The sequence below is a fragment of the Enhydra lutris genome, unplaced genomic scaffold (assembly GCF_002288905.1).
Source record: "Enhydra lutris kenyoni isolate GAN:26980312 unplaced genomic scaffold, ASM228890v2 scaffoldscaffold35, whole genome shotgun sequence".
In the NCBI taxonomy this organism is placed as follows: Eukaryota; Metazoa; Chordata; class Mammalia; order Carnivora; family Mustelidae; genus Enhydra; species Enhydra lutris.
Genome location: NW_019154119.1, coordinates 910,339 through 1,044,655, shown reverse-complemented (window position 1 = coordinate 1,044,655; position 134,317 = coordinate 910,339). Strand labels below are relative to the sequence as shown.

The 134,317-nt window shown below is 48.2% G+C and overlaps 1 protein-coding gene across 2 annotated transcripts; it reads right to left on the bottom strand.

Annotated features, from left to right (window-relative positions):
- Positions 1-45,594: 45,594 nt before the first annotated feature.
- LOC111154104 (xanthine dehydrogenase) lies at positions 45,595-106,093 on the bottom strand. Of its 2 annotated transcripts, none has more exons than XM_022513493.1 (36): positions 105,965-106,093; positions 99,789-99,846; positions 96,987-97,083; positions 95,690-95,798; positions 92,276-92,402; positions 91,283-91,344; positions 87,710-87,778; positions 87,319-87,405; positions 86,128-86,269; positions 83,462-83,554; positions 82,753-82,904; positions 81,686-81,779; positions 80,176-80,285; positions 77,958-78,142; positions 76,479-76,653; positions 74,665-74,748; positions 73,033-73,202; positions 69,462-69,585; positions 67,394-67,513; positions 66,614-66,710; positions 65,712-65,836; positions 65,240-65,373; positions 64,743-64,830; positions 63,486-63,572; positions 58,785-58,976; positions 58,446-58,591; positions 57,546-57,627; positions 56,900-56,995; positions 55,281-55,409; positions 54,549-54,623; positions 53,074-53,126; positions 51,226-51,340; positions 50,381-50,446; positions 49,510-49,698; positions 47,982-48,158; positions 45,595-46,325 (listed from the first exon to the last, which is right to left on the bottom strand). In XM_022513493.1, exons 1-36 carry the CDS (start codon positions 106,004-106,006, stop codon positions 46,275-46,277), a joined length of 4,002 nt encoding a protein of 1,333 aa, XP_022369201.1. In that variant the 5' UTR covers positions 106,007-106,093; the 3' UTR covers positions 45,595-46,274. The 2 variants fall into 2 exon arrangements, with proteins under 2 accessions (XP_022369201.1, XP_022369199.1); XM_022513491.1 differs by having other exon boundaries at positions 87,319-87,408; positions 105,965-106,006.
- Positions 106,094-134,317: the final 28,224 nt, after the last annotated feature.

The following is a 134,317-nucleotide window of genomic DNA, read 5'->3' as shown; positions in this document are numbered from 1 at the left end:
CTACAGGAGGGAAAGCCCTGGAAAGGCACAGAGGGAAGAGTGTGGAAGATCCAGGAAGAGTGAGTGGCCTGAATATGCCGGCCCAGCAGGTATTCTCTGTGGGCACCTATGGCCCCTGCACAGCCCCAAGTCCCTGCCTGGCCCCCCAGCCACCATGAGTTGGTGCCGACAGCAGGCTCAGAACCCTCACGAAGAACCTGTTGGGGAGGGTCTGGGGAGGAGGGTGGCGACATGACAGCCCAGCTTCCATGTAGACCACCTAAGACTTTCTTAGGTAGTAGCCGGTCCTCGATGTCCTGAAGGCACCATCCAAATGGCAAACATTTACCTTCATCCACAAAGTTTCAGGATCGCACCGTGGTGAAGGCGAAGGCTCCTTTTCTGCCAGCCAGTGTCTTGTCATAGCATCTCTCAATTTCTGTTTGAGTAGCAAAAGCCAGCTCAGCGTAGACAGATGACCCTCACTGCACCCTGACCCCACCTTGGGGTAGGACTAAGATTTTGTTCACCTTTGAGAGAATCTCAGACAGATGGGCACAATGATGACCCCGGTGAAATCAGGTCTCCTTACTCCGAGGCCGCTGTCTCTTTCAACCCCATTCCTCCTCCTCTCCTTCCCACCCCATCCCAGGAAGCCAGAGGACCTCCCTTCCCGACTCTGTCCGCCAGCCATGCACGCACACACACAAGAATACAAGCACATGCACACACCATTCCCGTTACGCATGTCTCCCCATCCCACGGAGCTGGGTCTTGCTAAGCTGACCCGAGGAACCAAGAGTCTGCTTGTGTGACCATGGGATTAGAGCTGTTGCCGTGACTCTGGTCACAGGTAAGTCACAGAGAGAAATGGAGCAGTGGGGGGGAGCAGTGGGAGGGATCCTGGCAGCCTGGAGGAGGAGAAGGTGAGAGGTTCAGAGTCAGGCAGGTGTCGGGGACAGACCACCCCACACGCACGGGCTCCTGTGTGGGTGGCCTGGCCCTCTGGATCTTATCTGCTCCCCAAACATCTGCACAGCTTTCTCAGCAGCACAGAGTAATTCCCCTCATTCCAGAAAATCCTACTCCTCAGGAACGTGGAAGGGAATGAAATGCTAGAATTCACTGCAGGGAAGTCAGCGGGACCACCCCCTCCGCCCGACACCAACCCCCCCAGCCTCCGCCCGGAGCAGAGTGACTGTCCAGGCCCCAAACCAGATGTAACTCGTCCTCTCGCTACCCTGGCGTGGCCTACAGCCTCAGGAAGTGAAGCTGGAGATAACGGGAGCCCTGAACTGTTCAGCCACATTTCCTGGAACTTCTTGAGATAAAGCGAAAATAAGCAGACTGCCTCTGAGCTGTGGTGCTTGACCAGATGGCCCTTGTCAGCCCGGGGACTGACCCAAGAACCTTGAGCGTGGGATCCGGGCCTAGGGGTCTGTGTGCAGGAAGCCCCACTGGGTGCGCTACGCACTTCAGCCAGGCTGGCTGGACAGTCTAACGAGGAGACTGCTCACGGCCGTATTTGCCCAGACTCAATTCAAACGCCATCCCCAAGCAAATGCGATCCCCAAGCAAATGCGACACCTCTACCACCATCAATGACCTCTCCGTCCACAGATCTCTGGGACTCTGGGATCTCCACCTGCCTCCTGCCACCGTACAGCTCTCATCACTCGCACTCTTATCTAATTCACCATCTAGACATTACGCTCCTTAAGGGCATCACGCCGGTGCAGCACGGGCCCCAGGCACCTTGCTGTGCCACCGAAATTGTCCTTGTTGGTTACTGCCCCAGTCCGAGCAGTGCGGCCAGCAGCCAACCTCACCCTCAAGCGGACTCTAGAAACTGCCTTGGGCTGCAGAAATCTGCTTCCGCCAGAGCCACACCCTCTTCCTGAGGCAGCTGCAGCCTCCAGTGGTGGGTGAGGAAACAGAAGTCCTGCTGCCCTCGTCCCAACCTGGAGCAGTTCTGATGGGCGGTACCATCGCGGGCGAGCTGAGCCCTCGGGACCGACCACCTGGCAGCCTGACTGCTCCCCCACCAGCTCTGTCTCCCTCCCCTCCCCTTCCCCAGTGCTAAGCCCGAGAGCATGAACATGCTTCCCGCACGCTAACATCCTCACCTCAGAGCTGGCTTCCGGGGCAGCCCCACCTCCAACAGAGGGCCTGGCAAGGAGGAGCCGGTCAATAAATCCCATCAGCATCGTGGAATGGCCCACAGCTCCGTGATTAATCCCATCAGAGGGCGGCTCCTGGGAGCAAGCGAGCTGACCATTGCAAGCAAAAGCCGTGGCCTTACCAGGAAACATGCACCATGTGGCATCGGACCCTACATGGGAGAAGCTGGAGGCGTCGGGCCCATGGGAAAAGGCAAGGATGGGCCCGGAGGTACACCTCAGGCAGCTCTGGCCAGAAGGCTGTTTCACAGTGATGGATAAGAAGGACCACAGGACCCTTATTCTGGGAAGAATGAGACCATTTTGCTAATCACTCTCAATCTGTCATTTCTGCTATTCTTGCCGAAAGAAAATATCTTGCCTTCTGGGACATGCCACAGCTTAGAGAGAGGCAGAGAGCAACAGCTGAGGGAGAGAGAGCATTCCTTCCTTCCTGCGCTGCAGCGCCTGCCCGGGCTTCTCAGAAGTAAAGCATTAGAGGGGCGCCTGGGTGGTGCCGTCGGTCTAGCACCCCACCTGATGATTCCTGCTCAGGTCATGGTCTCAGCGTCCTGAGATCGAGCCCCGTGCCGGGCCCCATGCTGGGCCTGTAGTCTGCTGGGGAAAAAAGAAGAAAGAGGAAGAGGAAGAGGAGGAGGAGGAGGAGAAGAAAGCATTAGAGGGAAGGATGCTTCCTGTGGAAGACGCTGTCCGTAAGCAGCAAGCCAAACGACTGCATACTGAGACGGAAATGTTTCTACATCTGGAATAAAAGCCCTGGTGATGAGTTGGGTTTTGTTTTTTTGTTTGTTTGTTTGTTTGTTTTTTAATTGCAGACCAGACTCCTAGGTCAAGAAAGATCAGTGAATGACCAAGAACTGGAACAACAAAGGATCTGATGGGGATCAGACCCCCCTCAGCTGCTCTCCACGTCCGGTGGCCATAGATCGGTGGCAGCTGTGGGGACACCAGCGAAAGGACCAGTGGGACTGCCAGGACCACTGGCAATACTGTATGCTATTGTATACACAATTCTATGCTATCCACAATTAAGTTTAATAAACCAGACAGATCTTATTCCTTGTCTCCATGATTTCATCATCTTTGAAAGGAGTAGAGACAAACAAACCTCTTGAGACATTATCAAACAAAGAGAAGCTTGGATGTCATGAAACTCAGATGATCCTTACAATAAGGCCCCGGGGGCTGGAGTGGGCAGAATGGGGAGCAGCCCCATGGGATACGGCTTCATGGGTGCACTCCTCAGAGCAGACAGCTGGGTTACAGAAGCGCAGGTCTTGGAGCTGAACAGGCCCTTGGAAACCATCATGTCCCCCCAGCCTCAGACGCCCACCGGCGAGTTCGGTCTCCTTATGACAGTTCCTAGCTGGCTGCCCACGTGTCAGGACCTCTTTCTCTGGGATCCAATGCCTTCCTGTGGTCACTCTCTCGTTACTGTAATACTTTGCCTTACAAATATGCACACAGAACCACATCCGAAAAGAAAGTAGGGCCAACACATTTGTCAAACCCACAGACTCTATCACACTGAGAGGGGGCGCTGATGTAAACTGTGGGCTTTGCGTGGTGATAATGGGTCCCCTTGTCTCCCTCAGTGTAAAACTAGACCTCCCTGCTGTGTGGTATGCCTGCGTGGGGATGGGGTATATGGGACTGTCTCCACTTTCCTTTTTTTTTTTTTTTTTTTTCAGATTTTATTTATTTATTTATTTATTTGACAGAGAGGGAGAGCCCACATGCAGGGGGAGTGGCAGGGAGAAGGAGAAGTGGGTTCCCGCTGAGCAGAGAGCCGGATGCGGGACTCAATCCCAGGACCCTGAGATCATGACCTGAGCTGAAGGCAGAGGCTTAACCCACTGAGCCACCCAGGCGCCCCTTGCCCTTCTCACTTAAGCAGAATAAAATCCATGGCTAGTGGGTATTGTGAGAGACTAAGTTCTGAGCTGGAGGAATTTGGGTCTAGAAAAGAAAGAAGATGTCAATAAATATGCATTTAATTAATTATGTGCAAAGTCCTCATCTTTATAAGGGCAGCTAATCTGGGGCACACAGGGTTCCCCCTGTGCCCAGATGCCCTTCTTGTCACCCTACTTCAGTTCCTAGAGAGCCTACCTTCCACGGTGGCTGAACTTTGAGATCAACTAGTTCCATCACTTCCCTTTGTCGTTGGTCTCATTTGATCTAGGCATGGAAAAAAATAACCCAAGATGACTTATTGTTGAAAGAAAATGAGATAAGTTTCAAGAAGGGAAAGAATTTTTTTTTCCTTTACAGCTCAGGAAATGCAACTCTCTAGATAAGTTTAAAAAAAGAGAGACTCTAAATTTCTTCCAATGCAAAAATACAATTTCCTTTGAAAACCAAATGTATCATTCATGTGTCTCCAACCAGTCTTTTTTTTTTTTTTTTTTTTAATAAAAAGAACAGATCTGGGATGGGAGGGGGGTGATTAATTTCAGGCTGTTCCCTTTCTCTGTGAGCATTAAACAAGCATGAAGGGTAAGATAATCCTTCTCATGCCCTTCCCCTGGCTCTTCCCATTGCCCCCAAGGGTTTCTTCCAAAGTTATTTCAGTTATTGTAGTTTCTGGCCCTAAGCCAACATTTTTGGCCAAGTATGTATTGGGAGCACTGTACTGTCCACAGGGTTTCGGCACCCATGTGTGGTTGTGTGTGTGTGTGTGTGTGCTGTTAACTCCTCTCATCCTGCTCCTCTAGTGGTACAAAACCTTTGGAGAGTCCTCGGGAACAACTTTGCAAAACGCTGTACCAGAGCCTTCTTATCCTGTTTCTACGAAGCAATTCCAGCTTTGGAAAGACAGCATTGACAAGGGCCTCCGCTGAGCAATCTGAAGACTGAGGACAACGTTTACATGGGGTCAAACAGTCCCCTCTCCAGGCCACCAGGCCCAGCAGCCCTGCCTCTGCAGCATATCATCTGGACGGGTAATTGACCTCCTCTTTGAACCACATCTGTAAACCACAGTTAATTAAACCCACCGTCCCAGGGTTGGCATGAGAATAAAACCAGACCGTTTCTGCAGTGAGCCCGATTGCCCTCCTCCTCTTCCCCTCCCCATGGCTCTGGATCACGTCCTCCAGACGCTGGCTCCCAACATGCTGCCCCAGGAAGCAGCCAGGGGATGAGCCCAGGCTGGTTGTCCCCACTTGCCCCTCTTTTTAGCCCCAGTCACAAGTCCTCGGTGATTCTCCCTTCCCCACACTTGAAAGCACGCATGAACTCAGCATCTCATCACAAAAGACTGAGCAGCTTATTAAGGGTCTCAAGTGTCTTTGTTTTGTCTGCCAAGCAGACTATAAGGTATCAGAAGACGGGCTTGGGGTTCCTATTCCTACTGTTCCCTCCCAGACAACCTGGACTAACCGGGGCGATCCACTGGTGTTTGGTGCTGGACAGATTCGCCCAGGCCCTGTGAATGCAGTCCCCGGAGGGCTGCTGTTGGAGAAGAATCCAGCCTGATGTGGCTGTGTGGTTCACAGACAGCACTGGGAGCCTAAGGTTTGGTCCCCTAGAGGAGTGATCACCGGCCCTCCCACACCCAAGGCTCATGCCTCTTCTGTCCCCTGGACAAATCTTGGAAGGCAGGCATGTGCCTGATGTCAGCAGTTGCCCTTCCTCACTGGAGTCTCCCGTATGCCCACCAGATACCCCAAGACCTACATAACCTCAACTTCTGTAACGATCACTCACTTTTAAACCAGTTGTGAAATTCACCTCCTTGAGCACTAAAGCCTTCTATTTTACTTTCTAGAAGTTCTTGGTGTTACAGGGGAGGAGGGGGGAGTACTACTATCCTGCACAGTAATAGTCTGTAAATGCTGATTCCAGGAAGTCAGAAGCCCAAGCTGGAAGCCCAAATCCACCATGAGCATCTAGTTCTGAGCCACTAAATAAATATCAGTATTCCTCACCTATAAAATAAAGGTAATAATGCTTCTACCACCAGAACCTCTGTAAGACTTAAAGTTATTAATGATCACCAACATTTGTTGTACAATGTGTACATAATGTGTACAGGCTGGGCTGCTTACAAGCATTTCATCTGGACCCCAGAACAGCCCCATAAGGTAATCACTGTTATGACCGATGAGACCATTAAAGGGTAAGTTTCCGAGTTACTTGCCCAAGTTTGACATCCATTACGTGGCAGGGCCAGGAGAAGCAGCAAGAAGTCTTTTCAAGAGTTGTTATTCTTGAGTATACCTTGTCCTCCCATCTGTAATTGGAGATGTCTCAAAGATTAAAAAAATATATATATATATACACCTTCTATCTGTTTTATATCCAACTGTATGGTTTTTTAAAACACAAAAAAAATTCCTAATAGAGGAATGAAGGAATGGTGGGGGGGGGGTGGGCTGTTTGTTTTTTAAAGGAGCAAAGGACACAAACTCTTCATGGAAATAAGAATTAGGATATAAAAAATTAGAGATTACTTATATACAGCTCCACTAGAGACAAGAAGAATAGACAAATTCTTCTTCAAAGTCCTTTCTAGACTTAACAACGCTGGTACTAAAAATAGCTTAACTGTTCAAGCTGTTGACCTTGTTCACGTCTGTAATTTCTTGTGATCAACCTGCTCATTAGCTTCTGACCATCATCGCTCACTAGAGGGCCACGCTCTGCCCCTGAATTCCAGTGGAAAAATGAATGAGCCCATGATGAGTGAAGAGGCCTTTATCAGCTAGGAGAATTGCTGTCCACGTGAACAGAGCTCCCAGGATTTGAGTAGCTGGTTCTCCCCTGTCCCCATCAGGGTCCTGACGGCCCTGTGAGAGTCTTGTGATTAAGGACTTGATTACTGGGCAGAGGGATTGGAGGGAGGTACAAAGCAGGTGAAGAGAGAGCCTTTTCATGCTGCTGTAAGGAGGAGAGCTCTTCTCCCAAGTCAAGGACAGGATATTTCCAAACACTCTCAGAATTCTTGCCAAAGATATATCCAGATCTCCTTCTATGCCGTTGGGTGGAAATATTCCAGCCCTAGGTTGGATGATAAGGCTTCTTCCTCCTTATTTCACATAGCAGCTGAAATTCAAAAGCTGTGTACTTGAACCAAGGTTAGCCACCTCTCATGAAAACCTGAAAAATGAAAACCTCTCTAAATGGAGCCCATAGTCTCTGGTTCTTCTCCACCTTACTCAGTCTGTCTAATGGATTGCCTTTCCTGCCTGACTCTTGTAGGCGTCTGTGCAGATCAGGGAGGGCCCAGCCCAAGACGTGAGCCTTGAGGGCTGTTGCACATGAGCAGAGAGAGAGAGAGCAGAGGCAGCACTCATGCCTTCAATGGGAGACAGAGAAGCAGCTGCTCCAGAGCTAGAAGGAGAATATGGGAGCCCAGAACCCAGTGGTTATCAAAAATGAGGGCTGGTGAAGTTTGATAGGGAAGGTTCAGGAGTTGTCTAGAAGGTGAGGGAACATAGTGACATGGATTCCAAGTAGAAGTCCAGCAATCCACAGATGAGAGTGGACTAGGAGCTCAAGGGGGAGCAGAATTGCTTAACAAAGAGGAGTCATGGGCCTGTCCATAGGTTAGGAAGGAGTCCGTGGAGGGAAAGATGACCTACCATCTTCAGGGTGACCTACCATCCTGGTTTGCCCAGAACTGAGGAGTTAACTGGGATGTGGGACTTTCAGCACTAAAACCAGTAAGATCCCAGGCAAACCCAACAAGTCTGCCATCATACAATGTGCAAGTAGACAGTGTGGGGATAGAGATGAAGGCAGGATCCTGGAAGAGGAAGAAAGGCTAACTGGAAAAGGAGAAGGAATTCTCTCTATATACCAACTTTTATGCCACCAAGAAGTATCTTGGTGCCAAAAGAACACCTTGTTTTGCAGATGATAGAAACACATCCTCGGTTGCTCAGTGAGTGTGGTGCACAGCTGAAGTCTTGGTCTCGTTACAGACTCTTGCTTAACTCCCTCTGCTATCTACAGCCTCTGGTCACTGACCTTCCACCTCTCTGCTCTCCAACTCAAAGTCAAGCTTTCACAGTTAAGCTGACAAATACAGCTCTGGGGAGCCGAGGCCCCAGGCCAGGCCTCTCCCAAATGCTGCATGCGTGGGAAGCACTGAAGCCTGCAACAGGTGTGAGAGTTTGCTAGAAAGTGCCCTTTCTTTCCCTCTCACCTGGCTATATCCCTACGGAGCCCACGTCCTCAAATCCCCCTTGGACACTGCATCATACCCAGCCTCCCCCTCAGTAGTGGCTTCACGGGAGCAGGGTTTAGGCACCCAATTCCTTCCTAGGCCATCCTCTCTTAGAATTTAAGAACTTCTCCAAAATGGACAAAGCTCTCCCCCTTATATCTGGCAGAAGGTAGAAGTAAAGAGGAGTCTTGAAAAGATGGAGACAGAAGATGAGGGAGTAGCTGCAGCTCTGGGTATTAGCATATCAGACTCTGGGTAGGTAATTCAAGATCTCTAAGTCTCTGTTCCCACATCTTTAAAATGGGTATATACTGCCTACCTCCCAGGGTCAGTCTAATTGAATTAGAGGGGTAAACAAAATTCTTAGACACACTCTAAAGAATTGTAAATTCTTAGACGTTCCATAAATAAGCTAACAGCACAGAAGGTAATACTCAAGTTAAACAGACATACTGGAAAGCCAGCAGTAATCATTTCCTGCATGGAGGAAGAAATGAATGGATCAGCATGGAACTGCTAAAGGCCAGTCAGACCTGCGGGGAACCTCAAACCCAGTCAGTGTCAACCTGGGCACTGTAGTGGTCTCATAGGGCAAGTAGTCCCAAGTTCACGAAGGTGGAAATTTAAATTAAGTCAGAGGTGCGAAAACGGAGAAGGTGGCAGGACCCCAGGTGCTAAGCCCTGGCCGCAGAGGAGGCCTCGTGGGGGGTGGGGGCTGAGGGGAGGGGGCTGGGCCCCGTCCTGGCGGTGAGAAGCCTCCTGGGCATGAGGCCAAGCACAGGGTAAGCCTGTGGCCTGAAGCATTGTAGAATCCCATAACAGAGGCCATCGGAGCCAGAAGTCATTCAGACTTGAGTGGGGACAGGTAAAGCAGACAGGAATAAAGCCACAGTCCACTGGCTAGTGGAGAGCTGGAGAACATGTGTCCTTTAAAAGGGAGACATTTAAAAATTAGCTAAAAATAAAACCTTTGTGAGCCAAACAAATATGGATGAAGAAATCGGCTGGGAGAGTGGAGCCTGCCAGTTTAAGACAGCCCAGCTACTGGAAAGCACATCTTCTGACCATAAGGAACACACTGTCCTGATGACGGGGGAGACGGAAGGGTCTGAGAGCAAGGCAGGTGGACATTAGGCCCAAGAGGTAATGAGACACCGAGACAGACCAGCTAGGTTAGTTTGCTGGGGCTGCCATAATGGACTGCCCACAGACTGGGTGACCGAAACAATAGAAATTTCTATCCTCAGAGTCCTGGAGGCTACAAGCCCAAGATCAAGGGGGCACAGTTTCTTCTGAGACCTTTCTCCTTGGCTTATCTTCTCCATGTATCTCCATATGGTCTTTCCTCTATGTGTCTCTGTATCCTGATTGCTTCTTTTTTATAAGGACACCAGTCACACTGAGTGATCTCATCATAGTGATGAAGTTCTAGAACCTAGCTGAGGTTTGGTGGGCTGAGGTCCGGAGCCGATGACCAAGAAAGAATTCTTAAGACATCTTTGGTGCAAAATGGTGGTTTATTAAAGCACGGGGACAGGACCCGTGGGCAGGAAGAGCTTCTGCGCTGGGTATGTGAAGAGTGGCTGGTTATATACACAGGAGTTGGATAGGTGAGGACAAAGGGGTGTTCAGAAGGGGTATTGGGGTAAAGAAGACTGTCAGGATATTGAAGGCCTGGTTACTAACAAGCCAAGGCCACTTTCCCTCTAATGAGGCACTAACATAAAGACAATTGGGAGTCTCCTGGTGGAAAGTTACATTCCTGCTATCAAGCGTCCTTGTTAGTGAGATTTAGGTTTAAAAGAAATTTAACTTTATTTACTTTTCCTTCTACCTCAGCCTCCTTCAGTTTTTATGGAGGGGAGGGTGACATTAGGGCTTAAGGAACTGAGTTATGTGCCTCTGGAAATTGGGCTATTGATAAGGTAAATTCTTTGTTGTAAATCTCAAGGACATTTGTAAACCAAGGGAGACTCCTGTCTTGTAGGATTGTGATTTCTGCAAGTTAACTATTTGTTTCTCGCTTATGGCATTCAGGGGTGCCTGAGGAATGTCACACACATTACCGAGGGGAGCTGGTGGAGAGGGGGTGCAAGGTGCCAGCTTTTGCTTTGTCCTCAGCCAGCCTCCTACTCCCTCATCAATAGGACTCATCATAGGGCTCACACTAATGATCTCATCTAACCTTAATAACCTCCTTGAAACCATATCTCCAAATAGTTAGATTCTGAGGTACTAGGGGTTACACTTCAACATATGGATTTTGGAAGGGACCCAATTCAGGCCAGAACACTCACCCTTGGTAAAAACCAATGATCCTTCAAAATTTTATTGAGATGTGTTTTCTTTGGTGCTATAGAAACCATCAAAAGAGCTTATAGGAACAGAATGAGGGAGCCCAGGCATAGGGTGTCACAGCAAAACTAAGATACTCAACCTCCTTTCGCCTCACACCTTAATCCTTTCATTCAGGAACTATTTCAGGGAGTGGAAACAACTCTATTCCAGACGCCGTGGCAGGTGTTGTGGACACAGTGGGGAGCAAAACTGACCTGGCCTGGGCCTTCTGGTAATTCAGAGTCTACTGAAAACGTTATTCTTCTCGTTCCAAGCTTTCCTACTTATGTGACTTAGACCAGATTACTTAGCCTCAGTGAACCTCAGTTTTCACATCTGCGAGATGGGGAAAATAACCCCCATAATTAGCGAAGATAACATGACACGTATAAAGGGTCTGTTAGATTTTGTGGAACTCATATGTCCTCAGTAAATGCAAACCTTCTGCCATAAGTCATATTATACCAGATTCCTCATAAAATAATACATACTGAGGAATTAAACTTTTCAAATTTGAAATGGGACATCTTTATTTTGTCCAAATTTGGCACATCCCATTCCAGGGGCAAGATGAAAACAAGACCATAACTTATTAGTGGAGACAATGAACACGTTATCAATAGAAATACACATTCCAAGATAATGCAGGCCCCACTTCCCAGGGTCCAGCTTATCCCTCCCTTGTCTACCACAGTGTGTTGAGGAAAGACTGGCGCCATCTTGAACCATAAATCATTTCCAAACAGTTCCTGGAGGGCACAAACCCCAGCACAGCACCTTCCACACAGCTAAAGAATTTCCTGCCAAAACGGATAAGAATTTCCTGTTTTGCTTTTCATTATTACTTTAAATAATCAAACTCAGAGTCTGGGATGATCACGAGCAGCAGGGGTGGAGGGGTGCGTCAACATCTTTTCTAGATTAACTCGGGATGATTGCTTTAGAAGCAGCAAGTTGAAATCTGGACAAAACACACAAAGTGACGAGTCAGGAATGAGAAGGGACAGACCCCTGAAACACGGGCCTGCCCTGGGCTTGGCACTGGACTTTGCCCATGCCTTTGACCAAGACTCCAGACCAGGAAGGAGTACCGTCCATGTCACATGGCCTGATTCTCACTTTAGAGTTCAGGAGGGACCCCCAAAAGCCCTTGGGTTACCCCTGTCCCCTCTCAGGAAAGCCCCAGATGACCTTCAGGGCATTGGCATGTGCTCCAGTGACACAGGATGGACGGCTGGAGGATCCTCTCTGGGAGGTTCTGGGAATACTGGCCTGACACCCAGCAGGATGGGTCCTGCCCACTGACACACCTGACAACCATCTAGGGCTCCCCACATGCTCCGTTGCCTTCTGCCTTCCCTGGAGAAGAGAAGAGAGACCTCCTGGTTCATCTCTAGCACTGAGAGCAGCTCCCTACCTCCCTCACACCAGACCAGCTCCCCAACCCGACTTCCTTCTTTCTGCAGACACTATCTTCCTTCCAGTCATATAAATTCAAAATCTCCTGCATACCTTTATTTCTCCCTCTACATCATCAACTGTCACCCCCTTATCACTACCAGCCCCAAGGATAGCAGTGGCCTCCTACCTGCTCCTCCCGACCCTGATGCCATTCTCACCCTCTCTCCTGGGGCTTCTAGTGCCATCCCTACCTTGCTTCCTAAGCTCACAGACCTCTCAGAACTTTCAGAGCCAAGCAGATAAGGCACACACCCTTCCTCCTGGCACCCCAAGCTCTGAGTGATCTGGTCTCGAATTTCTCTCTGGTTATTCCCGCCTGGTATACCCACCCTTCAGCCAAATCAGGCAGATTCGGATTAAGTTAGCATTCTTCTTGTCCTTTGCCACACCCCTGCTTCTGTTCCTGCCACCTCTTCTAGATACAAAGCTCTCTACACTCTGCCTCCCAGAGTGCAGCCTCCTCCAGGAAGCCTTCCCATTAAGCCCACTGTGGGATAGTGCTCCCACCCCAGCTGTCCCACACTGCTCTGTTGTGTTGTCACAAAGTAAGCACCCTTCAGGGTGGCAGGACTACTTTCCAGTACTTCCACTCTCCTCTCCTCCTGGCAGGTGGCGGATGACCTTGTGACTTACTCTGGCAGACAAAACGTAAGTGAAAGTGACATGTGTCAATTTTGGCGAGAAGCTTTAAAAGCCAGTGTGTAATCACCACGTTTTCTTCCTCACGGAACAAGCGTCAGGACCCTCCATCAGTCTGCGGCCTTGGTAACCTGCCATGAGCACATGGTGTGAGCAAGAAATAAGTCACTGACATCTGGAGGTTTTTCGTTATCCCAGTGAAACCTAGTTTGTCCCAATGGTTAGAACATAAGATCTGAGAGGCCATTTAGCTCCATCCTCTGCTTCACAGGTAAGGAAAACAAAGGGTTGAAGGAAGTAAAATGACCTGCCCAAGGTCACATCACTAGTAGTGGCTCAGATCTGGCACCAAGTCCCCCTCACATCTGGCCCAATATGTCTCTCAGGACACCATCCTGTAGGATCCTTGAGACAAGAACTAAAATAGTGGTCTGGGCTCCTGGCCCCATCCTGCACCCAACCCCCCTGACTTAGCTTATGTGATCCCAGGTAAGTCACGCCTGCCCATAGGCCTCTGTTTTTCTTCTTCTAGAATGATAATTTGGGACACAAATTGCTCTGAGGCTGTCTTGCTCTGTGCCTCTCTGTGAGCATGACCTGCCCCACAATGGTCGTTATGGTGCTTCCTGATGTGCTGGTGATCCCTGGTGGTCTCAGGCATATCCTGGCTTTCCCGTGGGAAGGACCGTGCTCATCGAGTGGGGCAAAGGCCAGGCAGGTGCGCTGACCCACTCTCGCATCTCCCCATCTCCTGGGTCCTCATATGGTTGCCCACAGGGAGGAAGGTATGCTTGACTCTCACCTCCCAGACCCTGCCTTTAGCTGCCCCTCATTGAATTAACACTCGCAGACCTTAGCTGATGCCACAGAAGTGCAGGCTCTTGGTGACAGGTGCAGCCCACAGTGAGAGGCGTGGGCTTGCTTTGCCCTGGGTGTGCTGCTTTTGTTTTATCCTATCACACCCCCAATTCTTGAGTATTCTAAGAGCTTTCAGCCTTTCCACCTGGCCAGGATTAGCTCTCAACTCCTTTTCCTTTGTGTTTTGCTCGCTCTTTAGGCTGCCTCTGCATGAAAAGAACCAATCTTTTATTTTTACTTTTTTAAGATTTTAAGATTTTATTTTTATTTTTTTAAGATTTAAGATTTTTAAGATTGTATTTACTTATTGGAGAGAGAAAGAGAGGATGAGTTGGGGAGGTGGGGATCTGAGGTGGAGGGAGAAGCAGGCTCCCTGCTGAGCTGGGCTTGATCCCAGGATCTTGGGATCATGACCTGAGCTAAAGGGACACGTGTAACCAACTAACCCAGGTGCCCCAAGAACAAATTCTTTAGAAGTAAAGACACATATCAAGGTTATAAAATGTAACAGACTATCTATTCGTCCTGGACATCATGGCTAATGTTAAGGCTGCCCCCCAGCCATTAGCCACCTGCCTGGCCTTCTTAAGGGCTTGGTCAACCCCAGAGCAGGAAGGATCTCAGAGTACGGGTGTCTTCTTCTTACTGAGGGCAGCGAGGACAAGCCAGGAGCTGGCGCAGTACCTGTCAGGGACACCAGTTCACAAGGACACTACTGGGGGTCAGCTCTGTAGAGGACATCAGAACAACGACAGGGGAGCTGCCAGAGGAAGGGGGTCCCTGAAGCCACCACAGCCTCTGTGAAGCAACCCGGCTACCTAACCCCAGACACATTACCTGACCAGACTGCAATTGGAAAGGAGCCTAGAAGGTCTAGGTCAACCTGTCCATGAGAAACCTAGTCCCGATCACGTATATATTTCTAACGTTCTAATCGCCACATTAGTACGAAGAAATAGGCAGTGAAATTAATTTGAAGAAGCTATTTTATTTAACCCCTTACGCCCAAGCTATTATCATTGCAACAAGTAATTGATTCATTTAGGATTCACGAGAAAGCTTACATCCTTTCTGGGGGCTGTCTTCGAAATCCAGGGTGTGTCTCACATTCGCAGCACTTTGCAGTTTAGACGAGTGACATCTAGGGTGCTCGTGTGTGATCCTGGCCTCTGGACCAAGAACACAGGTCCTAGTCCAGCATCTTATCACTGCAGATGAGGAGACTCAGGCCCCAAGATGAGAAGCGAATTCCATCAAGATCCCGGCTCCGGAAGCAGCCGTAAAGCCTAGGTGTTGCGCAACATTCTCCCTGCAGTAGCTAAAACATAAGCCAAGCCAGAACAAACCAAAAATGCCACGGGGCAAACAAACAAGATGCTGCTTTATACAAATGCCAGACAAACGGCTAAGGGTGCATTAGCCGGGCCACGAGGAGTCACGTGACTTTCAAGTTCGAGTCAGCCCCTCGTTGAGTTTCTCGCCACCCTCTGCATTCTCTGCGTTCTCTGAGTTCTTCATGCTACAGTGAAGGCCACGCAAAGGCAGCCACCCTGCCAAAGAGACCGGCGCTCCTTCCAGAAGAAAGGAGCCCACAGCAGCAGCCGGCATCTGTGAGCTTTGCTTGGGACCTGCGGCAACCCGTTGAACAAAGCGAGGGTAAAGAGAAACGGGTGTGGGTTCTGGAATCACGTTGATCCGGGTTCCAATCCCCAAGAACCTCTCTGAGTGTCTGCGCCTTCCTCTGTAAAACGGAGAAGGTACCGATGCTACCTTCCCTTGATGGCTGCTGGAAAGATATGAAGGCTCTGTCCTGCCGGCACCCACCAGTATGTCCTCAGCATAACAGGCCTCAAGAGACGCTGGCTTTCCTTCCCCATCTTCTCGAGACTGGTTTCTCACAGCCAATCAATGCCATTCTCCTAACTGTTGCGGGGAAACAGGTCCTCTGACCGAGGGGTCCCTCTTGGCCAGGACCCCTGAGCTGGCTTTGGAGTGAGGCCCGCTGGAGCTGGCTCGGCATGTCCATGAGTGCCTCTGCAGGAGCTCCCCAGGCCTGACCATGACCAGCATGGAGCACAGCCCTCCTGCAGCCATCTGTCTCCCTCACAGCCCCAACCCTGCTGCCTGGGGTCAGAAACAAACCCCGTGGGGAGGTCACAGACCTTTGTCTCACCATGCTGTCGGGGCCAGCCTCGGAGGGCGCAAACCCAGGACCGAGGGCTGGGAGCAACAGTTTGGAAGGGGAGCGCCTCAGTGGGAGGGGGTGGGGTACATCTCGTGCCCCGCAGGGATAGGAGAGTGTCACTCTCTCCCTGTGGTATTTTTAATTCTAACATCAATAAGAATAGAATTTCCTGTTGATCTGATGAGAAATTCCTGTTTTCCCAGGAAGCAGGGCACCCCAGCTTGGGGTACATGGACCATGGGGGCCTACCAGCCGCTTCCGACATGGATGATTAAAGGGCCTCAGTTCACATTCATTTATTTTTAAGAAGTAAAGACAACTCATACCAAGAAGAATCACAGGGTGTGATTAATCGTTTCCTACCTACATTGAGGCCTCGGCCGACTTTGGAAGACCTTTTTCTGCTGCTTCCCTGGAGCCTGGATATTTTTAGTTGCCAGATGCCCTTTGGTCCAGACCTCTCAGATGGAGCTGTCGGACCTCACCCAGGGAACATGGCCCAGGAGGACAGGCAGCACCTCCCCAGGGCATGCAGGTGCCCGGCCCCAACCTTCACCCCAAATCCCTGGTTGCCCAACTTCTGCTCTGCTTCTGGGATAACCCCAGAACCTTTGATGCCAGAGCCCTGGCTATGCTTGCTTCTGTGCAAACAGGGTAAAGAGTTTGCCTCTAGTGGACATTTGAGGTTCTGGGCCCTCCCAGCACCCACTTCCTCTTCCTTCTGTTAACAGCTCCCTTATTGGCGTTTGGAGAACCACCTCTTCTCTCCTGCCCCAACCCCCCCATGCAGGCCTGATGGGGCTGCCTGTTGGAGCATCTTGCCCTCCCATCACCCAGATCCTCTCCAGGGATCAGGAACCTCGAGTGGAGCCAGGCAAGGCAGAAAAATGACCCCAGCTTCTTTGCCCCAGAAGTCAGTCCCGACCCTCAGCCCTTGGGTAGTCCCTGTCCTTTTGAGGCAGAGTGTTCATTTCTCCAATTCTGTGGGCTCCCCAGCAGCCTTCTGAAGATTTTCATTTTCTAACACTTGCAAATAATGCCTTGTGACTAACACACAAGTGTATGGGGGGTGACTCAGGAGTGTCAGTTTGTGTGTCTTCTAACAGGGGAATAACAGTCACGGGACGAACGTGTGATCCTTCGCTGCTTGAGAAGCTCCCACGGAAGACAGGTCTTGTAGCCTTTCACGGCCCTGGGGACAGGCCAGCAGGGGTCACAACACATTCTGAGAAGGGAGGAAGCTAAGCTTCAGACACCTTCCCAGCTACTTACTACCCAGCCTGGGAACCACAGGACCATTCCTTAAAATACCGCCCTACCACACTGTCTCTCCCAGGCCTCTTGAGCTGAATCGGGGACTAGCCAACATGTAGCTGTTTCTGCCTACTGATGCCTGTGTCCTGGCTCATCAGTGTCTGAAACTGGACACCTAACCTCTGAAATACAGTTCACAGTCTGACTTGTCCCTGCATCGAAGCAAAGTACACATAAAGACACGGCATCAGAGTCATCTTCCAAATGTCACCAGGAGGGTATACGTGTGTTCCTACTGACTATTCACAGTGGCCAAATTGTGGAATGGCCCAAATGTCCAGTAATGCTGAATGTCTAAACAAATTCAGTCTAGCCACACAATGGAATATTACGCAGCCATTAAAAGGAAAGAAGGACGGGTGCATGCTACGGTGTAGAGGAAACACAGAAACACGCTGAGTCAGAGATGCCAGATATGAAAGGTCACATACTGTATGATTCCATTTATCTGCAATATCCCAGAGAGATGAGTCCATAAAGACAGAAGACAGCAGGTTACCAGGGACTGGAAGGAGGAGGAAATGGGGAGAAATGGCTCAATGGATACAGGGTCTCACTTGGGAGTAACAGAAAAGTCTGGAACTTGATCAAGGTGGTGGTTCCACAATATTATGAATATTTGAAGTGCCCCTGAATTGTTTGCTGTCTGATGGAACTCAGAAATTCATCTTATGTGAATTTCACCATGATAAATCATGTTTAAAAAAAAAACAAAACCCTTTAAGTCAATGAAATAATAATAAAACTCGTTTGAACAAAATAAAAAAATATATCATCAGGACCCATCCCTTCCTTTTTGTTCCTATTCATCTCCCTTTCCTTTCTTTCTCTTCCTTGTTGACATGTTCACACTCACTGTCATCACGGGGCTCCGTCCCCCCTGTTTTCAATGACCACGTCGGCGCTCTCAACAATGCCCAGTGGCACCCAGTGAGTGGAGATGAAGGCTCAGTCTGGTGTGCAAAAATCCTCCAATCTCTGCTTCTAAGCAGCCAAGCATCCTGTCTGCTTAAGCCAGGCCGCTCTCCTCACTGTCCCTGGTCCCCGAGGCTCCTGTGCTCTTCCTGCCCTGCCCTGGCAAGAGGGCGGATCCTCAGGGACCTTCCATCCTCCATGAAGGTGGGATGACGACAGCACCACCAAACGCTGCTTCTGTACCACCAGACACCTCCGTCCGCAGCTTTCTCTGTCCCAGCTCTCTTAGGCGTTGATATGGGGGTGCAGACGGGCCCTTTAAACTGAGACAGTCTTCCCGAGCTCCTTGCTTGTGTGGTTGGCTCTGGGGTTGACTCCTCCCTGGCAACCCTTTCTTCCCCTTTTCCTTCTGCATTAGATCCGCTGCAGCCTTCTCTCCCCCTGCATTTTGACCATGAATCTCTACTCCCCTTTGTTGAACATTTCCCCCTTGACCTCTCCCCTAGTTGATATGTATGAATTATACGGCATTTTTATGACCTGCTGAAACCAGATATTGGAGTCAAGATCTCAGGACAATTGCCATCTATCGGGGACTTTCTCATGGGGTGGTGCTGAGTGTTCATGGGCCCAGAGGTCTTAAGAAGAAGAGAGAATGAGATCTCCTGAGAACACACATGTCTGACCAGAGGGCAAAGTTCCACGGGCAGGCTGGCTGGCTTTCCCTGTCCACTGCCAGACGGAGGGTGTGGCTTAACTACACTGATGGGAAGGGCTGGTGGGAGAATTGCCAAATGCTTCCACAGGGGGACGGGGATATTTGTTTGAGGTTTTGAGTGAGTGGCTGGTTGGTTGCTTGGTTCTTCCTGACTTATGTGCCTTCATCAAACATAGACATCATGGATTCCAAGAACCAAATTGTAGGGACAAGGGCCACCAAAAAGAAGAAGGGCTATTCTGGTAACACTTTACATATAACATTTTACCTAATATTTATAAAACTTACAGCTGGAGAGAGATAGAACTATTTCCACATTAGAGGTGAAGAAATGAAGGTTCAGAAAGCTTAACCAAATTGCCCGAACCACATAGCCTGGACTCGTGGAGTGTAGACTGAGTTCCAAAGTCCCTGCTTTCCCTTCCAACGTCAGTGCTACCTCTCCTCTTCTTTCCTACCCCTTCCCTGGGCTTTTCTCTCTGAGAATTAACTTGCCTTCAATTAGCTCTCCCACCTTGGGGGTCCGTTTTCTGGACTCCTAGAGTACATATTAGCTCTGTTATTCACTTGAACATTGATTTCTTAATTAATCTTCTAGTATATTCTGATCAACCCTAATCTTCTAACATACTAATCTCTGTTTCAAGAGTGCATATCTTTTATCCTCAATAAAAGCATAGATTCAAGGATGCCTGGATGGCTCAGTCTTGGTTAAGCCTCTGCCTCCAACTCAGGTCATGATCCCAGGGTCCTGGGGTCAAGTCCAGCATCAGGCTCTCTGCTCAGAGGGGAGCCTGCTTCTCTCTCTGCCCACCTCTCCCCCATGCTTGTGCTTGCTCTGACAAATAAATAAAATCTTCAAAAAATAAATAAATACAAGCAGAGATTCCTTGAGAGGAGATGACTGGTCTGCTCTCCTTTCCCCAGCCCTGCCAAGCAAGATGCTGAACAAGCAGAAAGTGAGTGCTACACCCTGGGATCTGGGAACTGAAATGGTCTTAAAAGACTGTTCTCATCTAGGACCAGATTCCTACAGAAACTCTCCAACGATCCTAAGAGCAAACAAGAAAGAAATAGATTGTTTCAGCTGACTTGTTACTTCTCATGCTTTCTGTCCTTAAATATCAATCTGCGATTTCTCCGAGGAGGAGAGAGTTAGTTCCATTCCTTCCAGGGTTTTGGCTCTTTAGAGCTCCGGAGCGGACAGTCACGGCTGTTGAAAGTTGGTCAGAGGACACACTGCCATTGGAGGTAACCCAGGTTCACAATCCCTTATCCTAAACCCTGGAAACCGGGTGCATTTAAGAATTCAGAATGCTGGGGCACCTGGGTGGCTCAGTGGGTTGAGCCGCTGCCTTCGGCTCGGGTCGTGATCTCAGGGTCCTGGGATCGAGTCCCGCATTGGGCTCTCTGCTCGGCAGGGAGCCTGCTTCCCTCTCTCTCTCTCTCTCTCTCTGCCTGCCTCTCTGCCTACTTGTGATCTGTCCCTGTCAAATAAATAAATAAAATCTTTAAAAAAAAAAAACTTTAAAAAAAAATTAAAAAAATAAAGAATTCAGAATGCTTCAGACGTTAGACGGGTAATGCGGCGTATGTACAATGTGTCACATAACAGCCCCAGTGAGCTTCTGAGCCCTGCCTCATTAGCGTTTCTAAATATAGCTCTGCGCCACTTCACGATAGGCTTTGCTTTCAAATGAGTTTTGACACCAACCATGCAATTTTCAGAGCTTTCTGACTTCAGAACTGTAGATAACAGACCATGGATCTGTAATAGATAGGAATGATTGCGTGCTTATCCTCTGCCAGCTCTGCTAAGTGCCTGGTACCTCATATAAACCACCGAGAGCACCATGAGGCAGGCCCTTACTTTACTTCCATTTCACAGATAAGGAAACTGAGGCTTTAAGAGCTTGCCTAAAAATCACACAGAGAATGGGCATTGGAGCAGGACTTCATGGGTACTTTTGGCATCATCCCCCTCCTATGGGTCATCCCCTCTGGGGCGTCTATGATGGTGGGGACCTAGAACAGGCAAGTGACTCTCATGGGGTCTGTAGGCTATAGGCCTGAGCAGGTATCACCTGAGGGCACAAAGAGGTGGGTCATCAGGTCTTGCAAGCAAGAGACAAGAGACTATCAGCTACCTTCTTGAATCAATTCAATGACAGGTTCAGGGACAAACCTTAGCATTGACCATGAATGAGACACACTTGACATGAGCATCTCCTCTCCTGGAGGGTCTGCATGGTGCCGTGTGATTGGGTCAGACCATGGGGGTCTAACCCTTAAAGTTGTTGGGGGATTCTGGGCACACCTTGTTTCCTTGAACAACTTCAATTCCCTCTTCCATAAACTAAGGTTTCGGGATGCTTCTTCCCAAGACTGTTTTGAAGATTCCATGAAACAATGCATACAAATGCAGTGCCCGACGAGTGGGCCCTCAATATTAGCTCCAAATAAAAGCACCTGAGAGAAGAAAATGGGAGAGTACGCTGAGAAAACCACAGAGGGAGGGAACCACAGAGGGAGGAAATCATGGGTCTGATCCTGTTCAGATGACCAGCTTGAATTCTCTTGATGCTAAAATCACCCTGTGGCATGGTTCTTTACTGCTCGGTCACAGCAGACAGATGGTTTGAGGGGCAAGAGCACTACTATTAGGGCTGAAGGGAGGCAAGCGTGTCCAGGACATCGTGTGGGGAGAGGCTGCGGCTGCTTCTCCCTGGCTGGAGGGATGCCATGGGCTGGAGCAGGGCAGCCCCTGGAGCCGGCCCTAAGGCCCTGTGTGTGATCCCAGACTCTGAACAGCCTATGGATGGGTCACGACTCCTCCAGGTCATTCTACACAAACGTCCTGGGAGTGCCTTGGCTGCCCATGATGTTCCTCCCATACCCCTGAGAAATAATAGCCCGACCTTACAGATGAAAGTGTGCCCTTCCCCCACAACACGCATATGTGTGTTTGGCCATCCGGACCAAAGAGAAAAATATTGTAACTATGTGTGGTGGTGGATGTTATAGACCTATAATGGTGAGTGCTGTTCTGTGTGTGTGTGTGTGTGTGTGTGTGTGTGTGTGTGTATCATCATGTTGCACACCTGAAACTAATGTAATTTTATATGCCAACTACATCTCAAAATATCTAAAAATAAAGTTCCACTAGGGGCATCTGGGTGGCTCAGTCAGCTAAGCACCTGATTCTTGGTTTCGGCTCAGGTGATGATCTCTGGGTCATGATAGGGAGGCCCGCCTCAGGCTCCACGATCAGCAGGGAGTCTGTTTAAGATTCTCTCTCTCCCTCTACCCCTCTATCTGCCCCCACTCTCACCCTCTGCCTGTCTCTCTCTCTTTAAAATAAATTTTTAAAAATCTTTTAAAAAAATGAAGTTATACTAGCATCATAATAAGAAAGCAAGCAAGGCCTTGAATTTGATCAAGAAAAAGAAAATAATCCCAATGTAGGGGGAAGAAAACAAAACAACCACAAGTGGAATAAATGAGGCACTGACCTCTAGCTTGATCGCAACACCGAAAACTACTGAAGTACCATACGGTGACTAACAACATAATTTACAAAAATTCAGAAAAATAAAAAGTATCCAGGGTCACCTGGGTGGCTCAGTGGGTTAAAGCCTCTGCCTTCGGCTCAGGTCATGGTCCCAGTGTCCTGGGATCGAGCCCCACATCGGGCTCTCTGCTCTGCAGGGAGCCTGCTTCCCCCTGCTTCTCTCTGCCTGCCTCTCTGCCTACTTGTGATCTCTGTCTGTCAAATAAATAAATAAAATCTTAAAAAAAAAAAAAGTATCCAACCACAAGCACACGTGCACACACACAAGATGGCCATCTGGGGCAGCCTGAGTGGTCACCCTGTGACTGGTCCCTGAGGCCATCAGGGGCAGGCATGATACGCCTGAGGGGCTGCCAACAGGACCGTATGCCTTCCCTGGAGTTTGCCAGGGCCACCACTGGAGCCACCTGAAATCTAGGCTAAATTCTACACCATTCTCAAGGCCGTAGAGACTTCTTTTCCTCCATAAACTCCCAGCCAGGCACAAGCAGCAGCTGAAGGGCTCCGGAAGCAAACAGTTTCACAAAGACACGCTGTGTGACCCTTCACTGCTAAGATTTACCATTCACTATCAGGCCCCAGGAGAGGACAGCGATTGGCAAACAACGGGTAATTGACCAACATTTGCTGAGCCTCTAGAGGAAAATGACCTGCCCAGGCTGGATGTGGCAATGGAGGCTCTGCTTCCTGGGAGGGGCTGGCCCCCCTTGCTCTGCCCCTCCTGGCGGCAGCCCCCTGCCCCCGGCAGGACCAGCAGTTCCACAAAGCATCACATCAGACGCCTGAGGTGAGGGAGAAAGGGAGCCGGAGCCCCAGGGGTCTGCCCGGACTGGCTGGTCCGACATGACGCTCAGCAGTGGCCCATCAACCGCTTATTTAAAGCTCACAATGTCTGTTCTTGTTGCCCAGACAGACCTGCCATTAGGAGCTTTCCAGACCAAACCTCCTCGGCTCTGTAGAGCAGCAATTAAATCAGCAGACCATGCGGTCTGCTTTCTGTTCTTTTCACACCTGTCTGCCAACAGCTGGGTTACTGGGTAAAAGAAGATCTTGGCTGGGCCCAGACTGGTAAGCGCCCTGGGAAAATCTCCAGAGGCCTGAGGCCGGTGGGGAGGGAGGTGGTGGTGGTCAGTCTGCGCAGGCCAGCCTCTAAGACCAACAGCAATGGGCTGACAGTGCCCTGGGGGCTGCCACATGGTCTGGGGGAGCTGGAGCGGGGGCTGGGATGAAAGAGGCTCACACACAGACCCAGCAACAGATGACTGCTGTCACTCAGGAAAAGCTGCCCACTTCCTAAGGATTCCTAGGCACCAGAGGCCATGCTGGCATCTCTGTCCCTCAGATCCCTCCCCAAGTGGCCCAGAGTCGAGCAATTTCCCCAGGCAGAGGAAAGCACAGCAGACCCACAGGGCACATTCTGGAAATACCTCGCAGACTGGGTAGGGCCAGAGGTGGGTAACAGCCCAGATGAGACTCTGCTACCGGGTTCTCCTCCCTCCCTGGACTGTGTCCTGGGTTCAAAGAACCAGGAATGGAAAGGAGAACCCCCTAGACTCCCAGGGGCTCATCACAATGGAGGTCAGCGTGTCACTTTCCTCTCTGAGGATCCCTGGGGCCTTCTCTAAATAAAGCCTGGAATTCTTGCTCCACTAACGGTCCAAGAATAAGAGGAAAACTACCCTCAGAGCCCCACTGAGCCCTGCTCCATTCCAGGTCACATAAGCGCTTGATAACTGAGCATACCCAGAGCCCTTAAAGAGGCCCCTTCCTCACCAGAGTCCGGCAGTGGGGCCAGGGCCCTGAGGCCAAGAGCAGCCCCTAGAAGAGGAAATGAGGCTGCCTCTGGCCATCTCCAGTGGGGGCCTGCATGCCTCTGCTCTGAGGGCCACAGACAGAAGTATATCTGCGGGCTGGAAGGCCCTAGAAGAAATGATACAGGAGGTCTGTTGATTCCTCCTCAGAAAGAAACCCAACTAAAATCTGTGTATGTATTTCCCTCAGAGCTGAAAAAGTCAGTGAAGTAAGCAGCAGAAAAGTCTGTGTTACCACTAAGTGGGGGAGTTAGTACATTTCCTTCCCCAATGCCTCCTCCATGACTCTACCTGCCAGGAGCTTCCTTGCCTTCTCAGTGTGAGGCCAGGCCTGGGTCTGTGTGTGTAGGGTACAGTCAGCCCTGGAGAGGGCCTGAGGCCAAGGAAAGTTTCTACCCTGGGGAGCAGGCTGTGGTCCAAGGCTACACCCCACAGCTGGGATGTGTGTGTGTGTGTGGGGGGGGTCAAAGTCTATACCCCACTGCTAGGGTGTGGGGGGGGCAGAGTCAGAGTCTACACCCCAATGCCGATGTGTGCATCTAAATTCATAAGAATGTGTGAGAAAATCTGCGTGTGTGGGGTGTGTGTGTGTGTGTGTGTGTGTGTGTATGAAAGGGGAGTGAGGGAGAGAGAGAGTATGAATGGGACTGACTGGGGGATGGGGGATACATAGACAGGCAGGAAGACAGCCCCAGCCCTGCAGAAGGGAGTCCTGGGGAGGGTGTAGGGTTGGGGGGGAGCAGTGCGGGACTGCCTCGAGGATGCCACACTCCTGGCCCTTGGGCAGAGGGATCGTGGACTAGGCCAGCCCACTCCTCTGCATGGCCCCAGCCCGCCTCTGCCCAGAAAACGGCTGCTATGGGAACAGCTGCTTCCTCCCTGAGTCCTGGGGATCAAATGAGCTCTTCAGTATTATAGCTGGAAGTGCCTTTGAAACTGCAAAGGGCTATACAGATGTGCGAGAGCATCACTCAGCAAACGGCTGAGGCACTGGGCTCCCTAACTGTCCTCGGGGTGCCTGCTGGACACACAGGCCCCTGTGTCCAATCAGACGGACAGCCCGGGGCTCTTGGGTGGCTCACTCTTGATTCCAGCTCAGGTAAGGATCTCAGCATCATGAGTTCAAGCCCTGTCTCAGGCTCCGTGCACAGCGGGGAGTCTGCTTGAGATTCTCTCTGTCTCCCTCTCCCTTTGCCTCTCTCCCTGCTCGCCCACGCACCGACTCATGCCCCCCCCCCAAACAACAGTAAATAAAATCTTTAAATGCAATAACCTTCCCCCTGCAAAAAATCAACAGCCATCGGTATGACCACCCTAAATGCACCCACCATCCTCCTCATCTGGTCACCTTGAGACTCACAGATGATAATGAACATGTGAGTGCTTTGAACACTGGACTGGCCGCTGCAGGTCTGAAGCACTGTGTGTGCGTGGGGGTGGGGCGGGCCATGCTGGAGCCAAGAAAGACCACCAGCTTCCATCCTTTCTCTACCACTCAGTGCCCTTAGGTAAATCACTTAACTGTTCCTCTGTTAAAAGGGAATGGTGGGGCACCTGGGTGGCTCAGTCCCTTAAGCAGCTGCCTTTGGCTCAGGTCATGATCCCAGGGTCCTGGGATCAACTCAGGCCTTAGGCTCCTTCCTCAGCAGGGAGCCTGCTTCTCTGCCTGCCAGTCCCCCTGCTTGTGCTCACTCTTGCCCTTACTCTCTCTCTGACAAATAAACATAATCTTTAAAAAAAACAAAACAAAACAAAACAGGAATGGTGACCCATGCTTTGGTCTCCTTACAGAGTTTTTTTCCTTCTGTATGTATGTGTGTGTATGAGAGAGAGAGGGTCAATGAAAATATATATTTGGAAGCCTTCTGAAGTGGGCCCATTGAGGCCAAGAGGCTTCCAAAGTTCTTATCTCTTGTAGGTAGAGAAGTTAAGTTAGATTGAACCTAGGGCCATGATTCCCAAGCTCAACCTCTTTCCATGCCATGCCAAACAGAATTAAGGAATAAAGATAACAGTAATACAGGTTATGAACAGTGATCACCATTGCTCTGGAAAATACCTCAGGCCACCTGGCACTTCTGTGTTCATTAGAGATGCCCCTCTGTGCTGAGGGGTCACGGCTTGGCAGGACAGCAAGGTCTCCATCTCAGACCCCACTCACCACTCATCCCCTCCACCAAGCGGCCTTGGACAGTGCACAACTCATGCAACTTCTCATTGGGAGTCTTAATGGTTACGATCTTAAGTTTTGAGCTCCTTTTCTACAGAGGGATGGCTATGCACTCAACATCTTACTGTCGTCCAGGTTGTCCCCCTACACAGAGTAGCAAAATCAGTGGGTTAGAGGGTAGATTTTGGCTGGGAAAGAGAGGTGCCAGCCTGCCAGACAGACAGACGTGTGTAGCACACTCCACCTTTCCTGAGAGAACAGGGAAGAGAACAAAGAGAAGAAAGACTAGAAGGAGAGGAAGACCAATGTGGTCAGGATTTTAAATCAGGCACGCTCTCAGCCCACAGAGGCAGAGGCATTGTCAAATTTCCCTCGAAATAGGAGACAGAGAGAAAGGAGTCTTAAATGTTCCCAGTGTTTCCAAAGGGCCTCTCCATCACTGTTGTAAGCTTCCCCCCACAACCAGGAGATCTGGCCAGCCCAGAGTCCCACTACCCTGAAGGGGAGAAGAGCTGAGCCTACTCAGGTGAGAAGTGAGGGAAGCCCAGTGACCGCCTTTGCCCCTTCTCTGCATTTACCACACACCCCTTTATTGAGGGTGTGGACCGATGTCAAAGTTGTTTTTTGTGCATCTTGCCATGGTGAAGACATGACCCAGGTCCTGGGGTTCACAGGGCTCCCTCCACTCTCAGCAGCTGCTGGAATAACTGAACACAGAGCAGAAGTCATGTAGTACCCGGTAGGTGGAGGCAACCAGCAAGGCTCTGTGTGTGTTTCCAGGCCCAATGAGTTTCTAGATCAGAGGGTCAGTAGGTAACCTGATAAGAACACAGAGTTTTGAGTCAGCTGACATAGTTTCAGGTTCCCACTCAGCAACTCACCCACCCAGGTGGTGACTTGAGTGAGTTAGCTAACCTCTCTGAGCCTACTTCTTTATCTGGAAAACAGAATTAATGGCCACACCATGGACTCACTGTCAATTAAGGCAGGAAAGACTACAATGGGAGGACAGCACGCAAGTCAAGAACAGGGTATTTGGGATTACCGAGTCATGCATTTGGGTCCCAGTTCCATTGTCCACTAGTGCTGGGACCCTAGACAGGTGATAACACATTTTTTTTTTTAAAAATATGGACTCTAGGTGCATCTGGGTAGCTCAGTGGGTTAAGGCCTCTGCCTCCGGCTCAGGTCATGATCTCAGGGTCCTGGGATCGAGCCCCACATCGGGCTCTCTGCTCAGCAGGGAGCCTGCTTCCTCCTCTCTCTCTGCCTGCCTCTCTGCCTACTTGTGATCTCTGTCTGTCAAATAAATATAAAATCTTTTAAAAAATAAACAAATAAAAAATAAAATATGGACTCTATCTCTTAGAGCAGTCTTTAGGTCACAGTCAAGTTGAGTGGAAATGACAGCATTCCTTATCCCACAACCCCACCACCTCCAAACAGCCTCCCCCATCAGAGCAGCACATTTGTTACCATCAGTGACCCTACACTGACACATCGTCACCCAGAACCCAGAGTTTACTTCACGGTTCACTCCTGCTGTTGTCCATTCTCCAGGTTTTGACGAATAGATACTGACACGTATCCGCCATTACAGTACCGTACTGAACGGCTGCGCTACCCTAAAAATCTTCTGTGTTCCACTTACTCATCCCTCCCTCCCCCGCAGCCCTGGCAGCCACTGGACTTCTATTCTCTCCGTTGTTTTTTTTCCGCCATGTTGTATGGTTGGAATCGCCCACTACATCCCCTGACCAGATTGCCTTTTTTCACTTAGTGATGTGTATTTCAGGTCCCAACGCGTCTTTTCATGACTTGATAACTCATTTCTTGTTAGCACTGAATAATATTCCACTGTTTAGATAGACCACAGTTTATTTATCCTTCCACCTACAGGAGGACATCTTGGTTGCTTCCAAGTTTGGGCAATTATGAATAAAGCTGCGATAAACATCCATGTACAAGTTTTTGTGTGGACAGAAATGTTCCACTCATTTGAGTAAATACTGAAGAGCACCACTGCTGGGTCATATGGTTGCCCTCACTCTCCAGAGCCTCATCTTCCTCATCGGTAAAGTGGAGAGAACACAGTCCTTCCAGGTATGGTGAGGGTTTTTGAGCTGATGCGGGAGAAGTGTTTAGCACAGTGCCCAGCATGTAGGCTGCGCTCTGCTCATGGTTGTCCTGCTCAGGTGAGGACAGCAATACTGACGGGAGAGAGGCAAATCCAAGCGCAGATTGGAGGAGAGGACACTGTGGTGTCTTAGTCATGGGTCATCTGTCCGCAGTCCAAGAAGACACAGGGCGACAGGGACTGCTGACAGGCCAGCAGAGCACCACTGCCTCCATTGAGGGCGAGTATGGGGGTCTCCCATGGGCCGTGACCCCAAGTGCTGCAGGCCCAAGCAGCCGGAGCTGGGAGGGGACGTGGAGATAAACCCACGTCACTGGCCCCAGTGCAGTGGTCTCTCTCAGGTTCCGCAAGCCAGAACCCAGGGGATTGTGGACCCTCAGACATCTGCTGTGCTCCCGTGAGTCCTCCTCGACTTCCCAAGCCCACTCTCAGGCAGCCTCCCCTGCCCCTTCCTCCACTTGACTCATCTGAAGCTGAGCCCTGCCCATAACCAGAAGCTCAGAGGTGACAAAAACAAGGGTTGTTTTTTTTTTTTTTTTTCTCTTTTCACCTACTTCCTGTGTATCACTTCATTGTTCCCAGAATGACCAAGTCACCAGGAAGCTTTGCTAGCTCAGGTTTTTTTCTTGTTGTTTTTCTTTTGCTTCTCTGGAGACAGGCCTCCTTGGGGTCTAGACTCTACATGAAGCGTGAACCGGTCATAGTTTTTTGGAACCCACTCCTTTGGGATGTCTTTGGAGACACTGAGGGAGGACATGGGACTGAATGACAAAATGAGCCCCCCATGTGGTGTGTGGTTTCAGAAGGCCGTGTGTTCTTTTCTGCAGAAGGGACTGGAGCCCCAGCACTGGACCATGCTAGCTAGAAATGATGGCTGTGCTTTGCTGTTTGTCCCTCTTCCTTCTCCAGGCTACCATGGAATTATTAAATGGACTGAGTCAGACTCAGGCCTAAGCCTTCTGGGAAGCTTTGTTTACTCAGCCCCTGCCCCTAGCTCCTGACTTCACCTGCTGTCCAACCGGGTCATTAGGCCGTCCGCACACCCTTCTCTTTGGCCCTCCTCCGCCTCCTCATGGACAAACCTCGGGGAGAAGTGAGAGCCGCTCTGCCCTTGTTCTTTGCGGCAAAGCCCTTTGGAAACCTGGTGTTTCTGCCCGTGATGCTTACAAAGCAGGCACATGGAGGAAGCTGCTGGCTGAGGGCCTGGCTTAGGTACTGCTCTAGCCACATCGGCGGGGCATCCAACGAGGGGGTGTTTGACGTCATGACCTCGCTGATCTCGTCTAGAACCTATTTTAAATACTTTTCCACGTGACCCCAGCACTATTCAGTAAAAGCTTCTGCAATGCTGGAAAAGTTCACTAAATCTTCGCTGTCCGATAATGGCCACCGGTGGCCCCATGTGGTCACTGAGCACGTGACATGTGCAGTAGGCAAGCAACATGATTTCATGATTTCATTTAATTAATTAAAATTTATTATTAAAAACTGTAAAAATTATTACTGGTAAAATTAATTATCTTAATTTAAATTGAAGCAGCTGCAGCGGCCATGGTATTAGACAACACAGATCTAGGAAGCCAGAATCTGCCTTTAAATCTGTGGGTTCTGTCAATTGTTCCTGAAAATTATATCACGAATCCACCCACTTCTGCTCATTTCCATTTCCCACCTTAGGCTGAACCACCAGCAACTCTTCTTCCTTGGTTTCTCTTCTCCCTCTTTCACCCCTTATAATGACTTTGCCCCAGACCAGAGCAATTTTCTTAAGACATAAAATTGACCAACATATTCCTCTTCTCAAAACCTTTCAACGTCCCCCTCACAGTAAACCTGAACACCCACCTGAGACCTGCAGGTGCCTGTACTCTGACCACTACTCCCTTCAGGCCTCACAGCTCTCGCCTCCCCCTTGTACCCAACACCTCAGGCTTCCAGAAGCTACCAAACCCTTCTTGACCTCAGGGGCTTTACATAAATTTTCCCTTGGTTCTAGAGCTGTGCTGTCCAAAGCAATGGCTTCTAGACACACACACAGATCTTTACATATCTTTATTTAAATTAAATAAAATTAAATAAGATTAGAAATTCAATCCCTTGGTCACACTAGACACATTTCAAGGGCTCCATTGTCACTTGTGGTTTGTAGCTACCATGTTGGATTGCACAGACATGGAATATTTCCATCCCCACAGAATTAGCGAGGCAAATTCCTACCAAGATTTGAAGTCTTACCTCAGGTATCACATTCTTACAGAGGCCTTTTCTGGTCTCTCCGTCTAAATTAAGAGCTCCTGCTGTCTTTCTTATAAACCTGTAATTTTCCTTTTTTGTTCTTACAACTGTTTGCAAAGTTATAGTTACACACACAGTTGTCTGATGTATATGTTTTCTATCAAAGTCTCAGAAAGTACCTTTTCTGTTTACCAATCACCTACACTTATCTCCTCCCACTCAGCTCCTCCCATTCAGCAGGAGCTGATTCATGCTGGGTGAATGAATGAAATAGTGAACAAATCTTGAATGGAGTAGTTGCAAATCATTTACTTGCTGGACAAAGCACCAGGTAAAGAGCAAGAGCTCATGAACTGGGATGAACTCTATGAACTCTATGAACCTGGGATTGAAATCCTGACTTCCATACTTATTTTGGCCAACTGGTAAACCTTTCCATGCACCATCTCCCCACAGGTAAGAGGGTATGATGGGGCCCAGCTCAGAGCCCACTGGTGAGCTGTGAATGAGGTAAGTAATCAGAGTTGTGTGTATTTCTTTTCCTTTACTACTTCCCCTGTGTCCTTCCAGCCTTTTCCATGGTCCTCTTCCTCTCACGCGGCCTCTCTGGCCTTGACCTCTAAGTCTCTCATCCCTCAGTCCTACCCTCACTAGGAGGCCTTTATTTCTCTCTAAGCTGCCACCACTCATTGACCAACCACAACATTCCTCCCACAGAGAGAGTCTACCTTGTTTGAGCCCTTCCTCACTGCCTTCCCACCTTCTGCTATATGAACCAGCTGGACCCCCCCAACCACCCAGAACTCACACAACCATCCTGGAGATGCTCCCAGAAGAGCAGGAACACACAGCATCAGGCCTAGAGTGATACCAGTCAATCCTATTTGTGGACTACCTCCATCAGCTTCCCTTCCAGGACTCGTTTAAAATGCAGATTCCTGGGTCCCAATCCTGACTCTTCTAATCTCTGCAAGGGGGACCCTAGAAGCTGCATTTTCAATAGCCATCTCGGGCATCTCTCCTGCTCAAGGCCAAGCCTTGACGGTGTATAATATTTAGTCCCATGGAGCGCTGGGAGAATTCTTCTGATAGGTCACTCACCGATCCCTCCTTTAACTTGGATAAAATTGCATTTTACATCAAAAGATGACTTGGCAAATACCTACCTAGGAAGTTATTAAGTGAATTACTAGTACTTGGGACTTGTAAACTCATGTTAAAAATCTACTAAGGTTTTAAAGTGGGCCCCGAGTCCCTGCTCTCCCAGGGAAGGAGGAAGCCACATGGGACAAGGCCATCCTCTGGACTGCCGGAGGCCTGGGTCCAAAAATGTCACTGCAAGTCCCCAGTGAGTTTAGAAGGACTTGTTGCAATCAGAGGACTACCCCTGCGGTCTTGAGCCAGTCAGGACTTCAAATTTGTTCTTCTTGTTCTTTGAAGGTACCTTCCAGTTGGTTCACCGTTGCTGATACACAGGGCTGCATGGTGAGCCCTGTAGTTTGCAGGGGTGCGGGTTGATATTGACACAAGCGTGGCCTAGACAGACTCAGGAGCTAGACTTCACAATGTGCAGCTTGCTGTTCAAATAGGAATAATCTTAGAGCTAAAGCCGATGTGTATTTATATAATCTCTCCAAAATTTACTTTAGATTAATATTTCATTGTTGTAACCAGGTTCATTTTCCATGTGGCAGCAGAAAGGTGGGGCGGGCTGGCTGCAGGCAGAGTCACGTGACCAGCGCCGTGCTGCATGTGGCTCTGGGACTCCTCCTTTTTAGCAGCTTTGCACCCTAGGCTGCCTCTTCAGGGTCAGAACCGCCAGGTCCCAGGCCCCTGCCTCACCCCCTGCAGAATCTGCCTCCATTGACCCCTTTCCCTGGTACCTACCCCAGAAGGGCACAGTGCAGCAGTCCTGGGTGGGGGTTTCTCAGAAATAGCAGTTAGAAGCATCCCCAGGCCCCAACTTCTTTCTCTTCTTCCTGGGGGCGAGCCCTTGACTCTCCCCCACCCTGCCTAGGAAATTACAGAGCAAAGCAGCAGCCTCAGATCCCTGGAAACGTTTCAGGAATGGCTCCCACATGTGGACTCTCTGTCCTTCGTCAGACACCACACTGGGTGTTACATGGGATCTGAAACCCTTGCCACAGCCCCGGCCTGCAAGGTGGTACTATGTCTCCTTCACGCAGATGAGGGCTGAAGGTCCGAGCCCACGGAGCTGAGCTTCCCCACGGGGAGCCGGAGGTCAGCCCCTGACAGCCCCTCCTGGGCCTTGTTTCCTGCTTTTCCTCCACCTTATCCCATTTGTGTTAACTTGCACAAAAATAGCCAGATCCTGCTGGTTTGCAAATGCAGAACACTTAAATTTTTTGCTAAATATTGAGGATCATTTTTATACAGGGAAATGCATAGCTCTTAATTGCAACAGTTCCTGGGTTCTGATAGATGCGTAACCCACACCCCACTTACAACACACACGTGCCGAACGCTTCCTCACCCTCCAGGGATCCCCGAGCTCTTTCCCAGTCAATCCCCACCCCCCACCCAGAGGAACACATTTGATTCTCAGATCCTCCGTTTTGTTCAGGCAGCTGGAAGCAAGGGAGGAGAAAAGAGAGTAGCAGGAGCTGGATGCCGGCCAGGAAGCACAAATATTGTCACTGTCCTAGTTACCGCCCACAGCAACTGTTTGTCCATCCTCCTTCAGCCTATCAAAGCAACATGCCTTTGCTGTGTTCTTCCCTTTCCTTCCAAAGGAAACAACTTCCAAGAGATGTCCTGGGAAGCTCAGGCGTGTCTCCCTGGGGGTTCCGCTCACCAGGACTCAGGGCCTGCCCAGCCCCCCACCCCCCAGGCGCTTACACCCAGCTGATTTCCCACAGTCCTCCACAGCGCTCAGCTGCCGCGCTGAGCCAGCATCCGCCCCCCCAACCCCCCATGCTACAGCTCCAGGGTCCCCAGAAGAGCCCTCCGGGGCAGCTGGATAGAGGGAATGACAAACAACACACCTGGAGACAGCCAAGAGGCCCAGATGAAGAAACTGGGCAAGGGGCCATGCACCCTAGTAGCTGGGACTGCACCCAGGCCTCCCTCTGCAGACCCACAGAGGGTTTCATGACATCCTGGGCCACGTGTCCATACAAACCACCCTTGTTGTGTTCATCTCAGAGTTGTTTATGATAGTAAAACAGCTAGGCCCCGAGCCAAATGTCAACATCGGGGGACTCCTTAAATAAACCACAGTGCCACCCAAACAATAGAAGACCACCTAGCCAGTAAAAATATTATCAAGGGATAATTAACAGACCCGGAAAGGTGGTTGCATATATCGCTAACTTTTAAGGGAATCTCTCAAAACAACATAGCATTTACAGTTCTGTCTGAGTGCTCGGGTGATGGGTGCTTGTCACATCCTTCTGACTGCCAGGACTTTGTGCAACAGACATGTAATAATACATAAAAGGTGCCAGCTTTACGCTCTTCAATCATGAGGAACAAAGCATACACAGGAAGCATAGAGATGCTACAACAGCAATTTCACCCCAGGGGTGAGGGCACGGCCCCCTTGCACTCCCCACACTCTTGGAGCAGGGCCGCCAGCCACTCATTCAGAAGGTCTCACTCTGCCCAAGAGCCTGCACATGTATCTCATCGTTTGGAAGAAACTGGCCCGTTTGCGCCCGAGAAAAAGCCAGCTGTGCTCACTGCTCTGTGCACGCGGTCTCCTGCCTCCTTAGTTGGGGAGCTCTGGCATGGCCCAACATAGGTAAATTCTACCCTCCCGAGCTAGGCGGGTAATGGCTCACCCAAGACACCCATGCCCTAATTCCAGACCCTGTAAATACGTTCCCTTGCAAGGCAAAAGGGAGTCTGCAGATGGAGGGCAGGCTACAGACCCGGAAACAGGGAGACTAGCCTGACTTCTCCAGGTGGGCCCAGGAGTATCACAGGAGCCCTTAAAAGCAGAGAGCGTGCTCCAGCTGGGGTCAGCAGAGATGTGGCAAAGAAGTCTGAAAAATCTACGGCATGAGAGGCACTCGCCTCCCACTGCAGGAGGTGACCACATGTAAAGCATGAAGGGGAGTGCGGTGGCCTCTGGGAGCAAAGACCGGCCCCCAGCTGACAGCCAACAGGGAGACAGGACCTCGGTCCTGCCACCACAAGAAACTAAACAACTTGAATGAGCTTGGGGGAAGATTCCTCCCCAGAGCCCCTGAGAAGGAATGCAGCCCTGCCAACACCCTGATTTTGACCTTGTGAAACAAAGCAAAGGACCCAGCAGAGCCACGCTGTACTCACACACTTCGCTCAGGCTTACAGAACTGTGGGGCACTCACTCTCAGCAGCTTTCAAATAGGCGAGACGGTGTAACTACCTCCAGTCCCTGGCTGTACCTACAAGATGTTGTCTCAATGCACTAAACTTGTGGGAATTTGTGAGGGGCAACAATGGAAAACGAACACACCATCCTTCAGCACCAGTACAAAATGCCACTTCCGTGAAGCCTTCTCTGATTTCTCCATGGACGGGTGAGGTCCCCTCTGAATTCTCAAAGCATTCTGCTCCTGAGTTTCTTCAGCCATTACCATGGCCTGTCTGTATCAGGGGAATATTTCTCCCACCAGACTGCGTGCTGCTCGGGGCGGTAGCTGAGGATTCTCCATCTTTATTTTCCTTCCAGGGCAGAGCGCATACATCATACGTAGTCAGTGTTAAATCTTTGTTGGAAGGATATCTCCTAACCTATATGGGCAGTTATTGTTTAATAAAATGAACTGCTGTGGCGATGGACCCTAGAAGTGTTTGCAAATACACGAAGGTATAGCCAACTGATGACGGAAACTGACAGCATAAGAAAAGCCAGAACGTGCAGAAGTAGGATATGGTAATTTTCGGATGCTTGGAATCTGAGCGCTCTGGCAGTTGGCTCTGAGATGTAAATTCATACACAAAATAAACAGGATTGAAAGCTGGGATTGAAAATGTTTTGGAATATAACCTCTTAAAACATTCAACTTCTGGCACCATGAAGTTTTAATTAAATGAATGTTCTTCTTCTGCTTGAAATGGTTATAAATGTTGCCAAATGGGTAAAATGATGGAACACCCAGCTGAGCTCAAAAGAAGGAAAGGGAAATCCCCGAGTTCCAGAAAAGAAGAGGGAACTCAGAGTCCGAATGTCCAGAGCGCGAGCTCCCAAAAGAGCTCCTGTCCCCATCGGTGCAACCGCTACCAGAAGAGGGAGCCTCGGCTAGCCTTGGTCTCTGAGTGACTGTTTCGAGGACCCCCCTCCCCCCACCAACATCCTTCGATGCCGTCACAGGAATGTAGAAGCACGTGGATCCCAAGCTTAATCAATTAAAAGTTTCTCCATACCTTAAAATAAAATACTTGCACAGAAGAAAAGCAGCTGCTGAGACAGAAGGTATGTTACTCGCAAAGGAATGGCTGTTGGACTGTCATCAGAAAGCTACTGTCCCAGGACGGGGAGAGACCAGCTGCCACCTACTGTTCCACACCCAGAGAAGCCATCCTCTGAGGAGGAGGGGAAAGTAAAAACGTTTTGACAAAAGCCAGAGCTGACCATTCACAAACTCTGACTGGAAAACTGCTAACAGATGTGTTTCTGATTGAAGGAAATTGAACCCAGAAGGAAGGAGGGGGTTATAAAAGCACAGATGAGAAAAACAAAGGTGAACATTTGAGTATAGTTAAGTATGCGGCTGTGCAGGCATCACACGACCGACGACTCCCGAGAGCCTTACAACAGGTGACACCCCGGCGCCCAGGGTTGAAGGCAGAGCTCAGAGTGCATGCCGTCCAGGGCTCTTCCCCTGTGTGGTGAGAGCATGTAAACGTTAAATAAACGCAGGATTTGCTAAATACAGTGGGCAGGTGGAAAATGTACCAATGACTGTTACGGAGTAGAAGGGAAATGCAGATCTTCCAAACTAGCAGAGAACACAGGGAGGGACGGGCAGAGAAAGCTCAATGCCAATGGAAGACCGTGAACAAAAGAGAACGTGGTCAGTAGAGAAACACCAAATGGTGTTGTTTGTAATCAGGAAAGACTGGAAATAGCATGAACAACCCTTAGCAGAGGGATGAAAAAATATATTTTGACAACTACGTTTATGAAAACACAATGTAACCGATAAATGACTGAACCAGATGGAAGGGGCCAAGATGGCTACGTATCCAAAGAGTAATAATGTTGAGGGGCGCCTGGGTGGTTCAATGAGTTAAACCAGTCGACTCTTGATTTCAGCTCAGGTCATGATCTCAGGGTTGTGAGATTGAGCCCCACGTGGGGCTCCGTACTGGGCATGGACTCTGCTTGGGGTTCTCTCTTTCCTTATTCCCTTGCCCCTCTCCCCACAAATGCACATGCACACATGCACTCTCTCTCTTGAAAGGGGGGGAGTAAGGTAATGTTGAATAGAAACTCCAGTTGGAGAAAGTTATCCCCATACAATATCATGGACGTAGTTCATGTATGAAAGCGTACAAACTGTAATGTTCAGTTTGGTGAGTTTTCACAAAGTGACTGGCCCTTGTACCCAGCACCCAGATTAAGACCTAGCACATCCCCAAGCATCCTAGAAAGTCACCCTCACTCTCCTCCAGGTACTAGCCCCCTCCAAAGATAACTACTACCGTAACCCCCTAGGTTAGTTTTGCCTAGTTTTGAATTTATACACATGGGCTCATGCACACAAGAAGTCTGTACTCATTTTGTGTCTCGCCTCTTTCCTTCCATATTATGGGTGTGAGTCGCGTCCTTACTGAAGCATGAAGCTACACCTTAGTCACTCTTGCCTGGGCTCAGGTCTCCTGCATGGACACACCACAATTAATTTATGAACTTCATTAGTGATCTACTCTTGGGGGGGGTTCAGTTTGGGACTTGACAAGCCATGCTGCTGTGATCAATCTTAGACTTCTCTTTTGGTGCATATGTGCATGCGTTTCCCTTGGAAATGGGAAATGACCCCTTGCTGGGTCAGCGGGCATGTGTGCTTTCCGTTTTTGCAGAGATTCCTAGTTCTCCAAAGTGGTTTTACCAATTTACTTCCTTAACATTATATGAGAGATCCAGGAAATCTGTTTCTTATTTACACTTGACTTTTTAGTCTTTCAAACATGAGCTATTCTGGTGGTTAATGGGTGGGAATTGTAAAACACACTCATATCCAAGTACTGTACCTTGCCTATGAATATATGCATAGATAGACTAAAAATATAAAAACAGGAACGGGGAGGATAGACACCAATCTTAGGATACAGATTACCTCAAGGGAGAGAGGAAAGCCTGAGGCTGGGAGATGTATTGAAAGGTTTCAACTCTACTTATAATGTTAATTTTTTAAGTATGGGAAACAAATATGGGCAAACATTTTTACAACTGGGTGGGAATTATATATTTGTCTTTAATTTTTCTTGACATTACTTATGTTTGATATATACTATAATTAATTTATTTAAGACAAAAGTTCTTAAAGGAAAAAACAGACAAATTCACAGTGTATCTGGTTATAAAATACAACACTTGAAACTTGACTAATAGACCAGACATTCCCCCATTCCCGTTATGGATAGATCTAGATATAGATATAAATATGAGATACAGATATATATATAGATCTATTTACCTATATTTTGCAGGGAGGGTAATTCCTCGTGCTGAGTGGATACCTCTTGAGTGTCCATTTAGAAATAAGAACTTCTTGTTATGCTCTCGTACTAGGAGGTTTCCATTCTACAAGGAGATTATTGTCACACGCTTGCTACACAGAACTGAAGCCATAACATATAGAGACAACAGGTCGGTAGAAAGAAGAAGCCAGGTTTTAAGTCTGCCACTGCCCCCTCCAGAGCCCTCAGTCACCTCCCTAACCCTAACCCTAACCCTTTATCAAGGTGATCAGATGGACCAAGGTTTCTCAACTTCAGCAATGTTGACATTTGGGTCTAAGTAATTCTTGGCTTCAGGGGGCTTCAGGGAGCTGCCCTGGGCATTGTAGGATGTTAGTGGTACCCTTGGACTCTACCCACCAGATGCCGGGGTTCACCCTCCCTGGTGGCGGCAACCAAAGAGGTCACCGTATATTGCCAAATGTCCCCTGAGGGACTAATCCCTCCCACATGAGGACCATGTGAACATATAAGGAACCAACCATGGCAAGGCAGACAGCCCTGGTCACTTTTGTGTGGAACTCATCTGCTGTCTCGGGAAAAGAGGACGATTCAGTGGAATGGTAGAGGACATTGATGATGCTTTGACCAGAGGACATTTTTGTGAGAATGGGGCAAGTGGCCTTGGTTCGTGACAGAGACTCAGGAGAGACTCAAGGAAGTGTTAAGATCAACCAAGCACACACACACCTGATCTCTTTTGACTGACTGACTCTAAACTCCCGTAAGCTGGGAATTCCCAGCCACACATTATCTCGCAAGACGGGTGAGGATTCCCAACCATACAATACCCCGAGGGCCGGGATACAAGAATGTAATGTGTTTTTAAATGATGCAAGTAGAAAACAACATATGACCTGTCCCACGGTGGGTTCCCAGGAAGCAAGATTTAGAAGAGATTGACTGCAGTGATTTGGGGGGGTGGGGGAGCTGCTCTCAGGACAAAGAGAATGAGTGCCTTCAGCGGGCAGGGGAAGGTGAAAAGCAAGGAAGGGGACTAGCAGGAGTCTACATTCAGTCTCGTCCCCCAGACAGCAGCAGGAATCGCACCACCAGGACAGGTGGACAAATCTTGAGGCAAGGGCCCATTCTTGTGCAGCTGCTGACAGTCAGTGCTTGCCTGTGAGCTGCCCTCAGGGGTGTAGAGGGCTTCTCACCTCCCAGGTGAGGCCGCTTCTGTTCTAGCTGAGGGCAGCTCTCCAGGTAACAGGCAGCAGACCCCAGCCATCCGCAGCCAGCACTTAGAGAACCTGGGAACTCACAGCCTCGCAAGAGGATTTCCAACAGCGTCTACTACAAGGACACAGTAGAAATACGTTAGCCACTGAACTTACATTTCGTCCAGAGGCTGGGCACGTCTTGCGACAGCACTGGGCTGACTATACGGAGCAGCCAAGCAGTGGCCAAGAGCAGCGCTGGGCGCTTTCACAGCTAAACTCACTGAGTGTCAAAATACTGACAGCGGGTCCTGCTACCCTCCTTTTCTCAGTGAGGGAGACTGAGGCTCAGAGGGTGGGTCACTGACCCAGGGGAGGAGAGCTCAGATGCTGTCAGGGCGGAGAAAAGTGTTCGTGTGCGGGCCACGCTCCTTCCATTCCAGCCCTGGACCCGCCCCCAACCTGGCCATTAGGAAACACAGTGCGCATGCCCTGAGCAAGGAGACCACGTGGGATATCGGCAGATGGGGGCGGAGCTCCTCGGAAGCCAGTGATCTCATCAGACGAGGGAGGGTCGGGACCCCAGCTCCCAGAGAGGTGGCACTCCCGGACCCCAGGGCAGGGTGAGCACCAGGGAGGAAGCCTGCTGCCAGATTTGATAGGAAAGTACGGGTACAAAGATTTGAACAATTTGCTCAAGATCACCCAGCAACTAAGTGGGAGACCCAAGATGGGACCGTATTTGTGGAGGTCACAGCTAGTGCTCTTGACAGCACCGCCACCTTCTTGCCTTGAGCCTCCACTTCCTCATCCGTAAAATGGGTACGATTGTAACACACACCTGGTAGGTTTGCTGCAAGAGCTCCACTACATAATAAAAGGTCAAGTGCCTTGCAAATCGCTTTAAGAATGTAAGTTGTCATTATCAGACAAGATTAAATGGCAGAGGTGACAGAAGTGAAAGACTGTCTCCTTCCAGCCTTTTGATAAAGGCCTGGGAAGAGGCCCGACGTGCTCCTCCCCACTCCCTCTTAGCCCTCCCTCTAGGCCGGTGGGCTGGGAAAGCCCCTTCTGTGTGAAAAGCTGAGACAGGCTAATCAATCATTTTTGTCATTTGCACCACGATATAATGACATGAAACCCTCTAACTTGCTTTAAGACCGCAGCCTTCTGGGTACTGGTGATTCCCCCTCAGCGCACACCTCCTTATGGTCAGGAGTTTGACCTGACTCATTCCTGCAACCTCCCTCACACCCGTGTTTCAGAAAGCTCACTCAGGATCCTCCAGCAGTCTGTCCCCTTTAAGGCGTGCTCAAGGCCTAGAAAATACAACCGTGCACTCTTCAAAGTGCTTTCTAATCCATTCCCTCTTTCACGGCACAACAGCACAGCAGAGGAGGTATGATAATCCATGCCCATTGTATGGATGGGAAGACTGAGGTTCCAAGCAGCTAAGCGATTGCCTAAGAGAGAAGAGGGAAGAGAAGCGGAGGGTCTCAGCCCCCATGTGTTATATGCAGCTCCTATGTAACCCAGCGTGTGCCCAGGCACGCAACCTGTTACCGCCCCAGGGCAGGAACTCAGTCCAGCCTAGGCAGGAGGGAAGCAAGGAATGTCGATGCCCCACAAGGCCATCATGCAGCAAGGAGGAACCCCGGACCACCTCATGGGAGGAAGAACACAGAGCAATGCATGGGCCAGTTTGGTATTTGTCAAAAGTTTGAAGGTTAGAACAATTGGCTGCACAGGAGAAGGGACCAGGTCTCCCCCACAGGTAGGATGTGTGGGAGTTGGGGAGGTAGTGCAGGGAGGGAGGTATCTGCTGCTCAGACTCCAGCAACATGCTCTGCCCTCCCCGGGCTGAGGCAGGAGCCCATCACAATGATGGGCACGGCCTGGGCCCAGCCTCCTTATGCTCCCTACTCCCAACATTCAGGGCTCAAGGTGACGAAAGGGGACCTTGGTCTCACTCTCAGGCTGTCACCGAGGCACAGGACAGAGCTCCGCTACCTTCCTTCCTGCAAAAAGGCCTGTGTGTGGTGGGGCTGGGTGGGGGCAGGGGTTTTAGAGGGCGGCTGGAGGGATGTCCGGCTGGATGGGGGAGGCCGGGCCAGGGTGTATGAATACTTCCTGTGGGCCACACCCGAGAAAGCTCAGCCTAGGCCATTTTGAGCCCTGGGCATAAGACTCTCCCACCCTCTCCAGGCTGTCCTCCTGGGTGACATCCAGTGGGGCCTTGACACTGGAGAATGTGGGGCTCACTCACACTCCCTTCCCATCGCTCTCCTGTGGCCTCCAGCTCATTCAGCTACAGCTTCTCAGGCAACTTTCATGGCTTGGGTCTTTGAGTGGTCCCTTCGATGCTCCCTCTCCAATGGCCTGGCCAGGAAGGCCTTCCCCCCAGAATACAATCTCTCTTTTTCTCTCTCCTCCTTAGCCGAGAGGACGTACAGCTTGCTATCTTCAGAGAAATCCTCTCTCTCCAATTTCACAAACGCCATGTCAACGCTTTATTTCCTTGGGGTAGGGCATGAGCTGCAGGTGGCCCAGTTCCTAGCCACACCCTCTACAAGCCTTGCATAGACAACTTAGTACCTCTGTCTGGGATGAGGGGATGTTTCCCACTTACTGTTTTGTTCCCGTGGGTGGGGCTTAAGAAAGAAGCCCGTTGCAGGATCCTGCCCTGGACTTTGGGCCACAGTGAGGCGTATGCCCCCTTGGCCACAGTGTTCGTCTCGGGCCCTGAGATCTCTGTATCTTCTTCCCAACCAGCATAACTATTATATATATTATATATATACATAACTATTATATATATATATATACACACTATACATAACTATTTTATCTATATATATATATATATATGTATATATATATATATATAATTGTAAAGATTTCCGTCAGATCCCCCAGCAGTCTGACCCAATTGCCTAAGAGAAGGCCCACTATGATTTACAGAGTCTGGACTTGGAGTCAGGCATCCTTGTCTTAAGCCTGCCCCTCTCACTGAAGGGCTGTGGGACCCTAAACAAGTCAGTAACCCTCTCTGGGCTTCGGTTTCTCGGCTCTGAAACAAAGCGCTTGAGCTGGATGATCTCCACGCTCCAGAATGCTGAGTCTGTCTTGGGGAATGTAAAGGGCCAGGGCTAGGCCAGTTCCAGGGCAAAGCCTGGTATTTGCTCTCCCATCGGTGGGCTGCTTTGTTCTAGGTGACAAGCTTGTCATACGATCTGTCTCCTGCCTTAGGGGAATGTACTCCTGCAGTTCAGGATAGAGACAGAACAAAGGGGCAGGCCCCCAGGCCTGGGAGCCCCACAGCGATGTCCAGCCTCAGCCAAGGAAGCCACAGGTTCCAAATAGCCTTATCCCAGGATCTAAAATAGGCAGTCTATGGTTTCCAGGCTCCCCTCCACTAAAGATAAAAATATCTTGGGCTCAGGGACTTTCCCAGTCATAAATCAATAAGCTAGGACTATTTCTGTCCCCATCCTTTGCCTGGGGTTTCTCCTGCACCCTCCATCCATCTTGTCCTCCCCATCCTAGCCTTCCAGTCACCCCAGCTCTGGAGGAGGATGGCAGTCCTTAGCCGCCTTCAGACAACAGTCGAGCAGGCTGGCCACACCAACGTTAGAACCCAGCCCTGCCTGCAGGTGGAGAGACAGCATTCAGGGGCCTTCCACAGCCTCTGGGAGCCTGCTCAGCCCCAGTGCACTCTGGCAGGCTGATCAGCTCCTGGTCTACACCAGCTTCCTGACTGCTTTCCAAGAGTAAACACCACTGGCCGAGGAAGTCCTCTGTGTCGCTGTGGGTCGGGCTTCTCCTTCATGTGGCTGCAGAGATTAAATGAATACCTCTTAGGGCCACAGGACGGGTCAAATGACACCCTGTAGGTAAAGCACTAAATGTGGCACCTAGCCAGTTACAGACACTCAGAAAAGAAGACGCGCCCTCTCCCTCCCACCACGGGCCGTTCCTCAAGAGCTCGGGCTGTCATGGCTGACCCACATCCTCTGAGGGCTCTTCTGAGATTTTGTCATTCTGAAACCCTAAGTCAGCTTTAAGTCCAGCTCCTGGAGAGGGCTTTGGAGACACGCTGTCTACACTGAGATCCTCAGTCAGTTTCCTGGAAATGCAGTGCCGCTGGGCGGGATGAGGCTTTGGTCTCATGTCCAGTCTTCTACCGCCCTCTGCAGGTCATAGTGGAGTACTGCAGGCAGTGTTGGCCCCATTTCTTGTGCGATACCAGGAAGACCAAGCACCCTCCCCTTGTGGACTCCAGATTGTTTTTTTTTTTTTTTAAGCTTTTATTTATTTTAGTTTGACAGAGACAGAAAGAAATCACAAGCAGCATCAAAGGGAGAAGCAGACTCCCCACTGGCAGGGAACCTGATGTATGGCTCGATCCCAGGACTCTGGGATCATGACCTGAGCCCAAGGCGGATGTTCAACCGACTGAGCCATCCAGACTCCAGACGGTTCACAGACTAAGATGGCAGCAGGAGGCCAGCAGTCTGAGAGAACAGCCCATCAGCATAACACAGTGATGGATTTCCATAACCATTCTGCCTTGCCTCTCTTCCTAAGCTCAGAAGAAAATTCACAGTCATTGTTCAGTCCTTGCAGGCTCACTAATGACAGTGGACACATCTCAGTCCTAGGCTAGTGCCCTAATATCCTGGAACATTCTAGAAAGTCAATGAAATGGATGTGCATGGATCTCCATGTAAACATCAGTTCAATTTCTAATGTTCTCTACCCTTCCTATGCTATAAGGCAGTGGGCATATCCAGAATACTCTGAGGAAGGGAGTTGTGTAAGAAAGTGTGTGGGGCACCTGGGTGGCTCAGTTGGGTAAGCGTCTCTTTTTTCTTTTTCTTAAGATTTTATTTGACAGAAGAGACACAGCGAGAGAGGGAACACAAACAGGGGGAGTAGGAGAGGGAGAAGCAGGCTCTCCGCTGAGCAGGGAGCCCCATGCGGGATGATCCCAAGATCCTGGGATCATGACCCAAGCTGAAGGCACATACCTAACAACTGAGCCACCCAGGCGCCCTTAGCGTCCGACTCTTGATTTTGGCTCAGGGTCGTGAGACAGAGCCCCAAATTGGACTCTGCACTGTGTAAAGCCTGCTGAAGATTTTCTCCCTTTCCCTCTGCCCCTCCCCCTTCAAAGAAAGTGCATGTGTGTGTGCATGTGTGCATAGATGAGTGTTTAGTGTGTGAGTTCTCTAGCAATGAAGTCTGGCTACGACATGACAGATACTAGCACTCGCTGAGATTACGATGATTAATAAATATTTCTCACATGCCAAGCAGCTAACTGTTTCATTGCTCAGTGCCATCAAACACCAGGCTCAGGTGCGTGGCCTCCACTATTCTCTTTCCGTAGCCAGAACCATGGCCCCATCTGGCAGAAGGTTGGGTGTTTGAAACAGTGAAGGCACAAGACAATGCCACATCATGCACCCCCCACCACACAGCGATGAAATCACCTGTTGGAGTAACTAGAGGGATGTTTGTTCCTCTCCTGTTCTCTTTAACAACCTCAGGAACTTGGGAGGAATTAAGCAGGATTCATGAAGCCCAGAAAGTACATCCCAGTAAGGAAGCCAAGCCTCTGATAGCTGCAGATCCCTTATATAACTGGAGTTTTCAGGTCATATATTTATAGACTTCTAGAACTGGAGAAGGCCTTAGAGATTATTCTAGTCCAATCCCTCCATTCTGCAGTAAAATAAAGCACAGAAAAGAGAAATGACAGACCACGGTTGCACAGATAGACACACAGCTGGCAGGAGAACCCAGGCTCCTTGACTGCTATCCCTCTGGCTGATCTTGATTTTAGCAGCATGATTTCTAGATGGAAATTACTCTGCTATCCAATGAAGATTTTTCAACCTGATTTTTTTTAAAAGGTTTTATTTATTTGTTAGGGTGAGCGGGATAGAGAGAGGCAGGCAGAGGAAGAAACAGGCTTCCCCACTGAGCAGGGAGCCTGATGCGGGGCTCGATCCCAGGGCCCTGGGAACATGACCTGAGCCACCCAGGTGCCCCAACCCGATTTTTTTTAACATACAAAGGGGAAGAGAAAGAAACCTAGCACATTGTGGGTGCTCAATAATCGGGCTGGTTGGCTTTGGATGGTATAGAATAATTTATTTTCTTCCACTTAACAAGATCAGATTCAATTAACCTTAAATTTGTTTCATTAGTCATTCTGTTCAGTGACCCAAAGGCGGTTGGAGGTTTGAATCTCACCCCACTGTCCCACTGCAAATTGGAGTATGCATCTGAGGTTACAATGTGATGTTCATTGGTTTGACGGGGAGGCTTTCTGAGGAAGGCACGTGGATTTAGAATTGAAGCTTCCGGAGGCTTGCGGACACCCTTCTTGAGGGACAGAGACCGTCAGCCCCTGAGGTTATACAGCCTGTGAGTTAGGATATGGCACAAATACTTCTTAACCCTATTGTAAATACATGATTAAAACAGACGTAAAAAAGATTCCAATACCATATGTTACATGGGCCTAACCGTTCTGAATTGGCTTATCGTTAAGTTTGTGAAGCAGGTCTTTATCCACATCTTCCAATGGATTCAGTGTTCTTCCAAACACCGTCCTGATGAGTCAGGCAGGGTCATCCACGACATGGGCAGACTCATATTCTGCGGAGTGTGTCCCACACTCCATGGAAGCTCAGGGGTTACGAAGGGCGGCTCTGCTGGGGGCTTTCTCTTCAGACCCTCACAGACCAGGGCTTGCAGTTTTCCGGTACGCCAGTGACACACTAGGAAGGAATGGCAGAGCACTCATTGCCGGGGTCTCCCCACGGCACAGGATGCGCAGCCCCCTCTGACGCACACGCCACCTCCCACCACTGCCAAACACCCTTCCGAGACCAAACACCCTTCTGCAGTCCCCGCTGTTGGGAACACCCCCAGGGCAGGACCCCTTAATCTCTCAGTCATTCATGTATTTATGCGAAGCGCTCTCTGTGTGGTGGGCACGCTAGGAGGCTCTGAAGGCGCGTGTATGTCCAAATACAGAAGTGGTTCCTTTCCAGATGCTACTCACAGTCCTGGAAAGCATGACTGGTCCCTAGAATCAGCTACGTGTGCAAAACCATGGCAGGGGTGTTAAATCACTAGATTGTTATAACAGAGTAAAGGGGCTTGGATCGGAATCTTTGCTTTGGGTATGAGGACCTGGAGGGGCTCATTAAATCAATGAGTTCTGCGTCAGACTGTTTGCAAGGAGCTAACCTGCAACCTGTGTAACCTTACGGGAAGCCACGGAACACCTCGCCTCCCAGGGAATGGAGTTTGGGGAACTTGTCAGTGTCGTGGCCATGGTGGGAAGGTTCTGGGCTGTGGGAAAGTCACTGTGGAGCCGTGGGTATGCCTCACTGTCTGGAAGCTCCTCACAGACTGGTGGTCTTCACCCCATAGCTAAAGCTATTGGCAGAGGAGGGTGGCCTGTCTGGGGTCCCGTCGGCCTCCCGCTCCCTCGGTGCTGAGACCCGGGATGGCAGATCTGCTTGCTCTGGAGACTGCTGGGCCCTCCCCATCCCTGGAACGCTTTGGGTCCTTCAGTAGCCATTTCACCTCTAAACCCAAACCCCGAAAGGCCTATCAAATCTCCTGTCACATGGCCAGAGGGAAATCCAGCTTGGGCCAGCAGGAAGAACCGGGTCCTGCTAAGTCAATAGAGGCTGCTGTCCCAAAGGCCGCTGGAGAGTCCCGTGTGGGCAGCGCCCATCAGAGCTCAACCAAGAGGCGACAGCGGAGGAAACTGTCCTTGCATGGTCTCCTTTTGCCAGGCATTGTCCACTATAAGTATCTCCTAGGGGTTTCCCAAAATATTCCAATGACTGCAGAACCCCAGCTACACTCTGCTACGCACATGAGGTAGTAACCCATGATGCTGTATGCGCTCATCTGGTTTCCTGAAAGATCGCCCAGTCTTCACACGTACCCATGCATGCCTGCATCCACGAGGTACACAGCAGTCACAGAACAAACGTGCTGCCTCTGATTAAGGCATTAACACCCATTTCTGTCCCTGACTCCGCAGTCATCACACAACGGCCTTCACAAAGAAAGGTCTCAAATGTGCTAGGGATGGACATGAGAGATTAGGCTCTTGGGGACTTTTATCCGTCACACTCATCTTCTTGGCAAACAATGAAATCTGTGTGTGATACTGGGCACTGAGGAGCCCTCTTCCCTCAAAGAAGGCCCAGCAGCAAGCTGCAGCTGGAAGGGGATTTCTTGCTGTTTTCCAGCAAGTTCTAGGGGCCACCTCAATGGCAGAAGGAAGGCATCCCGGACCCAACGCTGCCCAGTGGAGAGAGAGAGCCTGCCATCCCACTGTCCTCTCTGTAGTGCTCAGGCCTCTGCCCCGGCCTCCCCCAGACTGAGTGGACACTCGAGGGGCCTCATACCAGGGTGGTGAACTTGTCCACACAGGCATTGCGGATCTTCTCCGGGGTGGCAGGGCTGTCAAGCCGGAAAAGCTTCTCCATCTTACAATCTGGGTTCCTAGCTCGAGCTGCACTGATGGCGTCTTTGATGGCAAAGAAGATAGAGGCTGCCAGAAAGAGGGGCGGCTCCCCGACGGCCTGGACAGACAGAGCACGAGACAGGGAATCAGGCAACGCGACCCCAGCCTCCACAGCTGGAGGGCTAGTGACACCTGGAACCCCAGCTGGCCCCAGCAGGTTGCTCCCAGTAAGGCAGGGAGGATGGTCAGAATCCTTCAGGAGCCGAAAACAAGCAACCCTAGGTAATGACTCAACCTCATTGGCATATTTCTTTTAACTCGCACTATGTGATTTTCTCTGATGCCATCATGCAAATAAAATGTACCATTAAAAGTTGTATTAAATAATTATATTTTAGGGGCATCTGGGTGGCTCAGTCAGTTAAGTGTCTGCCCTCGGCCCAGGTCATGATCCCAGGGTCCTGGGATCAAGCCCCACATTGGGCTCCTTGCTCAGTGGGGAGGCTGCTTCTCCCTCTGCCTCTGCCTGCCGCCACTCTGCCTGTTTGTGCACTCGCTCTCTCTCTCGCTCTCTCTCTCTCTCTCTCTCTCTCTCTCGGATAAATTAATTAACTAGGTTGTTTTGTTTTGTCCCCCAAAGCATAGATCAGACACTTCCTGCATCAAAATCCCTGGGATACTTGTTAAAAATGCACATTCCAGGGCCTTACTCCAGACTTACTGAATCAAAATTTCTAGGAATGGGTCCCACAGAAATGCATTTTTGTCATGCATCTGCGGTGAGCCCGATGCGTGTCAAACCGTGAAGGTCAATGGCAAGGATCACAGAGCGTCCAGACCCAACCACAGTAAAGTAAACCATGAGATGAGCAAATGTGTGTGTTTCACTGGTTACAAATGATCATCTGTCTTCCTTCTTTGATCTAGGACTGTATCAGTCAGCTTACTTGATTTTCGACCATTTTTCCATCCTTACTGGGGACGGCAAGGAAATAGAGGATGGCTAGAATCCTTCAGGCATGCAGATCAAGTTTAAGGTCAGGTGCCACCACTGAAGGGGACAAAGGGTTGGCACAGAGGTGTTGCCCAATCTGCAATGAATATGCTATTCTTGTGGAATAATGGGGGGAGGGGGCATATGTAGGATCATCTTTAGGACCAAGCATCAAAATGCACACGTGAGACATGGGTGGAGATCAGGCTTCGACCTTGTAGACTTCGACCGGATTAAGGAATCCCTCTGAGTGCAGCCAAAGAAGCTAGCTTTGACCACGCACGAGTAGTGTCATCCCAGCTCTGTTTCCTTAGGCAGGGACAGCCCACCCTTCTGCCATCATCACCAAAGCTAGCGTCAAGCCCTCTGGTCCTTCCAGACCAACCACCAGCAGACCTGTGGTGGAGCCCCTCCTTCCCCCCACAGCCTCCCACCGTGCAGACCAGAAGGCAGCACAGACCCAGGGCAACGGTACCTTGGACGCATAGATGGCCTTCTTGTTGGGACAGTCACGGAGCAGGGACACCCTGAACTCAGTGGGGATGCTGCCAAATGCAGGGATCTTGTAGGTGCTGGGGCCACGGGTGTGCAGGCTCCCCTCTGGGGAGTAGTGCAGCTCCTCCAGGGTGAAAAGGCCGAGGCCCTGCACAAAGGCCCCTTCCACCTGCAAGGCAGACAGAAAGCACGGTCACTCTGCTTCCCCACCCCGGCCAAGGACAGATACTGCGTGCCCCATCAGGCACCAAGCCTCACCTGGAGTGGGCCCGGAAAGGAGTAGAAAACAGCCCTCCACAGCCTACCTGGCCCCCGCCCAGCCTGGGATCACCTCTCTGGGCCTTCGCCAGGCACTGAGGTAGGCAGGGAGAAGGCATCAACACTAGAGATTCGTTTTAGAACTTGTCAGCGATTCCAGAAGACTCATACCACGGTAGACATAATTTTTCATTAAAATCTGCCACAGAGGGGGTGGAACTGTTCCCCCCACGCTGCCACTGGGGAAATGGCAACTCAGAGCTGAGAAGCAGTCTCCCAGGCTGACGGTTGCTGCGTGTCCCTCGGGGACCAACGTGACTCCCATGTGCCAAGTGGGACCACGTGCTTGCAGGCAGCCCCTCAAGACAGGAGGAATTTCTGGGTTGGTGGATTTAGGTTTTGTGAACTCCCAGCCCTGCCTGGCTCTAGGAGAAGCAGTGACCGCGCTGGGGCTTACGGATCTCTCGGAGGGCACCTGCCACACGCTGTGGGCCCCACACATCTGTTCTCCCAGCCTCCCTGCTCACCGTGGAACTCGGGGGACACACCCGCGGCTGAGCCCATCACCCCCCCGGGTCACCCTTGTGCCTTACCTGTCCAATGTCAATGGCAGGGTTCAGACTGGAACCGACATCCATGACAATGTCGGTGCGGAGGTTCTGTAGTGGGGGGAGGGGGGAGAACAAAACGCAGTGTGAGAAGAAGGGAAGGTGTGGGATGACAGATGGGGCTTGGGGACCCTTGAGTCACTGCATCAGCCAAATGGCACTTTCAGAAGCATAGGACCCTGGGCGTGCTCAGGCAGGGTGTTCGTGGTCCTGCCGGTCCACACTGGCATCGTCAATGCTCAGGTTTGAGTTGGGACAGGCTGGGCAGGGGATGGCGGTGGCTACGCTTGGCTGTGATCAGGAGTCACGTGCGCACACCTCCACGTGAGTGGGAAGGCTGGTTCCCAGGTCCCTGGGCTCCGAACCCGAGTCTGGGTCGATCGTGTCAGGAAGGGGACAACAAACTACGTTCCATGGGCTGATTCCAGCCTGAGCCCCGTTTTGGGGGGACCTGTGAGCCAATAATGGTGTCTGCCTTTTTAAGGGACTGACAAAAATAAAAGGAATATGGCGTGACACGTGACAATTATGTGAAATTCACAGTCAAGTGTGCACAAACCGCCTCGTAGGGGAACACGGCCATGCCCATTCGTTTGCGTTCATCTGTGGCTGGTCTCCTGCTTCTGTGATGGGGGGCAGAGGAGGTGAAGCAGTCTTTGGGGGCCCAAAAAAGCCTCAAATACTTGCTCACTGGTCCTTTCTAGGAGGTCTGCCAGGCTGTGATGTCAGGCATTATTTTCCAAGCCAGAAAGTGCATTCTTAGTGTTTGCAAGTCACTCGTTTCTCCTCCCTTCCCCCTAACTTAGTACAAAGGTTTGGAAACCCCTTACTTTGTGATCCCCTGTTAAGCAGTCGATTTCCACTTCGGAGCAAGCCGCCCCGTAGGAGAAGTAGTGGAAGGGGTTCCCTGAGTTCGTCTCAAAGCTGTAGCCAAGGTTGGGTGTCCTGGGAGAGAGAGGAGAAATCATTGCACACGTGATAAGATGAGCATTGCCCCTCACCACAGACACAGACACACACACACACAGACACACACACACACACACACACAGCTTGACCCACAAAATCCTAAGACTCCAAAGGTTATTATTTTTTTTCCATCCAGCTGTTCTTCGTAAAAGCCCGTGTGCTTTTAATATTTTGAACCTGTTAATGAAATCCGGGTGTTTCAGAGCTTTCCGCCTCCTGTCTGCTCAGTTGTGCCCAACGCTATTATGAGAATCATTCTGCACAGCTGAGCGGCATATAGAATCAGGATGCTGGCCTCTATGTGGTAGAAACGGGACACGCTTGCCCAAGCTCACGAAAGACACGAAGGCTGCACTCCCAAAGGATCTGCTGAGCTGGTATTCCAGGTCTAGGAACCAGAGAGCCGGCCTGTGCTGCCTCCTGGGCCGCTCACCTTTCTCCAGGTGAGAGCTGAGGTCAGCAGCTCCCGCAGCCTGGGTGCACCTGGAACCACCTGCCTGCATGATTCCTTGGCTATGGGCCCCTTCTTGGTTCCAACAAAGGACTTGAGGAAAGTGTTACTGATAAAAGCAGATGCTCTCATATTTTTTTTCTTCTTTAATCCTGAGTATCTTACACAATTCCAATTTCACATGAGTCATACATGTGTGTGTGTGTCTTCTCACACCTGGAGTTTATAGTATCCCGCACCCGTGTTTTTTTTATTCATGACACAGAAAATCGTGAGCTGATGGGATCGGAGTGTGCATGCACGTAAAACCATCGCCGAGCTGAGGGGAAAGGATTCTCCCAGGAGAACCTGCCACCTTCTCTGACCTCAGATTTCACCATCGTCACTTGGGGGTTCCTTTATATTACCCAGTTTTATCAACCCTGAAAATGAAGCAAGAACTTCTGAGAAAAATGCACATGCGTGTGTTTGCGCAAGTCAAGTATCACGAAACCCGGGGGCACTGGCAAAATGTTTGCCTAAAATACATATTGAACTTCTTCTCCAAACCCATTGATGTGCGAAAGAAAAGGTCCTAGTTAAACTTCCCAGAGAAAGCTGGAACATTACGGCCGGTAGGAAATATCATCGCATCTTTTTACAGCCTTGGAATCGCATCTTTTTACAGCCTTGGAATCGGATCAGCGAGGTCTCTAGCTCTTCATGTTGCTACTGAATTTCAAAGTAGCAGAAGGTATGTGCTCTTTTCCGAATCTCACTTTCAGCACCACTGATGTCTGCATTTTGAAACCAGACCACGTGCTCTAACTCCTCCCGTGGTTCTTTCCAAGGAAAGCCTCCAAGCAGAAATCCGATGCGTGGTACAGAGGAAGGGGCGCGGGTAACTTGGTCCCAGGTTCTAGGAGAACCCCAAGGGAGGGGTGGCTGGGTATGGTCCCACTAGGTTGTTAATGAGGAAACAGGCCCAGTGAGATCCCCGATCTCTCCAAGCGCAAGAAGATGCTTCCAGACCAGAACCAGAGCGCAGGTCTGCGGATATGACGGCTCATGCTTCTGCCTCCTTGGCACACAGATTGGCGATGCCGGGCACTTTAGAGCATCTTCAGAGTGAAACGAGCCGCAGTCCATTGAAGAGATTAGAGTTTCAGGGGAACTGCTCTCTCCCGACCAAAGGCTGGGAGCATCCGGTGCTGGGGGGCACTTCAGAGGTTAGGATGAGAACACATGGTGAGGCGGGTGAGACCAGCTCCGTACTTACTTATAAAACCCGGTTGCAGACAAGCTCACTGCGTCAACGTAGGCAGCTAAGACCTGAGGAGAGGAGAGAGACAAAAGGAAGGGCTTAGCATGGTTTCCAGGATCCCTTCCCCAGCACTGAGGTTTCACGGGTTCACCCTCTTCAGACAAGGTCTGTGTACCAGTGGCTCTTCCCCCCCGCCCCCCCACAAAGCTTTGCCTCACATGCTCCTGCGTGAGGAGAAGGCACAGGACGCCTGCAGGCTACGGCAGCCTCTCAGGTGGTCTTTGCCCTTCGAGGAGCCTCCCCATGCCGCCTGGGAGCCCAGCCCAACCATAGTGAGCATCTCAACCTACTGCCCACGTCACTCCCCGGCCCTAGAGCTTAGTCCCCCCCATCATCTCCAAAGAACATGCTTGACATTCAGGACCCCAGGGTTCTCTCTGCCTTCAGGTCTCACACACATCCACGCCAGCCAAACTCGAGGGTCAGCTCTCTCCCAGCCCCTCCATGTCCCCACAGCTCTATACCTTTGTTCGCACGGTTCCTTCACTGTATCTCCCAAATCCTTTCCCTCCCTCAATGCCCAGCTCAAGCTTGCCTCTCTGTGTCTCCATGTTGAAATCCAAACTACCCAAATCAACCTAGTTTCGTGTGGTATTAACGTGTGTGGTATCTGTGAGTGTGGGAAGGGAAGTGGACGGGGTCCAAGAGAAATAGCTTGTTTTCTTTGGGTCTCTAGAGGGAAGCATATGCTATCTGACTGGGTCATGTGTGGGCTCACTCTGTATGTTACTGTTGTGCCCACTTTTCCCAACCCAATGCTGAGAGATGATGAAGCGGGGCTGCCACTGAGGTGTCTGCTTGTTGGAAGAGATGAAGTCTCCCTCCAAAGAGAGACCTCCCTGCGGCTTCCCTCTGAGGGTCCCCGACACACAGGCCTCCAAACCAGAACCCAGAGAACTGGGCTCCTTCTTATTATGAGTGCTTGCCTGTGACTTCTAAAAACCACAGGAATGATATAAACTCTTGGGAAATGTCTTTTTCCCCCACTCCTTCACAGATGGAGCCTTGGTGGACTCCAGAGTTGGAAGGGGATGTGCTGCTAGGGGCAGCCCTCCCACAGCAGGAGGTTTGAAGAAAACTAGGCTCGTGAAGACTGAGGATGAGTGGGGTGTGGAACCACACCCAGAGTCAGGCCCATTCAGCAGTCACCCCACCTTCCAAGGCTCAGGGCAGCCCATCTCCCAGTCCTCACAGGGCTGTCAAGATCCTGGATCAAAATTTTTCCTCAGGTGACTTCCCTCAACCATGAAAACCACAGAGAAAGGGGCCCAGCAAGGTGGAGCATTTACTTGTCCTGTGAAACCATACCCACCACTTCAGCTTCTCTGCCTGTAACTAGATCGTGACCCTATTCCTGCTACAGGGAGGACAGAGAGCCTGCCTTCAATGTCCCTCATTTTCAAAAGCAACTTGGACCAGCTCAGACTTACCCAGTCTTCCCAGGTGCCAGTAGGATTCTTTTTCTTGAAGGGTTCCAGCCTTTTCAGGATGGTCTGACAAGCTTCCTAAGAACACATCCACCACATACCAGACACATTAGTCTTCTGCATTTCCTGGCCCAGGCAAAAGCCCAAGGGCCTCAGCAGGGCCAACTCCAAGTAATGCTGTGCCCATGGTGCCATTCTGACAGCCTTGCCACCCTCTCAGGACTGACTGAGGCCCAGGATAGAAGCCATAGGACCCCATTGAAGAGACCAGCATTGGCCTTTGTGGGAGAACACCTAGTTCTTAGGCTACAGATGAAATATTTGAGGGATCCCAAAGGAGATGACTTCTCCCATCAAACGCTTTTCTTAATTACATCTTCCACATGGAAAGAGAAGCCAGGGGGTCTGACCTGGCCAACCCCAAAATCCAATTCCAACCTTGTCCATAGTCTTTTGATCAGTTCTAACACTGGGGAATATACCTTTCCAGAATGCTCCTTGTGACCCTCCAAATCTCCTCCCCATCCTACACTCAACCTTCTTGGCTCTGATGGAAGTGATTTTGGCTGTTAGGCTTCTCTTTCAGCTTGGTGTAAGGAGGAACAGCATCCTCCTGGATAAGACAGCCAGTGCCAAAGAGCCAACAAGGACCATTCCAGCTCCCACCCCAGGCGGCTCTCTGGGCCCAGAACCCTGGGCTGGCCCTTAGCTCTGGGGGCTGCCCAGGCTCCTCACATAGACAGCCTGTCCGTTGATGTCAGCGCTGACGGAGGCAGCCGTGGGAGAGGTGTTTGGCACGGTGTTAGTGCTCGTCTCGCTGATGTAAATCTTAGAGGTGGGTATTTTCAGAGCCCTGCTCGCCACCTGGGAAAAGAGACAACATCACTTTCTCAGGGAGGGGTTAGCATGGGGCTTGGTTGCCTTTGCCCCAAGACAGACTCAGGTTCACTCTTGCAGGCAACAAAATAATTTTATAAACTATAATCCTATTGAGACTGGGATGTTCTCATACCTGTCTCAGTTTGAAGCAGAACTTTATGGAGTGACTTCGTTGTATGAAATAAGTCAAGCAGAGGGAGTCAATTATATGGTTTCACTTACTTGTGGAGCATAAGGAATAACACAGAAGACATTGAGAGATGGAGAGGAGAAGTGAGTTGGGGGAAATCAGAGGGGGAGACAAACCATGAGAGACTGTGGACTCTGAGAAAGAAACTGAGGTTTTGGAGGGGAGGGGGTTGGGGGGTTGGGTGAGCCTGGTGGTGGGTATTATGGAGGACACGTATTGCATGGAGCACTGGGTGTGGTGCATAAACAACAAATTTTGGAACTTGAGAAAAAATAAATAAAAATTTGTAAACCCAATGGTGACTCACAGTGTTGTTTTTTTTTTTTTTTTTTTTAAAGATTTTATTTATTTAGGGGCGCCTGGGTGGCTCAGTGGGTTAAAGCCTCTGCCTTCAGCTCCGGTCATGATCCCAGGTCCTGGGATCGAGCCCCGCATCGGGCTCTCTGCTCGGCGGGGAGCCTGCTTCCTCCCCTCTCTCTCTCTGCCTGCCTCTCTGCCTACTTGTGATCTCTCTCTCTCTCTCTCTGTCAAATAAATAAAATCTTAAAAAAAATTTTATTTTTTTTTAATTTTTTTAAAGCTTTTATTTGTTTATTTGACAGAGAGATCTTATACACAGTTGGGCAAGGGCATCCAAAAGATGTGACCCCCAGCTGACCCTTGAGCCTGACCTGGTGGACCGGAGGCTCCTCATCCCTCCCTTGTCCTTAGAATGTGGGTTCCACTTGCCTTTCCTACTCCCAAACTCTGCTCCAAGGTCACGACCTCCAAGGATGATGACCTGACATTGAGAACACCTGCACATGACCTTGACCAAACCCAATTAAGGCCCCTCTCTCTATAAACTTTTAAGATTCAGTGGAGATCATTCATCTTGCCGCCTCCCAAGGCAACCCTCTTACGTAAGTTCCCTTTGCTTATGAAAACTGTGACCTGCCAACCTATGCCTCATTTTTCTGTCTCTGAGTAGAAGGACCAGTGTCTGATCACTCCTGGGAAGCTCCCCTAGGATCTTGCAACCAACAAAATCATAAAGCCCTAGCATGCTGGCAATGGAAGTGACCTTGGGGGTTACCTCGCCAAGCCCTTTGCACAGATGAGGAAACAAAGGCCAGGAGGGGAGAAGACTTGCCCAAGACCACATGTAAACAGACGGCAGAGCCTGGCCAGAGCTGGGGCCTCTTCTGCCTGTGCGGTGCGCCGCCGCTCAGAGTCTCACCACACCCTCCCCCACCACCTGGGCACTGCGGGGCCAGAGAGGGCTCCCGGTGTCCAGGCCGCTCACCTGGACCATCTTGGTGTGCAGGCCTTGGCCCATCTCCATGCCCCCATGGGTCAGCAGCACGGAGCCATCTGTGTACACATGAATCAGGGCTCCTGCCTAAGGGAAGGATACCAAACACAAAATTCAGTAAATTCAACCCCGACTTGAGGCTTGGGACCGATGGGGCCGGATCCCAGGAGGAAGAAAACCAGAGGCAGCATTTCGGTTAGAAACCTTAGACAAAACCTGCAGCGGCTATCAATCTCGTGATTTAATGATGTAGCCCTTCAACACTTTGCCAATATTTTCCAATTCCTCTATGTGTCTCCCGTCTTCAGAAAAAAGGTGGTCAGATAAATGTCTTTGTGTTCACTCTACAGAGGAAGCCAAGGATCAGAAAGGCAGAGTAGCTCTCTGTAGTCCTACAACCAGGAGGAGGAAGAACTAGGACTTGACCCCGGATCTCTGAGTCCCATGCTGCCTTCACTGACCTGTGACATTCTGAACAAACAGAAATATGCAAGTTCAACTTCATTTAAACAGCAGAGAGCCCCTCCACTCATCTCTGTTACCAGTGACAATGACCCTTCCTTTGCAATACAGCAGACAGAGGGGGAAATTGGGCCCCAGCCCAGTGCAGAGGGACAAAATTATATAAAGCAATTACCTGGTTCAGAAAAGGAAGAGTGAAGCTTATTCCAAACTTGGTAGGAATGATGCATAATCCTCTCTTCTTCCAACAATTCTCCCTGGAGAAAAAGGAAGATTCTCATAGAACTTTCTCTACCATGTTTGTGTCAGCTCAGACATGGTGTCAGACAACATTTTTGCAAAATTGGAACAAGGCATCCTTGGAACAGCCCACATAGTGTTCACCATAACTGAGTGGTTCACCATAACTGAGTGGTTTACTCAGTTGGGTAAACCAAATAAGAAAGGTCAGATCTGGGTTCTGGGTCCCTCTGTGCAGCTAAAGCAGAGCCCACCCCTGAGAGCCTGGACTTAGAAGTATTGTCACTTCCCCCCAGAGTGGAGTTCAGATGGGGTCAGTGTGCCCTGGTGATCTTGGACTGTGACTGTCCCAGGGATGAACTGAGTCACACCTTGGTGATGATCCCAGTAACACCTTCCCTGTGCATTCTATTTGGTTTTCTGGGTAACTCAGTGAGGAAACAGAGTCAGTGTAATTATCCCCATTTCACAGATGTTGAAACCGAGGCCCAAGTGATGGAGTGACGGCAAGGTCCTATTTACAGATTCATGTCGGAGGCAGGTGTGTAACTGTGGTTTTGGGGGTTCTGGGCTGGCGTTCCCCTAAGGTGGGTGAACGTAGAGACGGACCATACTGATGGGCTAGGATGCTGAGGGCCGGCTGTGAGCCCATCTGCCCCCAGGCTGAACATCATTTCAGGATCTTAAAGAGATGGCCACGAAAGGGGCCCCAAACTCAGCCTTCCCGCGCCTTATCTGCTATTAGCCTGGTATTCTGAGTTCAGCCAAGAGGCTGCAGAAAATGAGACCCAAGAGATCCCCAGAACATCGGACTCCTCCCCTCCCCCATGCTTACTCATTGAACTTGTCAATCTCGCTCCTCCGGGCATGATACTGAGAGCTGGCTAGGCATTCATCCCAGCATCTGGACAAGGTGAACCCCTCAAGCTTCTGGTTGAAGTGTGTCAAGTCCCCTTCCTTATACAGATTTTTCCTCCGCACCTTTGCAAAGAGAGAGACACTGAGGGCTCGCTGGTGGCAATGGATGAAAGGGTTGCAACCTCAAGGTAAGCTTCCGACCCCCTCCACATCACGTGCCTCTCCTCTGCTCCCCACCGGGAGATGCCCAAGACACAAAGCCACTGTCCCCTCAAAGTAGGGGTGACCCGCGCCACCAAACTCCCGGCCGACTTACTTCCTCTGCCGGCAGCCCGCAGGTCAGAGCGACTTCACTCATCCAGTACTCAGCAATGAGCATCCCCTGAGGCCCCCCAAAGCCCCGGAAGGCTGTGTTGGAGGCCAGGTTGGTCTTGCAGAGCCTCCCAGTGCCCAGGATGTTGGGGATTTTATAACAGTTGTCCATGTGGAATAAGGCTCTTTCCATTATCTGCAGCGGAAGACACCAAAATGGGAGAGAAGAGTGCACCGATGTCATTGGCACTTCAAAAAAGGGACTTCAAGGGCTGCACCCCCTCTGTCTTTCCCAGCGCCCCCTGGCTCCTCAGGCCCAAGTTATTTCTCACATATGAAGGGGTATGCAACACAGGACTCCTTCCTGGGCTCCCAGCATCTGTGTCTCTCCACCCTCTCACCTAACCCTCAAACAAAATTACAAGGTCCTTTTAGGTCAACCACTTGCTTAAAAAAGCCACTTATTCTCTTTGGAGTAAAGTCTGTATAAGCTTCAGTGTGGAATTCAAGACTCTTCAAGCATATTTTTAATCCTCTCTGTTGACTATACGTTCCCCTTACCTGATATGCCTCTCCTCACCTCACCCAACTACTAACATCCCCACTCAGCTCCTCCCTGGGGAAGCCCTTCCCAGACTCTCCAGTTAGGACCAATCTCTTGCCTCTTCAAAAAGAAAAAAAAAATAGGTGATCTTATGATGAACTGATTTTACATAGTTTGTGTTCCCATTAGAGTTGTATGGTAAAACAGCTTAAAGAGTCAAATACTTCTGTAAGTTTGTGTTGTGCAGAATAGCAGTCCTCCCTGTCCTCCCTTCTACCCCACGTAGAGTTCTCCCAGCTCATTTGATCAGCTCTTACACACTAACTTCTACATCTCTAATAATGCCTTACACTGAAACTTTTTTTTAAGATTTCACTTATTTTTGAGAGAGAGAGAATGTGAGAGAGAGGAGAGAGAAAGAGCATGAGAGGGGAGACGGTCAGAGGGAGAAACAGATTCCCTGCTGAGCAGGGAGCCCGATGTGGGACTCGATCCCAGGACTCCAGGATCATGACCTGAGCCGAAGGCAATTGCTTAACCAACTGAGCCACCCAGGCGCCCCTACACTGAAACTTCTTGATGTGTTCAGTTATAGACTCTTATATTGCTTTCTTGTTACAGAAAAGGGGGGTATCATTCTCACCTAACCCCCATTCCTGAAATCACATCACCTTCCTGTCCCCCATCCTCCCCATATAGTCATATTTTGACCTGACCGATAGGCAGTTTGATATCATCCTGTAAACATTACTGACAGCTGAATCACCTGGTTACACTGTGATTACTTCTCTCTTTCTTGATAGCAACCGCCCCTGGAGCTAATGATTATCTTCACTTTTTCATTTTCTTAGTTTTCTTTTTTTTTAAGATTTTATTTATTTATTTGACAGAGACAGAGATCACATGTAGGCAGAGAGGCAAGCAGAGAGAGAGGAAGGAAAACAGTCTCCCCGCTGAGCAGAGAGCTCCATGTGGGGCTCAATCCCAAGACCCTGGAATCATGACCTGAGCTGAAGGCAGAGGCTTTAACCCACTGAGCCACCCAGGCACCCCTCATTTTCTTAGTTTTCTGTGCAATTATTACTAAGTCAACTTAAAGTTTTCCCCAGTGCTAGAAATCTGCTCTCAATATGTTGGAACACTTTAAACTTTCTAGCAGCCTTATCTTTTAGAAGAAATTATTCCTGGAGACTTCTGGCTAACTGCAATTTCAATGGGCAGCCCATTTGAGTCCCTGTCCCACTGTTACCTTGGGATCTTCCCTCACATTCATCCCAAATTCTCTTTGCCTCTCTCCATATTAAATCTCCCCTTCCTGGAAACCACATCTTCCCCTTTCCTAGTCTTACACCTTCATTTTGTTGGAGTACATTCTTGAATATCTTCTCAAAAAAATAAGAAGAGGGGCGCCTGGGCAGCTCAGTGGGTTAAAGCCTCTGTCTTCGGCTCAGGTCATGATCGCAGGGTCCTGGGATAGAGTCCCACATCGGGCTCTCTGCTCAGTGGGGAGCCTGCTTCCTCCTCTCTCTCTCTCTCTCTCTGCCTGCCTCTCTGCCTACTTGTGATCTGTCTGCCAAATAAATAAATAAAAATTTAAACAAATAAAAAAAATAAGAGGAATATATAGAGAGGAACATTTTTGAGACTTGCCTGCCTGAAATGTCTTTCTTATACTCTCATCCTTAATTAATGATTTGGCCATATATAGGATTCTAGGTTGGAAACAGGTTTTCCAGTTTCTCTCAGCATTCTGAAGGCATTTTACTGGCAAATGTAATCAGTGTCTTTCAATTCTTGGAAACAGTTCTGTTTTTCTCCTTCCTAAAAATTGTAAAATCTTCTATACCTCTAGGTTGCTCCAAGTTTGCAGTGATGTAAAACTTAGCATAGGTCTATTTTCCTTCATTGTGCTGCTTACTGGAAGGGCTCTTTCAATCTCAAACTGTATGGCCATCAGTTTGGGGGGATTTCCCAAGTCACTTCTTAATAGTTTCCATTCTTTCTCTCTGAAACTTTGATTATTTGGGTCTTCCGGACGAGACCTTGAATTTTGTTGTATCTTCTCTCAGATTTTTCTGTATTTTTTTCTTTACTTAGGGAGATTTGCTCAAGTTTCTTCCAACCCTTCTGCTTTCAGAGTTTTAATTCACCAGAGTTCATTTTTATTCTCTGACTGTTCCATTTTTATGGCATCCTATTCTTTCTTGAAGGTATAATAATTCATCTCTCTGAGGAGACCAATGGCAGCTTTTATTTGTTTGTTTCGTTTGGGGTTTGGTTTACTTCCCCACGTATAGTCTCTCTTTCCCACAGGTTGCTTTTTGTGTCTTTGGTTATTTCAGTCTTAGTCATCCTAGATGCTTTTAGAATGTCTCAATTAATTCCATTTTTGCTTTCCCTTAGCACTCTATCAACTTGTACTTCTATTTCATTTTGTCTTTTATTATCTGTCTCCCTCACCACACTGGGAACTTCCTGAGGGCAGAAACAAAGCTGTATATTCTTCTTTATGTTGCCACTCTAGGCACTCAATAAATGTTTGCTGAATTGAATTTAAAAGCTTCTAAGATCTTTGGGGACAGGCACCATATCTTTTTCAACCTGATTTTTCCTACAACACCAAAAGGCATATGTTGCAAATGGTGAGAATGCTAAATGTGTTTCTTTTTTCGAGACGTTTTCACACTAGATCTGAAGTGTGAAGTTTTCTAATTGAGTCAGTTAGCCCCTAGCAAAGAGGAGAAACACAGGCGGTGGGGATTCATGGGAACTTCTGTTTTCCCTGAAATGTGACTTATTTTTACAAGAAGAATCTATGTGTATATAACTAATATGGTTATAAAATAAAGATTCTAAAAATTATAAAGAGTAGTATCACAAAAATAACTGTTAACTTCCAGAATTAACAAAATACATGTCTACATTAGACTTATAGGAGGGGCACCTATGCGGCCCAGTTGGTTAAGCCTCTGCCTTCTGCTCTGGTCATGCTCCCAGGGTCCTGGGATCAAGCCCCGCATTGGGCTCCCAGCTCAGCAGGGAGCCTGCTTCTCTCTCTCTCTCCCCTGCTCATGATTTCTCTCTCACACTCACAAATAAATAAGTAAAATCTTTAAAAAACAAAACAAACAGAAAAGACTCATAAGAGAATGTTCAGAGTAGCATTATCCATACAGGCTAAACACTGGAAACGACTCAAATGTTCATTAAGTGGTGAATGGAAAACAAACCATGGTCTATCCATATGATGAAATACTGTCAACAGAAAAGAATGAAGGACTAATGCATACTACAAAAGGGGTGAACCTATAAACAATCTGAAAATAAAAAGCCAGACACAAAATATGACGTAGTGCACAAGTCTATTTACATGCATCAACTACAAGAGGAAAATCTATAAAGACAGAAAGTAGACGGTGAGTGTCTAGGCCTGGTGGGTAGGGAGGGTAAGAACAGGAGCAGCTATGAGAGAGGACTTTGGGGCCATGGAAATGTTTGAAAACTAGATCATGATAATGGTTGCATGACTCTTTAAAATGACTAAAAACCATTGAACTATATACTTTAAATGGGTGAATTTTATGGTGTGTAAACTATACTTCAATGAAACAGTTACTAAACAAAAAAAAGAAGAAATTCAATTCATTCCTTAAAATTCAAACATCACAAAAATGTGTTATATAGGAAATGACAGTGAGTGCCCCCCTTGTCCCACCCAATCACTGTTTAGTGTATATTCTTTTGGGATTTTCCATGCATATCATTATATCTATTATATATACATATATATGTATATGTGTATATATATGTGTGTGTGTGTGTATATATATATATATATATATTACAAAGGCATACATTAATTTTACATGCATATACATGCAATGTCACTAGACCGTGCATCTAGTTTTGTAACTAACTTTGCTTGCTTGGCAAAGTATCTGGAAAAAGCAGGAAGGATTTCCAATCAGGAAAGTAATATGATTATCTTTGTGCTTTGGAGATGAGCGAAGGGCGGGGAACCCAAGGGTGAGGACCCGTGGGGAGGCTACCACCATGGTAACAGGCAGGAACTGAGGAGGCCCATGCCAGGGTGGCTGTGGGGTCTGCCCTTGACCCCCACCCTACCCCCACCCCCAGGATGCAGGGGTACCTTGCACTTACGCTCTGGGAAAGATCCATGGTGTTCCCTGCATTGCTGTAGTGCTCCACCTTCAAAGCCACCACCTTCCCATTCTTCATGAAGCCGACCTGATGAGGAGAGGGAATTCTCACAAGTGCTCTTCCTCTGCTAACCCGAGTCATCCCCTCCCACCTAGGCTACCTGAAGGAAAGTGGACAGAACAAGACAGCACACCATGAAAATGAGGTCACCAGAGCTTAACAGGTGAAGCAGAGAGGAACTAACTTCTTTCCAGTGACGTTCCATGTTCCTCAACCCTGCAAACACCTTCTCCCCATACCCCTCCCTCCTCCTACCTACTCCTGGCTTCCAGTTGTGTGAGAGGGAGTGAGGAGGCAGAGAAGGGAGGACCGGGCAGAAAAACTGAGGAAGATACTGGAGACGTCCCTTACAGCAGACACCATGTTACATCCCCCACAAGAGGAGTGTGCTTTCACATCCTTGACCTTATGTAGCCATCCATAAGTGAGGAACTGGGATTCAGAAGACCAAGTTACTTACCAAAGAAAGTAACCAAGTTATTTTCTTTGGGCCCACAAGAATTTGGGAATAAGGGAAAGAGGATCCCTTTGGGGGAATTCAATCGTGAAACAAAAATCAGAAGAGGTCAAAGGGGAGATGCGCAAAGCCAGCTCATGGAGAGAAGGGCTCCCAGACTGGGATCTGGCAGGGTATACTCGTGTTTAGGGGGACAGGATCCATGGTTATTCACAGGGACCCAGAAAAGGGGTGGTCTCACAGAGGAAGTGGCAGTGACCAGTCATACACAGTCTGATGGGGCAAGTGCCCACCCTAACAACTGGGGCCTGTCCAGGCACTGGGCAGTTTCCTTTCTCATTGTAAATTACTAAGCTCTAAACAGCCATTCTGGTCTTCACCCCAGGCAGTGAATGCATGAACATTAGGACATTCTGCAGGAAAGATTTACCCTGGGGCTGCTGAAAAGTCATGCCACTCAGCCTGAGTGGACAAAGATCAGATATAGACGAGAGCAAACTCGCAAAAGGCATAAACACCACGCTGGGACATCACTTGGGAGGTGGCCAGCCAGCATCACCACTCTATGTTGCTGTTGGCCAATTTGAATTTTTCTCATGGCTATTTCTTCTTTGAACTTCTACAGGTAGTCATGAAAAATGTTCAGAGTACGTCCCGGGATTCCTGGATCTTCATCCCCAGCTTTCCCAATGAGACAGCACTGTCTCTCCCATCCCGGCATAGCCCCCAACATCTGGAACCTTGTATTTGGCCAAGAAGGGATGTCTGCCACCAGTTATCAGCATGTCCTCATCGCGATCCAGCATGCAGCGTACAGGGCGGCCAGTCCTGAGGGAGACATCAGAGGCTTAGAACCCTGGGGTCCTCTGCAACGGCCCGTTCCTGTCAGTCCCAGGGATAAAAACAGCACAGGACACTCCTCTTTCCACCAGGACACAGAGACCTGTGCTAGGCTGCCTCACTGTCTAGCTATCTATGCACTGTGCTGGACATGGCGGGGAATAGAGGATGTAGCGTGGCCCTCAAGGCCAGGCAGGGGAGACAAGACATGAATCCATGTGTGGAACACAGAGAAACAGGTGTATTACCTTAACCCCAATGCCCAAGAGTTCTAAAAACAGAAGCCTGGGAAGATTCAAAGCAAGGGGAATCTACTTCTGAAAGGGGGAAATCTAGAAAGCCTTCCTGGCAGAAGCAGCCTTATTCTCCTTCCCAGGAGCTGGCAGGGAGAACTCACTTGTATGCAGCCAGGGCCACTGCTGTGGACACCACAGTGCTCCGTGTCTCTTTCCCTCCAAAGCCTCCTCCGATTCTCTTCACTCGGACCAAAATCCGGTTTGCTGGAACCCCCAGCATATTTGCAACAAAGCTCTGTGGACAAAAAAAAAAAAAAAAAAAAAAAAAATTACTTACACTTGAATGTATCATCTGGACTTTCTTCAAGCCTGAACTAGAGCCTGCCCAGCATCCATGAGCCTAATTACTGCTGTGACTGTGGAGACATTCCTTGATTCTGGAAGCCCCCTGTCCCCCATCTACCCAGGCAGCACTTAAGCTGGCAGTGCTGGGGTCCAGCACTCCAGACCCTCAAATCCCCTTCTGGACCAGCCCAGATCTCCTTTTCCCATGTCCCACACAGCCACGCTTGGTCTGCCTGACACTCCCCAGTGTCCTCCCTGGGCCCCGGAGCTGACCCACAGGATGCCTACCTGGGTCTTCATGGTGTTCTGTGTAGATACAAAAAGCTCCATCTCCCCCTGCTCGCCTTTCGGGACAGCGATGGTGCAGTGAGTCTCCAGGTAGAAGTGCTCTTGGCCACCAATGTACACCTCGCCTGGGGGAGCAACAAGACCCTCACAATGACCCAGAATTCACTTAAGGAGAGTGCACCCGCCCTGGGCCCTGGGCAGGAACCAACCGCTCACAGATAACCTCCAGATTCCCAGCATGGGTGGAAAGCGGCTCAAAGCCTTAGCCATCTGGGAGCCGAATCCCCCACCCCAAAAAAGTAACCAGAATGATACCTAATGCATCGGGTAGTTTAAACTAGTATTGTAAAATTTTGGAAAAGGTAAAGAAGGAATTAACAGATGTGAATGCAAAGCTGAAAGTGAGAACATCTTCTGAAACTGAAGGTACCTGGCCAGCTGGAGAGCCAGCTTGCCAGTGACTTAGTGCATGAGGGACAGTGCAGGTGGCAACTCCAAAAGGGGTCTGATCAGCAGCCCTGCACCGCGTGGGAGCTGTGGGGGGTGGGTGAGGAGGAGAGAGTGGGAGCGCCCTGCCTGTAGATGGGTGAGGACTGACGGCGGGCCCACAGTGGGGGGCCAGGATCTGTGGCTTCTACCTTCCCTGCAGTCTTCCAAATTCGACACACCCCCAGCTCCCTAGAATCACTTAGGTCTAATCTAGCCTCAAAACAGAAGGGCAGAGATGAAGATGACAGGTGTCTTTCCCTGCCAACTGTCTATTATTTGGTTACAAATGTCAGGAGGACTCTTCTGGTAAAAATTCACTCCCCTGCTCCAGGACCCAAGGTCCAGCTCTTGAATTTAATTCATACACCAGGGCCAGCCCATGCCCGGGACCCCATGGTAGGTACCAGCTGTACCTGAAACAACATTGTCTGCTTCCGAAAATCCCTTCGTGAGGTCTCCTTTCCCCATCTTCAGCTCAGACCCATAAAAGGAGTTGTTTTTTATAGCATCCTGAGGACCAGAAAGAAGCTTCAGTGACTGGACTTTCAGAGAAGGAAGGTCCAGGAAGAGAAGCTGCTCGAACTCCCTCTCTCTTCTCACAAAGACATCTCTACAAACATCTTACACAGACTTAAAGTAAGCTTGCCTGTGACCTGGGGGCTTGCATTCCTCTGTTTTCTCAGAGACTGGGGAACAAACTTGGATCTTGTGGAAAAGCAGGCTCCCTCAGGGAACCAATGGGAGCTGGTACTGAGAAGGAGGAACCTCGTTTGGCCCCTGGTAGGCTGAGTCTGGGACCATGATTGGGAAGGTGTTAGAAGATCACACAATCCCAGGACTGGAAGTCATTTAAAAATCCTCCCCAGGGTACCTGGGTGGCTCAGTTGATTAAGCAACTGCCTTTGGCTCAGGTCACGATCCTGGAGTCCCAGGATCAAGTCCCACATCAGGTTCCCTGCTCAGTGGGGAGTCTGCTTCTCCCTCTGAACTCTCACCTCTCATGCTCTCTCTCTCTCTCTCTCATTATCTTTCTCTCTCTTTCTCTCTCTCAAATAATTTTTTTAAATAAATAAATAAATAAATAAACAAATAATTAAAAATTTAAAAATAAAAATCCTCCCCAAAGGATCCCAATGAAATTTCCTCCAGGGACAGGGAGTTCACCTTTTTCCATGCCACCCTTTCTCAGTTACCTCAATTGTGATAATGGCTGGAAGTTCTTCATAGGTGATTTTCACCCCTAGAGCGGCTCTCTGTGCATGTTCTGGGGTGTCAGTGACCACAGCACCAATGATATGCCCAACACAAGTCACCTGGGAACAGAGCCAGACCATTGAAGGATATCACGTCTGCCTCACAAAACAAAATTATTTTGGATTGCTCAAAAGGCAAAGCAAGTCTTTGCCCCCACAGTTTCCTTAAGGTACATTTTAGGAATGCCCTGGGGCCTTTTAATGTCTTTGTCCTATTATGTGGGATTATGTGCTTCTTCCTAACTGTTTAGAATCAGTGGAACTGGAATAGGACTTGGAGATCACTAGTGTCAGGTTGGCACACTCACTTCATCTCAAAGACCAATTCTGATGATTTACTACTGGCAGTTTGCTGAGAAGTTGCCTGTGATAGAATGTGGCAATTGATTACTCATGTCTGCTGAGAGCAGAAGTTGCTCAGGATAGAATGTGGCAATTGATTAGTCATGTCTGCCAAGAGCAGCACAATGGGCGGTATGGGAGCACAAAGTCTCTCTGTTGACTCAGATCCATTCCAACACCCTTGTTCTTCAGGTGAAGAGATGCAGACACAGAAGGCAAGGCACATTCATTGCTACACCACGATTAAATCTCAGCACTGACTTCCAGTTTCATTTTCTTCTGCCACCTCACTCCCTTTTATCTGTTTTTAGATTTACATCCAGAAGTTTCTCAAAGGCAGCAATCATGTCTTACACTTCATCTAGATGCCCAGAACCAGTAGTTCCCAAATGCTGGTTCTTAGACTGGATGACCCATAAACCAGTTCTTTGTTAGATTTATAGAATAAGGATTGTCATTTTCTCATTACTTAATGATTTCATTCCTTCACAGGTAATCTTCTTCCAACATCCCCCAAAACATAAATCAAAAATAAAATAAAATAAAATATAAAATAAAATAAAATTATCCAAGACATCACTTTGGAATATGAGGTTTCTGACACTAGAAACCCATACTATCTCTAATCGTTATCTCTCAAGGACCCAGTTAAGTTGTTGACTTAATTGATTAGTGCTCTGGTGGTTATACCTGGCTGATTCTCACTATCCATTATGCTAGCAGGGGTCTTAGAGGTTCTTGAAGATTGTCAAAGTAATTTGTTCTTCAGTCAAATGGAGTCCTCGTGTCTCATGGTGGTAGCTATGGTTGTTCTTCTTCACTTGTACATTAATACAAGTGAAGTGTATTACTTGTGTATTACAAAGTGAATTTGACCTTCAGCAACAGCTCAATCATCTCCAATTTGCATTTGATCTGTATTGGAATTGTAAAGTGACTGAGAACTATCCTAAAAGTATATTTTTGGGGCACCTGGGTGGCTCAGAGGGGTAAGCCTTTGCCTTCAGCTCAGGTCATGATCTCAGGGTCCTGGGATGGAGCCCCACATTGGGATCTCTGTTCAGCAGGGAGCCTGCTTTCCCCTTTCTCTCTGCCTGCCTCTCTGCCTACTTGTGATCTCTCTCTCTCTCAAATAAATAAATAAAATCTTTTTTTAAAAAAGTATATGGATTTTTGTAGCCACCCTCTTGAATGTTTGGAAAGTGTGTGTGTGTGACTCCATATATCAGTAGATGAATTTTCATAGAAGTGAATTATCAATACACATAGCAATGGTATTATGATTTCTACTCTGGTTAGCTTGTTTGCCATATTTTTATTTTCTTTAATAAAGGAGCATAACATTAACCCTTAAGAACATAACTGGTAGTTCAAAAACAATCACCAGTCTTGTTTAACTGCCCCTTTGGCAGGGAGTCATCCTACTGTGTGCAATTAGCAACCCTCAGTTAAAAAAACAAGTAAACACTAAGTGAAAGTTTAAAGTGCCCCCAAACAGACTCTGTCCCTTTACTGGTTGTTCTGCACTCTGGTCAGTCGCGTGATGGCCACGGTAGGTGAAAATATGGAGACTTTTCAAGTTTAGGGATCTGGAGGCGTGAGCATAAATTAAAGCTCAAGCATTCATTCCATTAACTTCATGTCTAAAAAAAAATCCAAGACCTACCTCATCCTTTGCAAAGACCATTTCATCATTAAAAATTCCTGTTTTATTACTCCCAGGAACATCGTCAGCAGAGATAAAGCAGACGAACCCTGGCACCTTCTGAGCTTCTGAAATATCTATGGACCTGCAAGAATGAGCACAGTGAGGGCCGCAGGCAGAAAACCAGAGCAGAAGACCCACCACCCCCCTCTGTCCTCACACAGACATTCCTCCCTTCTCCACCTCCTTGTCTATTCTAGTCTATCCTAGCCTATATTCTATATCCTATCTTATCTATCCTATTCCATTCTGCAAAAACTGATTGAATGTCTAACCTGTGAAGGCCACCATGCTGAGTGCTGTGGGGGACAGAAAATGAGCAGGACAGCCCGCCCCCATGGACCTTCTACTAGAGAACCAAATCGTAGTGAGTAGCATTGACTTTTTTTTTTTATTTTAAATTAACATATAATGTATTATTTGCTTCAGGGCTATAGGTCTGTGAATCATCAGTCTTACACAATTCACAGCACTCACCATAGCACATACCCTCCCCAGTATCCTTACCCAGCCACCCTATTCATCCCCCCACCAGCAGCAGTGCTTAGTTTGTTTCCTGAGATTAAAAGTTTCTCATGGTTTCTCTCCCTCCCTGGTCCCATCTTGTTTCATTTTTCCTCCCTTCCCCCGACAAACCCCCACCCTGCCTCTCAAATTCCTCGTATCAGTGAGATCATATGATAATTGTCTTCTTTTGATTGACTTATTTCACTCAGCATAATACCCTCTAGTTCCATCCATATCATTGGAAATGACAAGATTTCGTGGGGTTTTTTGATGGCTGCATAATATTTCATTGTATATACATACAACATCTTCTTTATCTATTCATCTGTGGATGGACATCTAGGTTCTTTCCATAGTTTGGCTATTGTGGACACTGAGCGGCACTGGCTCTTAAAAGCTCGGGTTCAAACCCACATCACAGCTAATTTCCACACTGACTCAGCACATTGGGGCCCTTGCTGTACCACAAATCGAATGGCCCTGAATATCGTCACATGGCCAGCTTTCTCTCCCCACCTTCATGGAGCTATCCCAGAATGGCAGGACACCCTGGCCCCCAAGAGGTCTCCCAGGGAGAATGTCTGGAGACTATCACTTATAATAGTCTCAACCATGTACAGCTCACTCTGGCCCAGGCCCCCATGGGGAAATTGCCCTGAGGCACCTCAGAGAAAAGTATGGAAACTATTCTGAGTACCAACCAACTTCCAAACAGGCAATCCACATCAGAACCCCCCAAAAATCATTGTCATTATTCCCAGGTTACATTTGGGGAAACTCAGTGTGAGGGAATTGAGTGGCTTGTCCAAAGTCACCCAGCCAGAGAGCAGCACTGCTGGGGTGAGGGGAGAGATTAATTTGTGAGAAGCCCAAGCCAGGTCCACTTCCACTGTACCTCCCTGCCTTCCCCACACAGGCAGCCCAGAAAGCCTGGACCTTTGCAGTTACTACAGAATCCCCTATCCTCCTACTACAATCATTCACACGTTGCTCAGATGGGGCCAAGTTCTCTGAATGTAGCTACAATGTGGGTCACGGTCAATGTGGTCAGTATGCACTCAAGACATGGGCAGAAAATATGAACAGACACTTCTCCAAAGAAGACATACAAATGGGTAGCAGACACATGAAAAATGTTCATCATCTCTAGCCATCAGGGAGATTCAAATCAAAACCACATTGAGATACGACCTTACACCAGTTAGAATGGCCAAAATTAGCAAGACAGGAAACAACGTGTGTGGAGAGGATGTGGAGAAAGGGGAACCCTCTTACACTGTTGGTGGGAATGCAAGTTGGTGCAGCCACTTTGGAAAACAGTGTGGAGATTCCTTAAGAAATTAAAAATAGAGCTTCCCTATGGCCCTGCTATTGTACTACTGGGTATTTACCCCAAAGATGCAGATGTAGTGAAAAGAAGGGCCATCTGTACCCTGATGTTAATAGCAACAATGGCCACAGTCACCAAACTGTAGAAAGAGTCAAGATGCCCTTCAGTGGACGAATGGATAAGGAAGATGTGGCCCATATACACTATGGAGTATTATGCCTCCATCAGAAAGGATGAATACCCAACTTTTGTATCAACATGGACGGGTCTGGAAGAGATTATGCTGAGTGAAATAAGTCAAGCAGAGAGAGTCAATTATCATATGCTTTCGCTTATGTGTGGAGCCTAAGGAATAACATGGAGGACATGAGGAGATGGAGAGGAGAAGTGAGTTGGGGGAAATTGGAGGGGGAGACAAACCGTGAGAAGCTGTGGACTCTGAGAAACAAACTGAGGGTTTGGAGGGGAGGGGGGTGGGGCGTTGGATGAGCCTGGTGGTGGGTATTAAGGAGGGCACTGTGTGTGGTGCATAAACAATGAATTCTGGAACACTGAAAAGAAATAAAAACAAAAAAAGACAAGGACAAAGGCAAACAAATTTACTCTAGAGCAAACAACCGTACCATCCTAAACAAATTTTTTTTTTTTTTTTCCAGAGAGCTGGAGGGGTTTACGTATCTGTTAGCTTTTATCTGTGTCTGTGTTACCTTTTCCCTGAGCCTGTCTCCAGGTGACTGGGAGCAGCAGAGGAAAACCCAATGAGGAGGAGACTGGGTCGCTAGTCCCTGCAGTGGCAGCACCCAAGGAGGCTTTCCCTGCTCAGCAGGCTCTGCGTCTAATGCCCACCCACAAATCACAGTCAGCCTCTGGCCTGAACATCCAGAGGTCGCACACCCCAGTGGCCGAAGCTGCCTGGTTTCAAACTCTAGTTTTGCGGCCGACTCTGGCTTTGCCAGCTCTGGGATCTGAGACAAGTAACTGACCGTGTCTGTGCCTGTCTCCTCATCTGGAACAGGCGGATAACAGGACCTGCCGGGAGGGTTGCTGAGAGGAGTCAATGCGCCAATCTATGCAAAATGCTTTAAACCAAGCTGCACCGATATTAAGTGCCGTATGAGCATTGGGAATTATTATTATGATTATAGAGGTGGCCATTCTTGTCATCCGGGCTCTCCAAGTTCAACAAACAGGTACGAGTAACTATTCTCTGCTAGGTCCTTTGCAGACTCTATCTATCACTGAGCCTCAGGAAAACATCCTGTGATGAATGGGGAAACTGAGAGCTTAAGCATGCCTGCCAAGCTCTCTATAGCAAAGCAGTGGGGTGGGGACACAATCTCTAAGGCCATGCTCTTCCGCTAATACTGACTCAGGTGCTCCTGGAATTCTGCAATGAAATTTAGCCCAACAACAAAGTGCAGGTCTAACCTGTTGCTGTTAAAAGCTCCTCGATGCTTTTTAAACCACATGTAATCTCCCAGGTCAGCGTCCAAAGTTTCCCTCCTTGGGCCCCTACCTACACGTCCAATGTCATCCCCTCACTCTCCCTGGCACCACTGAGCCCCTGACACCTCCAGCTCCTCCCCCAGCTGGTTTTAAGAGGAATCCCCACATTCCTCTCCAGACGGGAAGGCTCTGGGGGAGCCTCCCAGAAGCCCCCCCCACCCCGCCATGGGGTATATTTCTTATACTCACGTGATCTTGGCATGGGCCTTGGTGCTGGTGACCAGGCGGAGGGACAACTCGTTCTCATAGCGGGGGATGTCATCACAGTATACAGCCTCCCCAGAAGCCTGTATGGCCGCAGACAGGTGGGGCAGGGGCCGGCCCACCATGTCCTCCTCAGACTGACCCTCTGGCACCTCCTGGAACAACACGGTCACCAGTCAAGCTGAGCTGCGGAGGACACTGTTTCCCTACAGGCCGAGGGAAGTGCGGAGAGCTTCAGGCCAAAGCAGATCTGAGGAGTGAGGATGGAGGAGGCAGGAGGGGCACAGGAACAGAAAGGCAGATAAGAAGTCACTGAGAAGGGAGCTCATAGTATCACTCTAGGCAGGAACAAAAAATAAAGAGGAAACTCTATGTCCATTCATTGTGGGACGGGGGAGTAAAACAATTCTGCTATACACATGCAATGGAAAAGTATGCAACTGTTAAGACAGACTTTTGAAGAATTTTAATGAGAAGGAAAGAATGCTCATGTGAAGTGTTGAAATAGGACATAAAACATTGTGTGTGTGTATGATCATTTGAATTCTGTAGGAAAAATATATACATGTTATAAATGTAGTATATACATATCTATATATGCATGAGAAAAAATGGAGAGAAGTAAACAAAAATACAATGATTTTCTCATGGAGCTAGGATCTTGGGTGACTTTTGTTTTCTTCTTCATATCTTTCTGTTCTTTCCAAAATGTTCTAAAATGTATTTATAATAAAATTCTGGGTTTTGTGTTTTTCAAAGTAATAATAAAAATAATGGCTGATATTTTATTCAGTGTTTAATATATGCCAGGAGCTATCTAAGTTATGTTCTTGCACTAAACCATTTAATCCTCAGAGCCATCCTATGAAACAGATGCCAACATTATGCACACGTGTAGGTAGGCATATTTAACTTGCCCAAAACGTACAGAGAGGAAATGACCTGTCCCAGGTTACAGTTATGACATGGCAGAGTCTGGATTTAAATCTTGGCAGTCAGACCCCAGAGTTCACACTTTGGACCACCATACTCTAGTGCAGGGGTCCACAAATCGTGGCCTGTGGGTCAGATCTGGCTCAGTGGCTGCATTTATAAATAAAGTTTTATTGGTACACACACACACACACACACACACACACACACACACACATATTCATTTATGTAATGTCTCTGGCTGCAACAAAGTTGAGAGACTGTATGGCCTACAAAATCCAAAATGTTTATAGGAAAAGCTGATCTTTTACCTACTGCTTCTCAAAAAGTTGCTGTTGATAGAAAGTTGTTGTTTCGTTTTGTTTACATGGTCAGGAGAAATCCTGGCTTTGCACATCAGCCCCATGGAGGAACCAGAAAAGACAAAGTGGAAAAAAAAAATTGTCTTTCCAGAGAGGTAAAGATAAGAGTAATGCCAAGAGAGAAATTTAAGTAGGGAAGGGGGGAAAATAGCTTCACTGACATTAACACGATTCCCATTTTCTTCACTTTATATTTATGCAAAGCTTATGAGAGGTTTTGAGCACCTATATCCAATCCGAGTCGGACATTCGCCAATGGTTAGCGTCATCCGAAATGCCCTGCAAGGGCCCGTGATATTAGCCATACATCATGTGTACTCACTTGGAAGAGCTGGACGTTGGCTGGAGGGTCTTTCTGAAAGAGTAAGGTGGCACTGGCATCGGTGGGGTCCAGCTTCGCACAGTTCTGTGGAGGCAAGATAACCATGGTGATCATGACAATTTCTATCATTGATCCCACCCTTGGTTGTCCCCAGGGGTAAAAGTAACAGCTGTTCTAGGGGCGCCTGGGTGGCTCAATGGGTTAAAGCCTCTGCTTTCAGCTCAGGTCATGATCCCAGGGTCCTGGGATCGAGCCCCGTGTCAGGCTCTCTGCTCAGCGGGAAGCTTGCTTCCCCCCTTCTCTCTGCCTGCCTCTCTGCCTACTTGTGATCTCTGTCTGTCAAATAAATAAATAAACTCTTTTTTAAAAAAAAGTTTCAGCTGTTCCCATCATCTCCTCATTTAGCATTCCTTCTAGATCTGGCTGGATCGATGTCAGCATCAGCGTGAGGGCTCGAGAGCTCAGTACTTAATAACAGCCTCAACTCCTCTCCCACCCCTGCAGCCTGCACAGTGGATGGTTTGTTCTTCCTGCGACACACCAAATGGCTTCCCTCCCTCCTGCATTTATGCACTCTGCTCTTTCTTCTCCAGCCCTGCTGGAAAAGGCTTCTTCCTCCTCATCTCTGTGGGAAATATTTAATGATATGGGAAATGTGCATGATATCATCTCAATAGAATCAAGGGGGGGGGCGTAAAACTCTATATGCAGCCTGCCTGAACCTGTTCAGAAAAACGATATGTTCCAGATCAAAAGCTAGGAAGAAGGCGGGTCTATAGAGAGGTGGATGGAAGGAGAGATAGAGGGAGAGAGAGGAAAGAGAATGACAGACAGATGGGCAGATAAATGTAGGAAAAAAAAATCAGAGAAATAAGCAAAAATAGTAGCACTGGTTTTCTATAGGATCTGAGAGAAGAGTAATTTTAATTTTTTTAAAAAAGTTAATTTTTAAAACTTTTAAAATTTAATTTCTTTAATTCAAAAAATGTTTAATTTTTTCTTTTCAATTTTAATTTTTAACACATTTCTGTGTTTTTAAAGTTTTCCACATTAAGTTTATTGCTTTTATTAATCAGAAGAAAAGAAGTATTCTGAATGTTTTTCAGAGGAGGACTTCAGTCAGCTGTCCCCACATCTGTAGAGCCTTCTCTCCTTCATGCTCCCCACACCATCTTCTCAGTTGTCACTCTAGGCTGGCCTTTATTAACCAGGTTCTCTCCCACATGAGGCTATCCCTTGGTGCCTAGTGCAATGCTATACAAAAAAGGTACAAAATAAACACTTGGTGAACCCATGTGGGGAGGTGGGCTCCTGCTCAGCCACACCCCGTCCAGAGCACACACCCTTGCAGTGACGCCTGGCCCTGGCTGTGGCAGCCCCACCTCACAATCCCATTCCACAGTCTACCTTCTCGACTCACTCCACATTCCCATTCTAACTACAAACCACAGTTGTGACAGCTAGCCCCTGGAAGGATCATCTGGTCTACCTGCCCCCTTTTGCAGCTTTCCCATGGGAAAGTTCGAGACACCTATTCAGGTTCTCAGGTGAGGTAATGACCCAGCCAGAACCAGAACCCATGTCACTGATGCCCAGCCCAGTGCTCTGCCTCTCAGCCACCCTGTGGACTCCCATCTCCATGTGGCTCCCTAGGCTATGCGTCCTTGGTCCTTTCTCCTCTGCCCTTGGGCATTAGAGGGGAGAAGCAAATTTACCACCTGGTCCACAGGACTACCTCACTCACACTGGCTTCTTAAATCCTCAAACAAGAGTCCTGCAGGGAGTCTCTTTCTTGTCCCCACCCCCACACTCACATTTTCCGAGTTTCCTTTGCCCAGTTTCTGAAGCACGGTCAGGTAGAACTTGAAGAAGAAGCTGAGGGTGAGGGTCCGCCGGAACTCCACCATGCCACCTGGGGCATCAGGGGACAGGTGCAGCTCCTCCGCCAGGCCCGCACACACGTCCTGCAGCAGCTCCTCGTTCCAGAAACTGCCAGAGAGCAGATGGTGGGAAAGTGCTCCTGTCCAGCCCTCAGAATCATTCGTGCGGGGTGGTAGGTGCAGGGTGACGGTCATAGAAACCTTGGTTCCAAACTTGGCTCAGATACATATTGTTTTGTAACTTTAGGCAAGTTACTTGCCTGAGCCTCAGTGTCCTCATCTTTAAAAAGAGATACAATAAGAAAAAGGACACAAAAATCATAAAATCTATTGAGTCCTTATCATATGCACTAGGCAATGTCCTAAGTGCCTTTTATGAAACATCACTTTTCATTTCGATTTAAAAGTGTAGCAGGGAAAATGTCTATACTCATTTTACCAGTGAGAAAACTGAGGCAATAGGAAGGTTAAGTAACTTGACTTCTACAACCCAGCTGGTAAGTGTCGGAGCCAGGAACTGCAACCAAGGAGCCAAACGCCATCGGTGAGCTTTATTTATCCATATCGTATGGACTACAGAGGACCGTCCCAGTGAGGTGCTTGGGTCAGCTGCTCCCCTACCTTAGCTGCGGTCATAGCAGTAGCCAATCTAGTTCCACAGCAGTAGTAACGGCCATAGAAGCCATAGCAATAGTAGTGGAACTAATACTAGCAGAGGCAGACACAGTCGTAGGAGTAGTGGAAGCAACAGTAATAGTACTAGCAAAAGCAGAAGTAATAGTAGAACGAGCAGCAGTAGCAACAGTAGTAGCAGTACCAGCAGCAACACAGCAACAGCAGCAGCAATCCTACAATTAGTTGTAGCAGTAGTAATAGTCACGGTAGCAACCATAGTGGTAGCAATAGCATTAATGGTAGCAGCCGTGGTCATACAATCAGTAGTAATAACAGGAGTAGCAGCAGTACTAGTAACACTGGCAATACAAGAGACCGCAGTACTGGTACCAGCAGTACTAGTAGTGGTTAGCCATAGTGGGAATGCTAATCAGAATAGTGATGGTAGTAGGAAGAGCAGGAGTCATAGCAGGAGTGCTAGTAAGAGTAGGAGCAGTAACTGGAGGAGGAGCACTCGCTGTAGTAATTGTAGTAACAGTAGCTGTTACTACTGTTACTGGAGTAATAGCACTAGTAACTGTCGCTGTGGCTGTAGTCGGACGGTAACAGTGGTCATAACAGTAGCAACGGCAGAGCAGCAATGCTAAGACCAGCGCAGCGACAGTGATGCCATGAGGAACCACGCCACTAGGAGCCATGGTAACCATGGCAACAACAGGCGCAGCACCGTGGTTGCAGCAACATTGGGACTACTGGCCGTGAGAGCAGCGGTGGTTTTCTTTGGCTGGTAGCTCTTACTTTGCCGTCTGCTTCTGCGTGGTCTTGAGGGCTGAGATGGTCCTGTCGGCCATTCCGCCATAGCACAGGGCCAGCTCCTTCACCTGCGCGGTTCCCGGCTGGAACAGGACCCTCATGCCGCAGGTCACCTTGGCTATGTCATCTTCTCTCCGAGATGCCTGCTTGAATGCTGAGAAATACTCACCCTAAAAGAGAACAGAAGGGCTCTTGCTGCCCACTTTGTTTGGTGGGGCCCACAGAGGGCGAAGCTGGAGCACGGGGACACGGGGAACTGACTCTCACATTCCCTGGAGAGGTTCCAGGTAAGATTCCCAGAAGCTGGGGATGTTTGGCATTTCTCCCTGGCAGTCAGGAAGATTCAAAGTCAAGGACAAAGGAGAACGGGGTGCTCTCAGCCAACAGCTGGGAAGAGGAAAGATGTTTTCAGAGAGGGTCCTCAGAGACCTCCAGCATCCACACCTTCCCATCCTGGTGCCCAGCATCCAAGCCCACCCAGGCTCTAAGGGGTGGCCTGACTGCCTCTCAAGCTGGTCCAGTGAGACGCCAGAGGGTGTCTGAAGCAGCCCTTCAGCAGCCACCTGCGCACCTGTTTTCTCTAACTTGTGCCTCCCACTGTCTATTGTCTATGGTTAGAAACCTTGCTTCCCGAAAGAATGATTCACCTAGAAAGCAGGAGCCACCTTGGTGCTTTGAACATCTGTTTCCCTCTAGGCTCAAGCCAGGCTCTCTCTTTCCAGATAGGAGGGGAGAATGAGTAACTTTCCAGGTAAGAACCCTCTGATATCCAGCTCTTTGGGGGCCAAGTTCTGCTCAAGGTCTGAACTCACCACAAATTCCAATTAGCATGAGAGGTAGACGTTTAAGGGAAGGCTTATTAGAGAAAACACAATGAGGCCCATTGTGGAGGTCCAAAGTGGCCACAGGCTTCTGTTCCAAGAAACCACAGGGACTCCTGCTGATCATAAAGCTAATCCAGATTCCTGATGTCGAACATGGCCCTGGGGCAGTGAGTCCAGAGCCTGAGCTTGGCTGTGGAACAGAGTTTCTAGCTGGTCGCTTCCAGAACCGTACCAGTCCGCGGGGACATTTCCGCTGGAGTACCACGAAATGCCGGCGGCAGATTGGCAGCTGTTCTCTCTTGAGAAATCCTTCCTAATTCTGGGTATGAAGATCTCCTTTCTTTTATGAAATGTTTTTGTCGTCAATGTTCCTCTATGGCAAAATAAAAACTGGACAATGCTATGCCTGTTTCCTCCTTTTTCCCTAACTCATAATTAAGCAAAAGAAAAATGTCCTGGTCCGTGAAATACAAAATTTCTGGGAATTACTGCTCAAAATGGTCTGTAGGGACAAGCTAGGAAGTCATGAAGAAACCACCTCAGGGATGAAATGGCTCTAATTTCATTAGCATTCTCATTAAAGGGGCCAAAGTTAGCAAGAGCAAACATGCTTTGGAACACTCGCTCGAGCGCTAGCTGGGGTGAGACCCATGATGCTCTCCATGACGGCTGGGTTCCCGCTCTCGCACAGATCACTTTTCTGTGAGGCCCATTATGGAATGTGTGGCTGCCGAGGGAGGAGAGAGCCACACCGGGTGAAGACGTACGGCCCCCACGGAACAACACAGCAAGGCGGCCAGAAATGCCCAGACCTGCCTGAACAGGGCAGGGAAACTTCCCATGAAGCAGAATCCACCAAGCCAAACCAGAGCAAAGTCAGTGAACACCTCATCAGCGAGTGTGGCCCTGACTCACAGGGAGCGTCTCCGCTCAGCAGGCAAACATGTCTCCTCTGACCGCCACAGCTGGATGTGGTTTTGTGAAACCGTGTGGCTGTTTCTATTGGCTGCAGATCCCTACTGGCTCCCAGACATCTGCCTGGAACCTTATGAATTCTTGATTTCAATCTTCACAGTAACCTGCACACTGGGTAACACTGTGCCCATTTTACAGAGGAAGAAATTGAGGCTCAGAAAGCGGACTCGATTTGCTCAAGATCCCCTGGCCTAGCTGTTGGTTTCACAGTCCAGGGCATGCCCTCTGCCCCCTACCTTGAAACGCCTCATTGTGCAGAGAGAAATAGGGTTGGTCAGAGGCAATGTTCAGAGACCATGTCAAAGCTGAGCGATGCTAAGGTTGGTCCCCAAGGCCGACTCTGGTCTCCTTGTCTGGAGTCTAGCCGGGGTAAGGGTAAATCGGGATGCTCCTGAGCAGCTCACCTGCCTGCTGTAGGGGATCTCGATGGAAAGCAGGATCTCCTCCGGAGCGAGCAGGGTCTTCCTGTAGCCAGGGAAGAAGGTGTGGTCCATCCGAACCGTTCTCTTGGTACCTGAATGGAGGCCAGAGGCAAAGCGGAGAAAGCAGCATGAGAAAGCAGAGAACGATCCACCAGTGACTCCCCATCCTGGTCTCTGGCGCCCATGGTAGGGGGGATGGGGGTCACTGCCACAGCTGGGGTCAAGGTCTTCCGTCTGAAATCCTAAATCAAGGATGTGCTGGTGTGTGTCTAATAAGGGATGGTGTATGGTCAGGGGGCAGGCCCAGACTTGGGAGGATTTGCTAATTTCTACAGCATCCACACTCCTGCTGTTAATTTCAAGCTACCAGAGTGACATCAGTGAACGTGAAGTTAGAAAGAGGGTAGCAAAGAGTTGACCCAGAAGGCCTGCCATCCTCCGAAAGTCCTGCTGACAAGGTTGGCTGGGGGCTGTCCTCTGCGAACTTGGATTTCAGCAGACTTCCCACCATTCCCTAGTGAGAATGACTCAGCCTGTCTAAACTGTTCGTACAAATAGTACGATTTATGCCGAACGGCTGCTTTCCTTGTGGGTGTCTGGGCTTTGGTTCACGCCAGGCAGAGCTCCGTGACCACCCCCAACAGAAGCCCTGGCGCTCGGTCTCCACAGGGCTGCCCTGGCGGAGAGTACTGCACAGGCATTATCCGGGTGCAACTTGTTGCTGAGGGAATGAAGGGCGTCCCGTGTGACTCTCCCAGGAGAAGGCTCTGGAAGTCTGTGCCTGGTTTCCTCCAGATGGTACCCCGTGGCCTTCTGTACGTTGCTGACTTTGCTTTGTATCCTCCCACTTGTAAGTCATAGCCATGAGTACGACGATATGCTGAGTCCTGTGAGTCCTCCTCGACCTCCTGCGAGTCCTCCCTGAGCTCCTGTGAGTCACCAAAGCTGGCGGTGGTCTTGGGGACCCTCAGACAAGGGGTATATGGCAGCATACCACTATATCGCCTTTCCAACCCACAGATAGAACAGATGGGAAGAACCATAAGAGCATGGGCAATAGTGAAATAGATTCAAATAATTAGGAAGTGATGAATTTTGAGTATTTACTACCTTTCTTTTAATGTAATTTATTCTCTTGTAAGTTTATATAATTCAATTTTTAACAGTGGCCATGTTTAACAAACACTCACAGACTCCCTAAAACCACAGCTGTGGGCTGCGGCAAGCCCGTGCTTCCCAGCTCCAGGACGCCATTAGATAAGTAAGGATCTGCGTGACAGATCCTGTTGTGAATTCTTTAGAAAGAAATGGTCCAGCTCTCCTGGTCCCCAGCTGGGTCCATCTCCATTGCAGTTTCCAGGGATCCAAACCCTAGGACAGCAGGATCACTGAACTTTTTGGGCTGGCTCTGTCTCTCCAGAAAGTGACCTATCTTGTGAGACTTCTCCCCACCTGGCCCTCTGTTCCAACTTTGACATGACGTTGCTCTCACCTGTGGACACGATGGTCAGCTTGGCTCCACTGGCCATGAGCACAGGGTTGAGGTCAGAGATGGGGCTGGCGGTGATGATGTTCCCTCCAATGGACTAGAACAAGCAGAGAGTGTGTGAGAGCCCAGCCCGCCCAGGAAACCTTGCTCTCACAGCTGCCTCCCAACCACAGGACACATGGGTGACACCTGCTGAAGGCACAAGACCAGCCTCACCTGGGCTTCTAGAACAACGTGCAAAACTTGGGATCCTAACAGTTGGGATTGGGTCTCAACTCTAAAATTTAGCAGACAGTCATGTGGGTCAGTGCCTTTAAATTTGTTCGATTTCACCCAAATTTTTCTGAAAGAACTGAGGTTGTCTATTACACGGTGAAAGCAAATATCTCTGAGTTTCTGCCTCCTCATTCACAATCAGAGGCAGCAGGGGCTTGGGGTAGGGGGAGGGACTGGGAGTGGGCTGGTAGCTTCAGGTTGTGTTCTGACTGAAAACATCAACAACAAAATGGAATGGAAGGGGTGGCTTTCCGCCCAGCACCATCAGCCGTCGTGAGCCCCCAACGGCCCCGGGTATGTGAACACGGTTAACAAACAGGGAACTTGGGACTGGTCTGAAGTCTGGCTGTGAACAGTCAATGGCTGGGCCTCTACCTTCCTCTCGGGGGGGTCTACCTCTCGTTCTCCCCCAATTCTGAGAGGCAGTCCCCGTCCCGATTTGGCTTCTCCCTAACTTATCTCTAATCCATTTGCTGATAGTCTTGCCAAGTCCAGGAAGAGACACGCCAGCCTCAGGCGTCAAGACTGAGTCACCAGCACATGCTTCCCAGAGCAACCCACAGGCCGCCTTCCTCAGCAGAACCTTCGGGCTCCCTCCCAGCCCCACTGAGTCAGAATCTCTGGGAGTGGGGCCTAGGAATCTGCATTTTAACAAGCACCCCAGCCAGTTCTAAGCACTGACAGTTGAGGCCTGCTGGGTCTTCAGCAGAAGCCACACTAGACCCCTCCACCCTCTGCCTTGTGACAAAAGGCCTCATGCCCTGAGCCTTGAGGGCCCCTGAATAGGGACTCACCGCCACGGACTTGACCTGTATCCCAGCAAACCAGCGGAGCTGCTCCAGGACACCACTGAACACCTCTGTTTTGTATTCAGGAAGTTTGTCAACCGCTTCACGCAGTGTCTTTTCCACAGAGCTCAGGGGGCACGAGGCTCCAAAGGAGATACCTGGAAACACAAGCTCAGAATAACAGCGAATCCCCTCACAGCTCAGAAAACACCTTCACACACAGCCCCTAGGGCACTTTACTGGTCCCTGAGGAGGGCTGGGCCAGATCACACATCCTTATATGGATGAGGAATTAAGACCCAGAGAGGTCAAGTGACTTGGCCAATGCCACACAGCTAATAAAAGAGCTAGGACTCATCACAGGTCCCTTGGTCTTACAACTGCTCTCTCAACCAGTGGTTCTCAACGCAATAAAGTCAGGTCTCTGAGGGTGAAGTCCTGGCTTTTTTTTTTTTTAAAGCCCCCAAGACCTCCCCACACTGACTCCCTGCCCCATGAGTGATTCTAACATGTAGGCAGGATTGAGAATGAATATTGAAAAATCACACAGGCCCCCCTCGCCCCCTGCACCACCATGGATGCTCGATGAATGTAGGCAATGAGGGGGCCCCCTCTCCCCATGCAGGGAGGCTTTCCTGGCACCCAGCATCCCATGGGACCCATCCCCAGCAGCCCAGCCCCTCCCTTCAGGGACTCCAGGCACACCTCCCCTTACCCTCGGGTCCGTGCTCCACTGAATTCAGCTCAGGGATCCAGGCTGGGCAGACGATCATAGGAAACAGTTTGTTCTTGAACTTCATCTCAATGCCTTGAGAGAAACAAGATACCTGAAGCTAGAGGCTCCTGCCAGAGCAGGCCTTGGCACTTTCCTGCCACTCACACAGGATCTATGACATGTTCGCAACAGCATCACTCTCCCTGGGTGGGGTTGGGGGCAGTTCTCAGGATTAGCAGACACAGGGGACAAGATGGGGGCTCCATGTGGTTTCCACACTATCAGCCTGAACACCGTGTCTTTCTCCCCCTCCCAAGGAAAAGCTCTATCAGAATTCAAATGAGATGAACTCTTTTTTTGTTGGACCTTTGATTTTTTTTTTTATTACTCAAAAAAGCTTCATTTTTTTCTCACTTAGCCTGCTGACTCTGTGCTTGTGCCTTCGACACCTTCTCAATGATTTCTACTCTTCAATAAGGAAGGCACACTTGATCCTGTCACAAACACAGCACACGCGGAGCCACCACAGATCCCGCTGAGGTGACTTTTGGTTTTAAATGAGATGAACCTGGGTGCCTGGGTGGCTCAGTGGGTTAAGCTTCTGCCTTCGGCTCAGGTCATGATCCCAGGGTCCTGAGATCGAGCCCCGCATCGGGCTCTCTGCTCAGCGGGGAGCCTGCTTCCCCCTTTCTCTCTGCCTGCCTCTCTGCCTACTTGTGATCTCTGTCTGTCAAATAAATAAATAAAATCTTAAAAAATAAATAAATAAATGAGATGAACATGAATTATGTGTGTGTGTGTCTGTGTCTATGTGTATGTGCGTGGGTGTGTGTGCACATGTGTGTGTGGCAAGGGAGGAGGAGATAATATAGAGAAGCACAGCATACTAACACACGTCAGGAGCCCGCTGAAACACCTCACATATCTTAACTCATTATAGCCTCACAATCGCCTTGTGAGATATTGTGATTTTCTGTTTATAGATGAAGCGGCTGAGGCACAGGAAAGTTAGGCTTTTGCCCAAATTACGCAGCTAAGAATAGGCATGTTTCGGTCCGTGGGCAATTCTTACAAGTTGGTGTATCATAGTAACAATAGCATGAACATCTAGCACTCAGACAAAAAGGAAAATGGTCTCAGAGAGAAAACATCAAGTCTGCCTCCCCGTCCCCAGCATCCGCCTGCACCCTTCCAGGTGCGTGGCTCTGTGAGGCCACACGTCTGTGTCCAGTTTCTGGTCTCGGCAAGTCAAGGGAAAGGGCTCCGTGAACAGATTCAGCCCTGGTCCTCGGGCCCCGTCCGCTCGGCACCTCTCCCAGCCCGTCCCACAGAGCTCCAGATGGGAAGGTTCAAAAAGAAGAGTCTGTGCATCCTCCCACCCCCTCGTGTGCTGTGGAGAGTCTCCGAAGTGTGGTCCAGGCTTTGAATGCAGGCTCCAGGGACAAAGAACGCAGGTGGAGGGCAGAGGTGGCCCGTCTTCTCAAGGCTCGCTCTCTGTTCAGCTTCCCCCAAATCCCTCTCGAGTGTATATATAAGGGAAAAGGGGTGAGCCGGATGAAGTCAGCTTCAGAAGTTATTTCTAACTTGAAGCTTATAAAATGTGTGTGGATTCATTCTCTTCCATTAGAGTCTAATTGTGTCCAGGATGTTATGTTATGAGCAGGATGTTATGTTACGTTATGTTATGGACATGTCATGTGTCAAAGGAGTTTGAAGATTTTTCCAAACAGTCATTCTCTACTTTAACTCATGCCACCCTGGACCCCAGGGCCATGGCCACACAGGCTATCAGGGTCACATTACAGGACGCACAGCTCCTAGGCCACCCGGCCACCCTGGTGTGTCACGTTTCTGCAGCTGGAATCTCGGTCGCACATCTGTGCTCATGAGGGCGGGGCCTACTCTGTCCCCTGCCAGCTTGAAACCAATCAGACCCTCCTCTCTGTGTCTACAGATCCAGCAAGAATCCAGGGCCCAGGGGTTCCTTCCAGAACCAGAGCCAAGAGCCCCCCCACAGGACTGCCTGGGGCTGCTTAAAACCATGTCAAGCCGCGCCCCCCCCACCAAACACCAGAGGTCCTCTAAGGAAGACCTCAGCTACACCACGATCCTTTCTTTAGAGCCTTGCTGGGCTTGGGACCCAGCAAAGAGGAAATGGGCCAGGCCAGCTCCAGAAATTCCTGGATTTCTGTCCCTTCGAGCACCGGGGAGTAGAGCAACACAACCTGAGTCTCCTGGGCTTATTTGCATATGGTGAGCCTCATGTCCCAGGTGCTGGCACCAACAGGGCCAGTGGCCACATCACCCCCAGAAAAGGGGAGGGGCAAGAGAATGACACCGCTGGAACCCCTAACATCTCTCAGGCACTAGCCTAGACACGTGACCCCCTTCATTCCCTCCTCTCTGAGACGGGGAGGTACTCTGGGGAAGGAACAGTGACAAGTGATCTTGGTAGCTGAGCTCCTCCCATAGCACCTGGCACAGAGCCAGCGTGCCATGTGCCTATGGAGAGTCAGCAAGGGTCTCCTCAGGACCCCTTGAGGAGATACTAACCGCCCCCCCATAGGTGAAATGGGAAATGAGGGCAGCGCAGGGGAAGCCAGTGTTCTGAGGACACACGGCCAGCGAGGGGCCACCCCCGGGCACACTGTCCGCCCCGCTCTCACCGATCTCCGTGTTCCCCACCACCAGCTTGGCCTCGGGGTACTGGGTTTTGAGGTCCAGCAGCTCCGTCAGGGTGGAGGCCTGGATCCAGGTCACGCGCTCGCCTTCAAAACGCAGCTGCTTCTGAGGAACATCCTTCAGCCTCTGGAAAATGTGGCTCCTTACCGCACTGTCTCCTGCCCACTGTGGCTCCCTGATACGCTGAAGTCTGCGATGGGATCACCTCTCCCACCAGTTTGTTGAATACGGAATTTGGGGTGAAGAGACAGTTCGGGGAGACTGGAGGGGAACGTCCTCGTGTTGAGGCAGGGTGTGTGTTGCAGCTCTTAGACACATTATCTTGCTTAGTCCTTAGGGGACCAGGAGGTGATGGGACCTTCACCTGCCACAAGGGGACCTGAACTGTCCTGACCAAAAGCCCGGGTTTCGAGCAGTGACCCACCCCCCACCAACGCCACTGTCTCCCAGAGGGGCAGTGGACAAGCTGTGGGGAGGGGCAGAGGTGGCCAAGGAAGGGTGTCAGGAGAGAATGCAACAGAAGCTGGTTCTAGCGTGTGAGGGGTGACGTGGCGCTGGGAGAGAAAACCCCCCAGATCAGACTGACAGTGCTCTCAAGGTTGCACTATCCAGGGAAAGGTATGCTGGTGGCCTGCTGCCATGCCGTTCCTTTGGGCCCGCTGGACTCACTAGGCTGTCCTCGTGCTCAGCACCCCACAGAATCTGCACTTGAGGCCCTGGAGTGAGGCTTGATTCTTCCCCTGCCATAAATGTTGCAGCGAAGAAACAGGATCCCAGAGAGAGGGTGGGTTTGAGAGGGTCCTCAAATAGAGCAGCAAGCCCGGGAGTGTGCCCTTGGAGCACAGCTTGGTTTCTTTGTTAAATAAAGGGACTGCTCACAGAGAGGAGAATGGGTTGCTTGGGGGCTTCTACGTTAGATGTAGCCAGGAGGTCAGCAGATGCTTCTGGAACACTCCACATGGAGTAAAGTGCCAGGGAGATCCACTCTCAGGGCTCAGAGTGACATGTGTGAAGGAAGTGTGGGTCCCTTTGGAATATGTGACAGAGGGACTTGACCTCTGGGTGTCAGAAAAAGGACAAGGTCACAAAAGTCCCAGTTGGTATGAAATAGAGCAGGCCTCCAGAGGCTCATGGCACAGAAACTGAGTCAGGCCTCTCCCTGGGGCATCACCTACCAGCAACTCCGGGGGGAAGATGGGCTCCTGGGTGGGATCCAGGGGCATGAACTCCTCCGGGTTGAATAAAGATGGTGAGAGAGTGACCTGCTGGAAAAGGGAACAGTTGGGTGATACCATATCTCCTCCTTTAAAATGTCCTGTAGGATCTACCCAGGCCCTTGTGCAAGCAAACCTCCACTACCCCATCCAGCTTAGTGGAGGGCCAGGAAGCTCCTGGAAGGCAGGATAAAGAGGTCTTGCCAGAGGGCATTGCACATTCACCACCCTTGCGGTCTGGGCATAACCATTCCCTCTTCCGGCCACACTGTCAGGAGTGCGAAAAGAATCTATTGCCTCCTTTAATCTGAGACTGGCCCCCAGGCTTCCGTGGAGAGGAGGACCCACTCACTTTGGAGTCTGTCTTCTGGTTCATGCAACAGTTCGGGCTGTCGCGACTTCCTCCGCAACACCCGCCATCCTAGAGAGATGACAAATACACAAAAAATATTCGCAAAGAGTTTCCCCAGAAGCTTTATAAAACCTGGGTCACTAATATCCAATGAAATCTAGCTCTGCTCCTACCCCAGCACCAGGGGGAACAGCAGATGTCCGCTCCCCATCCCGCTCACGTGTGCATGGACGTAAGACCTCTGCTTTAACCACTTCCCCTTTCTTGGTTGATGGAAACTAAGAAACTCACACAGGAGAAGCAGGAGGAAATGTTAATTTTAAGAAAATTTCTCTCCAGGGGCACCCGGCTCAGTCAATTAACCATCAGACTCGATTTCGGCTCAGGTCATGATCTCAGGGTCGTGAGATGGAGCCCCGAATCAGGCTCTGTGCTGGGTGTGGAACCTGTTTAGGATTCTCTCTCTCTCTCTCTTTCTCTGCCCCTCCCAGCCCTGTTCGTGCGCTCGCTCTCTCTCTCTCTCTCTCTCTCTAAAAAAAGAAAATTTCTCTATGAAAGCTAAGTCCTACTTTATCAAAACATATCTTTATGCCCATTTTCACACCTCAGGGCTTCCTCCTTAGGAAACCTCTCTGAGAGGAATCCCCATGGGTGCTCTCGGCACTCGAGAGCCTCTGCTTGGGCATGGGTCAAGTTCTAGGAGGCCTGGCTGGGCTCCTTCCAGGCCCCCGTCTCTGTGGGGCTCCTTCCAAGCAGGTCCAAGACCAGTGCTGGCTTCAGAGAGGTGTCCAGCCAGTGTGACCGATGACCCCACCACTGCATATCAGGTCCTTCTTGCCAGAAAGCTAAACACTCCTCCTTCCTCACTGAGACCCTGTGCTAAAGGGAGGGTACAGGTCCGATGACCCACCACCCCTGGGCAAGAACTGACTCGGCACCGCTCTGGGTGCCAATGGCAGAGCAGGGAGTAGGGTTCGCTGCCTCCCAGAACTGAGGCGCTGAGGAGGGGAAGGGTGTGTTCTCCTGACTGATGTGTGCCAAGAAGGCGGGAGTCTCCGCTCAGGGTCTGGGAGACACTCCAGACTCCCGGAGTTATGCTGAGAGGCAAAGGTGGGAGCAACTCCCAGGGATGGCTCCAAGCCCATGTCCACAGCGGCCAGCTCCTGCAGAAGGCAGTCCTTCTGCCCGTGAGTCACAGGAGACACATTGCCCAAGGGATGAATCACACCGTGACGAGTGTGCCCAGAAAAGCCCTTAAAGGGCCCGGAGGCTGACAGGATGGCCTCAGGGCATCTGAAAACACCGTCAGCCCCGTCCTCAGGAGGGGAGCCTCAGCTGCCTCAACCTCCTGCCCACGCTGCCCTGTGGGCTGACCGCAGCCCCCTCCTGCACCCACAACCCTGCCGCCGGGTCTCCAAGCACTCTACTTTGGACCTTCCCACCATGGCCTTGGCCTTCTCCTCTGTGTTTAGACAAAAAAGAAGAGAGAAATAAAGTTCCCCTAGTGTCTCCTCTCGTCTTTTTTCTTGGAGACGGTGACACGGGGGACTCACCGGACCCCACCTGAAGGAAGGGAAGCCGCGTCCAGCCAGCCGTCAGCCTCACTCACCCAGTCCTTGTGGGGAAGGACATACTTCACGGAAGTACATTTTCCAGATAAAGTGTTGGCACAGTCTTCCTTAGATCTTTTTACTTGATACGTCATGGACGTGGCCATGACACAAATTACTGTGATGCACAATAACGTGCCACGGCCCTCCATGCCCACTGAGGTTGGATAAAGCTGGGTTTGGTTTTTTTTACCCCCTGGAGAGATTTCTCCTTTTCTCAGCAGGCTGGACTGCTAGGCTCATGCTCATTTGTACAGTTCCTCCATGCTCTTCTTTGCTCCTAACCGGACATCATCATTTCTTGCTCTGAACAGCGTGCCTCCTTCTAGCAAACACGCCCCACTTTCCTAAAGTGCATGGCGGGCTTAAGAATGAGCTAACCAGGTTCATTAGAGCTGTATGTAAACTCAGAATGCAGAGGCTCCAAATAAGGCCTTGGGCGGGGGGCGTGTCTCCAGGGAGTAAGGTGCATGAGCTCTGAGCACACTCTCTGTCCCATCCCAGTCACTTTGGGAGCTCTGCTCTGCTCCTCGAGGCCCCGCAGCTTGATCCAGGGAGGCAACGCCAGCACAATGGAATCGGGAACCCTTTCAGTGATGATCAAACTCCAGCCCGGCAAAGGACCATACCATGGATTACATTCACAAGCCCTTCTCTTTTCAGAAAGTAGGAGGGCTGGTGAAATTGTATCTTTCGAGAAGCCTCTTCAGAAATAAATACATGGACAAGATTAACAGTTCTCTGTTCTCAGGAAGCCTGAGCAATTGACGAAAGTCAAATAGCGAGGAATGGAAGAAACATACCAGCATCGTAATTTAGAGTTGCCGTGTATCTAATACTTAAGATGTGCCAGTGTTTTAAGGGCTTTAGGAGGGAGAAGTACTTCCCACAAACACCATAAGAATTATTATAGGTATTATTACAATTCTGTGATATCATTGTAATTATGTATGTTTTATTACAGTTACAGCTGTATTAATAGAACATTGTAATATTGTATTATTATAATCCCATTTTAGAAACAAGGGAATATACCCGAGGTCATGCATCGTTTCAGTGAAAGGATGACATTTGAACCCGGGTCTGCCACACTCCAGGTCTGTGCTTTTGGTCATTTTCCCTTAAATCCACACCTCCTCATTCTTAGTCATCAAAAGCATTCAGCAGAATGGGCTGCCTTCCCTCCCTGTAGACCCCATCCCTGTGGCCACCCTCTGGGGTCATCTGGATACAACGCTCCTTTTCGGAATGGAGCAACCCTCAAGGTCCGTGAAAGGCACAGGTGTCTGTGACTCTCCCTTTCAACCCAAAATCAAACTGAGAAGAGATGGTTTGATTAAAGTCAGGGTTAACTTGCCCCAGTTGGAGAATCAGGTGAAATCTGGGGAGATAAGCCAAGAAGGGAGAGGCCAGCCCTCTGTCCTCCCTGCGGGATGGTTGATGCCTGTCGGTGTGAGTGTGATCAGGACCTGCGCGGCCAGGCTGTGGCTTCTCCCCCAGAGGTATACAAACACGGCAGGGAGGCGCCAGCTGACTGGAGATCTAATTAGCAGTTTCACAAGCCCCACGGAGTGCCACCTGCAGACGGCGGCTCCTCAGAGAAGAACGGAGAAGCTCAGGGGCTGGGGCTGTGGTTATTTAACACCAGGCTCAGCATCTGGGCCACCGGAGCGCATCAGACCCGAATGCCCAGAGGCAGTTAGCTCTGGGACTGCATGCCTCTTCCAGGAGCCAGCCTTCCCTGGAAGAAGGGTTCTCGGCACTCCTGCTATTGCCCAGAACCCTCTGAACAAGAGGCAGAGTTCAATGCCCGCGCCAGGTACCAACAGTGGGACTACCGGCCAGGTGGCCCTCCTATCTTTCTCCTCTTTCTTCCAGAGGCCCTTGGCATCCCTCCCTCTGTGATTCCTGAGTGTTGTTGCTTTAGGAGCAGGGCTGCAGCCGCCCCGGGGCTCCCACTTACCCTGGCAAAGGTCCGGAAGCCCTGAAGGATGGGTCTGTAGCCCGTGCAGCGGCACAGGTTTCCTGGGGGCAGAGGAAAAAGCTGCGTTGAGAGCACAGGCCCCAGGGCAGGGGAGGGGCTTGTGGCTTTGCTCCTGGCTCAGTGAGACGCTCAATTTGCTTATTCTGTTTTCTCTGCCTGGAACACCCTGTCCTCCTTTTATTCCTCACTTCAAAACTTCTAAAGCTTCTTCCAGGAAGCCTTCCTAGACTGCCCAGACTGAATCAGGTGCTTCTTCTGGGACCCCCCCCCCCTTGATGCCTGGTCATAGCCTTGTCAGTGAGCTCATCAAACTACATTATAAACTCTCTTCTCACTTAGAGTGCAAACTCCTTGAGAGTAGAGACTGTCTTTCACCCTCTGGGCCATCCCTGTGCCCCCTGTGCCTTGCATGGTGCCTAACACGATAGGACCCAATACAACGAATTGAATAAATGATGAATTGAAATGGTGAATGGATGGGGGGCCTGTTCAATCCAGCGAACAGACACCTTGTCCAGGCTCCCGGGTCCAGGAGGTAAGGTGGGAAATCTACTCCAGCCCAAGGCTCAGGATCATGGCCACCTTCTTCCTCATTATGCGGCCTTTGCAGAATCCTGCAAATCCTCTGTACAAGCGGAGGAGAATGGGAGCCACATGACTAGCCTCTGTGGAATTTCCCAAATGATCTCCTCCCGCGCCCACCCCCCTGGGCCACCCCATCCCAGTGCAGGAGGACACCTCAGGAAGATAAACACTAAGGCAGGAGACCCCCAGAGGTCTCCAAACCATGCAAGTGTTCTTCAGACCGAGAGAGGGCTCAGCTCCAGCCGACCCGAGCCACCAAGTTGGGGTAGTCTGAGTCTTTCCTCCAGAGGGCAGTGCCTCGCTCTCTTAGCCCATTCCTGACTTGGACTCTGGCCCTGCCCTAACCCCCACCATGCCCCCTCCTAGGTGGCACCCAGAGGCCCCTACCTTGGAAGGCATTCTCGATCTCCTCAATGGTGGGCTCAGGCTGGTTCCGAAGCAGCGTGTACATGCTCATGACAATGCCGGGCGTGCAGAACCCGCACTGGGAGCCATGGCTTTTGGAGATTCTCTCCTAAAATGGACAGATGACATAGACCCACATGCTGGCAGAAGCTCTCTCAGGGTCTCTGGATGACCCACGGGAAGCCCGAGCATGCCAGCAGGGAGGGTGGGCGAGCAGTCCCTACACGAAGTCGGTCCTAGGCCCAGTGGTGATCTTGGCCAGCCACCAAGCCTCTCCGGGGCCATGGGTACCTTGCCTGTATGATGAGGGCCACCCGTATTTATCTCTGGAGCTGTGGTAAGGATTTAATGAGATAAGTCACGTTAAACTCCTAACATTATTATACCTGGTACATAGTAGGTGGTCAACCAACATTGGTCATTCGTAGGAAAGTCTCGTCGAAGAACAGTGACCATTAAAACCAGAAGGGCTTCTCACCCTCCATTCTCTGCACTGAACAGTGGAGGAAGGAGGCCCAGAGATTGAAGAGATTGAACCAAGAACACACACAGTGAAAGGAAGAGCGGTCTCACGTTCTTTTCATACTCTAGCCTGCAATCCAGCAAACCGGCATTTATTAAGAACTAACTGAACATTTTTTCCCCCCAAACTAAAATATCATTACATTCTTAAATGAAGGCAATGCCAGGAATCCATGGAATGGATAAGAATCTGGAAATGTGCCACATAGAATTTGTTATATGCATTGAATGTCACAGAATTCTCATTTAAACTCTGCCAGATTTTTCATGCCAGGAGATTCACCATGTCCACATTACTATTATTATTATTGTTATATTACTATTATTTTGTCTCCTGGGAGTCTCTCTTGGTACTTAAGTAAAATTGCTGAAGTACTGTGTTTCCAGTGCCTAGGATATACAAATGTTCCTCCACTTTATAAATATTTACTGAGAACTTATTCTGTGCCAGGCGTGGTAAAGGCCCTGGAAACAGAGCAATGAAGAAGAGAGACAAGATCACCAGTCTTATGAAGTTAGTAGGGGAAATACTGACAAAAGAAAGAGGAAAATTCCAGGTAGAGATCAATGTTTTGTAGAGATTTAGTAGAGGCTGATGGGACCCGGAGTGACTAGTGGCCCTTTGGGAGTGCTCCAAAATAGCCTCTCTGAAGAGGTGCCTTTTAAGTTGAATTTAATACCATGACTTGAACAAGGGAAGAGTATATATGATCTAATTATGTTAGTTAAGAATCACCTGAGGGGGGGCCTGGGTGGCTCAGTGGGTTGAGAGTCCGACTCCTGATTTTGACTCAGGCCACAATCTCAGGGTCATGAGATCGAGCCCCATGTCAGGTTCTGTGCTGAGCACGAAGCCTACTTAATATTCTCGCTCTCCCTCTCCCTCCTCCCCTGTCCTGCTCTCTCTCCCTCTCCCTCTCTGCCTCTGATTCTCTCTCTCTCTCTGCCTGATTCTCTCTCTCCCTCTCTCTCTCTCAGCCTCTGATTCTCTCTCTCCCTCTGCCCCTGCCCTGCTCTCTCTTTCTCTCTTAAAAAAAAATTTAAGTTACTCCAGCTGTGGGTAGGGAATGAATAGGTTACACGGGACAAGAGTAGAAATGGGGACCAGGACACAATGGTCCATGTAAGAGCGGAGGGTGGCTCAGACCAAGCAGTAACAGGATAAAGGAAATGAAGGCTTCGCCGTAGGGTTGGAAGTAAAGTAGACATCGCGTCTGGATGGATTGGGTGTGGTGCAGGAGAGAAAGAACCAAAGGTGACTCCTGGATATTTATCTCGAGCAACTGGGCAGATGCTTTCGCCATTGACTCAGATGGAGGAAGACTGGGGAAAAAGGTCAAAAATAGGGTTTGTGAAGTCTGAGATGAGCCATCCATATAGTGATGTCAAGGAGGCGGTTGGAATTATGAATCTAACCTCTGAGGAGAGGTCAAAGCTGAAGACGTAAATGGGAGTGCTGTTGGCCCATAGATGGTACTGAACTCGCATGGGGGTTGTGCAGAAGGCAAGGGGAAGGGGCCCGGCCGGAGCCCTAGGGCTGCTGCAGCAATTAGGGACTTGGCAGGCCTAGAGCCAGCCCCGAGCACCAGCCTGGAGGGAGGAAGGTGAGCAAAGCGTGGTGTCCTAGAAACCCCAAGGGAAAAAAACCAATGGACAAGGAGAGGTGGAATCTGGCTCTACAGCTATAACTCAGGGTCCAATAAGCACATGGGGATTAAGAATCTGTACCACTGGAAAGGGCGGGGTTTGGTGGATTAATCAGGTACTGTCCCTGTGTTTAAACTCTTCTGTTTTTCATCTGCTTGTTTCCAATTACAAGCCCGAATTCACCCTCTCACCTCTCCTGCAGGTTGGACAAGTTTAGTAATTTCCCCTTTTGCTGCCTAAGAAATGAAGCATTATGGGCGCTGTGATCTCACGTGACTTGTGCCAGCTGCCCTGCCCCTCCCCCGAGAACAAGCAGCTCGCTCAGCCCCAGGCCCTAGCCCAGCACCCACATCAGGTGCCCAAAAAAGCATGATCTGAGCAGCGGGTCTCCTCAAGTGGCCAACGGGCCTGCCTCTGGCACCTTCTGTGACTGTAATGTCTGGAAGACCCCCTGCCTCAGTTTCCCCATACGAGAAGCACTGGAAATGATGGCCTTTCCTTCACACAGTACTCTGGTCCTGTGTGTTGCCATGTTGCCTAAAAATATCCTGATTCTTTCCACAAAACCTCAGATTACTGTCCACTCTTGGTTCCTAATTTCAATCCACTGCCAGGCAGCCTGATACCATCAGAAAAAAAAAAAAAAAAAATCTCAGTCCGACACTCAGACGCCTCTATTCTCTCATTAAACCCTTACTAACCTCCCTGTTAGTGGGGTAGAGGCCTAGCAGCCCACATCCATATCCCCTGCAGGGGGCCGTCGAGAGAAGTCATGGGATTACCATTCCAGCAAGCAGGGAGTATGTGGGCTTTTAATCAAGGGCACAGGGCATCTGAAACCTTGAACCCGAGACAGCGGGGATTTCCTAAGCACACACGGGGGCGGGGGTGGGGGTGGGGGGTGGGTGAGGCGCTCTCTTGCCCCCCTCCCTCCAGGTCTGGCATAGGCAGCCTGCCCTGGCCACCCGGTCATGCTGACCTTGCGGTTCCCTCAGTGTCATGCCATGTCACACCCATGGTGGCCACAGGAGGGAGCTGCAGGCCTGGGGCCCATTTTTCTGCCTCGCAACCGCACCACCCCCCACCCACCCAGCCTCTTCCTCCCCAGGAGAAGGAGGTGAGGGACGCGGCCAGGCCACAGTGCCTCCTGCCCCGGCAGTGACACTCAGCCTCACAGCCCAGAACAAGTCCGCAGCCCTGGCTTGAGCTTTCCTGGCCTCCGATTACCTGCACGGGATGCAGCCTCGACTTCGTGCTTCCGATCCCTTCCACCGTTGTCACAGCGACATGATGCAAAGAGCAGATGGGGGCCAGGCAGGCATTGGCAGAAAAGTGGCTGGAGCCCCAGATTAAGGTCATTCCGTTGTCCACTCGAGCCACCGGAGACTTAGAGGGGCTTTGTCATGACCCCTCCCTCTACGTTACATTCTGGGCTCTTCCCTGGGTGTCCTCGCCTCTCTACCCTGGCCTCTGGGCTAGCAACAAAGGAGGCTCCCCCCACCCCGGTGAGGCACGAGCCCCTGCAGGGTCCTGCGGGGCATTGGGCCTCCAAGCTGGAACACGAGGGTCATCCTCAGTCACCTCAGTCACCCCCACCCTGGAGGCTGAGTCAAGAGGAAATTTCTGGCAGGTTCCAGGCCCAGTGCTTGCTCCTCTGCCTGCAAGGCCCTTCCTTAGCCTCTTCAATTTCAGAACCTCCAGTCACGTTTGCCCCCCTGCTCTCACCCCCTTGTCTCCCATCCTCTGTGGGGGGGAAAAGGAGGGGGCGATCCCCAGGAAACATGAGACACCAGCCCCTTAAACAGAGGTTCTTGATGTCTGTTTTTTCTATTCACCATTCATCCATGTATACAAGCAGCACCAGTTTCTGAGTCCAGTCACATGCCAGGCACTCTGCTGAGGGCCGAGGAATCAAAGGTGAGTGAGATGTTCTTCAATAGCCCACGGTCAACCCAGGAAAATATGTGAAGCCTGGGTGAAGGTGCTGTTTAGACAGCTTATGGTAAGTGTTTCAGGAGGGCTGAGCACAGAACACTCTGGGACTAGCACAGACATGGGGTACCTAACCTAGACTTAGGAGGTCAAGGAAGGCTTCCCGGAGGAGGTGTTATTTTACCCAGTCCTAAAGAGCTAGCCAGGTTAGCCAGGTGGAGAACTCCTAGAAGAAAGGACATTCAAGACCTGGACAACAGCTTATGCAAAGACCAGGAAATGAGTAGGCCAAGAGTGTCAGTAGTCCACAGTTGTCCCTGCAAGGATGGAGTCCTGGGCCTGTAGAGAGAGATATCTGGAGAGGAAAGATGGGGCACACCGTGAGGGGCCCTGAGCACTAAGCAGAGATTGGACTTTACTCCAAAGGCAGTGGAGTCTGACCGAAGGATTTCATGGGATTGGAAATGAGTCTGGATCTAGAAAGTTCACCTATGCGTGTACACACATACACACACACACATACACACACTCTCACAACATGACCCCTGCCTCATAGTCCTTGTGTCACGACCAGCCAGTGGGCAAAGGATACACAATCTTGTTCTGGAAACGATCATACTTGGAAAGCATCACGGTGCAGGCCCCACAGCCGCCTTCTCCACAGCCCAGCTTGGTCCCACTTAGCCTCACTGGGTGGTTGAGGGTTAAGGAACATCTTTGCTGGGCTGCTGGGAAGTGCGTGTGCACAGCTTTAAGTATAGAGCCATCCATTGGCACACACAGGCTCGAACCCCTCAACCCAGGGAGGCCGCAGACCCACATGGCCACCTCATCCCAGAAATCTGCACTGTGACCCAGAAGGTGAAGAATGGGACCATCTCTACCGCACAGATGAGGAAAGGCATCAGGGTCCCATCAGACAGCACCCAAGTATTCTCCAGGACTGGAGTCCTACTGCTCTCCAATCCTGGAGATTTTTCTTGGCATCAGGGGCTTCCTGGTCTGGTCTTAGGGGATCCCAACCCTGTGGTCTCACTGTGCAGGGGGATCTGTCACCTCAAAGGCTGAGCACATGGGGCGACCCTCATATCACTGCAGCTGGGTATACAATGAAGCCACTCAGGCCAGACAGAGACATTGATCTGTTCTGGGACCCATTGAGTCCTACTTGTCACCTTAACCCTTTTGGGTTGCTGAAGTCCAGGAACCAAAGTTAGAGTTGGACCAAAGGCTTTTGAATATCTACCCATAGGATATGTGACCAGAAATGAAAATAAGGATGATCTTTGAGGTTGGGGGCCAGGAGTAGCAACATCTCTTACATGTACTTGCAGAAGTAGTCTGATAACTTTGAGTCTGCTAGTATGCCTAAGTACTAGGCTATTCTAGAGAGCAGCACTGACCGTGGCCCCTTTCCCTGAGACACATGGGCTCCGTGGCTGCTTTTCCTGCAGGCTGTAGGCCTCTGAGCTGTCCAGCTCTCTACCGAAGGTGGAGGTCATTATCGCTGGTCGCTTCCCTCATTTGCAAGATGAAATGAAAATTCATCACAAATTCTAGGCCATTCATGGTCTGATCATTCAGTCATTTAAGTAATATTTATTTCTTACCTTTAATATGCTGGACATTAGTCTCTTTAAACATATAGCATCTTATACTTGAAAAAGACTTATACCCATGGACCCAATTGATTTTCACAATAATTTCATGAGCAGGTGAGGCAGAAGCTACTGTTTCTCCACAGATTAAAACAAAACAAAGAAAACTGGGGCCCAGGAGGTAAGGTGGGCCCAGAAAGGCAACACAGTCACTCGGGTCACCTTGTGTGAGGGCCCAGACACAATCACCTGACTCCAGATTTGGGGACTCTTCCCTTCACCATGTGGCTCCCTCTTCTAAAACACAACTGGGAAGAGCTCTCTATACCCTGAGTTATTCCTCTGACTCCTCAGAATCTATGCAATGAGCAATAATTCAGACAACTTAATAGTCCAAAGTCTAGCAGAATCTTCCAGCTGGGGGATTTTTTTTCAGAAGGCAGAATAGCAGTCAAGCCTAGGTTTTTTCCTCTTTCCCAGAACTCTCAGAAATGAACTCTCATGGCGGTCAGCCAAAAGCCACCCGACCTTCACTTCTGTGAAAACTTTCGGTTTCAGATTTCATTTGAGATTTGACCTTCAAACTAGCAACTGCCATAATCAGGAATATCTGAGGCTCTGGGGCCTTCAAAACTTCATCAGAAAACTAGCATTGGTGTCCACAATGTCTGAGAATGTGCTTGTCTCCTCAGACCCCCTCCCCCAGGTATGAGGGCTGGCAGTGGAGTTCTGTGCAGTCTCCCGATCCTACTGAGTGATTCCACCAGGTTCATGGGCCATGAAACTCCAGACTCACCCTCTCTCAATGGAAAATCCAAGACAAAGTACGCTGGAGCTGCACATCATCTGATAAGAAGTAAATGAACCAGAGGGAAGCCTGTGGACTTCAGGCTTGCTTCTGTGGGTACAGCAACTATGCTCTGCTGTCCTCAAATAGGGCACCTGAATGAGCCACTGGACATTCCTGACTCTGGGATTGAGGGGGATTAGTTAGCAGAAGTTGGGATGAGCGACATCCCAACAACCAACCCTGAAGAGTTTCCAGCATGACTAGAATGTTAAGAGCATGCCTCTAGGTTTCAGTCAGGCTCTGCCAGGATTGGTCCAGAATAGACGAGCAAGAAGCAGGTCCCTTCTCATGTGTCAAACTCACTTCCTCCTCTGTCAGAGGCATTGCTGTGGGGATCAATGAGCTCACCTATGAAAATCACCTTGAACTCTACCTATGTACAGTAAGTGCTCAGGAGTCCCCTGTCCCTTGCCTCCCAGGGTGCCATCTCCACACTGGATGGCACTCCACACACTTCCCCACTCTGGAATCCTTTCTCAACAAATACACCTTCCTCTGACATTCCTTCCACCTTCACAGAACTGGAAAGATTCTCTGGAAAGCCTCAGTGAAGATCTCCTGAGGGAGGCCAACTCCTCCTGAGGGGAACAGCCACACAGTTCACCAGGGCCAATGAAGGCCTTTCACAGATACTCATTTTACAGGCCCAGGATTAAACCCTAGCATCACTAGAGTCTTACCTGGAAGAAATCCTAAGAAACATCAAAAATAATCCTCTCATTTGACAGTCGATAATTTTATACCTGGAGAGCTCAAAATATGTCCCAGGGTCACACAACTGCTGAGTGACAGAGTTACAACTAAGATGCAGGGGTCCAGAGCCCTGGCTCCAGAGCTTTGTCCTCCACACTTTACTGGCTTCTCACAGTCACTAGAAAATAACATAAGGCCTAGAGAATGAACTCCCACTGTCCTGCGCCACACCCTCACCCCAAAGTCAGGATACATTTTCTTCTCAGGTAGGCCAAAAGGGTTGTTTCTGGATCTGCATTTTTCTCCACCACCTATAAGAACAAAAACAAAAGAAAAATGTATCCTAGATATACTTAGCCACTGCCTCACCCAAGAGTTTGTCGAGTTAATAGGGATGTGCCCAATATATCATGAAAATGAAGGTCTTGGGGTGCCTGGATGGCTCAGTCAGTTAAGCATCTGTCTTTGGCTCAGATAATGATCTCAGGATCCTGGGATCAAGTCCTTCATTGGGCTTTCTGCTCAATGGGAAGCCTGCTTCTCCTTCTCCCTCTGCCTGCTGCTCTGCCTACTTGTGCTCTCTCCCTCTCTGTCAAATAAATGGCAGCCGCAGATCCCCATCTGTGCCCCAGGCATGTACCATCTCAGAGAGTAGAGGGTCAGTTTGTTGGCCTGTGCTGCCAGTCATTGGCTCTGATAGCCCAATGCCAACAACATAACACATGTCAGACATGGAGAAGAAATCTCAACTCAAAAGTCCACAAATTGTTTATTCAATAAGATAGAAAAGTTGCCTATAAAGTGAGGTGCCAGTTTCTGATGCAAAGAGTCAAAGGAAATCCACAAAAACCTGCATCACTACTCCTACCCATCCTATGTTATGAAGGTAATAGGGTTTGGGTGACTGGGATGGTTAAGGAGAGAGAATATGTGACAAGAGTTTCTTTAGAGAGAGCGACACTATGAATCTTACATTTTCCTAAGGTTGAGGAGAGGAGGTATCTGCCTCACGCCTCAAACTTCATGAGGGGGCTTCCATAGCTCTACACAGGAAGCTAATATACAGCCTTTGTGAGATGGAGGATATGGTTGTCTGGCATATCTGAAAGCTAGAGATGGGCTTACCAGAGAAGCTGAAAAAGAAATGGCAGTGTTGGGATCGGTGTGCACTCCCAGAGTCTGGGAGGGCAGAGGATGTGAAGTGTTGGCTGTGGACCTGGTATAGGTCATGCAAGAGAGAGTGAGCTGGTGTGGAGGTGTTTAAATCATCCCCCAAGCACCGACTATGGAAGGCTTTGGACCTCCAATAGGGTCTATACAGGGTGGACCTCCCACAACTGGAGGCTGAAGAAGGGCCATGGGCCAGAGAAAAGCACATGCCCCATGTCATGAGACTTACAATGGAATGTTCCCAGTGGTGGGAAGCCATCTTCCACCAGCACTGACTTAATGAGAACTTTCTTCCAATCCCACCTCTCTATCCTGAACTGAGGCTGTGTATAGAAACTTAGAAACGACCATAGGATTTTTTTACTGATTAAGAGCAATCCAAGAAGTCATAAAACTGCCAGAATTTGCCCCCTGAAAAAAAGTTTAAAGGAAAGTGGAAAATCAAATTAGTTTCCTTTCATTAAAACACCCCACAAGTCCAGTTTGTTCAAAGTCCTAGTTACAAAGTTCACACAGGAAGCTATTTCTTTTCTCTTGGAGAACTCATAAATGCACAAATAAAGATCCCTATCACTTTGCTTGGAAATGACAGGAAGAGCCTCTTAGCTTACTGCCTTCCTCCTGAGCTGTGCCTTCCTCATCTTCTGGCTCAGCTTCCATCACATCCATCTCTTGCTCTGTGCCTCCCGTGACTTCCCACATATGCCAGGTAACATTCAAGTTCCCTGGGCTATCTTCCAAGGCCCTTTTCCATATGTCCGCAATCTTCATTTTCAGCCTTTTCCCCTCCTACTTCCATATGAACCTGGTCTTCACATCCCATAGAAAATACAATGTATACCTCTGACTCCGTGCCTTCAACTATTCCATTCTTCTTCCACCTGCATTTTGACTTACAAGACCCCAAACACTTCCCCAGCAAAGGCTTTTATATCATCTCAGCCATGAGTGGTCCAACCTTCCTTGCATTCCTACAGAGAATGTCTGTGCCACTCTCACAGCATGGCTGCAGGGTTGGCCCAGCAAACACCATGGAACCCTCTCTGAACAGGACGCCAATGGGTATTCCAAAGGACAAATATTTTGTGGGGATATGAGCTTAGGAAATGCTGGGTTCAGCATATTGTTCTGATAAGATTTAAGCATCAAAACCAATAATAGCTCTAATGGATTATAACCCATTAAATAAGATTAAAATTTATGAGTCCAAAGTGATACCTAATAAATAAACAAATTGGAGAGATGGGTAAGTTCGTCCTGATGGAGGAATGCCAACTAATGAATCCAGTTAGCCATCTTGCAATCAGCACAGTAAATGAGCCAGTCTAGAATTATCCATGGGTGCTAAAACTAGTAGGTGAGAGTTTGATGATCAAGATATTCACATAGACTCAAAGGATCTTCTTACAGATTATTTGCTAACTATAAAGGATAATAAATGTATCTTCCAGTAGAGAACACTGATGGATGCCACCTTAACCAAGTGGTCAAAGTTCACATTCCAAATAATGGAGGAACCTGACCTCACATGTCTCCCGATGTAATGTACTGAGAAACACTTACCACTTCTCGGGCATTCCTGCTCAAAATTCAGACTCTGAATCTAATTATAAAAAAGCATAACACAAACTCAAAATGAACGGCATTCTAAGAAATAATGGCCTATTCTCTTCATAAACATCAATGTCCCAAAAGACAAGGAAAGGTAAAGTGCCATTCCGGCTTAAAGGAAACTTAAGAGACACGGCAACTGAATACATAGTATGACCCTGGGTCCCAGGCTTGGGAGAAAAGTTATCAATGACATTATTGGGGAAATTAGAAAATGTTGCAGAAGGGCTATAGATTAGGTAATAGTATTATATCAACACTTCATTTCCTGATTTTTATAGAGACTAGTTCTATAAGAATGTTCTACTCTTGGTTTAAGGGTTAGAAGGGCATGATGTTGGAAATTTACCCTCAGATGGTTCAGAAAGAAAATTTTATACTTTGTGTATTTATTTCTATTAATTTTATACATAAATAAATATGTAACATTATGTAGGTACTTATATACATCTATATATCTACGTATATACCTATATACATATCCATATATGTCTAATGCACGTGCTTATTCCATAAACAACTATTCGTTGTGTGTGTATGTGTGTGTGTGTGTACAGGGAGAGAGAGAATGAAGGAGATAATGATAAAGCAGATGTGATAAAATGTGAACAATTGGTAAAGGTGTGTAACCTATTGAGTGTTTCTTTGTATGCTTCGTACAACTTTTTTGTACACTTAAAATAATTTCAAAAAGCAAAAAAATTTTTTTAAATAGTTCTCTTCAGTAGAGGATTTCCAATGGCATTTAATACTCGTGCATTCATTCTGTCCTCATTAATTGGATGCCTGCTGGATGCCAACACTGTGCTAAGTGGTTGAAAAATATCTGAAAAGAGAGGGCATGGGTGGCTCAGTCGGTTAAGACTCGTGGTTTCAGCTCAGGTCATGATCTCACAGGTCGTGGGATGGAGCCCCGTGTCCAGCTCCACACTCAGAGGCAAATCTGCTGACAGTCTCTCCCTCTGCCCCTCCCCCCACTCTCACATGTGCACATTCTCTCTCTCTCCCCCCTCTCCCTGTAAAATAAATAAATCTTTAAAAGAAGAATATCTGAAAAGAGCATTTTGTGGGCCTAGTTTTCTGTAAAATACATTTTGTAACATATTACTTTGCCTAATTATAATCCCTCTCTTTAACTGGTCCGTAAGGTCCCGAGAGGCAGGTGCCTGGCCTCTTCTCAGAGACCATACTCACCCAGTGCCAATGTACCTTACAGGCGCAGGCCTGGGAGGAGCTCGTAATGTGAGTGAGTGAGTCAAAGCCACCATGAGGCTCTCTGTAGCTGCCACCTGCTTCTGTGGGAATCACCCCCACCTTTAGCTGTGCCCCTCACGCCCAGTCGGCCAGACTCCTCCATGCACCACAGTCTCCACCAAACAGAAAGCTACTGCTGAGATACTCTAGAATCCTGCCCAAAAAATGACTGTCACTACAATAACACCAAAATCCTGGGCAGCTCTTTCTTTCCCTCCAACTCTGACTCTAGAACAGAAGACATGGAAACGATCATCATCAAGGCCCATCACCACCACAGAAGCCCCCTGAGGTATTTGATCGTTGGCCTCAGGACCTCTCCAGAACCCCAGTCAGCAGAGACAGAGTCCTGGACAGCCTGAAACAGGAAGAATAAGAGAATAAGGCTTACAATGAAGAGTGAGTCACCGATTCCAACAGCTTCTTTGGTAACTTCTCTGCACAATATCCAGTAACAAAAGATCTAGATCTAGAAAGATCTTGGGAATAGAAACGGGAACACACGTACTCACAGCCACCTTGATCTGACTGGGGATTCCTGCTTGGTCTTGTGTGCAAAGAACAGCTTTTACCTCATCATCACTTCTTAGATTGCCTTTCCACCTTTCTAGCACTTTCTCAAGAGGCTACAGGCTTATGGCATCAGAGCAACTGACACTAGGAAAACTTCCAGAGATAGTGGGTTTGATATGACAATACCATCTAAAAATGTTAAATTGCTTTCCTGAAGTGGATCTGAGATACAGGGGGAAACAACCTCGCCAGGCCAGATTTCCCTCGAAACGTGCCTTTTCGTGTCCAGTGCGTCACAGCACACCATCCCTAAGGAAGAGCATGACCTGGTCCTGTCACATATGAATTGATGGCATGGTAAATAAGACAATCTTAGAGTAAGATGTGGCCCTGGAAGTCATTGAATCCAGCTGCTCACTCAATGTAAAAACCGTTTAGAAAAATTCCACCGAAGATGCTTCGTGTAAGGAATACTTCTAGAAAGTCAATTCAACCATTTCTTGGATCTCTCCGTGGCAATCGCTGAACGCAGCAAAGTTGTTGGAAATGCTGGGTGTAAAATTTCACAACCACCAACAGGAAAGTGTGCCCTACCTCTTGGTTTGCTGCCAGATGCCAATCCTCAAAAGAAATTGACATGGAGAGACACATGGAACCTGGAAAAACATGGCTGACCCCACCCTCAGCACCTCCCGGTGGAATGCCTCACATTGAACCCAATGGTCTTCAGAGCACTGATGTTGCCGTAGCTCACGGAATTCCCTTGCTAGTCACCCAGACACATCCTGACCATTTAAGCACCAGATGCCCCATGAAGCTCATTTTAGCTCTTGAGAATTACCTCAAATGTCGCCCAATTTCTCTACTCAAAAACACCAGTAAAGCAAAACAAAGAGAATTATCCTTCTTTGAGGGCCCCTTGGCACAGTCACCCCTCACACTCTCCACATGGCTATTTGCAAGGTAGGACTACGGCTGTCCTTTTCACTGTCCCTTTCATTCCTGACCTAGGAGCAGACTGGAGCATCTCAGCAGGGCTCAAGGGAGGGGAACGGGGACAATGCGATGTGATGTGCTCGCATGCTCCCTCCCAGCTCCTGTGGTGAAATTTGCAAGGATTTGCACCCTTGCAGGGCCTGGAGGACTGGTCCCCATGTCTGAAGTCCCCTTCTGCTCAACGCCCCCCCCCCCACGCTCCCGTGTCCCTGCGAACCAACAAAGTTCATCCAAGTGGGCAATTTTTATCAAAATAAGAGACTTAAAATATTTATATGCAGTATTAAGTGGAGGGAGGGGGAGAAACATGCCCCTTATGAAAAAGAAAAAAAAAAAAAAACTTCGTGGCTTGCCACAAGATGTTAGTGATGTCCTCATACAAGCTAGTTGTCACATTAGCCTTGAAATGCCAGAATCAAACGCTATGTCTATCTTACACCCTGGTATTAGCAAGAAAATAAGTTCCTGTTCCTTCTCTCAGCAAAGAAAACAACAAAAGCCAGAGGACAAATTGGATTAAACACAGAGATAGAGGCGTGGTGGGTGACCTCCAGTCTCGTGACCCTGTGCCCCTGCCTTGGCTTTGGGTCAGGGTCTCTGCTGCTGCACACCAAGTGGGAATTCAAGCCTCTCTTCTCGCTTGCCTCCCCGGATATGCCTTTGCCCCTGGAGCATTCTGCCTATGTTCCAGGTCTGAGAAGGTTTTCTTCCCCCAGTGTTACACAAAATGCAGCAAAAACTTTGGAGGGAGGGAGAGAGAAGGAGACGGGGAATGAGTGAGAGAGGAGAGAAAGGGAAAGAACAGAGTCAGCGTCTTCCAAAGAACAAACATCAGGCCCTGGGAGGGGAGCAGAGAAGTCAGACCTGAGGCCAGCTCCTTCTTACCTTCTTGCCATTCACAAAGAAAACCAACTCATCTGCTGTCATTGTTACAGGTGGGGTCCCTGAACTCCAGCTACTTCACTCCCAGAAGGCACTGACACACCGTCTGGCTCAGCAGCTTGAAAAATTACACCTCCCCCCAAAAAATGAAACTTGGCCAGCCAATAGGAGAAAAGCTGCCTAGAGCTCCAGGGCACAGGAAGGGCTTGGCAAAAGCCACCGTTTATGTAATGAGGAAAACGCAAACAATCTTAGGCAGGAAACCACACCTCCAACAGCTGTGTCAAAGAGCACGGAGGAAGGCACAGGCAGATATCAGCCCGGGGGAGGGCCGGTGGCCAGGTGACCCGTGGTCTTAAGCACCACCCTCCTGGAACCTGTTCCATCACACAAAGGAGGAAGGGCGGAAGTCAGAGCCCTGGGATAAAAAGGATTCACACTTTCCCCTCCACACTTGGCATTTTCCCATTCGGGTATACAGCAACCCGGGCTCAGCACTTACACGGATGACGCATCTCACACGGCCCGGAGGAACTGCCACGAGGTCATGAGCCATGGAGCCCAGTGATCCAGAACCAAAACCTGGCATCTGACCTTGGCCATGTTCTCTCCAGAACTGTTGTTTTCATCCTGTAAATGGGCCTACGAATGGCACTGAGAGCAGAAGGCAGAGAGACAATGATATGTTTCCAGAGTGTGTTGTAAGTGTGCCAAGAACCAAAATCTTTACTACTGTCGTGAGTGTATTCTCAGAAACACAACAAAAACTATCCTGTTGACACACTGTTTCTGAGGGTCTTCTTCTGTTTGTTTCTCCCAGGAAAAGGCCCCTGATAAGTGATCAGAGTAACTCATTAAGAATATTTCAAAATATCGAATAAATTAAAACATCCACACCTTCCAGGCCCCGGGCCAAGTTGACACAGAGCTGCAAACCTTCCCCCTCCAGTACCCATTACCTGCTGGTGTGCACGCATAGGCACACAGCCCACCTGGGCAGTGCCAGTGAGCTCTCCGTGGTCAGCCCCCAGCTGGGCCTCCCCCATACACACACAGGCACACCTGCACCAGCATTCCCTCTGGTCTTTAATCCTGGAAGAGCCAGCCTCTCTGCAGTGGGTCACTCCCCCTGTGCCCCACGCAGGCTACATGGGGAAAGAAAGGAGTCTTAGGCACATGACCTCAGGGGGATGGCCCACTAGGACATTATCAGCACAATGCCTTCTCCTTCCACACACTTTATCTAAGTAGGAGATGAGATCTCACCTGTAGGTAGACAAACCATCCTCATTTGGCCCCAACTCTTCTGGTCAAAGCACTGAAACTGTGACCAGTCTCTCAGTGCATGGCAAACCGGGATGGTTGATCACCATAAACCAATGGTTCTTAACTGGGGGATTGGGAGACATAGAGGAGACATACCCATGTCCATATGATTCAAGGTCATGACTGAGAGATGCTACAGGTTTCTAGTAGCTAAGAGGACAGGGACGCTACTAAACAGCCCCCCAATGTATAGGACGGCCCCCCGCAACAAAGAATTAGCTGGTCTGAAGATGTCAATAGAGCCAAGATTGAGAAACCCCGCTCTAAAAAGAATAAGAGAGAAGGAGGTGGGGAGAAGCAGAGCAGCTGATTTCGGGCAGTGTTTCATAATAGCTCCGTCCTCCCTGACCACGCTAACTCACTCCTCAGTGGTAGGGAGGCTTTTCCTCCATCCACTGATCTGCCCAGTTTTGCAAGCCCTCTGCTTTCTCCTGGCTCAACTCTGGCCATATTCCCAGGAAACTCTCAAGATCCAGAGGGAGGACTGAGAAAGAAGTTCGGGTTGGGGGTTAAGTAGTTTGGCTTAAATAATAGCTCTAGCACTTCTGTGAGACTTTTGGCAAAAATCGCTCTCTTGGCTTCAATCTGATCTATGAAAATGGGGTGACTGCCTCCTTTGTAAGAATCCTGCCAGGTAAGGATGAGAGAACCATAGTTTAGGCAGCCGACCTTCAGCCCTTCTCGGTCATCTGGAGTTCAAAGTCCTCTCTGTTATTGTGGAGCATTAAGAAAAACAGAAGTGAGATAAATATTGAACAAGGGCTTCTGTTATTCAGATTTTATTTCTACGGTAACTGTGGTAACTCAGTTATTTCTGTAATACGGAAATTTGGCAAAACGCTGACTTTGTATGATTATTGATTGTCAAAATATCGGTGACCATTTTCTAAAATGTTACAAATTAGAGGATCCATCTCAAAGAAGCATTTTCCCCCAAGCTGAAGACCTCCTGCTTATGCTTTCCATATTGAGACAAGAATTCTCAAATTTGGGCTGAATTCATGGATTTCGTGCTTTGGGGGTTGGGCAACTGTAACTTACAATACATTAACTTAACCCATTTTTTTCCTAAGGAATGCCTTAGTTTATAATAGGCACTATATTGGCGTGAGGTCTCAAGTCTGTAGGAGAGCAGGATAACCCCTGAGACCTCCCAGACAGTCCTGGAACAATTTCAGGAAATCAAGAGTTAAGAATGAAAAGGGCAGAATCCTAATTTCTGGAACAGCGAGCTCCCTTGGGGCCAAGTGCTCCCAGCAGGAAGTGATGAAGAAGCAGAAGGCTAGCTGAGGACAGAGCACAGCTGACATCCTGAAACCTCCTCCCCCCGCCCCCCCCCCAATCCTGGGTGGATTTGTGTAACATTCTTCCTGGAAGCTCCCAACCCTCTTAAAGTTAAAACCTTGTTAGAAGGAAAAACAACCTGAACTTGACAATGGCAAGACCTCTGGTATCCCAATCAGCCACCCCTCTCTAAGGCAGCAGCCCTTTCTGCCCATGCGTCCTGTCCCTGTGCTTTAATAAACCACCATTTTGTACCAAAGAATTGTTTCTTGGTCGTCGGCTCTGGACCTCACCCCACTGAACCTCACCTATACTCCAAAACTACACCAGAAGAACAATTCAGGAGAACTTCTGGAGTGTTCCCTGGAGGCCTGGTCAGGGCCAGGCGACAGCTGTCCGTGCTCTGTGGGACTCACTTCATTGCTTTACGTCTGAATTTGCAGTTTCACCTGTACCCTATGGTATTTTGTGTTCATTTTCTTCACTTAAAATAACTTTCACTCGAAAAGAAAAAAAAAAATCAATTTTCTTTCAAACTATTTCATTACTCACTTTTTGTTGGGGTTTTTTTTTCTACTAACTTTGTTTTGTTTTGTTTTGTTTTTCTAAGCCTGGTTTCTCTGCTACAAAGGTCCAGGCCGGATAAAAGATTTTGCTGTGTTCTCAGAGCATCCCTGTGTGGCGGCACCTGTCTTCCCTTGTTCTCTCAGACGTCTAGATTATTAACTAGCCCTAATCATAGTTCTTGACACCTGAAGAGCATGACATGATTTCATTTGATCCTTATAATAGCCCTGAGAGATGGGCAGGGAAGTTATTATCTTCCCTTTCTAGACAAAGAAAATGAGGGCCAAAGAGATCAACTTGCCAACAGTCTCACAGCACACCAGCCTCCTACCCACTCTGCAGCAGAGAAATCGGTTCTTGGATGGTTCTTCACTAACTGTGGAGAATAGACCCGGGATTGTCAGCATGGCATTCATGGTCCTTCTCAGTCCAGCTCAAATCCAGCCTCTGGATGGCGAAGTGTCTTTCTTCCATGGCTAGAGGGTGAGCCCTGGAATCAGGAGTAGAACTGTGCTTGCTGCTCTGTTGCTGGTACCTAGCCTAGTGCCAGGTCTGCAAGAAGGATCAACAAACGCTTACGGGACCGAGTCCACGATGAAAGGAAAGAGTTGAATTTTCAGAAATGTCTCAGCCCCTGATTTTTTTCTTGATTCATTAATTTTTTTTTTTCTTAGCATAGCTGACACAGCCTATTACATTGGTTTCAGGGGAACAACACAGTGATTCAACAGTTCTAAATATTATGCTAGGCTTATCCCATGTGTGGCTACTACCTGCCGCCATGCAACCCTATTACAATATCACTGACTCTATTCCCTGTACTGTACCTTTCGTCCCCATGACTTATTCATTCCATAACTAGAAACCTGTATCTCCCACTCCCCTTCACCCATTTTGCCCATCTCCCTACCACCCTCCACTCCAGCAACCATCAATTCTCTGTATTTTTAGGTCTGATATCTGATTTTTGTTTGTTTGTTCATTCATTTGTTTTGTTTTTTAGATTCCACATATAAGTGAAATCATATAACACGGTATTTGTCTTTCTCAATCTGACTTATTTTACTTAGTATAATACCCCCTGACTCTTATCAAATACAGAAATTTCCCCCTTTGTTCCGGATATTATTGGCAACATTTAATTCCCTCACCAGCTCCTTTCCAACTAAACGTCTATCATTGATATCAGGTAACCAGCTAGTATTCCTCAGCAACAAGTAAGCCTTTATTACTATGGCAGAAATCAACCCTTGATATTCTAGACGCATCTGGGAAGTAGATCCTTCTAGAATCAAGAAGCTGGTATTATTGAAAAAGAGACACAGAGTCAAAACTTTTAAAAGCATCTGAATTTCAGCCTGGGTCAGTTACTACGGGTACACAAGAGTTCAAGGAATAAAAAAATCCCAGAAGCAATTTAAACTCATTTTATCTGTCTGCATCTACTATGTTTTTTGAGAATGTCTTTTTGTACTCAGTAAACTCTGTAACCCCGGAGACATTTGTGGTGATGATAATGTGTGCCTATCTGGACACAAAGTCAGGTCTCTCTTTCTAATCCAAGGTGCTCCAGCACATTTAGGAAGGAGAGTCCTTACCTCTGACTCATGCAAAAGATCAACTCACATTTGCCCTGTAGACAGCATGGCCCAATGAGTAGCCACTGAAGAAAATTATTTTCACAACTTATTTACACCCCCATGCCTCTCACCTGACTTTTTTCATTTTATCATCTGAAATAGTATACAATGCACTCACTTAAGGTATTTATGGTTCCACCCATTCTCTCTCCAGTAGAATGTAAGTATGTCAGACATATCTACTCTTTCACCAAATATCCATGCCTTTCTTCTCTAATGAAGAGTTTCTGCTGGGAGGTCACTGCCCTGCCAGAACCATTTCCTACCTTCTTATAGGTGAGGAAGGCCTCTGACTGAGTTCTGATGAATAGAATGTGGGTGAATGTGATGTTCACAATATCAAGGCTCCCGTTCTCTCTCTCCACTGTCTGATCACTAATGTCAATGCCCAGGATGACCTGGGAAGCCACACACTGAAGATGGCAGAACTTCCAGGCAGCCCAAGTGTTTAAAGAAACACAATGATCTGAGTGCTCTCTTCCCCTACCCTGGGAGGTCTTGGGGAAGGAAGATATTTTCCCCTACCCTTCAGAGTACTTCTAGATGGTCTAAGAATTAAATTGACAAGAGACAGGTAAACAGGAGAAAAAGAAAAACAAAATTTAATTACATGTACACAGAGGCCCAATAACAAAATTGAGACCCAAAGAAATGACCAAGTCAGGCAGTTTTTATATTTTTTCAGACAAAGAAACATAAATCTGTGAGGAATGGACAGGACAAAGAAAACTTGTGTTCAAGAGCTTCAGTTGGTAAGGAATTCTAAACAGAATTTGGACTGGGGGAGTTAATTGGTAAAAGTAGCAAGGTTCATCTACACAACGTTCTTTGCCTAGAATTCTCTATCTCTGGTGACAAACATGTCTCTTTACCTCTGGGTACATACAGGAAGGGTACTTTTCACAGGGATGATTTATTTCCTTTCTGAAGTCAAAGGTGAGGGTTGGGGATGCAGTCAGGTTATTCTTCCTATATTGGTTGTTTCTTAAATAACTTTAATTCAAAATAAAATCAAAACACAAAATGAGGGGTGCCTGGGTGGCTCAGTGGGTTAGGCCGCTGCCTTCGGCTCGGGTCATGATCTCAGGGTCCTGGGATCGAGTCCCGCATTGGGCTCTCTGCTTAGCAGGAAGCCTGCTTCCTCCTCTCTCTCTCTCTCTGCCTGCCTCTCCGTCTACTTGTAATCTCTCTCTGTTGAAAAAATAAATAAAATCTTTAAAAAAAAAAACACAAAATGAGGGGTGCCTGGGTGGCTCAGTGGGTTAAGCCTCTGCCTTTGGCTTGGGTCATGATCTCAGGGTCCTGGGATCGAGCCCTGTGTCAGGCTCTCTGCTTAGCAGGGCGCCTACTTCTCCCTCTGTCTCTCTGCCTGCCTCTCTGCCTACTTGTGATCTCTCTCTTTCTGTCAAATAAATAAATAAAATCTTAAAAAAAAAAAACCACCAAAGTGGTACATTTTGGGGCAGCCTGCCCTAGACTCCCACATTGTCTATATGACTTTATAGAAACAAGAAATAAATTTGTATTGTGCTTACCCGTTGAGATTTCTGGATTTGTCTATTACAGCACCTAGTATTACATTCACTAATACAATAAGTTATCCAAGGGCAGAGATGTTCACCTGTCTTCAGTGCAGAACACTACATAGACATGATAAACATAGTATTTACTCAAAAAATACTTGTTGAATGATGAACGAAGAATAAATGAATGAATGACAGCAAGACCAGAACCTGGTTTTAATTAAAGGCAAGACAGCTTGGCTTGAATATCTGACTTGGTCCCCTTGCAAAGCTACATGTGCAAATGATGTCACCATGGATCATGGGCTCCTTGGCCTTACGTGTCCCCATCCCCACACTTGGTTTTAAGGATGGGCTCTAGAGAAACTTCTGTGCTGGGCAATGGTCACATATCCATTCATTTATCAGTTTTAGTGGGACTCTGCCATATCCTAGGCAGCGTACTGGGCATTGATTAATATAGGGTCAGAGAGGCTTAAAGGGCGTAAAGGGCCCCTCATTGTACTTTATGTATTACCCAGGATCTCTGAGCCAACATTGCAGACCCACAACTTACCTTCCTCCTAAATATCACCACTTCCCATGGCAGAGATGCAGAATTCGGACTTACCTATTGATTCCTTCAAAGTAGTTATCACTTGAAAACTCAAGAGTTTCCTTCAGCCCTCCCAGGGCTGCCCCCACCCGTTTTATTACAGTAGTCTTTGGAAAGTCAAATTAGGGTACAGGCATCTATGGGGGAGATCACCCACTATTCCCATTCTAAATTTGTTTTGGAACCAGTATGTTCCATGGGAACATAGTGTTGTTAATGCTGTTATTTGCTTTCTCTTTTAAAAAGGAAGAAACTCAGGGGCCTGGGTCTCTCAGTGGGTTAAAGCCCCTGCCTTCGGCTCGGGTCGTGATCCCAGGGTCCTGGGATCGAGCCCCACATCAGGCTCTCTGCTCAGCAGGGAGCCTGCTTCCCACCCCCACCATCTCTCTGCCTGCCTCTCTGCCTACTTGTGATCTGCCTGTCAAATAAATAAATAAAATCTTAAAAAAAAAAAAAGGAAGGAACTCTTTCATTTATAAAGGGGAAAAAAAGAGAGAGAGAGAGCTGATTAAACCGCTATTAATATCCTGGAGCATACAACCCAAAAAGGGAACATAGTCCCCAAAGTAATCAGGGACAGAAGGCAAGCTAGCCACCTCAGAATTGTTATCTTGAAGTTCAGGTCCCTGATGCTTACAGAGAGGTTGTGGGAACTGGACTGACCTTCTGCATAGAGGCATCCCTCCCTGTGGTCTGGTCCCTGCCTGGACGAGGCTGCTGTCTACTGATGGCACCTTCCTCTCCTGTGTCACACTTCTAGAAGCAGCCCGCCCTTCTCTCCAGAGCCACAAAGGCCAGCTGATCATTGCATTAGAGAATTAACATTTGTGATGTTGGCCATCCACGGGTAACCCCCACGTTTTGGGATCTAACATTTGCCATTTTTCTGAAACCACGGGTCTCAATCTCATGAGCTAGAAGTCTGAATCAGCACACTGACCACTTCCTCCTGAGGGATTTCAGGGGCTGCTTCTACTGGTAGTTTTCTCCTCATGCATTTGCGACAACTGGGGAAATTAAGACCTCACATCTCCTTACTGATTTAGCAACTTAAAGCTCATTTAGGAGAATACAGGGCTCTTGCTATAAATCCTGCCATGGGAGGCCCCCAGTCCTGAGGCTGGTCTACTGGCCAAGGCTAAATCACTTCCACAGTGAGAGACATTTTAAAGAGGACAAGGATTTATGAAGATGCAAATATGTACCAGGTCCTAGGCCAGTCGTTCTGTATGGATCTCATTTACTTTCTACCATACCCCTCTGACAGATATAATTTCTTGTTTTCTATGTGAGGAAGCTGTCTGGGCTCAGAGGGGTTCCGTAACCCCCACGCAAGGGGAAACCAGGATGTGAACCAAGTTTCTCGGAGTCTAGAATCTCTGATGGCAATAGAGAGCAGAGGCTGGGCTTTCCTTGTGACACTTCCCCAAGGAAGGCTCTTCCCAGAACCCGGAGGCAAGGGAGAAACTGCATCCTTGACAAAGTGATCCCTTCACCTGAGGAAGAACCAGGAGGGAGAGAGTCAGCGTGGTGTCAGCAGAGGAAGAAGCGGCAGGAGTGTGGCCTCCCTACGGCTGCAGCAGTACCAGCCCTTCAGGCCTGTCTTCCGAACAAACAAACAGAGAGGTTCTACAGCTGTTTTCACTCTTGCAGGCCGTATGAGGTGCTCTGAGGACTGAGACCAGCCAGCATGCATAAATCAGGTAGCTGACTATAACTGTACGGGGAAATCCTGTGATCCCAGGTAGAATATAGAATGTCACAAAGTTATAGGGATAGAGAGGAACAAGACTGGAAAGTGAATCCAATCTCAATGGTCACCCATCTGACGCTGACTCCTTGGGGACCGAGAAAAGGGCCTAGGTTCCAGCCTCACTCTGCCAGGAGGTGCAGATGAAATGGAACTTGTTACTCTTCTGCCACCGGTCCCTGCAGGACCCCAGGCCTGGGGCATGCAGAGAAGGGGGAAGGCAGGAGTGCTCATACAGGGCATACCCAGCAGGTGGACTTGGCCCCTTTTCTCTCTGGAGAGCCAGAGGTATTGATAAACTTAAGAACCTGTGGGCCTGGGGTGCCTGGGTAGCTTAGTCTGTCAAGTGGCTGCCTTTGGCTCAGGTCATGGTCCCAGGATCCTGGGATCGAGGCCCTCATCAGGCTCCCTGCTCAGCGGGAGGCCTGTTTCTCCCTCTGCTACTCTCTCCCCAACCCCGCTCACAAATAAATAAATAAAATCTAAAAAAAAAAAAAAAAAAACAAAAAAACCCTGTGGGCCTGAGGTATCCCATACGGGAGCTGAAACCTTTCCCTCTGTGTTCCAGGAAGCTACCAAGTCTATAAGTCATAGACTTGGGCCTAAGCAGATGAGAAGGAAGACAGAAGACCCAAAAGGAGGGAGTCTAGGAAAGGATTCCAAGGATGGGGAGCAGACAATGGCAGGCACAGTTGCCTTGTGGGTGCTCCCTGGCCCCTTAGCAGGTGTCTGTCCTATCCCTGTGATTCTTGGCTGCCTCCTCTCTCCAGCTGAGTACCCAGACCAGCAGAGTTCATAGCCCTTAGTGACCCAGAACGTGCAACTGTGTGGTTTCGATCCCTATCAGTGTTCTCCCTATACTAACCGTCCCCTATTCTTCACGTCTATCTTATCGTCACCATTATTCTGAGAATCTCACACGGAAGCAGGAACTGGGGTGACAAGAATCTTGTGAATGGATCATACAGCCCCAGGAGCCCCATCTATGGTGCCAGTGAAGTAGCAGCTCCAGGAAATGCATGAAACACCCTGCCTGGAGCTAAATAAAGAGTGCTTCCCTGGTGGGTCTGTGAGCAGAGCTAGGGGATTTGCCTCTCCCCCGCCCCCCCCACACAAAATATATATATATGCGCACACACACACACACACACACACACACATATATATATATATATACACATACAAACACACACAAATATATATACATAAATATATAAAATACATAATTATTAAGTCTGTGTATTTATAAATATAAATTATATATACACACACATAAATATACACATACATATACACACAAATATATATATATATATATACACATGAATATATAAGATACACAAATATTAAGTTTGTGTATTTATAAATATAAATTATATATACACATATGTATAAAATCTTTTCCTAGGCAAAATTTCGCAAGCCTCCCCATGACTTTGTTAGGAACAGACAGAGGCCCCACTCCACTGGTCTAGAGGATATCAGCAGCCAAGCACTGAGTCGAGATAATGCCACAGAAGGTGTTCCAGCATGGGAGACGAGAGGCTCAGGCAAGAGCCTCAGGATCTGCTCTTCTCCCTGACATTTCTCAGAAGACCCCTTCCCATCTGTATAAGTCCACAGACCCTTCCAGCTCTGACAGTGCTTGGGATATGCTAGGACTTTTTTGGGGGGAGAGGGGAGACCTTCTTTCCAAAGACAAAGCCTGCCCAAGTATGCGATGGCTCTTTTTACTCATGTCCTCTGAGCCTTGCCCAGCTCTGAACAAGTTGTCCCTTGCTCACGGGACACTGCCATTTCTTGCTTAACATCAGGGCAGCCAAGGAAAAGAAAATATTATCAGGGGATAGAAGTGTTCTAGTTCATGTTATTTCATTTTCATAGGTAACTGTTTGGGCCAGTACTTCCTACTGGGGACAATCCTTGCATCATCCTTTCTTTAGCAAGCCTCTGAAATGTTCAGAATGTTTTTGCTGTATTGTGAAATACCTTGTCAGCCTGAGACTTCCTTAAAAGAGCCTCTGGTGGATGGAAGTTTCTTGCTGGCAAGGTCTGGTGCTCCTACAAACTCCTCCTGGTAACTCTGGCTGCAGGACTCCCCAAGGACAGAAGATGACTCCTCTTGGGCCCAACTTGAGGCCAAGCGAGAGGTGGTCCTCCCCTGGACCTGCCCCTCCGAGGGCCCTCCTCTGGCCTCCCTGGGCATCTGTCCTTCCACACTGGCTGAGAAGTCCTTTGGGCCTAAGAAAGCAAGCACTCATAGCCTAGGTCACTCTGCTTTACAGCATGCCCCCACACACCCGGATTCCTGACAAATCGGTTCCCAATTCATATCCAAGACCCAGCCTCACCATTTCTCCTGGTCTGTCCCTCCAAAGGAGAGCCAAGCTCCTGGTATGGCCACCCTCTGGCTTCTATGTGCCACCAAGACCAACATCAAGACCCAGCTCATCTCGCAGCCTCATTTCAGCCACCTCACCCATACCATCCATTTTTGGCCACAACAGACTACTCTATGCCCCTGAACTCACCACCAAACCCCAATGCCTTTGCCCAGGTCAACCCTCAGCCTGGAACTTCCTTTCCCCATTCCTTACCCGACTGAGCCCTTTAAAGCTCCACTGAGAGACAACCAGTTCCTCCAGGCTGGTGGCCTCAGCCTCACAGTCGCACCCAAGACAATTCATTGTTCCCTCACCTGTTTCCATTGTATTGGCTGCCTACCTCTGCCATGGCATATAACACAAAGATTGGATCTCGCTTATTTTCATGTTCCCAGTGACACACAGTAGTGGTCCGTAAATATTTGCTCAGTGACCTCGGCTTGGCTGGGGAGGGTGGAAGGAAAGGCACCCATTCTTCTCATATAGTTTGCCTGAGTCTACTTCCTTCCCATCCAGGACAGAAAGTCATTTTGCTCTCAAGTTTATTTGTATCATTACTCTTCTCCCCTTTTCTTCCTTTTCACCATGATTGTATTATGCAATACGGTTTGTATGGTATATTGATTCTTTTATATACATCACTTCGTGGTATCCTCAGGAATATGTGATGTCATAAGCCCCATTTTCAACTGAAGAAATTTCATTTTCAGATGAAGGCTCACTTTCGTTTTCACCTGAGATGGAGTGAGCAGCAGTTTGAACTTGAACCTCAGCCTCTAATTCCAGAGTCAGTGCTCCTTCTACTATACTAGATCCCTGAGATTACAGCTTGAACACCGGTGTTGTCCTCATGACCGAGAAGATCGTATACACCCTAGAAACTGACCAGGGCAGAGATCTAGTCAACAACAGATTTGGACAAGCAAGGAAGAGTTGGGATGGAAACGCTCCATATGTAAAACAAAACAGCAACCACCAACAATGAAAATTACATATTGGGAATGAGTAAACCTCAATCACCAAAAATGCTGGTTTAAGTGAAGCAAGGCTTTCCAGAAAACTGCAGGTCATACGGGAATCATTCACGGGTTGACGCTCTGCCACAAGCAATGATTGCTGAGTGCTCTCTCAGGAGGAATATTTCAAAGGGATTTGGAAGGAATGTTTGCTAAACAGACGGAAGGGGTCCAGAAGTGGGTGAATAATGACTGTAAGGGTAAGGAAGGGACAGATGGGAGAACGGGTCTGGCAGAGAATGAGGAAGGAATCCAGGAAGTTGCTCAAAGAAAGCCAACCCTGGGCAGAGGGAGGGTGAGCTGCGCACATCCACCCACCCTTGGGACCTTGTGGTTTCCAGTAGCATGATGCCAGCATACCCATAGCCCGGTGGCTCAGCTTTGGCAGGAAGGGGTCAGACCTGGGCTTATCTGACCCCACCCCAGAAGAAGCTCTGGAAAGCTGACAATCTCCTCTCACCTCTCTTCTGGAAAGGAATAGATATTCTGTTGGCTGCTGGAGCACAGCCTCTTCTTCCCTCCAGAAGCTTTCCCAAGGTCCCACCATGCCCCCTCAGGAAGCACATGCCCCCACACTCCAGTCCCTTCCTGCATGGACGTGGGTGGGGAAGCTCTTCCTCCCTTTTACACTGCGTAGGAAGTGACATGATGCTGTACCGGCCTTTGTAGAATGAGATAATCAAGAGGATAATGCCAAGCCCCTGTCACCGACGCCAGTTTTCCAGGGTATAAGCAGCAGGTATCAACTCCAAGAAGCAGTAATTGCATGGCCTGAATTAAAGAGTCCAACTTTGCACCTGTTTTCACACACCTTGTACCTGCCTTCTCCCTCAGCAAGGACCCGGAGATCCAGCCCTGTCCTACCAATATCCATGGAGAGGAAAGGAAGCATAGGGGAGGAAGCCTGGAAGGTTTGTTGCTGAACAAAGCTTAACATACACAGATACGCCATTCAGATTCCCTCCAGGAACTTTCTGGAGGCCCTAAAACACCCGGAAGAGCCCCCACCTGTGGATTAGTCCCCTCTAAGACCTTCAGACCAACTTCAGGACAGACATGGCGGCAGCAAGTGGCAGCAGTGGGTGCCTCTGTCTGAGCTGCGGGTGTCTGCAGCTGCCCCAGTGTATCCCCCGAATTAGGATGTGTTCTCCCACTTGAGAAGAGCACAGTTAGTTCTGGGAAGCACTCTGGGGAGAGAGGCCCCGCAGCCCACCTTCTGTGGAGCAGCTCACCGCGCTCACACGGACACTAGTCCATCCCTCAGGCATCCGAAGTGTCCCTGAGAGGACTGTCCTGGGCTGGGAGCTCTGTGAATCTCTGGTTTCCCACATCAGCCCATCACAGCTCATGCTAGAATAACCAGTGGGAGTAAGGAAAGAAGGTTTTGCTATTTTGATTCCCAAAGTTTGCCCCCTAGTCTTTTCCGTTACACTTCTAAGAACTAATTTTTATCACATAGGAACTCTTTCCAGGAGATTGAAAAATGTCCTTTAATACCAGGCCAGTAAGGAGAGCTCCCAAGGAAAGAGATTCCAGGATGAGATTTGGAGAGGGAACTCTTAAGAGGATAGCACTGGGATGTGCAGCGTCACTCACATTCAGTGAGGGAGAGACAAAGACAGAGACAGGCGGAGAGAGAGAATAGAATTCAAATATCTGTGTTCAGATCCCAGGCTCTTCACGCACACCCTCCACTCATGGGCAAGATCCCTACACTCTCTGAACCACAGTCACCATCTGCCTAATGGAGATAATAGTTTCCTTACCTGGCGGTTATAAGGAAATAATGTCAATTGCCAGGAAGACAGCAGGTATTCAGGAAATGTTTCTTGAAGCAGAAGTTGGAGCTTGGCAGCATTTTATAAGGTATTTTAGCCACTTTCCCAAGAACCTCCTGGCCACAGACATCTAACAATAAACCTGATGTCTGTAAGGTACTTCCTAGGAGCAAGTTCCTGGGTCCCACACTGAGACACACCAGTAACCACCAGCAGACAGGGAGAGAATGGGGACTCCTCCTGGGAGCTTGCCTGGGCCAGACCGCCTCAGTAAGTACACAAAGTTCCTTCACCTCACCTGTGGGGAACCAAACAGAGATGGTACTATGTGATCTCTGACATCCAGGACTTCCCTGTAGGTTGGGTCCAATCCCAGAAATGCGAAGACAGCAGTAAGGACTTGGATGAGAGTCAAGGCACCTTTGAATCAGGAGCAGAAGCTCTTCTTCCAGGCAATCTCAAGTTCTCTCTCTTTAGCGAGTCATAAATCTCTAATCTTCTTTCTGTTTTATACCTGATGTGTGACTGTTCCACTGCATTTGAACCTGAAGGCATGACTTCAGAAACCTGGGGAGATGTGATACGCGTCACTTTTGTCACACTTTGTTGACTGAAGCTGTCACATTGGCCACATCTAACTTTGAGGAAGTGAGTCTCTCAGGCTGCTTAGGTTGGGTTAAAGTGTGGCCACAATCAACCCCCAAAATCTCAGTGGTTGACCAGTGATTTATTTCTTGCTCATCTGACATGCTCCCTGCGGGTCACCTAAGGCCCTGGGACCCAAGCTAAAGGAGCAGCCCCTACACGAGACATTGCCATTCTCAGGAGAGATAGAAAAGAGAATCTGTGGATTGATGCAGGGGCTCTAATTCTTCTGCCAGAAGTGGCACCCCTCCCTTCCGCTCAGGCCAAAGTGAGGCCCGTGTCCCATCTCTGGTATCAGAGGAATAGAATCCTTCAAATAGAGAGGCACCGTGGGTCCGATGAGAAAGCTGATGAGGAAGCTGAATGTTGGGAGGTGTGCTAAGCTTCTCACAGGGAGCACCACAAGACATTGGAAAATATAATTTCACCTATAACTCAAAGTGGAGGAGAATGGAATATTAGTGCATACTAGTCACAGCCATCATTAGTAGCAGGGTAAATGTAAACACAGAGAGCTACAGACTAGCACTTTGTTAGAGGGAATGATACATCCCTCCTGAATTAGGGATGAGGGGATTTGGAATAGTTACAGAAAAACAGACAGTTGATCCCAGCCCATGGCTGGAAAAATTATCATCATTTATATTATATGAAACAGTAAGTTCATTCAACAAAGACTTACCGAGTATCTACTATGGGTCAGAAACTGTAATCACTGATATATAGGGGTGAACAAAACAGGCTTGGTCTCTACCATCACGGATATTAAACGTCTTTACAGAAAACTGGCATTAAGTGAATACACACGCCAATAAAGACATATTTACAAATTAGGTTGCTACAATAGAAAATACTGGGCTGTCAAGAGACAGAAAAACAAACAGAAGGCCGTACTGAGGAAGCAATGTTGGAACTGAATGTACTGAGCCGGAAGTGGCCACACAAGGCCTTCACCACTGGTGAGGTGAAGGAACTTTGTGTACTTACTGGTCCATGCAGAGTGAACAGGGTGTGCAGACTCCCTGAAATGGAAGAGGCTGGTTATTCTCCATACTAATGTGAAGAGGCACATCAGTATAGTAAATAAGTGGAAAAATATTTCAAGGAGAGGTTGGCTAGGAAATCTACAACATGTGGGACCTTGAGACCATGTGAAGGGTTTTAGGTTGTGTTTCGGCTGGCGGGGGGATTGTTGGTTTATTTGTTTTTTTAAGATTTGTATTTATTTATTTGAGAGAAAGGAGGAGAGAGAGAGAGCATGCACAAGCAGGGGGAGGGGCAAAGGGAGCAGACTCCCTGCTGAGCAAGGAGCCAGATACGGGGCTTGATCTCAGAACCCCTGAGATCATGATCTGAGCCGAAGACAGATGCTTAACCAACTGAGCCACCCAAGTGCTCCCTAGATTGCTTTGTAAGTGAAATACACCACTGATAGTTTTCAATGGAGTCTATGAGTGAGTGGGAGATATTACCTTATACTCGTTTATCTAATCATTCTGGCTGCTATATGGGGAGCAGATTGAAGGGGGCCAAGAGATGAAACAGGAAGACCAACTGGAGGCTAGGCAGGAGTCAGAGAAGAGGTGATGGTGGCTTGGGTTAGAGGTACAAACAGTGTTATGGACATCCCGGTAATAATTTCAAGTTATGTTTTAGAGACAAAATCCATAGGAATTTGTGATGAGTTAGAAAATGTTTTGGGGTGGGGGGAGAAGAAGGTAGCAGGAAAGATGGAGCTGGTTCTACCTCGGTGCAGTTTACCCAAATGTGGAAGCATGATGGATAGGTAGAAATGGGGAAATCAATTGTTTTCTTTGGGACATATTCATGTTGAGACTTCTGTGAGCCATCCAAGGTAGCAACACCAAATAAGCCATTAAATACAAGAGTCTGGGGACCAGAAGAAAGAGCTGGGCTACAGATGATCCTTTAAGGGTCATACTGTGTAAAATATGAAGGCATGGGATAAAGATTTATCCCCTTATTCTTAAGGGGAGAAGAAGAGGGCCACAGACTGCTCCCTGAGAATGTCACGTACTAGAATTCAGGCAGGGGAGGAAGTATGGTGTTATTGGCAAAAGTGTCGGAGAAGACCAGGGAGTCAGGAGAAAATCAAAGGAGTATGGCATCATGGAAGTCACGAGAAGAAGCATAGCATTTCAAGAAAGAAGGTGGAGGTTAATATTCTAGAGTGTCACAGAAGGTTCCAGTCAAAGGAGGAAGAAGAAATCACTGCTGGCTTTGGCAGCTTGAAGTGACCTAGCAAGATCAAGTCCTAAGGAATGGAGGGAGCAGAAGCAAAATTGAATACGCCGAAGGAAGAAATAAGAGGTGTGGATGAGACACAGGAAGCTCTTAGAAGCACAGCTAAATAGGGAAGTGAGAGTCATACTAACAGCTGGAGATCTGAACAACAATCTGGTGTACAGATGTTGGAGTATTTATTGGATGGATCCGGCAAGAGCAAAGGGTTAAAGAGCATGAAGTCAGAAGCCCTAACAAAAGAGCAAATAGTCTGATAAGACAAAAATGGGATGGGGTCCAGAGGACAAATGGGGAGCCTGGTTCTGTGGAGAAGTGGACACTCCTTCCAGACACAGGAGAGAAGGAAAGTGGGGTGCTAATGCCACCAGGTGTTTGGATTTGGTAGTGGGGAGACATGGATTATACACTCTTTGGGGTTTAAAAAATATATATATAGGAGACAGTGTTTAGCTAAGAGGAACACAGTATAGTCAGTGCAGCTAGAAACTAGAGAATATTCCTTGAGGAGAGCAAAATAAGCTTATCTCAGCAGTGAGGCTGGAAGCTTAGAATAAGATCGGTCATCACAGGTCACCTGGGTGGCTCAGTCAGTTAAGTGTCTGCCTTTGGCTCAGATCATGATCCCAGCATCCTGGGATCAAGCCCCACATCTGGCTCCCTGCTTGGCAGGAAGCCTGCTTCTCCCTCTCCCTCTGCCGCTCTTGCTTTTGTTCCCTCTCTTGCTGTATCTCTGTCAAATAAATAAATAAATCTTAAAAAAAAAAAGAAGATTGGTCATCACATCTTAATGATGGAAAATAAACTGAGGATTGCTAGAGAGGGGGTTTAGGGGGTGTGGAGGGTTGGGATGTGGGTGGTAGGGGGTGGAGTGATGGGGTAACTGGGTGATGGACATTAAGGAGGGCATGTGATGTAATGAGTACTGGGTGTTACATAAGGCTGATGAATCACAGGGGCACATGGATGGCTCATCGGGTTAAGCCTCTGCCTTCGGCGCAGGTCATGATCTCAGGGTCCTGGGATCGAGCCCCGAATCGGGCTCTCTGCTCAGCGGGGAGCCTGCTTCCCCCTGCTTCTCTCTGCCTGCCTCTCTGCCTACTTGTGATCTCTCTCTGTCGAATAAATAAATAAAATCTTAAAAAAAAAAGACTGATGAATCCCAGGCCCATACCTCTGAAACCAATAATACATTATATGCTGATTAATTTAATTTTAAATATAAAAATTTTAAATAATAAGGAGCACCTGGGTGGCTCAGTGGGTAAAAGCCTCTGCCTTCAGCTCAGGTCATGGTCTCAGGGTCCTGGGATCAAGCCCCGCATCCGGCTCTCTGCTCAGCAGGGAGCCTGCTTCCCCCTCTCTCTCTGCCTACTTCTCTGCCTGCTTGTGATCTCTGTCAAATAAATAAATAAAATCTTTTTTAAAAATTTAAAATAATAATAAAATATTTTTTTAAATGGAGTCACTTATGGTAAGGGCTTCACATGAATTTAAAAAAAAAAAAAAAAAAAGATTGGTCATCACAGAACCAGAAGCACATCAGGCTACTCCACAGTGGGATTTCTGCCCAGAAACACCCAGCTGCATGCTGGCAGGCATGGAACAAGCAGAGGCTTGCTTTATGCGGGCTGGGCTGCGAGAGGTAAATAGAATAGACAGAAAAGAGGCAAAAAAGTCAAGGTTATCTACAAGGGAGCAATAATATTAATGGGCCGTGGACCTTATCCTGGATACAGGGAAGCGAAGAAACAAGAGCTGAGGGATACAGAAAAAGGGGCAGGCCATCAAGATGGACGAGGTCAGGGAGGATGTAGTCCCAGTGCTGGATGTTCCAATTTGTGATTTAGGAGTTGGTGCAGTTTCTGGTGGTTACCATGCAATAGAGTCCTTTCTTTCTTTTTCTTTTTTGTTTTTGTTGTTGTTGTTGTTGTTTTAAGAAAGAGAGCGTGTGCACAAGCTTTGGTGCGGGGTGAGGTGCAGAGGGAGGGAGAGAATCCTTAGCAGGCCCCATGCCCAGCCACAGTGCTTGATCTCACAACCCTGAGATCATGACCTGAGCTGAAATCAAGAGTTGGCTGCTTAACCGATAGAGCCACCCAGCCACCCCCTTTCTTTCTCTTTAATTCTCATACCACGGGATGCACAGATCTTAGTTTGTAGGTCAGTGAGGTTTTCTTTTTTTTTTTAAAGATTTTTATTTATTTATTTGATAGACAGAGATCACACGTAGGCAGAGAGGCAGGCAGAGAGAGGTGAGGGGAAGCAGGCTCCCCGCCGAGCAGAGAGCCCGACATGGGGCTCGATCCCAGGACCCTGAGATCAGGACCCGAGCTGAAGGCAGAGGCTTTAACCCACTGAGCCACCCAGGCACCCCAGGTCAGTGAGTTTTGACAAATGAATCCACTCGCCTTTCCCCCATCACTTCTCTCATCCTAAGAAATTCTTTAATGCCCCTTTCCAATCAAGTCTGCCCTCCAAAGTGGCAACCACAGTTCTGATTTCTATCGCAATAGAGGATGTTTGTCTGTTTTGGAAGTGGAGCCCTACAATATGTATACTTTTGTGTACACTTGTATGTGATTTCTTTCACTCAATGTACTGTTTCACTCACCATGCTGTTGTGTGCTCTAGTCATCTACTGATTTTCATGGTTGAATGTTATTGCCTTGTCAGACTACACTACAATTCACTTATCCATTCTTCTGTTGGTAATATTAGTTTGTTTTTTTGTTTGTTTGTTTTACAGTTTAGGGCTATCCCGAATAAAACACCTCTGAACATTCACGTGCAAATCTTTATTGTGGACTATGTTTTCATTTCTCTTGGGTAAATAACCAGTGGCAGAAATTCTGGAGAGAATTCTAAAATAAGCATATGTTTAACTTCCTAAGAAACTGCTAGATGGTTTTTCAAGGTGGATGTAATATGTTACACACACCCCGGCGGGGGGGGGCAATGTACAGAAGTTACAGCTACTCTACACCTTAAAGATGTGTCAGTCTTCTTTTTTTTTTTAAAGATTTTATTTATTTATTTGACAGAGAGATCATAAGCAGGCAGAGAGGCAGGCAGAGAGAGAGGAGGAAGCAGGCTCCCTGCTGAGCAGAGAGCCCGATGTGGGGCTCGATCCCAGGACTCTGAGACCATGACCTGAGCCGAAGGCAGCGGCTTAACCCACTGAGCCACCCGGGAACCCCAAAGATGTGTCAGTCTTTTTTAATTTTAACCACTTAAGTAGGTGTAAAGTGTTACTTTATTGTGGTTTTAATTTTCACTCCCTTGATAACTAATGACACTAAGCATCTTTTCATAAGCTTACTGGACACTTGTAGTTCTTCTTTTGTGGAGTGCCTTTAATTGGGGTTTTTTTCTTTGTATTACTGAGCTGTGGAAATTCTGTATCTATTCTGAGGTTAAGTATCTGTAGACATATCTACATACATACATCTCAAATACATCTTCCCAATCCGCAGCTTCTCTATTCATTTTCTTAATGGTATCTTCTGATAAGGCGTTTGTTTTGTTTTTTAAGAGAGAGTATGTGCATGTGCACGCAAGCTGGGAGGGGTGTGGTGGGCAGAGGGAAAGGAAGAGAGAATCGGAAGTGAGAGAGAATCTAACATGAGGCTTGAACTCATAACCCTGAGATCATGACCTGAGCTGAAATCAAGAGCCAGACGCTTAACCAACTGAGTCACTGAGGCACCCCTAATAAGTTTTTAAATTTTGTTTCAGTATAATTTATTATTTTATAGTTAATGAATTTTGTTCCATTTAAGAAAACTTTGCCCACTCCAAGGTAACAAAACTATTGTGTTTTCTTGTAGAAGTTTTCTAATTTTAGTTTTTGTGTTTCTATATATGATGTGTTTCAAATTAATTTCCTTTTTTTTTTTTTTTTTGCACGCTATGAGGTAGGACTGGGGTTCTTTTTTTCCCAGGCAGTAATCTGATTGTTTTAGCACCTTTTGTAAAAACTTTTATATCCCAGGGGCACCTGGGTGGCTCAGTGGGTTAAAGCCTCTGCCTTCGGCTCAGGTCATGGTCTCAGGGTCCTGGGATCAAGCCTTGCATCGGGCTCTCTGCTCAGCAGGGAGCCTGCTTCTCCCTCTCTCTCTGCCTGCCTCTCTGCCTACTTGTGATCCCTCTCTGTCAAATAAATAAAATATTAAAAAAAAAACTTTCATATCCCATTGAATTCCTTTGGCAACTTGTTAAATCCATTGACCATGCATGTGTGGTCCTATTTCTGGACTTTCTATTCTATTCCATTTGTCTATTTGTCTATTCTTCTGCCCATGCCACTTATCTTAATTATTGTACTTTTATAAGTTCTTAAAGTTAGAAAGCAAAAACTGTTCTTTTTCAAGATTGTTTTGGCTATTCTAAATGCCTTTTCTATTTTTACTAAGTGTTAAAACCAGCTTAGCAATTTCTAAAAAAAAAAAATCTACTGGGATTATATTTGGGGTTATATTTCTATAGAACAATTTGGAGAGAATTCACATCTTACCAGTGTTGAGGCTTCTCATCATGAACATGGCGTATCTCTCCCATTTACTCACATCTTTAATTTCTCCCCATAATTTTGTATAATTGCGAGGATAAAGGACTTGAATGTCTTTAGTAAGATTTATTCCTAAGTATTTTATATTTTTGGTGTTATTATAAGTGGTAATGCTCTTAAAATTTCATTTTCCAATGTTTCATTGCCAATATATAGAGATACAATCAATTTTTGTACAATGACCTTGTATCTTATGACTTTGGTAAATTTACTGGTTCTACTATATTTTTATTTGTCTGAGGATAAAGCATTTTAATTATTAATCTCCAATATTATGCCTTTCATTTCTCTTAACTTTTTCCTTATTACATGGATTCTTATCTCAAGAACAATGTTAAGCAGAAGTGATAAGAGCAGGAATCCCTGCCTTGCTCCTGTTTTTAGGGAAGTAAGAGTTAGTTTTCATACCAGTCTGAGTCCTCCCACTCAACAGTAAGGTCCTCCAAAGTAGAAATCATGACTTATTTATAGCTGTGTTCTCCACCATGCCTGACATAGAAGAGTTTATGGCATCTAAGAAGAACTTAGTAAATATTTATTGATGTATCACATGAATGACAGAAGGTGAAAACGCCTCGGGACCTCTGTTTTAAATCCTGGCTACATTTGGCGCTGATCTCCTAAAATGAAGAGTCAGTTCATAGACAGCCACTGATGAAATTTTTTTTTTTAAAAAAGGAGTTAATAGTTTCATAGTGTGAGTTTTATGCAATATCTTGTTAGAATATCTAGACATGTCCTGGGTAATATGATCATTTTGACCAGGAGGCAAAGTAAGACATATTGCCTTGATGCAGGATCATTGGTTGAACCCAATAGTCCAAAAAGAATTCTTGAGACATTTTATGGCATTAAAAAAAAAAAGGTGTTTTTATTATAGCACAGGGACAGGACCTGTGGGCAGAAAGAGCTTCATCTGCGACTGGTTACACGGAGTTTCACCTTCGTGAAGGTGACATTAGAGCTCCAGGAAATTCAGTCTATAGGCTCCTGGAGATCTGACTATATTAAGATTGTGTTTTCCTTGTAAATCATTAAGACAGTTACAAACTATGGTAGAATTTCATGCCCTACATGACTGCGATTTTTATCAGCTGACCATTTGTTTTTCCTCTGCCTCTGCTCTGAGGCCGTTGCTAGTGCGTGAGGAATGTTATCTCTAGGCTACCTTAAGTGGGGCGGGAGGTTTACAGGTATCAGGTGTATCCTGCCCTCAGCTTGTAGTGGGCATTGCACCCATTTTATAGATGACTAGATTGAGGTTAAGCTACTGTCCCTAAACACACAGCTCCTAAGTGCTAGAGGCAAGACCCAAACTGGATCTAAGTCCATAATATGTGAACTCCACCTCCAAACTCTACCCATGCCATGGTGAGGGGGCGTCCTGGCCACCCTTCTCCAGATTATCCCCAGGAGCTGGGCTGAGTCAGCAGATCGGGGACCACACCTGTGTTGTCACCACTGGCACCCAAAATTTAGACTAGTGCCTAACACTAAATTTTATAAGCGAAATGACATGCTTTCCTGGTGAATTCCAACCATGACGCTGATATCTGTCTATTTCACTTTGCAGTAACTGAAAAATTCTTTTAAGTGAAATAGTTTGCTCTGATACTGAATTCACCCATTTCTCCCGAGAATTCCAGGGAACTTATCAGTTTTTGCTTTATGTTTTTGAAACTGTGTTGAAGCATCTTTCTAGTAATTTAAGCTTTTTAAATACTATGTAGAGACCACTGTACTCCGGAAGACGCTCTTTGTTTCATGGTCTGTTTTATTGAAATTAATATATTGTCTTCAGCCTCCTTTTGTGTAAGATTTTTGTGGGCTTTATCTTTTTCTAGACTTTTTACTTTTAACCTTCACGTGACTTTAAGTTTGGGGCCTAACTTTTGTAAAAGCACGTGGCTAAATTTTGTGTGACTGTTTCAAAACCATTCTAAATGCAGGTGCCTGGATGTCTCAGTCGGTTAAGTGTCATTGGTTCAGGTCACTATCCCAGAGGACAGGGATAGCTTGATAGGGATCAAGCTCCAGCAGGGAGACTGATTCTCCCTCTCCTTCTGCCCCTTATTTATTTGAGAGAGAAGAGCATACTCTCCTCTCTCAAATAAATAAATACAATCTTTAAAAAGAAAAAAGAAAATCATTCTAAGTCTATCTTAGCTAGTATATTTAAGTCATTAACATTTTATTAATTATGTAAATATTTGGGCTTGTTCCTACCACTTTACTTGGTGCTTTCTTTTGTATGATTTTTCTTCTTCTTTTTTTAATATTCAGTTTCTGGCCCATTTGTTTTCTTATTCCATTTCTTTCTCTTTTCTCTTTTCTGGCTTAGAAGTTTTATATCCATTTCAATTCTTTTAATGGTTGTCCTTAAATGTTGTTATTGATAGGTGTTTTTAAAACTCTGCTTAGTTTCACTTTTAAATGTTCTATTCTCTTTCAAAATAGCTGAAGTTTTAAAACTTCCACCTTTTCTAAGAACAATTTGTCAAAAGCCTGGCAGTAAAAGTAACAGAAAAACAACAGAACTGTTAAGTTCTGTAAAATACACTGTATGCAAATTGCAGATGCTTATAAAACAGGAACTATCTAGACTTCAAAACCTTCATAAAGTAAAGACAAAAATGTTGATTTGCTGAGGAAAAAAAAAACAGAAAATTACTCCTTTTATCTAAAAAAGGGGGGGGCACTTTTTAAACCAGAACAACCTTTTGCAACCTAATCCATGCTCTTTAATTTAGAGATGAGAAATACAAATTCCAGGAGGTGAACACAATTTGTCCAAAATGTCAATTTGTGGACCTAAGATAATTTGTTTTTCTGCAACTTTCCTGGATGGAGATGCAAGAGGAAGTCCAAGCATGAAATAAAAACTAAGAAAGCAAGAGCTGTTCTTACATCAGCTCACCACCCAAATAGGACTAATAGACCACTTACATCAGTCAGGGTAAAGGTAAGCCTCTGGCAAATAAAAGAGACAATTTGGGGACAGTTACTGCCACCTGACTGGTTTTTATTTGCAAATTATAGGCCTGAAAACTTGACAGGTGCTGCCAGGGCGGCAGCGGGGGCCTCCAGTATCAGCAAAATCCAAATAACTAGTTCTTGAGAGGGGAGGTCAGAAGACCTTTCTACAAACTGAGAGCTTTTAATTTATGGCCTCTTTATTGAACTAACAAAGCATTACCTATTAATCTCTAATGGCTAATCATAAAGGTCATTAGCTATATCGATAAAAATTTGAGCTTCCAAAGTCCATGAAGAAAACCAGCCATCGCTTTCTAGACACAACTCCTATACAAATCAGAGGAAGACTTAAATACCGTTTTCCAGACCAATATTTTGCAGAATACCAGTTCTAACAGATGTTTAAGGGGTCTCTGGGAGAAAGTGTTTTAGGATCAAGTACACATGTGAAATGCTGGATTAAACAAAGCTTAATAATTTTCAGTGCAGGCCTTATCAGAGGCTCTTCTGTGCTTAACATGCTTCTTTACATATAGAGGGTTTTCTAGCTGATTTGGACAACAGAATCTTTTTCTCACAAGTGCGTTCATGGAACACATGTCGAAAACCATGCTTTAAAGAACTACAAACTTTTGCAAACAACACAATATCTTTCTCACTGAATTTCCTTATTATGGAAAATGCATAACATAAAACTTAACATCATCACTATTTTCAGGTGCACAGTTGAGTGGCATTAAGTACATTTATGTTGTTGTGCAACCATTTCCACAATCCATCCACAGAACTCTTTTCATCTGGTAATACTGAAACTCTGGACCCATAAAACTGTTCCCCATAACCCCCAAGCCCCGGCCCTGGCAGGCACCATTTCTGTCTCTGTGACTTGACTACTCTAGGTACGTCACATAAATAGGATCGTGTAGTATGCTTGTGACTGGCTTACTCTACTTCGCATAATGTCTTCAGGGCTCATCTGTGTTGGGGTGAAGCTGGAGATTGAGTTTCTTGTCTCACAGAGTCAAAGAATGAATCTCATGGACAAAGGAGAGTGAGCAAAGCAATAGGAGCTTATTAACCAAGGATACAGAAAAAGCTTTCTGTGAGAGGGGTCCCAACAGGATTGCCCCTGAGGGCTTTTAGGGTTAATCTTTTATAGAAAGCTAACCAGGGAATTTAAATCTTCTTGACTTCTATACTGGGGACACCATTGATTAAGGACTAGTGATAAATCTTTAATGGCTTACCTCTTTTTACCATCTAGTTATTTTCTGTTGACTACAGAAAACAGTCATAAGTAAGACTTGCCCCTCAGACACCTAGGGCTGGGTGGTCTGGAGTATTTCTATGAGTCTGATCAAGAAGCCCCCTATGTCTTCCTACCTAGCCTACCTGTCCCTAACTCAGAGGCATGTGTCAGACTTTCCCTCCTTTGTAAGGCCAAACGACATTCCACTGTATGCATATACCACATTCCCTGTCGATGGACACTGGGCTGCAGCATTTTGGCTCTCATGAGTAATGTCTCCATGACTCACCAAGTTTTATTTACTATACATCTTACTCTAATTCTATTCATGAAGTTGAAAAAACTTAATCCAAAACTTTCTTTTCACCCACAAAATTCTTCCTGATGAACAAGGACTTGGGATTCTACTAAGGCTCTTAAAAAGCTTTAGATAGCCCACTGACAAAATTTCTCACAGAAACTCTGTCCCACTCTTCAGGGGAAGCCTCTGGTAGCCATATAGAACCTTCCAGAGAGCACACATGGCTGTCTTGCTATCCCTACTCCCCTGTTCCACTTTGTCCTTTTCCACAGCAAGAAATGGCTCCTGCTCCATAGCTTCAATCCCAGGTGGAAATTTCTCAGAAGTCTTGTGTAGGCACCAGGCGGCGAGCTCTGTGAGTTCACCTTGAGGATCTGGGTTTTGTTTTGTTTTGTTTTGTTTTTTTCTAGTTGGGAGAAGATAGTCTCCTCTTCAGGGAAAGAGCCTTTCACCAAGTATTTAAAAACCTTCAATTAGCTTCTTTAGTGGGATGGAATTTTATTGCTCTCCATCAAAGTTCTTTTAAGACCTTAAAGAACAGAGAGGAGATGCATGTGCTTTTTAAAGGCATAGAAACATGAACTGGCATGACCTCTTGTCATGGGGAAAGACAGCACAAGGCTACTTTTAGGAAATAGCAGGAAACCATGTTGGCCAGTCAGACAACACAGTGAGGGAGTGAAGGAGTCTAAGAAATATGGAGGAGAGAAGAGCTTCCCTCTCCAGCTTCTGGAAAGTTAAATTAGCACTTTCCAAGAGTACGAAAGGAATTTCAGAAGTTGAAGCATCTGTTCCAAGTGCAGGACACGAGGGTCTAATCAGCTCTCTTGTCCTTGTTACCCTCCTTTTCTTTAAGCCCAACTTTGCAGCTCCAGACTGCCCTGATCCCAGGGTCTCACACTCTCCAGCCCACCCAGCATAAACTGTTTTGAGATTTAAGTAAAAGTGGGTTGAGCTTGATCCTGCATAGAAGAGTGCTCAGAACTCTCCTTCCATTGCTATTGCTGGGAATCCTCAGAGGCTTGATTTCTCCTGGTCCTCACTTGATCCAGCTCCTCTTCTCACAGAAATCTTGCCCTTTGTGACATCTTCCTTCCTACAGCATTTTTCTTCTCCACCTTGCAGCCACCCAAACCTGGAGTTCAGTCCCATTCCCTTGTTTTCCCCAAGCATCACCATACAAGCAATTGTGAAGAAGAGAGTTTTGTTGAAGATATTGGGACATTGGCAAGGAGCTAAGAGCCCCCACAAATTCCCCAAGATTGGATCCAAAACCTGTCACCGGGCTCTGCTTCTCAGCCATGTCGATCTTGCTAGTTCTTTTCCCCAACACACCTTCTCTCTTTTCCTGAGATTTTTCCTTGTGTCTTTGGTAGAAGGCAGAGGATGAAGGGGATGGAGGCTGTCCTTGCCTTGTCCTTCTGTGGCTGCTTTCGTCATTTGTGCAGAATGGTTTAGCCTTCTTTTACCGATGCCCACCAATCCAGGAAATTCTCCAAGAGCTACTCTTTCATGTAAAAAAATTGTACATTGAGATGTTTTACTAAATGTAATCCATTCCATAAGAGCCAGAGTTTACTCTTTATTATCAATAACAAGCTGACTTTTTTTGATAAGAGCTGATCTTTGCTCAAATGTTGCATACTCTTCTGAAGATAACCAGGGTTGGACAGAAACTAGCACAAAGTCCTGGGTGAGCCTCTTGCTGGTAGATTGCCTAGGCAGATGTAATCTATGTTCACATTGCAATTTCCCCCTTGCCTACCTGTACCTCTGTGCCTTATCTCTGTGCCAACAGTTCCCAAACTGCTCTTAGAAGCCCAGTTACATTTTCCCAACAAGCATGGACTCTAAGGGCCACTGATTAAGGATACTCCCTTCTGTCCCTGAGGCAAGGTTAAGATGTTAGAGACAGTGCTAATATTTACACCCTGATAACACACAGGATTGGCTTCAAAAAGATGTGCAATGCCAAAAACCAAGTAAGGGAATTACAAGAGAAAGTCTACTCTTTTGGTGTAGCCTGCAGAGTTAAAATTCCATGGAGTAATTTTCCAGTTTTCTTATGGATTCATTTGAGCTCCCCTCCCTATTCCCTGCAGTTCTTCACATTTTCATAGTAAACATTCCACCTGATTGGCAAACAGCATTAATAGAGCCAGAGAGGAAAGAACTTCTGCTCCAGGAGGATCTCAACTCAACTTGTCAGCACTGACCTCTTGGTTTTAGGGTGTAGCCAGACCAGAAAAACTCTTTAAGTCTCAAGTGCTGAAAAGATGGCAGGGCTGTATTTCCTTGGTGTTTTTCCTGATCATTCCTCTTTCATTCATGATTTTATTAATTTGAGCCCTTTCTCTTTTCTTTTTGATAAGTCTCTAGGGGTTTATTGATCTTATTAATTCTTTCAAAGAACCAGCTTCAATTTTTGCTGATCTGTTCTACTCTTCTCCTGGTTTCTATTTCATTTATTTCTGCTCTAATCTTTATTAC

What these genes read in the sequence shown, in the direction of transcription:
- LOC111154104 (XM_022513491.1), bottom strand. Translation starts at nt 106,006, where the DNA reads ATGACAGCAGATGAGTTGGTTTTCTTTGTGAATGGCAAGAAG. An exon ending in GGCCTACCTGAGAAGAAAAT is followed by an intron (nt 97,084 to 99,788) that starts GTATCCTGACTT and finishes TCAACCACCCAG; the next exon opens with TGAGGCTAAGTGGGACCAAG. An exon ending in TGGACAAGTTCACCACCCTG is followed by an intron (nt 46,326 to 47,981) that starts GTATGAGGCCCC and finishes ATTCCTTCCTAG; the next exon opens with TGTGTCACTGGCGTACCGGA.